Here is a 138,490-nt window from a genome sequence, read left to right as displayed (position 1 = left end):
TGGCCCAACCACAGACAAGTACTTGAGGGAAGCAGATGAGCTGTTCTGACTGCTGCGTAGTATGATGTCTCCTTATGAGGTCACCACAGTCCAGGTCTGCTTTGCTTTGCCTATGCAGACATTTGATCCATCACACACGTACACATACATTATGAATTGCCTTCCATGTACTAGGCACTGTGGTATGTATCATGGTTGAAGATACTATGGTACAAAAAGAAATACGGGAGTTCCCATTGTGGCTCAGTGGTAACGAATCTGACTAATATCCACAAGGATGTGTGTTCCATCCCTGGCCCCACTCAATGGTTTAAGGATCCGGGTTGCTGTGAGCTGCAGTGTAGGTCTCAGACAAGGTTTAGATCTGGCATTGCTGTGGTTGTGGCTTAGGCTGGCAGCTACATCTCCAATTCCATCCCTAGCCTGGAAACTTCCGTATGCTGCAGGTGGGGCCCTAAAAAGAAAAAAAAAGAGAGAGAGATGGTTCCTGCCTTCCTAGGGCTTCTAGTCTGTTAGAGATGGCAGACATTAAATCATAATGATAGAAAATATATTATTATTATTATTATTAGTCTTTTTAGGGCTGCATCCAGGGCATATGGAAGTTTCCAGGCTAGCAGTCGAATCAGACCTGAGCTGCTGGCCACAGCCACAACCATAACAATGCAGGATCTGAGCTGCATCTGTGATCTACGCTGCAGCTCAGGGCAGCTGGATCCTTTAACCCACTGAACAAGGCCAGGGATCAAAGCCACATCCTCATGGATACTAGTCTGATTCTTAACCCGCTGAGCCACCACGGGAACTCCAACAAATGTATAATCACAAAACTGTGACAAATACTGTGAAGAAAAAGACAAAATATTATAAGAGTGCTGCGGAGATTTTAACCTGTCTTGGAGAACAATGAAGACTTCTCTGAAGAGACATTTGGGATAGGAATTAACTAAGCAAAGAGAAAATGGAACATCCCAAACCAAGGGGATGGTAGGTTCGATGTCAAGTTAACGTGTTTGAAGAATCAAAAGAAGCTTCCAGTGGCTGTGGGACAGAGCAGGAATGCAGAGTGAGGGGAGAAAAAAACTGATGTGGAAAGCAGGAGCCTGATCATTTAATGCCTGTAGGCGCTGAGATTTTTTACCTTGATCTTAAGAACAGTGGGAAGCCACTTCAGGGATTACGGTGACCACAAAAGAGTTTACATATGATTTACAGAGTTCCCGTTGTGGCTCAGCAGGTTATGAACCTGACTAGTATCCATGACGATGAGGGCTTAATCCCGGACCTCGCTCTGTGAGTTAAGGATCCGGCGTTGCCATGAGCTTCGGTGTAGTTTGCAGATGTGGCTCAGATCCTGCATTGCTGTGGCTGTGGTGTAAGCTGGCAGCTGCAGGTCCAATTCAACCCTTAGCCTGTGTGTGTGTGTGTGTGTGTGTGTGTGTGTGTGTGTGTGTGTGTGTGTGATTTGTGTGTATGATTTGTGTTTGAAAAGATTCTAGGCTTTCTAGGCTGTTGTTTGGAGAACAGGTTGGAGGGTGGATAGAGGAGGTTAATAAAGAGGTTATTGTATCTGTCCAGATGCATGCCTTGCAGTATTAGTTTTATAATACTACAAGGAAGCTCCCAGCACACACAGATTCTTTCATATCCCCACCTGACGATGTTTCTATGATAGTTTACCTTGTGGAAGCTCAGCAATAGTTCCAAGGCTCTGTTTACTAGTGCCAGTGTGTTTTTTTGTTTGTTTGTTTGTTTGCTTTTTAAGACTGCACCCGTGGTATATGGAGGTTCCCAGGCTAGGGGTCCAATCGGAGCTACAGCTGCTGGCCTACACCACAGCCACAGCAGCATCAGATCTGAGCCACGTCTGTGACCTATACGACAGCTCATGGCAACGCCAGATCCTTAACTCACGGAGCGAGGCCAGGGATCAAACCCTCAGAGTTCCCAGTTGGATTCATTTCCGCTGCACTGTGATGGGAACTCCACTGGTGCCAGTGTTATCAAACAAAGTTCCTGGGAGGTCAAACAAACTGAAACACCTGAGTTTAGAGCAGAGAAAGGTTTATTTCAAGGCCAAGTGAGAAGAATGGGTGGTTCATGCTCAAAAAACCTGAACTCCCCAATGGTTTAGGGGGAAAAGGTTTTATAGGCAAAATTTGGGGTGAGGGGCTAGAGGGTGTGTGTGACTTTCTTCTGGTTGGTTGGTGGTGAGGTAGCAGGGTGGTGCTCCAGGAATCTTGTGCTCAGCCTGAAGTTACCATCCTCCACCTGGATGGGGGGCTTAGTTCTGCAGAAGAGCTCAAAAATACTGTTATGTGTATTCCTTGAGGAAGAACCAGGACCCTGCCTCAAGGCTGCACTGTTGTTTCTTTTTTTGGGGGGGGAGAGAGGTCTCTTTTTTTTTTTAGGGCCACGCCCATGGCATATGGAAGTTCCCAGGCTAGGGGTCGAATCAGAGCTGCAGCTGCCAGCCTATACTACAGCCGCAGCAACACCAGATCCAACCCACGTCTGTGACCTACACCACAGCTCATGACAATGCCGGATCCTTAACCCACTGGGTGGGGCCAGGGGTCAAACTTGAGTCCTCTTGAATACTAGTAGGGTTCATTAGTGCTGAGCCACAACAGAAACTCCTGCACTGTTGTTTGTTGATTGCTCCTCCCATGTTTCTGCATTGTCTCCCTTCCCTGAGTGGCAACTGTTTGAACTTGCCCTTTGGAATTCATGGAAGGTCAAGAAGTCTGAATGAAGCCTCTTTCCTACAAACAAGAAGTGGGGGGGCACAGAAAGGCTTTGTACCCAGATATCTCACAGGGTCTTTCTCAGAAAGGATTTGCACCTGGGTGCCCCACAGGGTCCTGCTCAGTTTCTCCAGCATTTGTCTGACCCAGGAGCATGATTAGGGGTGGGAATGAAAGGATAGAAGGATACCATCTTCTTTGACATTCTGGGATTCTTTGCCCAAATTTTTCAAAGGAGTGGTCTATATTGGCTATCCCCCATCCACCATCCATCAATCCACACCAATCTGATTTCACCCTTCCCATTCCACTAAAACAGGTAACACACCAATGATCTCCATGCTATGGAAAGAAGTAGATGGACATGAGCCAAGTTTAGAAGATAAAATGAACACATCTTGGTGAGGATTAGCTACGGAGGTAAGAAAGAAAGACTCAAATGTGACTCCTAGACTTCTGGCTTTCTCACCACCGTTTTCTTTCTTTTCTTCTTTCTTTTTTTTTTTTTTTTGGTCTTTTTGCTATTTCTTGGGCTGCTCCCTCGGCATATGGAGGTTCCCAGGCTATGGGTCGAATGGGAGCTATAGCCACCGGTCTACGCCAGAGCCACAGCAACACGGGATCCGAGCTGCATCTGCAACCTACACCACAGCTCATGACAACGCCGGATTGTTAACCCACTGAGCAAGGGCAGGGACCGAACCCGCAACCTCATGGTTCCTAGTCAGATTCGTTAACCACTGCGCCACGATGGGAACTCCTTTTTTTTTTTGTCTTTTTCTAGGGCTGCTCCTGTGGCCTATGGAGGTTCCCAGGCTAGGTGTCCAATCAGAGCTGTAGCCGCCAACCTAAACCACAGCTCACGGCAACGCTGGATCCTTAACCCACTGAGCAAGGCCAGGGATCGAACCCGAAATCTCATGGTTCCTAGTCGAATTTGTTAACCACTGTGCCACGATGGGTACTCCTCACCACTGTTTTCTGAGAAAGATTTCATTTGGGTGAGAATTAGACTGGGAGGAAGGTATAAGTGTGGTTTTGGAAATGTTGAGTTAGAGGTTTCTTTACAGCAGTACTTGGAAGCTAGAAGGGGAGTTGTGGCTGCAGGACTGGTGGGGAAAATGACAGTGGAGGTGATGGCAGAAAGTGCCTTTAAATTTCAAAGTTGCTGGATCAGTGTGAAAACCAGGAGCTGGAGGCTCCAGGAGGAATTGCTACACCCCAGTGTATAGTTTGCTTCTAGCTTTTTTTGGCCCACACATGGAATTTCCTGGACCAGGGTCAAACCCATGCCATGGCAGTGACAATGCAGAATCTTTAACCTGGTGAGCCACAAGGGAACTCCGAGCTTCTGGATTTGTATATACTCCATAATGACATGAATAGTGCAAGGTGTCTTTGGAAAAGAATGCAACCTGCTATAAAATCTGCAAATTCTGAACCTGGGGGAATTTGGTCAGTTGGACAAAGAATCGGGTGGTGAGATTTCCCTGGGATCTACACCACCATCAACTCTCACCAGTGGTTTGAAATTGTCCAGCCAATGATGGAAGCACTACTTAGAGAGGCAACCTGGAGGCAAGCATATACCTCCATCATTGCAGACCATTTCACAGCCTTTGTTGGACTTCCCGTGAAAGAGGCCATGAAAGGTATGCTAGAGCAAGGATGTCAAGCTGACTCCACCACAAGGACGGGTTAAGAACCGGATTAGTATCCATGAGGATATGGGTTCAATCCCTGGCCTTGCTCAGTGGGTTAGGGATCTGGCATTGCCGCAAGCCGTGGTGTAGGTCACAGATGCAGCTCAGATCCGGCATTGCTGTGACTGTGGTGTAGGCCGGTGGCTGCAGCTCCAATTTGACCCCTGGCCTGAGAACCTCCATATGCTGCAGAAGCAGCCCTAAAAAGGAAAAAGAAAAAAAAAGGAGGGCAAAGGACTTGAATAGACATATCTCCAAAGAATGTATATGAATGATCAATAAGCACATAAAAAGATGTTCATTAGGGAAATGCAAATCAAAACTACAATGAGATAACACCTCACACTCATTAAGGTGGCCACTGTAAAAAATAGAATATAATAAATGTTAATGAGTATGTAGAGGAATTAGAACTCTATGCACTATTGCTAGGAATATAAAATGATATAGCAATTGAGGAAAACAGTATGGCAGATGCTCAAAAAGTTAAAAACAGAATTACCATATGATCCAGCAATTCCACTTCTGAGTATACCCTCAAAATAATTAAAAGCAGGATCTTGAAGAAATATTCATGCACTCATATTCATAGCAGCATTTTTCACAATGGCTAGAACATGGAAACAACCCAAGTGTTCACTGACTGATAAATGGATAAGCAAAATGTAGTATATACAAACAATGAAATGTTTTTCAGCCTTCAGAGGGAAGAAAATTCTGCAATATGCTACAGCAGCATGTGGGTATTATGCTATGTGAAAGAAGCCAGTCACAAAAAGACAAATACTGTAAGATTCCACTTATATGAGGTACTTAAGACTAGTCAAATAATAGAGATAAAAAGTAGAATAGTAATAGCCAAGGGCTGGGGGGAAGGAGGAAATGGGGAGTTACTGCTTAAAGGAGGTCGTTTTAGTTTTCCAAGACTTTTGAGGATGGATGGTGGTGATGGTTGCATAGCAATGTGAATGTACTTAATGTCACTTCATCACTCAACTGTACACGTAAAAATGGTTACAGTGGTAAATTGTGTTATGTGTACTTTGCCATAACAAAAAAGGAAAGAAAAAAACACTCTAGGAACCAAGTTGGGGGTCTACAAAGCCCAGTTCTGGGTAGACATCTTATAAAAGAAAAGCACTGGAATATATTTACCAGGATGTTTCTTGCTGCATGGTTCATGATGGCCAACCTGGGATTAAAGAGAATGTTCAGGAGTTCCCGTCATGGCGCAGTGGTTAACGAACCCGACTAGGAACCATGAGGTTGCGGGTTCGGTCCCTGCCCTTGCTCAGTGGGTTAACGATCCAGCGTTGCCGTGAGCTGTGGTGTAGGTTGCAGACGCGGCTCGGATCCTGTGTTGCTGTGGCTCTGGCGTAGGCCGGCGGCTACAGCTCCGATTGGACCCCTAGCCTGGGAACCTCCATATGCCGAGGGAGTGGCCCAAGAAATAGCAAAAAGACCAAAAAAAAAAAAAAGAGAGAATGTTCATCATTCAAGCCGTGACCATTCAAGCTGTGAAGTATGGTACATTTAAAGCAGCTATTAGGATAGCTCAGGAGAATGCAAATTCACATGGTAGGATTTTTAAAAAGGAAACTAAAGTATGGAGAATTTATGTAAGTCATCTGAGATCACATGGCTCATAAAGAGTTAGGGCCAGGATTCAAAAAGTCTGGGTTAAAGTCCATGAAGTCAGCCACCTATACTGTGTTACTTCTGAAGGGGAATGAAGAGAAAGTTGGTGGAGGCTGATAAATGAAAGGGAGAAAAAGAGAGAGCTAAATACCATGAATTATTAAAGGAGGAGTTCCCACCGTGGCACAATGGGATTGGCAGCATCTGGAGTGCTGGAACACAGGGGCAGGTTCAATCCTGGTCTGGTGTAGGTCGCAACTGTGACTCAGATCTGATCCCTGGGGGGAACTCCATATGCTGTGGGGCAGCCAAAAAAATAAATAAATAAAAATAAAGAATGTTAAAGGAGCATGGAAAAAAGCAGGTAAAAATTATCTGGCAGCAATGTGGTTACCAGAGGTCACTCTGGCTTTGTTGGGTTATAGAAATTGTTGAATCTTGGCAACAGATGCCACAGTGCTTTGGGTCTTCTTACCATCCCCTCCAAGCTGATCCTGTGTCTCTTCTCTGTTGGTGTGGCTCTGACTGTCCCCTGCTGCAGGCTACTGCTGTGCAGCTATTACCATTCCCAGAGATAGGAGGCAGTGGAGGTCTTTCTTCCCTCTGCCATGTAGTAGAGTGATGTGGTTAAAACACAGACCTGGGGACCCAGCAGTTGTGGGTTCAAATCTCAGCTCTGTTATTGACCACTTGGTGTTAGCCTAGTCCAGTTACAACCTCCCTAAGTGTCATTTTGCCCACCTGTGAAATGAACATATATCACTGATTATTGTCAGAATGAACTGAGATAATGCATCGCAAATGCTTGGCACAGCTCTTACTGATAAAGTTCGAAAACTTCCCTTGGTTCTGGTGGTTTTCCTTTTCCTTATATTTCAGGGTTGCTCTTTGCCACAATCTTTCTTTCCAGCATTTGCTATGGAATTCCCACAGAGAAAGAAGGTGGGCAATGAGCCAACTGTTTTGCTTATGTATCTTCTAAGACAATTTTGAAAAATTGTGTACTCCTGTGTATATGTTTAAGTTGCCATTTAGCATTTTTTTGTCTTTTTAGGGCTGCACCTGTGGCATATGGATGTTCCCAGGCTAGGGGTCAAATCTGAGCTGTAGCCGCTGGCCTACGCTACAACCAAGCAACACAGGATCCGAGCCGTGTCTGCAAACTACACCACAATTCACAGCAACGCCAGATCCTTAACCCACTGAATGAGGCCAGGGATCGAACCCACACCCTCATAGTTCCTAGTCGGATTCATTTCCGCTGCGTCACAACAGCAGCCCTGCTATTTACATTTTTTTTCACTCTAAGATTAAATATTGCAAAGGATAGGATTTTCAACATATTGCAATTATCAACATTTTAAACGTAAAGAACTATTATATAACTCTTTTGAATATACTGAGTAGACTCTCAACACTATGAAGTGGTACAGAATCAGAGTTTTGACCAATAAGGGCTTGACCAAGCTAAACCTATCCATTTTTTGGAAGTATAGCTGATTTACAATATTATGTTAATTTCTGCTGTACAGCAGAGTGATTTAGTTGCATATATTCTTTTCCAATATGGCTTTCATAGGATATTGTATATATTTCTCTGTGCTGTACAGTAGGACACCTTGTTGTTTATCCATTCTATATATAATAGTTTGCATCTGCTAACCTCACACTTCTACTCCATCCGTCCCCCATCTCACCTTTGCCCTGATGACAACCACAAGTCTGTTTTCTATGTCTGTGAGTCTGTTTCTGTTTCATAATAAGTTTATCTGTTTCGTAGACAAGTGACATCCAGGAGAAAGAAGAAATCAAGAGGGAGATAGGAGAATAGGGAGGAGTTCCCATTGTGGCGCAGAGGAAACGAATCCGACTGGGAATCGTGAGGTTGCAGGTTCGATCCCTGGCCTCACTCAGTGGGTTAAGAATCTGGCATTGCTGTGAGCGGTGGTGTAGGTCGCAGGTGTGGCTCAGATCTGGCATTGTTGTGGCTCTGGCGTAGGCAGGAGGCAACAGCTCTGTTTAGACCCCTAGCCTGGTAACCGCCACATGCTATGGGTGAGGCCCTAAAAAGACAAAAGACAAAAAAAAGAAAAAAAAGAAAAAAAGACTATGTTGCCTGTCTACAGAACAGAAACAGACTCACAGACATGGAGAACAGACTCGTGGTTGCCAAGAGGTGGGGGAGGGAGAGGGATGGACTGGGAGTTTGGGGTTAGTAGATGCAAACTATTGCATTCATTAAGAACGGATAAGGAATGAGGGTCTACTGTATAGCACAGGGAACTATATCCAATCTCTTGTGATAGAACATGATGGAAGATAACATGAGAAAAAGAATGTAGAAATAGGTATGACTGGGTCACTTCTCTGTACAGCCGAAATTGACATTGTAAATCAACTATACTTTAATAAAAAATTTTTAAAAATAAAAATAGATTGGAACAAAAAAAAAAAAAAAATGATCCGGCGTTGCTGTGAGCTGTGGTGTAGGTCGCAGACACGGCTCGGATCCCGCGTTGCTGTGGTTCTGGCGTAGGCCGGTGGCTACAGCTCCGATTCAACCCCTAGCCTGGGAACCTCCATATGCCAGGGGAGCGGCCCAAGAAATAGCAACAACAACAACAACAACAAAGACAAAAGACAAAAAAAAAATAGATTGGAAAAAATAGTCTATTTTGTGCTCTATATATGTGAAACAAAAAGGGAGAAAAAACATTTACATATCCATAGATTATCTTTGGAATGATAAACAGGAAACTGGTGAAAGTCAATGATTCTTGGGAGGAAAACTGGGGGATTGGAGAATAGAGACAGGTGAGAGGTTTACTTTCCATTGTATACTGTTAACAATGCTTGAGTTTTTTCCTATGTGACTGTATTGCCTATTAGAAATAATTTAGAAATAATTTAGGAGTTACTGTCATGGTGCAGTGGTTAACGAATCCGACTAGGAACCATGAGGTTGCGGGTTCGGTCCCTGCCCTTGCTCAGTGGGTTAATGATCTGGCGTTGCCGTGAACTGTGGTATAGGTCACAGACGCAGCTCGGATCCCGCGTTGCTGTGGCTCTGGTGTAGGCCGGTGGCTGGCTACAGCTCCGATTAGACCCCTAGCCTGGGAACGTCCATATGCCGAGGGAGCGGCCCAAGAAATGGCAAAAAGACAAAATAATAATAATAATAATAATAATTTAGGAGTTCCCGTCATGGCTCAGTGGTTAACGAACCCGACTAGGGTCCAAGAGGACATAGGTTTGATCCCTGACCTCACTCAGTGGGTTAATGATCCGGCGTTGCTATGAGCTGTGGTGTAGGTCACAGATGCAGCTCAGATCCCGAGTTGCTGTTGCTCTGGTGTAGGCCGGTGGCTATAGCTCCAATTCAAGCCCTAGCCTGGGAACCTCCATATGCCGCAGAATCAGTCCTAAAATGACAAAAAGACAAAATAATAGTAATAATTTAAAATTTTTTCAAGTGTACAGCAAAGTGATTCAGTTATACATATATACATTCTTTCTCAGATTCTTTTCCACTATATGTTTTTTGGTTTTTTTCTCTTTTGTCCTTTTTAGGGCCACACCTGTGGCATATGGAGGTTCCCAGGCTAGGGGTCTAATCGGAGCTGTAGCCACCAGCCTATGCCACAGCCACAGCAACGCCAGATTCAAGCCGTGTCTGCAACCTACACCGCAGCTCATGGCAATGCCAGATCCTTAATCCACTGAGCAAGGCCAGGGATCGAACCCTCAACCTCATGGTTCCTAGTCAGATTCATTTCCACTGCACCGCGACAGGAATGCCCACTATATGTCATTGCAAGATATTGAGGCGTTCCTTGGTGGAGGAGCAGATTAAGGATCTGGTGTTGTCACTGCTGTGGCTTGGGTCCCTGCTGTGGTACAGGTTTCATCCCTGGCCCAAGAACTTCTGCATGCCTTGGGTGTGGCCAAAAAACAAGCAAAAAAACCCGTAGATACAGAATATATTTCCCTGTGCTCTACAGTGAATCCTTGTGGTTTACCTATTTTGTATATGGCATTTTGTATATGTCTATCCCATACTCCTAATTTATCTCTCGCTCTCCTTTCGTAGGTGGTGGATGCAGCTTCGATGTGGTGTTGCTGTGGCTGTGGCATAGACCCTGGCTGCAGCTCAGATTCTACTCCTAGCCCGGGACCGTCCATATGTGGCAGGTGTGGCTGTAAATAGAAAAAAAAAAAAAAAGAAAGAAAAGAAAACAAAGTTACAGTTACCAAAGTGGAAAAGGGGGGAAAGGATAAATTAGGAGTATGAAATTAACAGATATACCACTCTATACAAAATAGATATAAGAGTTCCCACCGTACTTCAGTGGGTGAAGAATCCTACTGCAGCAAGTTGGGTTGTTGTGGAGGTGGGTTAAATCTCCAGCTTGGTACAGTGGGTTAGAGGACTGGGCATATCTGCAGCTGCAGCATAGGTCATAACTGTAGCTCTGATTCAATCCCTGTCCCTGGAACTTCCATGTGCCTCAGGTGTGGCCCTAAAAAAAAAAAAAAAAAAAAAAGTAAAACAATAAGGATTTACTGTTTAACACAGGGAATTACATTCAAAATCTTCTAATAACTTATCATGGAAAAGAATGTGAAAAAAATTTACGTATATAACTGAATCACTTTGCTGTACCCCTAAAACTAACACAGTATTCTAAACTAACAATATTTTTTGTCTTTTTTTTTAGGGCCATGCCCGTGGCTTATGGAGGTTTCCAGGCTAGGGGGTGAATCAGAGCTGTAGCCCCAGGCCTACACCACAGCAGTGCCTGATCCAAGCTGCGTCTGCCACCTACACCACAGCTCACAGCAATGCCGGATCCTGAACCCACTGAGCGAGGCCGGGAATCGAACCTGCATTGTCATGGATGCTAGTCAGATTCGTTTCCACTGAGCCATGACAGGAACTCCTAAACTAACAATATTTTAATAACATTTTTTAAATGGGCTTACAAGAAGAGAAAATTTGGACACAGACATGTCCAGAAGGAAAATACAGGGAGATGGTGGTCATCTCTAAGCCAAGGAAAGAGCCTCAGGAAAAACAAAAACAAAAACAACGCAAAACTTTACTAACACTTCGATCTCAGACATCTGGCCTCCAGAACTGTGAGAAAATAAATTTCTGTTGTTTAAGCCATTTAGTCAGTGGTATTTTGTTATTAATACAGACATCAATTAATCTTCCATTTAAAGGGGGGAGGGATAAGATGCAACATACATACATATTCCAAGCCCTAATAAAATAGAGTAAGACTGACACATTTCATTGATGTTCATTCATTAACTCATTTTCCTGATGAAGTCACCACATTTACACCTCTAGAAGGTACCATTCACATGATAGCAGGTGTGCCGTGCAGCTCTATATAGAGGTCAGTTCCTTGCAGTTGGTGAATTCCTGGGTTAAAGAATCTGGTCACCCTGGGTTATGGCCACTGAGAGATTTTTTTGTCTAGGATCCTTCAGAGCTGCTCCTTGGGAGGGGGATAGGAGAGAGTTCTTTCACAGAGAATGGTTCTAGTTCAGTGTTGCTCCTTGTACTGGTAAAATAGTTGGGACTGGAGAGGGCCTTAGCGCCCCTATTTTTGTTTTGTTTGTTCCTGTTTTCCTGGCAATACAATTTCCATAAGACTTAAGTTGACTGGTTGTCATTTAACTTCATGTTGGGGGAATTCTATTATTGTTGACTTTTTTTTTTAGGGTCGCATATGGAGGTTCCCAGGCTAGGAGTTGAATCAGAGCTGAAGCTGCCGGCCTATGCCACAGCCACAGCAACACTGAATCTTTTGACCCACTGAGCAAGGCCAGGGATTGGACCTGCATCCTCATGCATAGGAGTTGGTTTCGTTACCGCTGAGCTATGACGGGAACTCCTATTGTCAACTCTTTTGATTATCTATTGCTCTATAAGAAATGCTTCATAAACTTAGTGACTTAAAACAACGACCATACAAACGCGCCCTAAGGTATATGGAATGATTGGCCAATGGGGGCCTGCTGTATAGCATAGAGAACCCTACCCAGTATTCTGTGATAATCTATGCAGGAAAAGAATCTGAGAGAGAATGGATATGTGTATATGTATGACTGGGTCACTTTGTTGTACAGCAGAAATTATCATAGCCTTGTAAATTAACTATATTTCAATAAAACAACAAAAAAAATGAAATGGGGGAGTTCCTGTCGTGGCGCAGTGGTTAACGATTCCAACTAGGAACCATGGGGTTTCGGGTTCGATGCCTGCCCTTGCTCAGTGGGTTAACGATCCAGCGTTGCCATGAGCTGTGGTGTAGGTTGCTGACGAGGCTCGGATCCTGCGTTGCTGTGGCTCTGGCATAGGCTGGTGGCTACGGCTCCGATTCGACCCCTAGCCTAGGAACCTCCATATGCCATGGGAGCGGGCCCAGAGAAATAGCAAAAAGACAAAAAAAAAAAAAGAAAGAAAGAAATGGGGAGTTCCCGTCGTGGCTCAGTGGTTAACAAACCTGACTAGCATCCATGAGGACTTGGGTTTGATCCCTGTCCTTCCTCAGTGGGTTAAGGATCTGGCGTTGCCATGAGCTGTGGTGTAGGTCGAAGACGTGGCTCAGATCCCGAGTTGCTGTGGCTCTGGCGTAGGCTGATAGCTACAGCTCTGATTCGACAACCAGCCTGGGAATTTCTTTTTTTTTTTTTTTGTGATGTTGGGTTATTTATTTTGTGCATCTCTGGCAATAAATGAGATCTCAGTGGTGGTATGGATTTGATCTCTGCAACTGTGCATGGCAAGAGGCCTGGAAAATGACATCCAGATCCTGGTAAGGGGTGCAGAGGACAAAGAGAGCTGGACACCTGGGCTGGCAGAGACATCAAAGCTTAGGAAGGAAGGGGTAAGAGTGCAGCACAAGGGGACAAACCTCCATCTCTTTGCTCCCTCACTTTTCCTTCTTCTCCTGGGGATCCAGCCCCTGGGACCCTGATAGCTTGGGAATTTCTCTATGCCACCGGTGTAGCCCTAAAAGAAAAAAAAAGGACAAAAAAAAAAAAAGAAATGGTAGAAGTTACAACTGACCACAGAAATACAAAAGAGCATAAGAGACAACTCAAAAAAAAAAAAACAAAAAAACAAAAAAACAACTCACCAAAAAACAACCACCATAGCTATTGCTTATCTCACAATTCTGTGAGTTGACTGTGCTCAGCTGGGCAGCTCCTCTCTTCTTGGTCATATTAGCTGGGGCTTCAGCAATTATCCTAGGTTCCAGTGGGCTAGAACATCTGAAGATGGCGCCCTCACCTGACTGGCACTTGGTGCCAGCACTTGGCTGGGAGCTCAACACCTGGGGCTGTTGACCAGAGTTCCTCAGTTATCCTTCACATGGTCTCTCCACAAGGCTTGAGATTCTCACAGCATATGCCAGCTGGGTTCCAAGAGGAAGTGTTCCAAGTACTGGAAAGTAGATGCTATAGATTTCTCACAGCCCTGAATCAAAAGTTAAACAGCATCAGAGTTCCTGCTGTGGCACAGTAGGTTAAGGATCTGACTGCAGCTGCTTGGGTCACTGCAGGGGTGCGGATTCATCACCCAGTGGATTAAGGATCCAGTGTGTCTGCAGCTGTGGCAAAGGTCATAGCTGTGGCTCAGATTTGGTCTCTGGCTGCAGGTGCAGCCATAAAAAAACAACAACAAGTTAAACAGCATCAAGCCCCCCAAATTCTTTCAGTCAAAGCAAATTACAGAGCCAGCCCAGGTTCAAGGGGAAAGGAAATAGATTAACCTCTCAATGGGAACAGTGACAAGAATTTGTAGCCTTCTTTAATTGACCATAGCAACCGATGTTTTGTATATAAAACATATCTGAAAACCTTTGATCAACACTTCGCTGAGTGGACGCAGGATCTGGTGCCAGATTAATCTTGAGTTCTGCCGTTCACCAGCTAGGATCACTTAATCGCTCTATATCTAGGATTTATGCATAAATGTGTATGTGAAACACTTAGGGCAGTGCCCAACACAAAATACGTATTATATAAGTGCTTGTGATTGTTATTAAGGAGGAAACTCAATGATCTTTAAATGAAATAAACATAAGGTAATTAGGTTTATGGACTGGAAAATCTTTTTTTTTTAAATTTTATTTTTTGTCTTTTTGCCTTTTCTAGGGCCACTCCCATGGCATACGGAGGTTCCTAGGCTAGGGGTCGAATCGGAGCTGTAGTCACTGGACTATGCCAGAGCCACAGCAACGCGGGATCCGAGCCGTGTCTGCGATCTACACCACAGCTCATGGTAACGGCGGATCCTTAACTCATTGAGTGAGGCCAGGGATTCGAACCTCAACGAGCCTAGTCAGATTTGTTAACCACTGAGCCACGACAGGAACTCCTGGAAAACATTTTTGAAGGTAACAGACAAAATTCCAAGTTCATTCAGATGAGACAAAAATCTGTGGAGTTAGGAGTTCCCTCCATGGCTCAGTGGTTAACGAACCTGACTAGGATCCATGAGGATTTGGGTTCGATCCCCGGCCTTGCTCAGAGGGTTAAGAATCCAGCATTGCTGTGAGCTGTGGTGTAGGTCGAAAACATGGTTTGAATCCTGCGTGGCTGTGGCTGTGGCTGGTAGCTGTAGCTCTGATTCTACCCTTAGCCACAGGTGTGGCCCTAAAAAGCAAAAGCAAAACAAACAAACAAATCTGTGGAGTTAAAATAAATAAGTGGGTGAGGATCTGAGTAGGTCAGTCAGAACAATCTGAAGCTTCTTCAACCAATGGTCCTCAGTTTTTTACTTCCCTTAATATTTAAGTAATATATTATTTAAGCAAGTGATATAATATTTAATAATAACAATTTAATAATATTTAAGCAAGTGATATAAATGGGAGAATGTTATTAGGGCTCTTCCAGAAAAAAATTATAAAAAATCATTGCAATTGGCCTTGATCTACACTTTTTTTTTGGCTTTTTGGGCCTCACCCTCGGCATATGGAGGTTCCCATGCTAGGTGTCGAATTGGAGCTACAGCTGCTGGCCTACGCCATAGCCACAGCAATGCAGGATCTGAGCTGCATCTGTGACCTACGCCACAGCTCACGGCAACACTGGATCCTTAACCCACTGAAGGAGGCCGGGGACTAAACCCCTAACCTCATGGTTCCTAGTAGGTTTCCACTGCACCACGACGGGAGCTCCTGTACTTAATTTTTAAAAAAAAAAACGCACAAGCACAGAGTTTCCTACAAGGAAGGATTATTAGGCTTAATTTGCTTGCAAACATTGAGGTATTGATAAACTTTAAATTCCTGGGTAACATCTACTGTGTTCTGTTTTGCATGTAACTTGCATACCATGAATCTAGTAAAATTCTTTTTGTTTTGTTCTGTTTTTGGTTTTTGCATCAACTATGAACTTGAAGGATAAGGTTCACATTTGCCCAAAGGTGGTAGGATAGAGACCCCATTTTGCTTATGAATAAACTTTTGATGGAAAGTGAGGGCAGGAGTTCCTGTCATGGCTCAGCTGTTACAAACCCAACTAGTATCCATGAGGATGAGGGTTCGATCCCTGACCTCCCTTAGTGGGTTAAGGATCGGCATTGCCGTGAACTGGCATAGTTTGTAGACTCTGCTCGCATCTGGCATTGCTGTGGCTATGGTGTAGGCCAGCAGGTGCAGCTCTGATTTAACACCTAGCCTGGGAAATTCCATATGCCACTGATGCGGCCTTAAAAAGAAAAAAAAAAGGAGTTCATCTCTGTGGTAGCCTGCCTTCAAGATGGTACCCAATGATCTTCTGTGTGGTGTTTTTTTTTTTTTTTTTTGCTTGTTTTACTTTTTAGGGTCACACCCGAGGCATATGGAGGTTCCCAGGCTAGGGGTCTAATCAGAGCTACAGTTGCTGGCCTATGCCACAACCATTGCAACTCGGGATCTGAGCCAGGTCTTCTGCCTACACCATGGCTCACGGCAATGCTGGAGCCATAACCCACTGAGCAAGGCCAGGGATCAAACCTGCGTCCTCAAGGATACTAGTCACATTAGGTTCCCCTGAGCCACAACAAGAACTAATCTTCTGTATGGTTAAATAACAACGTATTCATGTTCTGTCTGCTCACTGACCCCTAGGTCAGCCAATCTGATCAAAGACTCCTTGGCAACAGGCTCTGTCAACATGAGCTACAAGATGAGTTTTCTCTCGCCTTTTTGAAAGAAAATAAAGTATTTTTTTCACGGAAATAGCTGAAAACTCTGGATAAGAATAGACTCTACAGACAAATAAGAAATGCTGCCAATCTGATATATTAAAGTGAATAGTTTTTCTGTAGGAGTTAATAGCAATGACAGTAGTCTCGGCAAATAATAGAGATCCTAAACATTCTGGATATTGTCCCTTGTTTAATTTCACTAGAGAGGAGTTCCTGTTGTGGTGCAGCAGAAACGAATCTGACTAGGAACCCTGAGGTTGTGGGTTTGATCCCTGGCCTCCCTCAGTGGGTTAAAGATCCAGTGTTGCTGTGGCTGTGGCATGGGCTGGCAGCTGTAGCTCCGTTTAGACCCTAGCCTGGGAAACTCCATATGCCTCGGGTGCAGCCTTAAAAAGCAAATAAATAAATAAATAATTTCGCTAGAGAAGTGTAGGAATCCTTGAAGTTCCCATTGCAGCTCAGCAGTAACGAACCTGACTAATATCAGTGAGGGCTTGGGTCCAATCCCTGGCTTCGCTCAGTGGGTTAAGGATCCAGTGTTGCTGTGAACTGTGATATAGGTCACAGGTGCGGCTTGGATCCTACACTGTTGTGGCTACAGTATAGGCCGGCAGCTACAACTCTGATTCAACCCCCTAGCCTGGGATCTTTCATGCTGTGTGGGTTTGGCCCTAAGAAGCAAAAAAGAAAGCAAAAGCAAAAGCAAAAACAAACCAACAAAAAATTTTAGGAACGCTTGAATTGCCAGAAAACCAACAGCAGGGTAAATGGAAGGATTAGTACATGGGGTGGGCTGCCTGGCTGAGATCGAAGTACTGAATTTCACCAATTGCAAGTTACAGAGATTGCTGAAGGTTTTAATTTGGAACTGCTGCCCTTTCTAAGTTTCTCAGAAGCTTTTTTGTGTAAGATATATATAATATTAAATTTACCGTCCTTAACCATCTTTAAGTATACAATCCAGTGGACTCTCATTGCTTTTGTTTTGTTTGTTTGTTTGTTTTTTGTCTTTTGGCCTTTTCTAGGGCCACTCCCATGGCATATGTAGGTTCCCAGGCTAGGGGTGGAATCAGAGCCGTAGCCACCAGACTATTCCAGAGCCACAGCAACGCGGGATCCGAGCCGTGTCTGCGATCTACACCATAGCTCATGGCAACGCCTGATCCTTAACCCACTGAGCGGGGCCAGGGATCGAACCTGCAACCTCATGGTTCCTAGTCGGATTTGTTAAACACTGAGTCACGGGAACTCCTACTTTCTGCTTCCTTTAGGCTCAGTCTTCCTCCCCTCCATGGCCCATGAAAACACAGATGCTGGATCACTAGGAATCTGTACATACCGCTGGGGCCAATATGTCTCTCACAATCACTTACTCCTATTTTCTCTTAGGAATTCCTCATATTCCAATCAAAGTCAGTAACACATTAAAAAGATTTTCTTTATTTTTTTTCTAGTTTTTTTTTTTTTTTGTCTTTTTGCCATTTCTTGGGCCGCTCCTGCGGCATATGGAGGTTCCCAGGCTAGGGGTCAAATCGGAGCTGTAGCCGCTGGCCTACACCACAGCCACAGCAACGTGGGATCCGAGCCGTGTCTGCAACCTACACCACAGCTCACGGCAATGCCGGATCGTTAACCCACTGAGCAAGGGCAGGGACCGAACCCGCAACCTCATGGTTCCTGGTCCGATTCGTTAACCACTGTGCCATGACGGGAACTCCTTTCCTAGTTTTTAATAGTTCTGCTGTATTAGGTTTTCTGTGGATGGTTGGTCTGTCTTTTTTCATAAACGGTATCTTTTTTTTTTTTTTTGTCTTTTTAGTGCCACACCCTAGCATATGGAGGTTCCCAAGGTCGAATTGGAGCTGTAGCTGCTGGCCTATGCCACAGCCACAGCAACACCAGAACTGAGCCGTGTCTGTGATCTACACCGCAGCTCGCGGCAATGCTGGATACTTAACCTACTGAACGAGGCCAGGGATCGAACCTGTGTCCCCATGGATGCTAGCTAGATTTGTTTCTGCTGAGCCATGACAGGAACTCAATAAACAATATCTTATTAATAATTTGTTTTTCCTTTAGACATGTAATGCTAAAACCCATAAGAAAAGCTAATTTAATAGGATGTGTGTATTTATATATGGCTGCACCTATGACATGCAAAAGTTCCCTGGTCAGGGATCAAACCCGGGGCCATAGTAGTGACAATGCAGGATCCTTAACCCCTAGGCCACTAGGGAACTCCAACTGGGATACTTATTTTTGCAGTTCATCTAACACATTTAGGAAAGACATTGGTATTTGGGGACCACGATCCAGGGAATTTGGAAGAATCCAATGAGTAACTTGTTGCAGCTTAGATTATGCTGCTTTCTGTTAAAGCCCAGCCTGGGGCCTTAGAGCTCCAAGTGCTCACCCTGCACACCTCCAGCCACTCACTGGTAGTTTTACCACCCACTATGGATCAGACAAGAAGCCTCGAGGCCAGAAGCCACAGAGACACGTTCTGACACCTGCTGGTGGCTGAGGGAGCTGTCACCTGGGAAAAGTGGGAATTCATGCTCCCCAATTCAAAAGTCCAACAAATATTCATTGTTTCATACTTTGTGTCAGATTTTGGTCATAATTGTATGGATATAAGGATGACTCAGTGAAGGTTACTGTTTTTTTTGGTGTGTCTTTTTAGGGCTGCACCCTTGGCACATGGAGTTCCCTAGGCTAGGGGTGGAATGGGAACTATAGCTGTCAGCCTACGCCAGAGCCACAGCAATGCCACATCTGAGCCATGTCTGCGACCGACACCTCAGCTCATGGCAAACTCGATCCTTAACCCACTGATCGAGGCCAGGGATTAAACCTTCGCCCTCATGGATGCTAGTCAGATTCCTTTCCACTGAGCCATGACGGGAACTCCAAGGTTACTGTTCTTGAAGAGCTCATCATCCGAGGGCATGCCCTTTAGATGGGAAGGAGAAAGACACATGTGTGTGAGATAATTGAACATATACATTGGTCTCTGCACCCAGTTCCTGGCACAGAGCTCCTAAAACCCTTGCCAGTTCCTAAGTAATAAGGGCGACTCTGAGTAGGCTCCTGGGTAGGGGCTGGTTATGAGAAAGACCCGATGATTAGAAGCTTGAAAATTTCAGCCCTGTCCCCCTGCCCCCAACTTCTCTAGTGAGGACAGAGAGGTTGGAAATGGAATTAGTAACTGATTATGCTTACATGAGTAAGACTCCATAAAATACCAATAGCACTGGATTCTTTTTTGCATTTTAGAGCCACACCTGTGGCATATGGAAGTTCCCAGGGTAGGGGATGAGTCGGAGCTGGAGCTTCTGGCCTGTACCACAGCCACAGCAATGCCAGATCTGAGCCGCAGTCTGCGACCTACACCACAGCTCACAGCAACGCCATATCCTTTAGCCCACTGAGTGAGGCCAGGGATGGAACTCGCACCCTCATGAATACTAATCCAGTTTGTAACCCACTGAGCCACAACCGGAACTCCCAGATAGCACTGGGTTCTGAGAGCTTTCAGATTGGTGGACACAGCCACTTACTGGGAAGGTATGCACACTAACTCCATGAGGACAGATGCTCCTGATCTTGGGACCCTTCCAGACCTCATCCTATATATCTTGACTTGCCTATTTATTTGTCTCCTTTATCATATTTTTTATTAAACTGGTAAATGTGGAGTTCCCATCATGGTGTAGCGGAAACAAATCTGACTAGGAACCATGAGGTTGCAGGTTTGATCCCTGGCCTTGCTCAGTGGGTTAAGATCTGGCATTGCTGTGATCTGTGATGTAGGTCGAAGAGGCAGTTCAGATCTGACGTTTCCGTGGCTGCGGTGTAGGCTAGTAGCTGTAGCGCCAATTGGACCCCTAGCCTGGGAACCTCCATATGCTGCGGGTGTGGCTCTAAAAAGAAAAAAAAAAAAAAACCAAAAAACAAAACTGGTAAATGTCAGTGTTTACCTGAGTTCTGTGAGCCACTCTAGCAAATTAATCAAACCCGAGTACGGGAACGTGGGAATTCTGACCCCTAAACTGGGAACCTCCATATGTCGTGGGTGTGGTCTTAAAAAGACAAAAAAAAAAAAAATAAGAAATAAAAAGGGGTTATTGGGAGTTCCCTGCTGGCTCAGTGAGTTAAGGATTCGGTGTTATCACTGCTGTGGCTCTGATCACTGCTATGGTGCAGGTTCAGTCCCTGGCCTGGGAACTTCTACATACCAGGAGTGCGGCCAAAAAAAAAAAAAAAAAGTGGGGTATGATCTTGGTGAATTCATCACAGTCCAGGATCAGGCTCTGAATTTTGCAAGCTTAGAAACATGAGCTTGATTTCAGAACTGACATGATTTGTAGGGGCTGATTCACATGGCTGGGGTTCAACAGCAATTCATGCATAAATCCTGAATGAGGGTTTATTAATTTAAAAAATGTGTTTAAGGGTGTATCAGCTCTCCCCAGATCTGTTTTTCAAATACCTTTTTGAACCCCAACTCAATGCTAAACCCTGTGCTTGGGTGCTGGGGACACAGAGATAAATTAAATACATGCTTTTCCTTCTAAGAGCTGCCTAAGTTACGTGTGGGATGACTATAGACAAACACCTTCACTCTGAAATCATCTGGCTTGGGAAACCAAATTGCAATTAGAAAGCAGCTTGTTGAGGATGAAATAAGAGCAAGGGAGGCTGGCTGGAGGCTTGATTGCTCAGTGGATCTCTGACAGCCTGAGTCCTACTTTACTTGGTGGGGAGGCTTGAGTACCAGAGTGGACCTGGTACCGCCACTGTCCCTGCACAGTTCCGCCATCCAGCACTGTCACTGTTGGCCTCAGGTGCTCTTTGAATGCCTGTGACTGTCCATCATCACTTTTTTTTTTTTTGGTCTTTTTAGGGCATATGGAAGTTCCCAGGTTAGGGGTAGAATCGATGCTACAGCTGCCGGCCTACACCACAGCCATAGCCACAGCAATGCCTGATCTGAGCCAGACCTATGACCTACAACATAGCTCACGGGAATGCAGATCCTTAACCCACCAAGAAAGGCCAGGGTTCAAACTTGAGTTCTCATGGATACTAGCCAGGTTCTTTACCTCTGAGCCATGATGGGAACTCCTGCCCATGGTCCTTTTGAGTAGGACCATCTTTCTGTAGACACTTCCCATCTTATGTGAAAGCGCCTTCCAGTCTTGGCAGCTGAATGGTGTTGGTGGCATTCCCCAGGAGTCTCGTCCATTTCACATTCCTCTGACTGTCACATAACTCAGGGCAGGACTGCTTGCCCTGGTTTCTCACTCCCTGAGGGCCCCTCAAGCTTGCCTCCTTGTTAACCTGTGTCATTCTGATTGGGTTTTCAACACCCCTCTGTGAGCCTGTGTGTTACTTCCTTTCGTCATGTTTCTCTCTTCCCAATTGTTTTTTCAAACATTTGACAATTTCCTTCCAACCTCTACCCCTCTAACTCCTAACAGGTGAGCTCTCCAGGAGTTTTCTCTTCCTTCCTTCCTTCCTTCCCTCCTTCCCTTTCTTCCTTTCTCTATTTATTTTACTTTCTATTTTTTAAATTACTCAATGAATTTTATCACATTTATAGTTGTACAATGATCATCACAACCAAATTTTACAGCATTTCCATCCCAAACCCTCAGTGCATCCCTCCACCCCCCAACCTGTCTCATTTGGAAACCATAAGTTTTTCAAGGTCTGTGAGTCAGTATCTGTTCTGCAAAGTTCATTGTGTTCTTTTTTTAGTTTCTACCTGTAACTGAGAGCATTTGATGTTGGTGTCTCACTGTCTGACTGACTTCACTTAGCATGATAATTTCGAGGTCCATCCATGTTGCTGCAAAAGCCGTTATTTCTTTCCCTTTTTTTAAAAAAAATCTTTTTAGGGCCACACCCACGGCATATGGAGTTCCCAGGCTAAGGGCCAAATCAGAGTTGTAGCTGCTGGCCTACGCCACAGCCACAGCAATGCCAGATCCAAGTTGTGTCTGAGACCTACATCGAAGCTCATGGCAACATTGGATCCTTAACCCACTGAGCAAAGCCAGGGATTGAACCCACAACCTCATGGTTTCTAGTCAGATTCATTTCTACTCTGCCACAACGGGAACTCCTATTTCTTTCCTTTTAATGGCTGAGTAATATTCCATTGGGTATGTGTACCACATCTTCTTTATACACTCCTCAGTTGATGGACATTTAGGCTGTTTCCATGTCTTGGCTACTGTATACAGTGCTGCAGTGAACACTGGAGTACATGTATCTTTTTGAGTCATGGTTTTCTCTGGATAGATGCCCAGGAGTGGGATTGCTGGATCAAATGGTAATTCTATTTTTAGTTTTCTGAGGAATCTCCATACTGTTTTCCACAGTGATTGCACCAATTTACATTCCCACCAATAGTGTAATAGAGTTCCCTTTTCTCCACACCCTCTCCAGTATTTATTGTTTGTAGACTTTTTGATGATGGCCATTCTGGCCAGTATAAGGTGGTACCTCATAGTGGTTTTGATTTGCATTTCTCTACTAATTAGTGATGTTGAACATCTTTCCATGTGTTTTTTTTGTGGCCATCTGTATGTCTTTTTTGGAGAATTGTCTGTTTAGATCTTCTGCCCATTTATTAATTGGGTTGTTTGTTTTTTTGGTATTGAGCTGCAAAAGGTGTTTAGCCAGGAGTTTTCTATCTAAACATTTTATTAATTTACAAAATGTGTTAGATAGAAAGCAGGGGTGGAGTTCAACGCCCTTAAGCCCCTGATAAAAAGCACACCTACCCCTCTCTAGAGCTTCTTCGTCTTCTTTTTTTCAGCTGTGCAGGTGGCATGCAGAAGTTCCCTGGCCAGGGACTGAACCTGCACCATGGCAGTGACCTGAGCCATGGCAGTGATGATGTTGGATCCTTAACCATTGAGCCACAAGTGAACTCCCTCCTCTGCTTTCATGGCATCTGAGTCTTGGTTTCCTGCTCAATCCCTACAGTAGATGTTGTGCCTCGTGCTACAGACTGAATTGTTTTCCCTCAGGTGTTGAAGCCCTAAGCCGCCATAGGATGGTGCTGGACATGGAGCCTCTGGGGGGTAATTAGGCCATGAGGGTGGAGCCCTCATGATGGGATGAGCGCCCTTCTAAGAAGAGACACCGGAGAGTTTGCTTCTCTCTCTGCTCTCTACCTTGTGAGGCCATGCCAAGAAGGTGGCCATCTGCAAACCAGGAAGAGGGTGTTCACCAGACACTGACCTGCCAGTTCTTTGATCCTGGACTTCCCAGCATCCAGAGCTGTGAAAAATGAATGTTTGTTGTCTAATCTACCCAGTTTATAGTATTTTGTTACAGCAGCCCAAACTGACTCAAACCCTTGGCTCTCACTTTGGACTTCCTTGTTCTTTCCCTGCTCCAGGCTCTGCATGTTCCTTGTTGGTGTTTCCCAGAGTCCTGTCCTGAATTCCTTTTTCTCCTTTCTCTGGTTTGTCTCCCTGAATGGCTTCATCCCCTCCCAGGGCTTCAGTTGCTATTTCTGTGCAACTCCTAGATATCTCTTTTCCCCAGCTGTTTGCCTCCCCTATGTGAGATAATAGAAAAAAAATATATAAAGTTCTCTGCCCTTCATTTCTTGGCACAGAACTCCTAAAATTCTTGTAATTTCCTAGTGATAAGAACACTGGGAACATCTTTTTGTTTGAGTACTTGTTCTTTGACTCTGTCCCTGACAGGGCTTTAAAAACCCTTGTAAATTCCTAAGTGATAAAAGCACTGAGGCATCTTTTGTTCTAATGAGGCCACTTGGCCTCTGAATGGGAACCAGTCACTAAAAAGACCAAGCCATGATTAGAAGATGGGGAGTTTCAGTCCTGCTCCTTCCACTCCTTTAGAGAGGATAGAGGGGCTGGAAATGGAGTTAATAATTGATCATGCCTATGTGAGGAAGCCTCCATAAAATCCCAATAGTAGAGGGTTCCAGAACATTCCATGTTGGTGAACACATGCACCTCAAGTTAGGGTGGTGAATCTCAACTCCACGGGGACATAAACTCCTGTGCTTGGGACTCTCCCAGACCTCCCCTTACATATCTCTTCATCTGTCTCTTCATCTGTATCTTTCATCATCATGTTTTAAAAATAAGCTGGTAAGTGTAAATAAGGGCTTTCCTGAGTCCATGAGCCACTCTAGCAAATTAAACCTGAGGAAGAGGAGTTCCCGTTGTGGTGCAGCAGAAATAAATCCCACTAGGGACCATGATGTTGCGGGTTCCATCCCTGGCCTTGCTCAGTGGGTTAAGGATCCGGTGTTGCCATGAGCTGTGGTGTGGGTTGCAGATGAGGTTCGGATCCTGCATTGCTGTGGCTGTGGCTGTGGCATAGGCCAGCAGCTGCAGCTCTGAATCAACCCCTAGCCTGGGAACCTCCATATTCTGTGGGTGCGGCTCTAAAATAGCAAAACAAAACAAAACAAAACAAAAACCCACAAAAAACTCTGTCATAAACCTGAGGAAGAAAACATAGGAACTTCTGGTTTGTAGCTAAGTTAAACAGAGGTTGTGGGTAACCTGGGGACCTACTACTTGCAACTGGCTTTTGAAGTAGGGAGCAGTCTTGTGAGATTGTGAAGTAGGGAGCAGTCTCCTTCAGCCCTTCAGCCCTTCGATCGAGTTTAATTGTGGGACACCCAGCTGGTGGTGTAGAATTGCTTGGTGTGGGGAGAACCCACATGGCTGGTGTCAGAAGTTAGAATATCAGAGTAAAGGAAAAACAGGTGGGAAGACTAGGATTTTTCCTACACCCCCTCCCGCCATCCATTCTCTACCCAACTCTGCCTTGCTCTGCGCCTTGGGGCGCTGATCCCTGCGCACTGCAGCAGTGAGCCCTCTTGAGTAGAGCCAGTGAGAGGAATCAGGAAATGGGAAGGTGGGAAAAGAAAGGAGGCTTCCAGCTGAGGTCTTCCTCCAGAGAGCTGAGAACAGCGGGCAGGAGACCCAGGAGGGCAGGAGGATTGGCCTTCAGGGCCAAGGCCAAGAAGAAAGAGCAGAGAGGTGGTCACAGGCGCCCTGGCTCAGACCCAGGCAGGCGGAGCAGGCGACTCATTCATCCAGGGCCAGCCCAGGGCTGAGACTGCCGAGCTGGCTGGCCCGGCCCAGACCCGGATTGGGCTGGGAGAGGATCTCTTTGGGCTCCCTCCCCTGGGGCTGGGCAGGCAGGCGGGGCGGGAACTTGTCCGGAGGATTTTAACTTGGGGAGGGGCCTAGGAGTGCCCGGCGGCAGGGCGGGAACTCCGGGGCAGCTCAGGCAGCCCCTTGACCCAGGACGTCTGGAACTCAAGGAGCAGCCAGTTCTGCCTGGGACACCCTTTGGCCTCCTGAGGTAAGCGTGGGAGCCGGGAGCAGGGGGACTGGCCCTCTGTGGGGAGCAGCCGGCAGAGCCCGAGGCCCCGGGCCAGCTGTGGGACACTCCCTTGGTAACCTCCTTCCGGAGCAGCTTTTAGGAGGCGCTGCTTGGGATTCTGTTACTTTCTTTTTTAAAATGTGGGGCCAGCAGGTAGGGGGCTGTCTTTGGCTCCCCCTCCACAGGTCCAGGGCGCAGGGACCAGGTAACCCACTGCTCTTCCCAGCCCTGGTCAATCATTGGCCTTCCTTCTCTCCCTTCCTCCCATTCTCCCCAGGAACCTGCCCCCAACTCCTGCCCCCCAGTTTTTTTTTTTTTTTGGCCCTCCAGCTGAGCCATTCCTCCTGGGCTGCCTGATCTGTGTCCCTGGAGACCACAGCCCTGGCAGACAGTTTGGCTTCTTCCTGCAAGTCGAGTTTCCAGGGTTATGTGTTTTCTCCTTCCTGGTACCGGTGTCTGAGGGATTATGTTAACTTTTCATTTTCTATTGTTTGTTTGTTGGTTGAGAATGAGCCTGGATTATCTGTGTGGGGTTAGGGGTGGGACACATGATTTCCGTTCTTCCTGGGGATAAGAAAACCGAAATTTATTTCACAAAGGGGCACTAATTATCTGTAAGCTGGTGGACAGCATGGCAGAGTGGAAACTCATTTCCGAGTCATGGAGACACTCGGATGCCTATCCCACCTCTTCCTGAGCCTGAGTTTCCTCATCTGTAAATGGTACTGTTATGAAGGTGACATGAGATGACACATGACGAGCACCAAGCCGGGTGCTAGGCACACCGTGGAGTCTCAGTAAACATCTGTGTTCTTCTCTTCTTTCACCCCCTTCCTGCCCGGCCCCTCTGAAACCGCTACCTTCCCGTCCATCCGCAGGTGGAGGTATGGGACCACCCTGGCCTTGAAGGCTCTTGGGTGGGCCTGTAAACGCTGAGCCAGGAGTGAAGGGGGAGGTGGTGAAGGGCGGGGGCTGAATGGGGAAAGCGCCTCCTACCAGTTGGAGGTGAGAACGAGGACTGGGTTGGGACCTCCAGTTGGAGAGAACTGGAGGCTGTCCAGCTGTATTTTTTGTTTGCTCGTTTGTTTTTTGTCTTTTCTAGGGCTGCACCCATGGCATATGGAAGTTCTCAGGCTAGGGGTCTAATTGGAGTTGCAGCAACGACAATGCCAGATCCGAGCTGCATCTGTGAGCTACACCATAGCTCATGGCAATGCTGGATCCCTAATGCACTGAGCAAGGCCAGGGATTGAACCTGCAACCTCATGGTTCCTAGTTGGATTCGTTAACCACAGAGCCATGACGGGAACTCCTTGTCCAGCTGCATTTTTGAATTTGCATACTCACATCTAGCAAATGATGGGAACTACCAATTCCAAAAACCAGACTCTGCCTGGCCTCAAGCTACAGGTTTTACATGCAGAATCTCATTTACTCGCAACCCTGTGCAATTATTATTAGGCTCATTTTACAGATCAGGAAATGAAGATAGAAATAGATGAGGGCATGTGCCTAAGGTCACATGGTGAAAAAGTAGTGGGTGGATCCAGAATTCAAATCTAGGTCAGACTCCATGTGCTTTGTTCACCTCCTTGCTGTCCTTCAAGTTTCTCTGTATCTCTTTTGTATCTTTCGAACAAAAGGGCATCATCATTGCCCCCATCTCTGAGACATGGGCTTCTCACTTCCTGTGCATCTCCTGCTCTGGGCTGCTTCACCCAAGTGGGAAAGAGCACACTTCTGTCTTTTTTTTAGGGCCGCACCTGATGCATACGGAGATTCCCAGGCCAGGGGTAGAATTGGCGCTACAGCTGCCAGCCTATGCCACAGCCACAGCAACACCAGATTGGAGCTGTGTCTGTGACCTACACCACAGCTCATGGCAATACCGTGTCCTTAATCCACTGAGCGGGGCCAGGGGTCTGCATCCTCATGGATACTAGTCAGATTGATTTCCCTTGAGCCACGACGGGAACTCCAAGAGGGGCATTTAATTCTACTATATCTGCTTTGTTCGTCACTGTTTATCCCGTGCCTAGCACGGTGGCAGGCACAGGGTAGGTGTCCAATAAGGCTATGCAGAGGAGGTGTTAGGACTTTAGCAGAACAAATTAGGGAGGTGAGATATTCTAGGAGAGGGAGATGCGTGTGAAAAGACCTAGAGGAGAGTGGGAGCTAGAATTGCTAGTGGCTCAGTGTGGCTGACACTAGTGGTTACCAATGGGGTGAGGTTGGGGAGTGGCAAGGTGAGGGAGGATATCAATGTTCAGACTACTATGTGTTCAATAAGGTACAAGGATCTATTGTACAGCACAGGGAATCTAGGCACTATTTTATAACCTGGAGTTCCCTGGTGGCCTGGTAGGTTAAGGACCTGGCATTGTCACTGCTGTGTGACCCCTGACTGGGAAACTTCCACATACCGTGGGTGTGGCCACAAAAATGGAGTATAATCTATAGAAATTTGAATCACTGTTGTACACCTCAAATATAATACTGTAAATCAATGTATACCTCAATAAAAAATTAATGACTTGGGAGTTCCTGTCGTGGCTCATTGGAAACAAATCTGACTAACATCCATGAGGATGAAGTTTCCATCCCTGGCCCCGCTCAGTGGGTTAAAGATTCGGCATTGCTGTGAGCCGCGGTGTAGGTCGCAGAACTGCCTTGAATCCTGCATTGCTGTGGCTGTGGTGTAGGCTGGCAGCTGTAGCTCTGATTCGACCCCTAGCCTGGGACCCTCCATATGCCTCAGGTGTGCCAAAAAAAAAAAAAAAAAATTAATGACTTAAAGGCAACAAGGAAAAATAATGAAGGTAAATTCAGTCATAGACAGAAAATTATTCTGGTTTGGCTGATTGGGTTGACAGTGAGGACTTGTGACAACTGGATTATATTGTAAACATTTTCCATAAACTGAACAAACTAAATTTGTAGCTCCAAGGTTTGGAAGAAAATATATCTAAAGCATGTCTCTAATAAAGACTATGCCAAAAAGTTCTGTCTTGGAACGAATTTTAATTTGTAAAAAGTAATTTCAGTTATTGACTTAAAAATGTGTGAGAGTCACACAGCTTTTCCAAAATCTTGTGGGGATTCATGAACAACAAGTGTGAAGATTACAGGTGTGTGGCGTCACTATGTGTGTGCCGTATGGTGGGGACGAGAATCCCGACAGGTGAGGTGAAGTGGCATGCTGGGAGGTAAGCAGGGCAGAACTGGAGCATGAACCGGGGTTTTCTTTATTTTTTTTAATTAAAATTTTTTTTTAATTTTCAGATTTTTTAAATGATGTTTATATTTATATTTTCCACAGAGGGTAGTTACACATTTGAAAATTAAGCTTATAGTTTGCGATTCATTTATTCTGCTAATTGAGTTACTACGTAGCTGCCAAATTAAGCTAGAAAGCTACCATTATTGGTGCTCCCGCTGTGGCTCAAGGGCATCAGTGGTGTCTTGGGAGCCACTGGGTGGCAGGCTCCATACCCCGCCCAGCGCAGTGGGTTAGGGATCCTGGGGCGCCAAAAATGGCCAAAAAAGAAAAAAAAGCAATGTCATGAAATTGCTGGCCTGCAGAGGACATCACAGAAAAGCTTAATGAAATCAGAAGCTTTTTTTTTTCTCCCAGATAAAATTTGGTGAATTGCCAGAGCAGGGTTCACCTTATCTAGGAAGACCTAATGCCGTGGTTTTTACTCCTGCTGTTCTTAGTCTTCTTATTTAGCATGGCCCATGTCCCAGGTCTCAGATAAAAATGCTCCAATTTAGCTGCTGCATTATGTGATGCATGGCATCGTTTACAATTTCTCTTATGTGATGGCATTTAATGATTGGTTTAGAAAAAATCAGCATGACATGAAACATGCAACGTCTACTTTGGACAACATACCTACGTTAGAGTAAATTAGTAAAATGGTCACAAAACAGATCAGGGCTCTCTGCAGTAATGTCATTGCAATTACTCCAACCTTCCTCCTTCCTTCCTTCTTCCACTCATTGGTGGTTTATTCAGCAGACACCTAATAAGCACTTTTTTTTTTTTTTTTGGTCTTTTTAGGGCCACACCTGCAGCATATGGAAGTTCTCAGACCAGGGTTTATATTAGTCAGGTTCCTTACCACTGAGCCATGACAGGAACTCCCAATAAGCCCCTTTAGACGGAGTAAAAAGCGTTTCCTACTTTCCTGAAGCTTATATTCTAGTGGGAAGAGGCAGATGACAAATAAATAAACTAGATACTTTTAGGCAGTGGTAAGCACCGAAAGTGAGAAAGCAGGGGGATGTGATAGCATATATGGGATGGGCCAAGGCTGGGCCACCACCTTGGAGAGGCCAGAAAAGGCCTCACGCACAGTTTGTTATGAAGGAGCTAGCCCTGAGTGTCTGTGTTGGGGTTTGGGTTGGGGGGTGGAGGAGAAATGTTAGGCAGAGAGAACAGCAGGTGCAAAGACCCCAAGGCAGGAGAGAGCTTGGTGTGTGCCTCAGAAAGAAGGCTCCGGGTTGTCCCCTGGAGATATTACAGGAAAGTGGTAGAAGGCTACAAAGAGGCAGGAGCTAGGGCATGCAGGACTTACCAGTCATTGCAAGGATCCTGTATTTATCCTGAAGAAAATGGGAAGTCATTGGAGGACTATATATATTTTTAGGGCCGCACTTGTGACATATGAGGTTCCCAGGCTAGGGGTTGAATTGGAGCTGTAGCTGCTGGTCTATGCCACAGCCCCAGCAACTACACCACAGCTCACAGCAATGCCAGATCCTTAACCCATTGCGTGAGGCCAGGGATGGAACCTGCATCCTCGTGAACACTAGTTGGGTTTGTTAACCACCGAGTCGCAACAGGAACTCCTCACTGAAGGATTCTTAAGCTGAGAGTTGAGGTACTCAGACGCATGGCTGTGTTTTGTTTTGTACTGGAGGCGGGGCAGGAACGGAAACAGAGATGGAGACTAACTGGGAGGCTGTTTCAGGTGAGACATCTGCAGTCTGCTCTGCTGAGGGCCGTGAAGATGAACAATGTCACCCAAAATGCAGAATGGTCTGGGATGTCATGTTTTCTTCTAGTTCTCACGAGGTGTGGCGGTAGCTGTTGCTGTGTGACAAATCACTATAGAATACGGTAGTTCACAACGGCAACCTTGTTATTTTGCCATGATTCTGTGGGTCTGCAATTTGGGTTCAGCTGAGCAGTTCTGCCGAGTGTGGTGTCAGCTGGGGTCATTCCCTTGGATGTGTCCAGTTGGTGGATGAGTTGGGCTGGAGGGGCCGAGAAGGCTTCACTCACAGGTCTAGCACCTTGGTGCTCTTCTACGAGGCCTCTCTCCCCGTAAGAGAAGCTTGGGCTTCCTCAGCACATGGTGGCCTCAGAGTAGGTCAACCTTCTTGGTTGGTGTCAGACGTCAAAGAGGGAGCATTCCAAGAGGAACAAAAGTGGGGCTGCCTGGGAGGCACCCAACACTACTTCTGCTGTGTCGAAGAGCTGGCCCAGATTCAAAGAGAGGGAAACAAACTCACCTTTTAGTGGAGGAATGGCGGGTAATATGCTCTGTCTTTAATTGACCACACTGGGATTCTGGAAACCGAATGACCACAACTGCCTTGATGATGCTGACCCATTTCTAAATCTAAACCACAGTTCATTCGACCCCCCTCACCTGCGGTTTTGCTTTCCCTCATTTCAGTTACCCGAGGTCAACCTTGGTCTGAAAACGTTAAATGGAAAATTCCAGAAATGAACAATTCATAAGTTTTAAATTGTGCACTGTTCTGAGTAGCGTGATGGAATCTTGAGCTGTCCAGCTTTGTCCCTCCCAGAGCTGTGAATCATCTCTTTGTCCGATGTATCCTGCCTGATCTCCCAGGAGCAGACTCAGTTATCAGTCTCAGTATCTCAGTGCTTGTGATCAAGTCATCCTTATTTTTCTCCATAATGGCCCCAAAGCACAAGAATAGTGGTGCTGGTGGTTCAGATATACCACTGAGAAGCTGTAAAGGGCTTCCAGTACGTGAAAATGGGAACACGCTTGACTTAATAAGGAAAGGAAAAAAAAATTTGTATGTTGAGGTTGTTAAGATCTACAGTAAGGACAAATCTATCTGTGAAAATGTGAAGCAGGAACAAGAAATTGGTGCTAGTTTTGCTGTCACACCTTGAACTGCCAAAGTTAGAGTCAGTGCATGGTGTTTAGTCAGTGCCTGGTGTTTAGTTATTGCATTTGTACAACAAAAGACATTTTGAGAGAGAGTGAGAGACTCTGTTCACAGAATTTTTATTTTATTTTATTTTATTGCTTTGCTTTTTAGGGCCACACCCACAGCATATGGAGGTTCCCAGGCTAGGGGTCTAATCAGAGCTACAGCTGCCAGCCTACACCACAGCCACAGCAAAGCGGGATCAAGCCACATCTGCAACCTACACCATAGCTTACAGCAACACCAGATCCTTAATCCACTGAGCAAGGCTAGGGATCGAACCTGCAATCTCATAGTTACTAGTCAGATTCATTTCCGCTGAGTCACACTGGGAATTCCTTATTACAGTATATTTAAATTATTCTATTTTATTATTAGTTTTTGTTGTTAGTGTCTTACTATGCCTAACTTATAAATTAAACTTTTTTTTTTCTTTCTGTTTTTGGCCGCACTCTCGATATATGGAAGTTCCCTGGCCTGGGACTGAATCTGAGCCATATCTGTGGAAGCTGCAGCAAAGCCAGATAGATCCTTAACCCATTGTGCTGGGCTGGGAATCGAACTGGCAATACCACAGAGATGAGCCGGATCATTAGCCCACTATGGCGGAGCAGGAACTCCTATAAATTAAACTTTATCATAGATATGTACGTATAGGAAAAATGTAGCGTATATAGCATTTGGTGTTCTCTGCAGTTTCAGGAATCCACTGGGGCACTTGGAACATATCCCCTAGGGTTGGGGGGGAGCGCCTATACATAGTGTTGGAACAGTTTATAGGTCTTTGTTCCCCATTGGATAGGGAGGGCCTGGGGAACAGGAAATAGCTTTGCTTTTCTTTTGTTTTGTTTTTTGCATGCGTGCATGTGTGTTTCCAGAGCCTAACATATATAAGACATTCAGGGCATGCTTGTCCAATGACTATGCACATCACATCAGAATTCATTGGTTATTGGAGTTCCCATCATGGCTCACTGGTTAACAAACCTGACTAGTATCCACGAGGATGCCAGTTTGTCTTTTCTAGGGCCGCACCTGCGGCATATGGAGGTTCCCAGGCTAGGGGTCTAATCGGAGCTGTAGCTGCCGGCCACAGCCACAGCCACAGCTATGTGGGGTCCGAGCCTTGTCTGCGACCTACACCACAGCTCACGGCAACGCTGGATCCTTAACCCACTGATCAAGGCAGGGATCGAACCCTCAACCTCATGGTTCCCAGTAGGGTTCATCAACCACTGAGCCACGAAGGGAACTCCTTTTTGTTGTTTTTTTGTTTTTTGTTTCATTTTTTAATGAGAGTTGCAATATTTGTTCAGGTTCTTTCTTTCTTTTTTGCCACATAGGCAGTATGTGAGAATTCCTGGGCCAGGGATCGAACCTACACCACACAGCAGCAACCAGAGCCACACCCGTGAGACTGCAGGAGCCATCAGAGAACCCACTAGGCCATCAGAGAACTCCCACAATGCTGTTTTACAGTCTCCTCTGATAATCCTGAAGTGTACCAGGGTTGAGAACCACTTTCTTAGTGTTAGAACCCGCCATCCTGGAGTTCCCGTTGTGTCGCAGTGGTTAACGAATCCGACTAGGAACCATGAGGTTGCGGGTTCGATCCCTGGCCTTGCTCAGTGGGTTAAGGATCCGGTGTTGCCGTGAACTGTGGTGCAGGTTGCAGTCGCGGCTCGGATCCCGAGTTGCTGTGGCTCTCGCGTAGGCCAGTGACTAAAGTTCTGAGTCGACCCCTAGCCTGGGAACCTCCATATGTCATGGGAAGTGGCCCTCGAAAAGGCAAAAAAGACAAAAAGACAAAAAAAAAAAAAAAAAGAACCCGCCATCCTCACCTGACTTCTCCAGATGATTTAGGTGCAAGTGGTCTATGACAGGGTGACCGGCTGTCCTTGGTTTGTCCAGAACTGTCCTGATTTTAGCACCTTAAGTCCCACACCCCAAGAAATCCCTAGTCCCATGCAAATCAGCACAGTTGGTCATTATCAATGGACCATTATTTAAGAAATATTGTAGAGGAGGCAGTGAAAGCCATTTTGGAAAGTACCAACAACTATCTAATGAAAGCAATGATTCTGCCTTCTTACTTAAGGGACTGAAATGCTATCAAACAGAGCCAACTTGGGAGTTCCTGTTGTGACTCAGGGGTTAACAAACCTGACTAGCATCCATGAGGACACGGTTTGATCCCTCAGTGGGTCAAGTATCCAGCGTTGCCCTGAGTTGTGGTGTAGGTCACAGACGTGGCCGGATCTGTTGCTGTGGCTATGGTGTAGGTCAGTGGCTACAGCTTCTGATTCAGCCCCTCACCTGGGAACTTCCATATGCTGCGGGTGTGGCCCTAAAAAAAAAGACAAAAACAAACAAATAAAAAACAACAGAGCCAACTCCTTGAGTTAAGGAGAGTCAGAATTTTCCTTAGTCCTGTGCTCTGATGTGCTTGGTCTATTAACCTAGGTAGCGTGGCTGTCTTTGGGAGTTCTTCCAGACCCTTCCTTGGTGTGCACGAGGCAGCTTTGAAAGCCCAACTACAGAGTTCCCTGGTAGCATAGCAGGTTAAGGATCCAACGTTGTTACTGCAGTGGCTTGGGTCACTGCTGTGGTGCTTGTTCAATCCCTGGCCTGGGAACTTTTGCATGCTGTGGGTGCAGCCAAAAAAAAAAAAAAAAGGTGGGGGAGTTCCTGTTGTGGCTCAGAGGGTTAAGAACCCAACATAGTGTCTGTGGGGATGTGGGTTTGATCCCTGGCCTTGCTCAGTGGGTTAAGGATCTGGTGTGGCTGTGAACTGTGGTGTAGGTTGCAGACATGGCTCGGCTCGGATCTGGCATTTCTGTGGCTGTGGGGTAGGCCTGCAGCGGCAGCTCCAGTTCAACCCCTAGCCTGGGAACTTCCATATGCTGTAGGTGTGGCCTTAAAAAGAAAAAAAAAAAAAAGAACAAAAGCTAAACCCAACACTCAAGGATGATGTGTTGAGGAGGATGGTATGAGACACAGAAATTTTTGTGTCTCTACACCAGTGTGTATTTTTATTACTATTTATTATTACTACTATTCATATTACAGTAGAGTACAAAAATATATATTATATATAATATCTTAAAAAGCCCCATGGAGAGTCAGTATGGTATAGTCGAGTGGCCCAGGATCTGGCCTCAGAAGATGGGGCTGTGCTCTGGCTTTGCTGTGAGTAGGTATGTACCCATGGGTGCCTCTTTTTGCCTGAGTCATTCATCTATAAAATGGGAATAAAAGTGGTATCTTCTTCACATGGCAGCTGGGAGGAGTCATCAGAATAATACAAGTGAAAGTGATTCTGTAGACTGAGCAGGGGCTATAATGCTTGTCTTCGGATGGGAGAGATACAAAGAAATTATTTCCCTGAGAGGACTTGTACATGACCAAGGCCCTGGTCCCCCCACCCCGAAGCAGAGCCACAGTTGTGGGATTTCCAGGAAGAAGCTTTTAACACAGAGTGGGCATGCAGGCACCTCCGGAAGCAGTGTCTCCACTGTGGTTGCCTTCATGATTGAGGGCAAATGTGCTTTGCTTTAGAAAGAAGGAAAACTTTGGGGAAAATGAGTTTGCAAAGGCATTTTTTTTTTTGGTCGTCGTTTTGTTTTAAAATCTTTTGCCTATTTATTTCAAGTGTATTCTCAGAGATGTAGCGAAAAGAAAACCACCACCACCATCAACCATACATTTGAAAAGCTGGTTCTTAATTTCTGTAGCTAAAAAAGCCCTCTTTCAGGCTATAACCACAGAGAGACTGCTGCAGTCCCCTGGAATGGGGCATAATGATGGTTTGCAGTGTGATGAAGGAGGCTATTAGTCTCTGTGGCCCAGAAGCCCAATCTGTGGCCTCTCCAATTACTCCGGTTGCCTAGCAACACCACCAAAATCCTCCCCACCAGGCCCAGCTGGGCAGCAATTGGGTACACCCAGCTCAGCCTGCCGCCCAGCCTCCTGTGCACCCTGGCCACATCAAGGCTGGACTCAGCCTCTGCAAGGGCCCGCCTGGTACCAATGAATGGGTGGGGCCAGCTGTTAAAAAAAAAACAATTCAGATATTTGAAACCTACTTGTTGCAATGCAGCTAGGAAAGCAGCACAAGCTAATGACTGAAAAGCTCTTCTGCCAAAGAAGGGTTGCCCTGAGGTTGGTGGTCTTGGCAGTTCTCTCCTGGTGAGATGAAGAAGCGAAGGTGAGCCTGACTTAGTCTTGGGGTTTTCAGAGAAGCAAATCCTTTTCCTTCCCTGTTTGCCTGTCTCCCTCTTGACTCCCTGTGGCAGCAGTGGGAGAGGTAGGGATTCTTGGACCCACCCTTAGGGCTGGAGACCTGCCATTTCTTTTATAGCTCCCATCTGGGGACTTCCAGGGTCTAGTCTGGGTCTGTTTGGGAAGCTGGAGGAAGAGGAGGGAGGTTAAGGAAGAGGGAAGGATAGGATGAAAATAATCAACATAAATATGCACACTTCCTGAGCGTTGTTATGCAGAGATCACAGGCATAGAAATAACACAGGGCCTTTGGAGTCAGACACCTCCAGAGACTCCCGTTCCAGCCTTCTCCTCACCAGCTGTATGACCTTGAGAAAGTTACACTGGAAGCCTGAGCTTCCTTATCCAAAAAGTGGGGATGTTATTATTCCACCTTACAAGGTTGTTGCAAGAGGCAATGAAGAGAATGCTCATAAAGGAGTTTGGCTAGAACCTGGCACACAGTGAGTGCTCACTATTATGGCAACTTGTACAATTTCACTTGATTCATACAATAATTCTGTAAGATATATATATTTTTGTCTTTTCTAGGGCCGCACCCTTGGTATATGGAGGTTCCCAGGCTAGGGGTCTAATCGGAGCTGTAACCACCAGCCTAAGACAGAGCCACAGCAACGTGTGATCCGAGCCACATCTGTGACCTACACCACAGCTCATGGCAATGCTGGATCCTTAACCCACTGAGCGAGGCCAGGGATCGAACTGGCAACCTCATGGTTCCTAGTCGGATTCGTTAACGACTGAGCCGTGATGGGAACTCCTAATTCTGTAAGATATTGAGGGGAGTAGAACTGGGGTCTTCACAGTGCCAACCACAGGGAATGGTGCTCCTGAAAGAATGGTGACAAGCCTGTTTGTTACCATTACAGCTTGGGGGCTCTGCAGGTCTCCTCTGACATCTCAGTGATGGGAGAATGATCAGGGCAGGGGGGTGCAGAAGAAAAGGCTGGGGAGGGTTTTTTTTTAGAGGCAAATGACAGTTCTGGGTAAAGGAGCATAGCCCTGCCCTTTCTAGTGCTTGGTCAACACACTAGCTCCATGATTCATTACACAGGCCATGCTTATAGCAGGAAGAGTCAGAAGTAGGACAGTTCTTGCCACTCTTCCTTTTCTTAAGAAGAGTTGCAAACCATGAAGGGAAGGTCTTTGGATCTTAGTGTGCAGATGGAACATCTCCATTTTTAAGCAGAAGGCTATGGGTCTTTTCTACTCTTACAACATTTTTTTTTTTTTTTGCTTTTTAGGGCTGCACCCACAGCATATGGAAGTTTCCAGGCCAGGGGTCAAGTCGGAGCTGCAGCTGCCGGCCTACGCCACAGCCACAGCAACGTGGGATCCGAGCCATGTCTGTGACCTACACCACAGCTCACGGCAACACTGGATCCTTAACCCACTGAGCAAGGCCAGGGATCGAACCCGCAACCTCATGGTTTCTAGTCAGATTCGTTTCCGCTGCGCCACGACAGGAACTCCATCTTCCAACATTCTTTATAACAATCTACTCCAGTTTTTCCCTAAGAGGAGGATGAGAACATTTCAGAGCGGTGCCACCCAGTTTTGATCTGAATGTGTGTGTGTGCGCGCGCGCGCGCGCATGCTTTCAACGAAGAGCTGGCAGCCACTTGCTGCAGATACGAGGAGGAGGTGAAACAGAACATCAAATCAAGTCAACATGAAAACTAGCTCAAGAAACCTGCATGATCTTTGCTTAATGAGCAAGAAAGTAGTCAGTACAGCAAATAATTTCACTCAGTGAGTAACACTGATGAGAGTGATCATGTAAATAATTTGATAGCTGTGGGTGTTTTTATATCTCTGAGACTATAGTGTGTTGTAACCATTCCTGACTTGTTTTGAGGCTCTTGCTCTATCTAACTGGGCCTCCGAAAATTCTGGTAATCTAAAGTGTGCTTTCAGATACTCTATCCCAACTTTGACCTGTAGAACCCATGGAGTATATGGGCCACACCTGCACAGTTAATGACTTGACTTTAGATTAGACTTGCTTTATGAAGCCTTAGGGAGGGAAACCTTGGATCCAGGAGTGGAAGTGTTGGTGAGCAGATTTCAACACAGTGTAAGGACAAACTACCTAAGAAGTAGAACTACCAGAAAATGCAACAACTTGATTCAAATTCCCTCAGGTTCTTTGCAATTTTTCATGACTGTAAATAGTTCTGCATTTAACATCTCTGAAACACAACCTGGGGTACTGGCTCAAGTACATTTGTAGCATAGATTTCTAGAAGTAGAATGGTTCTGTTGGAGTTCCTATTGTGGCTCAGTAGTAATGAACCAGACTAGTATCCATGAGGACTCAGGCTTGATCCCTGGCCTTGCTCAGGGGGTTAAGGATCCTGAGTTGCTTCAAGCTGCAGTGTAGGTCACAGGCTTGGATCCAGAATGGCTGTGGCGTAGGCCAGCAGCTGTAGCTCCAATTGGATCCCTAGACTGGGAGCCTCCATATGCCGTGTCCCACTGGTGTGGCGCTAAAAAGACAAAAAAAAAAAAAAAGAAAAGAAAAGAAAAAAAACGTTCTGTTGAAAGGTATATGCCTTTCATATTTTATAGATACTGAGCAATTGTCTTCCAAAAAGCATGCATCAATTTACATGAACTCATAAACTGCACCCACTTCCACGCAGTTGGAATTTTATTGTTGTCAATCTGATCAGTAACGAGTCCATCACTCCGAAGCGGTGAATTGTGCTCAGGAATTCAGGTGTGGGAGCAGAAGAGAAACAGGGGTGGGAGGGACGGGGAACGTCACCCGAGAAGCAGCACTGTGAGCATCAAACACCGGACGTCGGAAGTGAGATGAATCAGAGGGAGGCTTCAGTCCTGAAGGAACAGGCACACGGAAGGATACAGAAGTCAGATTGTGATTGTGTTTGACAGAGAAGAGAGGTAAAAACAAAATGCCACAATCACTACCAACACGTTAACCTGTTTCTAGAATCTATAGTAATCACATTCCTTTACTGCACACACCAGGGTGGGGTGGCCGAAACTGTCCACCGGTGCAGGATAGAAACTCGGAGACAGAGTTTTGGACGAAGGAGAAAAAAATAGCTTTATTGATTTGCCAGGCAAAGAAAGTCACAGCAGTTTCATGCCCTAAAGACTGCCTTCCTTTTGGAGAGATTAGAAGAAGGTGGTTCTATAGTTTGGGAGTGAAAAACAGGGCCACAGATAAGGATCTGGGTAAATGCAAGCTTTCATTTTTCTTCGAAGTTGTTGTTTAGTGGCTCCGGGACTGGTTCTGGTGGTCCTCCTCTCTGGCTTTCATTTCTTGGGGGTTTTAGGTCTGCAGAAAATCTCAAAGACATTGTTGTGTATATTCCTTAAAGAGGAACCAGGACTCTGCCCCTAGGCTGCACCAGAGTTTCTTGAGGGCTTCTGCCCCGTCTCTGCATCCCCTCCCTTCCCTGATTAGCAACTGTTTGAACCTGTCCTTTGGAACTCATGGAAGTTGGTGGAGGCTGAAGTTTAATCCCTAAAAACAAGAAATGGGGAACACAGACAGTCTTGTGTGCCCTGGATCCCCGCAGGGTCCTGCTTGGTTTCACCGGGGAAGAAAGCAGACACCCAGTGAGTCTTGGCTAAACTGGATAGGTCCAAATACCTTTGCAGCACAGGAAATATATTTTCTTAAAATATATAACATGATGGGCTTGAAGTTGTAAAATTTCTGGAAATTTTGAAATTTGAAAAAAAAAGAAAAATTAAGGGGAAATGTAATTCTTGTTTTTCTAGCTTCTTTTATAGATAGAAAGTTGCATTATTTTTATTTTATTTTTTTTTGTCTTTTTGCCATTTCGTGGGCCACTCCCGAGGCATATGGAGGTTCCCAGGCTAGGGGTCGAATCGGAGCTGTAGCTGCCAGCCTACAACTAGGGCCACAGCAACGCGGGATCCGAGCCTTGTCTGTGACCTACACCACAGCCCATGGCAACGCCGGATCCTCAATCCACTGAGCAAGGCCAGGGATTGAACCAGCAACCTCATGGTTCCTAGTTGGATTCGTTAACCACTGAGCGACGACGGGAACTCCAGAAAGTTGCGTTATTTAACAAGGTGGAATTTTATTTGCTTGTGAAAGGATCATATTTGGTATTTAAATTTACAGTAGGGGATATTGACACAATGTTAATCACTCCTAATTGAACGTATTTTTATTTCTTTATTTATCTTTTTTTGGCTGCACCTATGTCATGCAAAAGTTTTCAGGCCAGAGATTGAATCTGTACCACAGTAGCAACCTAAGTCACTGCAGGGACAGCACTCGATCCTTAACCCGCTGTAACACAAGGGAACTCCTAACTGAACTTTTTATCCTTTTTTTTTCTTTTTTTCTTTTTAGGGCCACACCAATAGCATATGGAAGTTTCCAGGCTAGGGGTTGAACTGGAGCTACAGCTGCCAGCCTATGCCACAGCCACAGCAATGCCAGATCTGAGCTGAAACTGCAAACTATGTCACAGCTTGTGGCCACACAGGATCCTTAACTCACTGAGCAAGGCCAGAGATTGAACCTGAGTCCTCATGGATACTAGTTGGCTTTGTTACTACTGAGTCACAACGGGAATTCCTAAACTTATTCTTTCTTTCTTTCTTTCTTTTTTTTTGCTTTTTAGGGCCGCACTTGCAGCATATGGAAGTTCCCAGGCTAGGAGTCTAATCTGAGCTACAGCTGCTGGTCTATACCACAGCCATAGCAATGTCGGATCCAAGCTGCATCTGTGACCTACACCATGGCTCATGGCAACAGCGGATCCTTTTCCCACTGAGCAAGGCCAGAGGTTGAACCTGCAACCTCACGGTTCCTAGTCATATTCGTTAACCACTGTGCCACGATGGGAACTCCTTATTTATCTTATAATTAGAAGTTTTCACCTTTGGACTGCCTTTATCTAATTTCCCCTCCCACTCACACCTTTGGAAGCCACAATTCTGATTTCTTTTTCTATGAGTTTGTTTGTTGTTTTTGAAGCATAATTGTTCCTGGTACATAGCAAAGTGATTCAAAATAACCACCATTTGTCACCATACAAAAGCTATTATGTAATTGTTGGAGTTCCTGTCATGGCGCAGTGGTTAATGAATCCGACTAGGAACCATGAGGTTGTGGGTTCGGTCCCTGCCCTTGCTCAGTGGGTTAACAATCCGGCGTTGCCGTGAGCTGTGGTGTAGGTTGCAGACACGGCTCGGATCCCGAGTTGCCGTGGCTCTGGTGTAGGCCGGTGGCTACAGCTCCGATTAGACCCCTAGCCTGGGAATCTCCATATGCCGTGGGAGCGGCCCAAGAAATAGCAAAAAGACAAAAAAAAAAAAAGAAAGAAATCAAATTAAAGTAGTTCTCACATGTCAAAAAAAAAAAAGCTATTATGTAATTGTTGACTGTATTTCCCATATTGTATGTTTCATACCTGTGACTCGTTTTGTAACTGAAAGTTTGCAACTCTTGATCTCCCTCTCCTTTTTCTCTTCCCCCCTACTCCCTTCCCCTCTGACAGCTACTGTTTTTGTTTATTCTGTTTGTTTTCTGTATCTATGCTGTTTGTGTTTGGTTGTGTTTATTCATTTGTTTTGTTTTTTAGGTTCTACATATAAGTGAATTCAAACAGTATTTGTCATTGTCTCTCTGACTTACTTCTCTTAGCATAATACCTTCTAGGTTTATCCATGTTGTTGCAAATGGTAAGATTTCATTTTTTTCCTGACTAAGTAATATTCCATCTCTCTCTCTCTCTCTCTCTCTCTCTTCCTCTCTCTCTGTCTCTCTCTCACACACCCACACACCACATCTTCTTTATCCATTCATCTATCAATGGGCACTTAGGTTGCTTCCATATCTTTAGATAAATACCCAGAAGTGGAATTTCTGGATCATATAGTAGTACTATTTTTAATTTTTTTGAGGAATCTCCAAATTGTTTTCCATAGTGGCTGCATCAATTTACAATCCCACCACCAACAGTGCACGAGGGCTCTCTTTTTCTCCATATTCTCACCAACACTTGTAATTTTTTACCTTTTTTTTTTTTTGGCTTTTTAGGGTCACACCTGCAGTATATAGAGGTTCCCAGGCAAGGGGTCAAACCGGAGCTACAGCTGCTGGCCCACACCACAGCCACAGCAACGCCAGATCTGAGCCACGTCCACGACCTATACCACAGCTCATGGCAATGCCAGATCCTTAACCCACTGAGCAAGGCCAGGGATCAAACCCGCAACCTCATGGTTCTTAGTCGGATTCGTTAACCACTGAGCCACGACGGGAGCTCCCAGGAATGGCCTTCTTAACTCAAGTATACAACAGAATGGGCAGTGGTGGCATTTTTGATAGGACACTGATAATTTAAAAAGAGAAGATGTGGGTTTAAAAGATTTTTGAGGAGTTCGCGTTGTGACGCAGTGGTTAACGAATCCGAGTAGGAACCATGAGGTTGCGGGTTCGATCCCTGGCCTTGCTCAGTGGGTTAACGATCTGGCGTTGCCATGAGCTGTGGTGTAGGTTGCAGATGCGGCTCGGATCCCGAGTTGCTGTGGCTCTGGCGTAGGCTGGCAGCTACAGCTCCGATTAGACCCCTAGCCTGGGAACCTCCATATGCCACAGGAGCGGCCCAAGAAATGGCAAACAGACCAAAAAAAAAAAATTTTTTTTTTGAGAGGGGAATGGCAGGCTAATTCTTTATCCTATAATGGGGCCCCCAGTGTTGTACTTGATACACAGGAGATACTCGTAAATAATTTTTGTTTCTGAATCAGAAACCAGAGATGCACATTTGGCTTGGGAGTAGAAGCGAGATGAAACTAAGAAGGAAAAGTAGACTATTCACTGAAGTTAGACCAAGCTGAGTTCAGTTAGGCAGTGTATGCATGGCTTGGGCTCTGATATGCCTTAACTCACGGCTGACCTATTTCTCACACTAGTGGTTGACTCGAGAGTCAGTGGCAGAGGGGAGGGAACAGGTATATGAGGTACAGTTGCCATTCCAAAGTTCCAGTCCTTCCTTTGAGTGATGACAGCAGGGATCCAGAAGTGACTCCTGGGGAGTCCTTTCCCTCAACTGGAGAGACCCTAGCACTTTTTTACAATTACACGCTGATGACGCAGGTATGGATATTGTATGTATTGGGCACCAGATCCTCAGCAGCCTTCTATTAACTCCCAGGAAAGGCACTGGAAACCAGTAGATCCTTGGAGATCCTTAGAGCCCAGGAAAGAGCCATGTTCTGAAGACCATAGGGTCATCTGTTTTTCCCTGACATTCACGTCCCTTTTAGGCAGAGGGAGGACCCAGGACGATGGCTGCCGCTCATGATGTGGAGATAGAGGAGGATGCGAGTCTGAATATGGATAGAGAGCTGAAAGACGAGCTGGAAGAAGAGAAGAGAATGAGAGAGGACAGGGCAGGTAAAGAGCCCTTCAAGCATAACAAGGTCCACAGGATCGTCTCAAAGTGGATGCTTCCTGAACCCGTGCGAGGAACGTACCTGGAAAGAGCTAACTGCCTCCCGCCCCCTGTGTTCATCATCTCCATCAGCCTCGCCGAGGTAAACACACAGGGTGGTGGGTACTGGTGAAAGGGCCCCGGGGGGCTGCAAACATGCTGGGGCTTCAGATTAGATCTAGATAAGAGACTGGAAAACATATAAGAAGAGGGCCTGGTGGTGGCAAGGACAACACACAGAGAACTGGACCTCACCCCCTCCAGAGCTCCCGTCTCACCTTTTCCTTACATTCCCAGACATTTTCAGTCAAGGGTTGAGTTTTATTTGTCAAGCAACTCCCCTGTCTGACAGTGACCACAATTTGAGTGGCTTCATTTTGTTCTAGTTGGTGGGGGCTTTAGAAACCAAGGAATCATGGGGTTGCAATTTGGTTTGGTCTCATGAACCAACTTTGATTGATTGATAAGGTCTGTCTCGAGCCAAATGGTTAGAAGAGTTATAGGTTGCCTCCAAATTTCAGTAGGAAAAAAAAAAATGGGATCCTTGGAGTTCCTGCTATGGTGCAATGGATTAATGATTGGCTTCTCTCTGTGGTGGTGCCAGTTCAATCCTTGGCCCAACAAAATCGGGTTAAGGATCCGTGTTGCTTCAATGGTGGTGTTGGCTGCAGCTGTGGCTCATGTTCAGTCTCTGGCCTGGGAACTTCCATATGCTGTGGGTGTGGACAAAAAAGAAAAAAAAAAAATAGGATCCTTTCATGATGCCTACTATGGGCAGCATGTAGTGAGTTTCAGACTCTGATCTAGTCAGCCCTTTTGTTTTCCAGAAAAGAGTGCAAGGCCTGGAGAGGTGGGGTGACTTGCCCAAGGCCACATACTTGGTGATTCGCCCAAGACTAGGCTTTTCCTGAGCATAACCTTACTCAAGATTTTTCTCCTACACCATGATATCTCATAAGGCAATTGGCAGAGGATGGCTGTTTGTGGGGTGTGACTTTAGTGGCATTGGAAAGTCCCTAATATCCTCTTAATTTCCACTGATGCCTCAACTTCCTTATCAGGGACTATATTAGTCAGGGTTCTTTGAAGAAGCAGAACCAATAGGATGTACACACACGTACAGTGTCTGTCTATCTATCTGTCTGTATCTATCTATCTATCTATCTATCTATCTATCTATCTATCTATCTATCTATCTATCTATGTGTCATCTATCTATACACACGTATATTGACAGAGAGTCATTTCTTTTAAGGAGTTGGCTCATGGAATTGTGGAGGCTTGGCAAGTTCAAAATCTGCAGGGTAAGCCAGCAGATTGGAGACCTAGGGGTATGATTTACAGTTGAAATCCAAAGACCATTTGCTGGCACCATTCCTTCTTACTCAGAGGAGGTCAGTCTTTGTTCTATTAAGCCTTCAACTGGTTGGATGAGGCTCACCCACATTTTGGAGGGTGGTCTGCTTTATTCAAAGTCACAGAAACATCTAGAATGATGTTGGACCAAATATCTGAGCATTGTGGTTTAGCCAGGTTGATGTATAAAATTAACTGTCATGGGAACCTAGCCTTTTATGGCTCAGATAAAGATAAGGCTCCTGTGTAAATATTCCCGAAGGAAGACAAAGGCTGTTTGGGTTGTGGGGGAAGGGACATAGCTCTAGGGGTTATCTTTTATTTTTTATTTTTATTTATTTATTATCTCAAAGGGTTTTATCTTTTATTTTTATTTATTTATTATTGCTTTTTAGGGCTGCACCTGCGGCATATGAACGTTGTCAGGCTAGGGGTCATATCGGAGCTGTAGCTGCAGGCCTAGGCCACAGCCACAGCCACAGCCATGCAGGATCCAAGCAGCATCTGTGACCTATGCCACAGCTCACAACAACCTGGATGCTTAACCCACTGAGCGAGGCCAGGGATCGAACCCGTGTCCTCATGGATGGTAGTCGGGTTCATTACAGCTGAGCCATGACGGGAACTCCTCTCAAGGGGTTTTATTGTGAAACAGCCTGCAGACAGGAAGCCATCGGAATTCTTTCTACTTCTCAGCATCCTGCCTCATGTTATCCTTCCAGCCTGTGGATTGGCTGCCCTGCCCTTGCTCCAATCAGCTATGCATGTGGCGGAGAAGATGAATGGGCTGAAGTCACACGGGACAAAATAGGACTGCCATCATCGGTGCTATGGAAAGGGAAGTTTTCCATAGAAGGGTCATGGAGCAAGTGCTGGGAGATCTACCTCTCACAGAAAGATCAGTGTGTTCTTTTTTGACCACACCTGCGGCATGTAGAAGTTCCCGGGACAGGGACTGAACCTACGCCACAGCAGTGACAATGCCAGATCCTTAACCTGCTGAGCCACCAAGGAACTCTCACACTGTGTTTAGTTGTCACATCTCTCCAGTCTACTATGGTCTGTGACAGTTTCTCAGTCTTTGTTTTTCATGGCTTGGATCATCTTGAGCACTGGCCAGGAATCCTGCAGCATGTCCCCCAGTCTTGGTTTGTCTCATGTTTGTCTCATGATTAGACTGGAGTCATGGGTCTTGGGGGAAGAACCCCACAGAGGTGAAGTGCCCTTCTCATCCCATCACTGCAGAGAGTCGGTGACATCCACATGACATGGATGGTGACATTAGCCTTCTTGACTTGGTTAAGGTCATGTTGGCCAGGTTTTTCCCACTGTAAAGTTACCATATTTCTGCTTCCCTACTCTGTTCTCCAGAAGCCAGCAGTGACTTAATGTCATATTAAGTTGTACATCAGTAGGAGTTCCTGTTGTGGCGCAGCAGAAACGAACCTGACTAGCATCCATGAGGATGTGGGTTCAATCCTTGGCCTCACTCAGTGGGTCAGGGATCCATTATTGCCGTGAGTGGTGGCGTAGGTGCAGACGTGGCTCAGATCCCGAGTTGCTGTGGTTGTGGTGTAGGCCGGCAGATTCGACCCCTAGCCTGGGAACTTCCATGTGGGTGTGTGACCCTAAAAAGCAAACAAACAAACAAAAGATGTTGTACATGAGCGACCAAATGGTGAGGGTGGAACGATGAGGGCAGTGGATATTTAAGAGGGGAAAGTACGTTCAGAAAGAGTTGTCTTTACACTTAGGTCCAGGGCAGCTCCTAACCTCTGAAGGAAGTAGGATACACCCAGGGTTATCTGGTCAGATATACGGCAGGGAATTGCATTCCTGTCCTCTTCTGAGCACATGCTACGGAGTGGCCTTCTTGAGAAACAGGTCGTTGCGCTCACGGGCTCTAATAGGGTCACTCTCTGCAGAAGGTGTGGTTAACGCTCGTGTCTGCCCCTCCCTGGCAGCTGGCGGTGTTTATTTACTATGCTGTGTGGAAGCCTCAGAAACAGTGGATCACCTTGGACACAGGCATCTTGGAGAGTCCCTTCATCTACACTCCCGAGAAGAGGGAGGAAGCCTGGAGGTTTATCTCATACATGCTGGTCCATGCTGGGTAAGGAAGGATAGTTAAGTCACTGGCCTAAGAAGTGACTGTGAGTAATTGCAACCCCGAACATTGGTTTGGTGCTTCATTATTATTTTTATTTTTGTCTTTTTTGGGGCTGCACCCATGACATATAGAAGTTCCCAGGCTAGGGGGCGAAGCAGAGCTGCAGCAACCCTAGGAGGCAGGTATGAGTCCCACTGTGTCATGTCTGAAGTTTAGGGGATGTAGTCACTTGCTCCGTGTCACACAGCTAAGTTGTAGAGCTAGAATCTCAACCCATTAGTGCTAACTCAGTCCAGTGTACCTTGCATTGCATTGTAACTGCCTAATATTGGTATTTATATAGGAATAGTCATGAGAAGAGGCCTACTCATTACTAAATTAAAAGTGTATTCCCTGAACTATGTGATGTTAAATGCTTCCTTGAAGATGCAAATCATCAGTGCCTCCTCCCTACCTCTGCCAGATACTTAAAAAAAAAAATTAATTCATGAGCATTTTTAAATTTTTTATTTTTTTGCCTTTTAGGGCCATACCCGCAGGATATGGAGGTTCCCAGGCTAAGCGTTGAATCCGAGCTGTAGCTGCTGTTCTATGCCACAACCACAGCAACTCCAGATCCAAGCCGAGTCTGCAACCTCTACCACAGGTCATAGCAACACCGGATCCTTAACCCACAGAGTGAGGCCAGGGATCAAACCCACAATCTCATGGTTCCTAGTTGGATTCGTTTCCGCTGCGCCATGATGGGAACTCCTAATTCATGAGCATTTTGATGAGTGTATAATATTGTTGTTCATCTAGAATAATACAAGCAATAGGTGATACAATGCCTGCCTTTTAGCTTTTTTAAAAAATTATTATGCAAACTATTGCATTCGGAATGGTTAAGCTATGAGATCCTGCTGTTTAGCTCTGGGAACTATATCTAGTCACTTGAGATGGAGCATGATGGAAGATAAGTGAGGAAAAGAAGGTATACATATATGTGTGACTGGGTCACTTTGCTGTATAGTGGCACATTGACAGAACACTGTAAACCAAGTATAATGGAAAAAATAAAAAATCATTAAAAAATAAAAAAACACAACCCCCCCCAAAAATTGTTAAAGTATATTTGGCTTACTATGTTGTGCCAATTTCTGCTGTACAGCAAAGTGACCCAGTCATACACACACACACACACACACACACACACATATATATATACATATACATTCCCTTTCTCATATTATCTTCCATCATGGTCTATCCCAAAAGACTAGATAAAGCTTCCTGTGTTTATAGTAGGACCTCATTGCTTATCCATTCTAAATATAACAGTTTGCTGCCTTAAAAGGCTTACAGTTTATTAAACGCCAATAGCCTTTTATGATCTCACTCAGAATCTGTGATTCACCACGCCCACCGCGGACAGTGAGCAGCTGGCTGCTGGCCTCACCTCTTTGGTGGAGTCTGGGGGTTTCAGATGAGGCCAGCCTCATCCATGCTACCTACCCGGCCCTAGACCTTGAAAGATGATGACTGGGCCAGTGGCTAAATAGGTGATCCATGGTAGGACACAGAGATCAAGAGGCTTGACAGGTGAGGGACTAAATCCCCAATTTCCAGTTTCTGTGGATACTTTCACACTTTACTTTTCCATTTAACAAGTATACTCTAACCAAATGTGGCTCCTGCACTCAAGGACTTTAAAATTATAAGGGGGAGGAGTTCCTGTCGTGGCACAGGGGAAACGAATCCGACTAGGAACCATGAAGTTGTGGGTTCAATCCCTGGCCTCACTTACAGGGTTGAGGATCTGGCGTTGCCATGAACTGTGGTGTAGGTTGCAGACTCAGCTCGGATCTGGCGTTGCTGTGGCTGTGGTGTAGGCTGGCAGCTGTAGCTCTGATTCAACTCCTAGCCTGGGAACCTCCGTATGTTGTGGGTGCGACCCTCAAAAGACAAAAAGACAAAAAAAAAGAAAAACAATTCCCTCTATAGCAGCATCAAAAAAAAAAACAAAAAACAAAAAACAACAAGACAAAACAGAACCCAATAAAATTATAGGGGGGAATAGTTAATAATAATGCAGGGCCGTATAATATTATAGTCTACTATTGTTATTTAACCTCTTTGTGCCTCAGTTTCCCATGTGTAAAATGGTATAACAGTACTTACCTCATAAGGTTGCTATGATTAAAGGAGACAACGGTTATGACAATTTTTACAGTGCCTGACACATATAGTAAGGCACCCAAGAATTCATAAGTCTGTGTAGGACATGTCATATGTGGGGTTGTATAAATTAGGGATGTTTCTGGATGCAAGTAATGAAAAAAGGTAACAGGGTCTTAAACAAATGGAGGTTAATTTTTTTTTCCATACAAGAAACCCAGAGGTAGCTGGTTGCTCTATCAGTTTAATGAAGTCAGGACTCTTGGTGCTGGCATCTCTGCTTTTCCCTTGGTCTTTCATGGTTTCAAGGCAGCTGCTGAAGCTATGCATTCAAGGCTGGAAGGGGCAAGAGGGAGGACCAAGTACTGGTGACAGTCATCCCCTTTGTCAAGACAGAAGATCTCTTTTTCTTTCCTTCCTTCCTTTCTTCCTCCCCTCCTTCCTTCTCTTTTTAGGACTGCACCCAGGGCATACGGAAATTCCCAGGTTAGGGGTCAAATTGGAATTGCAGCCGCCGGCCTACATCACAGCCACAGCAATGCCAGATCTGAGCCACATCTGAGACCTATGTGGCAGCTTGTGGCAATGGCAGATCCTTAACCCACTGAATGAGGTCAGGGATTGAACCCGCACCCTCATGGATGCTAGTTGGGTTCTTAATCTGCCTAGCCACAACAGGAACTCCAAGACAGAAGCTCTCTTAAAAGTCTCCTAACAGTGAGAAAAAATCTACATCCAGACCTGCATCTCATTAGCCAGGACTGTGTGACACAGCTACCCCTAGTTAAGGGAGGTTGGGAAAATCCACAGTAGCTCTTCCAGCCTCACTAGAGGAGGCAGACAAGGGGTAAGGAAACGGATGTTGGATTAGTGACGGTAACATAAACGGAGAGAGGGGAGGGTCAGGATGGGGACGGCTTCACAGGCGACATGGATTCAAGTTAGAACTTGAAGGGTAGATAAGATTTGGATGAAAAAAAGCTAGTATCTCTCTTTCAGGTTTATCATAGGATTTCAACTTTATGCCACTTCTACTCTGGCTGTTGAGCAGCAGAAAGAATGCTTGAGGTGATTCTTTGGGGGTTTTGTGCTATTAGTCACTTTGTCCTCACTTTGACCTTCTTGTTCAAATTCACAGGTACGCACAAAAACCTCTTGGAGTTCCCATCATGGCCCAGTGGTTAAGGACCTGACACTGTCTCCCTGAGGATGTGGATTCGATCCCTGGCCTTACTCAGTGGGTTAAGGATCCGGTGTTGCACTAAACTGTGGCTTAGGTCACAGATGCGAATTGGATCTGGTGTTGCAGTGGCTGCATCGTAGGCTGCAGATGCTCTGATTCAACCCCTAGCCTGGGAACTTCCATATGCTGAGGGTGTGGCCATCAAAGAAAAGAAAAAAAATGCTTTATATGTTGAAGCTCCATATAGTATTTTATTTTTAAAAAAAGTCATGTGAAAAACATTAGAAAATGGAATTCAAGTTAAGCAAGTTCTTACTAGAAACAACACATAAAAGACCATTAATCTCCAAAGATATTTGACAGCTGTGTTTGTCTCCGCAGAGTTCAGCACATCCTGGGGAACCTTGTGATGCAGCTTGTTTTGGGGATCCCCTTGGAGATGGTTCATAAAGGCCTCCGGGTGGGGCTGGTGTACCTGGCGGGAGTGATTGCAGGTAAGTGTTCTGAATGTAACACAGAATCAATGTCTCTGGACTCTAGGAGGTAATAAACAAAGCAAAGGTAATACAACATTAATTAAAAAAATTTTTTTTTAAATTTTTTGCTTTTTAGGGACGTACCTGTGGCCTATGGAGGTTCCCAGGCTAGGGGTCCAACTGGAGCTACAACTGCTGGCCTACACCACAGCCACAGTAATATCAGTTCCGAGCCGAGTCTTCAACCTACATCACAGCTCATGGCAACTCAGGATCCTTAACCCACTGAGCAAGGGCAGGGATCGAACCCGCAACCTCATGGTTCCTAGTCGGATTCGTTAACCACTGAGCCATGACGGGAACTCCCCAACATACCTTTTTCGAGATACATTCTGACTCATGGTGGTGCTCAAAATTTTACCCATCACTACTGTGCCTGCCTCCTACAGCAGTGGGGATGGAGTGCAGAAAGCAGTCCTGAGAGGCGGTGAAGAGATAGATTGTCAAGGCTCAGTGATGCAGATCCCCATCCTACTTCCCTCCTACTTTTGTCAATCCTGTTCTTCCACCTCTCCTTCTGTTTCTGCACACACCCATTTTTGCTGGCTCCAACATCTATTCCTGTTTCTCCAACAGCTGGATTTCAATCAGCTCACCCCAGTTTCAGAGTAGAGAGAGAGGAGAGAGCGTGAATAACCTGTTTACGTCCTCTGACTATTTTTGCAATAGCTTTTGGCAGGTATCTCTTTGCCATTCCGGTCTCTCCTTCACAGTGCTGCTGGGTCAAGCTCCTCAAACACAGATTAGATCACATTGCATCCTTCCTAAAACATTTACAGTGGCCAGAAGAAAACTGAAACATCCAAGATTGCTCTTCATTACCCTCCACTGTCTAGCTCCACTGCCTTCCTTTCTCCCTTCCTTCCTTCATGTTCTGGGGCTAGAGATCAAATCAAAGCCACAGCAGTAACCAGAGCCACAGCAGTAACAATGCCAGATCCTTAACCCACTGAACCACCAAGGAACTCCTTTTTCTTTTTTCCATTCTTCCTTCCCTCCTTCCTTCCTTTCTTCTTTTTTATTTACAGAATATTGAATATAGTTCCCTGTGCTATGAAGTAGGACCTTGTTGTTTTTCCATTTTATATATAGGGCTAATCCCAAACTCCTAATTTATCCCTCCACCCCTTCTCCCTTTGGTAATCATAAATTTGTTTTCTATGTCTGTGAGTCTGTTTCTGTTTTGTAAGTTTATTTGTATCATAGTTTAGATTCCATATATAAGTGATATCATATGATACTTGTCTTTGTCTGGCTTATTTCATTTAGTATTATAATTTCTAGGTCCATCCATGTTGCTGCAAATGGCATTATTTTATTCTTTTTGATGGCTGAGTAGTATTCCATTTTATATAGATACCACATCTTCTTTATCCATTCATCTGTTGATAGACAATTAGGTTGCTTCCATGCCTTGGCTATTGTTCAGAGTGCTGCTCTGAACAAAGGGGTGCATGTACTCTTTTGAATTAGAGTTTTCTCTGTATATATGCTCAGGAGTGGGATTGCTGGATCATATGGTAACTCTATCCTTAGTTTTCTGAGGAGCCTCCATATTGTTTGTCACAGTGGCTGCACCAATTTACATTCCCACCAAGAGTGTAGGTGGGTTCCCAAAGGGCATGAATCTTTGCACAAATGTCCACCAGAGAGCATTCACTGCAGAAGAGTCACAAACAACCAAATGGCTGGGACAACTCAGCTAGTAGATGTCAGTCAGCCTCTGTCCTCAGCAACATATATGCTGTAAAGTATCACCACCCACTGCGTTTCTTTCTTTTCTTTCTTTTTCGTCTTCCTTTTTTTTTTAAGAATAAACTTTTTTTTTTTTTTTTTTACTATGTTTTAAAAAAGAAATTACTGGAGTTCCTGTTGCTCAGCAGGTTAAGAACCTGACTAATATCCTTGAGGATGTGGGTTCGATCCCTGGCCTTGCTCAGTGGGTTAAGGATCTGGCGTGGCCACAAGCTACAGTGTAGGTTGCAGACATAGCTCGGATCCCATGTTGCTATGGCTGTGGTATAGGCCAGAAGTTGCAGCTCCAATTAGACCCCTAGCCTGGGTACTTCCATATGTCACCTGTGCAGTCCTCAAAAAATAAATAAATTGGGAGTTCCTGTTGTGCGTGGCTCAGTGGAAAGGAGTCTGACTAGTATCCATGAGGATGCAGGTTGGATCCTTGGCCTTGCTCAATAGGTTAAGGATCTGGCATGGCCGTGAGCTGTGGTATAGGTCGCAGACATGACTCGGATCTGGAATTGTGTGGCTGTGGCTGTGGCTGTGGCTGGTGGCTGTAGCTCTGATTTGAACCCTAGCCTGGGAACATCCACATGGCATGGGTGCGGCCCTAAAAAGACGAAAAAAAAATTAAAAAAATAAAAAAATTATTTATGAAGAGGTTAGAGGGAGATGATGTAAGACTTTTATTTTATTTTATTTTTTTGTCTTTTATCCTTCTAGGGCCACACCTGCAGCATGTGGAGGTTCCCAGGCAAGGGGTCTCATCAGAGCTGTACCTGCCAGCCTACACCAGAGCCGCAGCAGTGCCAGATCTGAGCCGTGTCTGTGACCTATACCACAGCTTATGGCAATGCCAGATCCTTAACCCTGTGAGAGAGGCCAGGGATCAAACCCGCAACCTCATGGTTTCTAGTTGGATTTGTTTCCGCTGTGCCATGATGGGAACTCCCTATTTTTTATATTTTTGATCATGCCGTAGCATGTGGAAGTTCCCTGGGTCAGGAATCAAACTCATACCAGAGCAGGGTCCTGAGCCGCTGCAGTGACCATGCTGGATCCTTGAACGAGGGAACTTCTTTGTCAAAATCTTAAAGTCTTCAGAGTTTAATCAAAAAGCTATTTCCCTCCTCTCAAAGTAGCAGGGCCTCCACCTCTCTGCTGAGAAAGTCATTCTTTCCTAAGTGCTTGCATAGCAAATTCATTACATTAAAAATCATAGTAGTTGTTTTATTCTGCATTTTATGATAATTGTTTCCTCATCCATTTGTAAGATTCCTAAGGTCAGATACTTTGTCTTTTTTGCACAAAGTATACATATTGTATTATAATGTATCCTAAGGAATGAAGGAAAATGCTAAAGGCAAGAGAATAAGTAATAGAACTAAGCAGTACAGAGGGAACAACTCAGAGTTTGTACAAGGTGGTATTAAAGCCTTGTTTTGGTTCAGAAAATTGAAGATTGGATTAGCAAATAGGCTTCTTGCTTGGTGAATTTGATTGAACGGTGTGGTGAAAAGGATTCTGAGACCACATCTTGGCTCCATGAGAATGCTAGCCCTTAGATAATAAAATATTGGAGTGTCTCAGGTATTTTGGTAGTTTTGGCTAAACCTGAAGTATATTTTGAAATAATAGCTAAGGAGTAGGAGTTTCTGTTGTGGCTCAGTGGAAACAAACTAGTATCCATGAGGATGCGAGTGTGGGTTAAGGATCTGGGGTTGCTGTGAGCTGTGGTGTAGGTCACAGATGCAGCTCGGATCTAGCGTTGCTGTGGCTGTGGTGCAGGCTAGCAGCTGCAGCTCCTTCGACCCTCAGCCTGGGAACTTTCGTAAGCCACAGATGTGGCCCTAAAAAGAAAAAAAAAAAAAAAGCTAACGAGTGTATAATAAATGTCAGGCAGTGTTTTAAGCATGATGAACACATAAACTCATTTACTTCCCCTGACAATCCATTAAGGTGAGTTCTATGAAGACTGTCACTTTGCTAGAGTTCCTTTCATGGCTCAGCGGTTAATGAACCCGACTAGGATCAATGAGGATGCGGGCTCCATCCCTGGCCTTGCTCAGTGGGTTAAGGATCTGGCATTGCCGTGAGCTGTGGTATATACAGGTTGCAGATGCGGCTTGGATCTGGCGTTGCTGTGGCTGTGGTGTAGGCCAGTAGTTGTAGCTCTGATTCGACCCCTAGCATGGGAACTTGCATATACCGCAGGTGCAGCCCTAAACAGACAAAAAAATTTAAAAAATTAAAAAGACTATCAATTTGCAGATAGGGAGACTAAGGCACAGAGACATTAAGAACCTTGCTCAGGTCACACAGTTGGTAATTCTGGCTCCAGAGCCTGTGTTTTTTTGGTCACTGCTGTACTGTCTTCATAATGAACATTTAATGTTTCATAAAAATTGAGGGGAGTAGCCCACATAGTTATACTTTTCTAGTATGGAAGGGACAAAGTGAATTTGTTGCTTGGTAATGTAATGGTCCAAGCTTCCTTGACTTTTACCTGAGATTAGAAAGATTTATCCTTCATGATTTTGATAGTCATGTCTGATTCTTTGTGTTTTTCTCTTTAGGATCCCTTGCCAGCTCCATCTTTGACCCACTCAAATCTCTTGTGGGTGCTTCAGGAGGAGTTTATGCTCTGATGGGAGGCTATTTCATGAATGTTCTGGTGGTAAGAACTTTGGGAATGGAATCTATGGACCTCTAAATTTTTATTTTATTTATTTTTAAAGTAGAATTTTTATTTATTTATTTATTTATTTTTGTCTTTTTAGGGCTGCACCTGCAGCATACGGAGATTTCCAGGCCAGGGGTCTAATTGGAGCTGTAGCCACTGGCCCATGCCTCAGCTACAGCAACACCAGATCTGAGCCATGTCTGTGACCTACACCACAGCTCATGGCAACAATGGATCCTTAACCCACTGAGCGAGGCCAGGGTTTGAACCTGCGTCCTCATGGATGCTAGTCAGACTCGTTTCTGCTGAGCCATGACAGGAACTCCTAAAGTTGTTTTTTTTAAAATAATTACTGGTATTTGGTTCAGGGACTCTTCATTTATCAATATTTTCTGGAGTTCTCTTGTGGTGTCTAAGCACTCATCTTCCAGCCACAAGAGTTTTCCTTTCATATTTTTTTCCTCTGATTTCAAAATAATAAATATTAAGTAAAATATAAAATTGAAAAGTAGAAAGTCAAAGTTCACAATTTAGTATCTGTTAATAGTTTGATATATATCCTTTCAGACATTTTCTTTTTTTTTGTCTTTTTGTTATTTCTTGGGCCGCTCCCGCGGCACATGGAGGTTCCCAGGCTAGGGGTCCAATCGGAGCTGTAGCCACCGACCTACGCCAGGGCCACAGCAACGCAGGATCCGAGCCGCGTCTGCAACCTACACCACAGTTCATGGCAACGCCGGATCCTTAACCCACTGAGCAAGGGCAGGGACCGAACCCACAACCTCATGGTTCCTAGTTGGATTCGTTAACCACTGCGCCACGACGGGAACTCCCAGACATTTTCTATACGTATTCAAAATTCTACCAATAGTAATATTACTACACTGTTAAGCATCTTAACCTAAAGTATCCTGACTCATGTCAGCGCAGGGAAATCCACTTCAATCTTTTCAAGTGTTCCACTGCACCCTTTTACAAAGCTGTATCCCAGCTGAATCCTTCATTGAAGAAAATCTGGGGTGATTACATCTTGTCACATTTACAAATAATGCTGTAAGGAATGTTCTTTCACATTTATCTCTTTGCATTTGTGTCATTCTTTTTGTAGGTAAATTCCTAGAAGTGGATTTACTGGATGAAGGCTTTACATTTTCCTAGGTGTATGCCTCCAAAGTTGTGCATACATGCCCATGATATAGTATGTGAGAGGCCAGCCACTTTTTAAAACAGGCTAAAATCCTGATGAAATTAACCATTTAACCATGTAGGTATGCTTTAAAAACACTCTAGGAGGGAAAATATGAAGCCATTATAAAACTCTAGAAAAACCTTTTCCAAAGTTTGCATGGCAGCCCATTAGGGGTTGTGAGCTCAGCTGAAGGCATTGTGACCAAAAATTAAACAAAAATTTCAATATGCATCACGTGTAGTAAGGGCAAGTGTGGTTTGATTTGTATACTGGATTGTTATGTAAATGATTTTTTACTGTAGGTCATGGTCACAACAGTTAGAAAATAATTCATTTAGAATAAAGACAGCTATTTTGGCATCTCTACTCTCTGGGAAGAGAGTTAATAACCTGAAGGGGAAGAGGAGGTAACTCAGGCTAAAGTGAGTCTCCTCAGTCCTCTAGGAACACACAAGAGTACTGCAAGCTGGTCTGAAATTTTTCAAAGCGAAAATCAAACTGGGTGTTTTGTTTTTGTTTTTGCTTTTGTCTTTTTGCCTTTTCTAGGGCCGCTCCCGAGGCATATGGAGGTTCCCAGGCTAGGGGTTGAATCGGAGCTGTAGCCGCCAGCCTACACCAGAGCCACAGCAACGCCAGATCCGAGCCTCATCTGCGACTTACACCACAGCTCACAGCAACGCCGGATCCTTAACCCACTGAGCAAGGCCAGGGATCAAACCCGCAACCTCATGGTTCCTAGTTGGATTCGTTAACCACTGAGCCACGACGGGAACTCCCAAACTGGGTTTTTTTGGACCAACATTTTAAACAGTTTTGAAGTTATCTTAAAAAATTAAGGTAATAGTCAAGCTTTAGTTAGGTCTTTGCTAACTCTTACTTAGAAAGAAGATGAAGATGTATCAAATGAATATTAACCAAAAAAACTTGGAAATATTTCATCAGATTTAGTTTGACAGTATGTATCTGTCTATCTATCTATGACATGTTATGTGGTGATTTTATATTCCTTGTATTTAGATTATTTCCTGCTAAAAAAGTTGTGTCTAGTTTATGTCATGGAATTAAATATCATATTTCATTTTGTTCTCCAAAGTACACCAGCACTGTACTTCCCAAATACATGTGAAAACTGGGCTATTACACCAATACTTTGTTTTGCAAATATTTGGCACTCTTTTATTTTACTTTATTTTTTTAAGTTTTTATAATCATTTTTATTTAATGTTTTTTTTCATTATAGATGGTTTACCGTATTCTGTCAATTTTCTACTGTATAGCAAGGTGACCCAGTCACACATACACACACTTTTTTCTTACATTATCATGCTCCATCATAAGTGACTAGATATAGTTCCCAGTGCTATACAGCAGGATCTCATTGCTTATCTCAACTTTTGTTTTAAATGAAAAAGCAGATGAAGAGGGAGTACAGTTGAGGTTTCATTTGCCAAAGGATAGCTTATGTTATTATTTTTCTCTTTGCAAGAATTTTCGAGAAATGATTCCTGCCTTTGGAATTGTCAGACTGCTGATCATCATCCTTATAAGTAAGTGTGTTTTTCGAACACTTCATATCTTCAGTTTTATGGGTTCAACTTTCAGATGGCCGTCTCACATTTCCCAAATGTTACATTTAAGATGACCATCAGCCTAGAGGTGTAAAGAATGGTCAGCTCCATAGCCCTAAGCAGAAAGGTGTAATGGAGTTTTCACAAACCCTGGTGGGTAGTTCTTAGAGTGCCTTTCTGTTTCTTTCTGGGGTGGGGTGGAGTCAAGAGAGTCGGGCTCAAGGCGCTCCATCTACTTCAACCACAATACCTTCATTTATGTTTTATATGCTGGATTTCTCTCGTTCATACACTGGATTCTATATATGATTTTGTCTGAAGTGGAAAAGCTTGAAAACCATTGACATAATGTATTTCCTCCCTTCCCTCCGTCCCTTTCACTTTTTAGGGCTGCACCCTTGGCATAAGGATGTTCCTAGGCTAGGAGCTGGATTGGAGCTGCAGCTGCCGGTCTACAGCACAGCCACAGCATCGTGGGATCCAAGCCCAAGCCGTGTCTGTAACCTACACCATAGCCCATGGCAACACCAGATCCCTAAACTGCCTTGTGAGGCCAGGGATGGAACCCACATCCTCATGGATCCTAGTCGGGTTTGTTATCGCTGAGCCATGATGGGAACTCTGGTAAATATTCTTCTTCTTCTTCTTCTTCTTCTTTTTTTTTTTTAAGGGCCGCACTTGCAGCATATGGAGGTTCCCAGGCTAGGGGTCCAATCAGAGCTGTAGCCGCCAGCCTATGCCAGGGCCACAGCAAAACAGGATCTGAGCTGCATCTTCAACGACATCACAGCTCACAGCAATGCCGGATCCTTAACGCACTGAGTGAGGCCAGTGATCTAACCTGCATCCTCATGGATGCTAGTCGGGTTCAATAACTGCTGAGCCACGGTGGGAACTCCTATTATTCTTAATTGTGAAATACGATTAACTTTAAGGATGTTCCTTCATTAAGCATTATTTGTTAGATGTGTTTTCTGACAAAGCAACTGAGCTTCCCTAGAAAAAGTTCAGGAAATCTCACATTTTCATCCTTCCAAAAAATCTATATATTGAGTTCCCATTGTGGCTCAGTAGGTTACAAACTCAACTAGTATCCCCGAGGATGCGGGTTCCATCCCTGGCCTCAATCAGTGGGTTAAGGATCCAGCGTTGCCATGAACTGTATGTAGGTCCTGCGGTTACACCTGTGGCTGTGGTGTAGGCTGGCAGTTGCAGCTCCCACTTGACCCCCAGCCTGGGAACTTCCATATGCATGTGCAGCCCTAAAAAGCATTAAAAAAAAAAAAAAAAAGGGTCCATATAAAGGAATGCCCTTAAAATGAGTGTCAAATTTTATTGAGGACAATGATTTGATTTATTGGAATAAGGACTCCTTTTCTGGTGAGAAGACAGGTATCAGTTTAAAAACTGCAGCACCTTGAAGTAAACTCCCCTTGGAAGCAGAAAGGGCCAGAGATTAAGTCTGAAGGGGCCAAAACAAGAGAGAAACAGAGGAGTTCCCTGGTGGCCTGGTGGTTAAGGATCTGGTTGTCACCGCTGTGGCTCAGGTCACTGCTGTGACACAGGTTCGATCGCTGGCCCAGGAACGTAAATGAAATGGAGAAACTAACATGCTAAGGATTACAAAGAGTTTTGCAAAGAAGGCCTCCTCCTGTGGACCAAAGTAACTCTTTCCCGTAACTCAGCCCTGTTCTCCAGCAGTGATTTTCTTATAATTTTCTAGTCCTGTCTGTTATATACACTGGATCAGGGAAGGCAGATGACTGAAAATACAACACAGCCACATTTATCCAGCATTTTGTGTGATAGTCATTTACAATTAAATTAATATTGACTACTTCATTGACCTCAATTCCTATCCAGGGACTTTAATGTCAATATTGTATTGAAAGGGAAAGTAGCCAGAACACAGGGTCCTGATGCCATTTCCCCAAAGGCAAGGACTAGGTCTTTCCATCTCCTAGGACGCTCACTAAGTGGAGCACAGGCAATTGGGGGATGGGTGTGGAACGTTACAGCTGCAGATGTTTCCAAGCACACATTTAAGGCAGAGTTCTTCTAGGCCGAGGAAAACAGAAGCTCTTTTAGCATCACAGATTTGACTTATTTTAGGAACATCTAAATTCTGGCTCTCACTGTTCTATTAAAGAAGGTGGACTCATTCCTTCTTGGCCCATCTTCTGTAATCATGACAATGATTAGAGGCAATTAGTGTGGTGGGTGAGAGTGGAACCTCCCCTCCCTCGCCAGGTCAGACCGTTTAAGATTCAAATCCTGCCACTGCCTCTGAGTTGTGTGGCCTTGGGCTAGTGCTTAACCTCTGTGTCTTGATTTATTTATGTATAAAAATAGCACCGTCATTATTCCTCACTGGGGTCGCTGCAATAGTAGTAATTAGCTGGTCTTCCTGCTCCTGTCTTTGCTCCCTCAGAGTCTGCTTCCTGTCTAGCAGCCAGAACCATCTTTTAAAAACCTAAGTCAGGAGTTCACGTTGTGGCTCAGGGGTTAAGAATCCAACTAGGAACCATGAAGTTGTGGGTTCGATCCCTGGCCTTGCTCAGTGGGTTAAGGATCCGGCATTGCCATGAGCTGTGGTGTAGGTTGCAGACGCGGCTCGGATCCCGCATTGCTGTGGCTCTGGTGTAGGCTGGTGGCTACAGCTCCGATTCGACCCCTAGCCTGGGAACCTCCATATGCCACAGGAGCGGCCTAAGAAATGGCAAAAAAGACAAAAAAAACCCAAAACAAAACAAACAAAAAAAAACCAACAAAAAAACCTAAGTCAGATATGCACTCCTGTGCTCAAAGGCTTTTGAAGGGTAAAAGCCAAAGTCCTTACAGTGGTCCATGGGGCCTCTAGGTGATCTATCCTCTGTACTGTTCCATCTCATCACCTACTACTTTATCCTTAACCTTAGTCCAGAATCACCCGAAGGTCTTGTTAAGACCCAGAGTGCTGAGCACTAGCTTTAGAGTTTCTGGTTCAGAAAGTCTGAGGTGAGCCTGAAAATTTTCCTTTTTTTCTTTCCTCCCTCCCTTCCCTTCTTTTTATGGCATATCTGTGGCATATGGAAGATCCTGGGTCAGGGGTCAGATCAGAGCTGCAGCTGAAGCCTATGCCACAGCCACAGCAACATGGGATCCAAGCTGCATCTGTGACCTACACAATGGATTATGGCAATGCCAGATCCTTAACCCACTGGGTAAGGCCAGGGATCGAACTTGCATCCTCACAGAGACAACACCAGGTCCTTAGCCCTCTGAGCCACAATGGCAATTCCAGAATTGGAATTTCTAATAAGTTCCTAGGTAATGGTGAGATCCCCAGCTGGGGAGGGAACCATCCTTTGAAAACCACCTATGCAGCCAGATCAACTGCTTTGGAATTCCTCAAACATTCCAGGCACCATCTTGCCTCAAGGACCTTGCACTTCCCTCTGCCTAGAAGACTCTTACTTCAGAAGTCAGCATGGCTTGTTCCCTTATCTCCATCAAATACCACATGCTCATTGAATTCCCCTCTCTTGTAAAAAATCACTCCCTACTCCCAGCATTCCCTAATTCTCCTTCCTCTCATTGTATGTTCTCTGTAGCACAAAGCACCTTTGGATAATACTGTATCTTTTACTTATTCACCTTCCTGAACTGGACTTTCAGCTCCATGAGGCTGTCTGATCTGTTCATTGCAGTATCTCCATCACCTAGAATTGTGCCTGGCACATGGGAGATAATCAATAAATACTTGCTGGAAGAATACAGCTAGACCATGGGATAATGATCGTATCCCTTCCATGGGACTGCTGTGAGAATTACTGATACAAGGTTAGTACAGGTGGAGCTTGTAGAACAGTTCCTGGCACAGAGTCGGTCTCAATAAATGTTGGCTGCTACCATCCTTAGGGGGGAACCAGAAGCAACTGGAGTGGTGGTGTGGAGATCCTGGGGCTTCATCAGGCTGTTTTCCCTTCTAGTTGCGTTGGACATGGGATTTGCTCTCTACAGAAGGTTCTTTGTCCCTGCAAACGGGTCTCCGGTAAGTTCAGTTTATTATTTGCTCAATGAAAATTTGTTTACCTATCATATCGATAGCTAAAAAGGGTCACCAAATAGGGGCAACAATTTTGAGATGGAGGGCAGTCAAATTTCCTTTTGGAAGTTAAGAAAATTTCAAAGGAAATCAGCCATTTGGACTGTCCTGTTTACTTCTCTCTCTCATCGCCTTGACAACTCTCTCTGCACCTGCCATACTGTACCTCTTCCAAAATGGGAGAGAAGGGACTTCACTGTCCACAGAGAGTATAATGAAGATTGGAAAGCAGGAATAATATGGGCCTAGGTGAATTTACAATGTCAAGAAAACTAAGATTTCCAGTTTATTGGAATTGGCCATTGAGTTTGGTAGTCTCCATTTAGTATTTGTGTGTATGTATTACCTGCGTTTTAATTGAGACGTTCCATTTATGTCGTATCAGACTCTGCTCCTATAGAGATCCCTCAGGGCACCTCGACTTTTGCTCCCTTGGTTGGTATTACACAGAACCATCCTAAATGCAATGATGACCAAGAGGAAAGAGAAATGATGGCTCTTTTATATCAGTCAGTGAAATGACATTTTTTTTTTATTAAAGCATAGTTGATTTAGGAGTTCCTGTTGTGGCACAGTGGAAACGAATCCGACTAGGAACCATGAGGTTTCGGGTTCAATCCCTGGCCTCGCTCAGTGGGTTAAAGGATCCAGCATTGCCATGGCTGTGGTGTAGGCTGGCAGCTGTCACTCTGATTGGACCCCTAGCCTGGGAACCTCCATATGCCGGGGTGTGGCCCTAAAAAGCCAAAAAAAAAAAAAAAGTTTAGTTGATTTACGATGTTGATTTCTGCTATACAGCAAGTTGACCCAGTCATGCATATAGATATACATACATTCTTTTGTTTACATTATTTTCTATCATGGTCTGTCCCAGGAGATTGGATATAGTTCCTCGAGCTGTACAGTAGGACCTCATCGCTTATCCATTCTGAATGTAATAGTTTGCATCTACTAAGTCCAAACTCCCAGTCCATCACAGTCCCTCCCTCCTCCCCCTTGGCAACCACAAGTCTGTTCTCTATGTCTGTGAGTCTGTCTCTGTCCTATAGATAGGCTCATTTATGCTATATTTTAGATTCCACATATAATTGATATCACATGGTATTTGTCTTTCTCTTTCTGACTTACTTTACTTAATGTGATAATCTCCAGTTGCATAAAATGACATTATCTTTTAGTTTTGCATGTATTGGAATATCTCCTCTCTGTATACATGGAGTTTTGTGTCTCTTTTGCCTCATTACTTGCTCTTCAGACTTTTAAGGCTTTTTAAAAAATTGAAGTCAGTGATTTACAATATTGTGTTAGTTCCAGGTGTACAGCAAAGTGATTCAGTTATACATAAATATATATTTTCAGATTATTTTCCATTATAGGTTATTATAAGATATTGAATATTATTCCTGTGTTATGCAGTTGCTTACCTATTATCCTTGCTGCTAATCTATTTTATACATAGTAGAATGTATTTGTTAATCCTACACTCATAATTCATCCTCCTCCTTCCCCTTTGGTAACCCTAAGTTTGTTTTCTATGGTTTCTGTGAGTCTGTTTCTATTTTGTATATGGATTCATATGTATTTTTTTTTTAGATTCCACATATAAGTGATATATAATATTTGTCTTTGAGACTTTTGAGACTCTTGTTTCACTGGGATGGCATTTGTTTTTTGTAAGAGTGATGCAGCTGAAATACGCAGTAGCACTTTTTTTTTTCACTTATTTCCCCTTTTCTTGCTTTTCTCCTAAGGTGTCTTTTGCAGCTCACATTGCAGGTGGATTTGCTGGAATGTCCATAGGCTACACCGTGTTCAGCTGCTTTGATAAGGCACTCCTGAAAGATCCAAGGTTTTGGGTAGCAATTGCAGCTTATTTAGCTTGCGTCTTATTTGCTGTGTTTTTCAACATTTTCCTATCCCCAGCGAACTGACTTGCCCCTAACACGAACCGATGAATGAGTAATGCCATCTGGGGAAAAAAAAAAACAAAACTAGAATTCTATGAAGAAACAGAGAAGTTCCAGCAAATGCTAACAATTTTATAAAAAGGCCGAAACACCCCTGAAGTCATTGGTTTCAAAGGCTGCTTACAAAAGGAGTTATGGTTTAAGGAAGGGGCTCCTCTGAGTGTAAAGGGGAGGAAGAGGAAGAGAGAAAAGGGAAGGGAAGTGAGAGAGAGAGATGGGCTTTCTCCTAAGCATGTGGTGTGTGGGTCTGTATCCTCTAAAAGAGATTTGCTCTCTTGGGAGGATATAGTGTAGAGACTGCTTGATAGAATCCACAAAAAATGTACTATGCTGATAATAAAACCTTTCATATCTGTCAGACTATTGATTATCACTTTCCATCTGGTTCGAGTTGATAGGTCACTGTTTATATGCATTATTGCTAATCTTTTTTGTTTGTTTTTTAGGCGGCACCTGCGGCATATGGAAGGTCCCAGGCCAGGGGTCAAATCAGAGCTGCAGCTGCTGGTCTGGTCTACGCCACAGCCACAGCAATGCCAGATCCCAGTCACATCTGTGACCTACAGCTCATGGCAACGATGGGACCCTTAACCCACTGGGTGAGGCCAGGGATCAAACCCACATCCTCATGGATACTAGTCAGGTTTATAAGCTGCTAAGCCACAACAGGAACTCCTATTTGCTAATCTTTTTAACAACATGAAAGACAGCTACTTCTCTATATCTTAGAGAGGAAAATATGCAAACTCTTCCAAAAAAAAAAAAAATCAAGCAACTTGTCTAAGAGGGGGCAGATTTAAAGGTTGACTTGACAGCCCATGCTCTCCTGCCTATCCCTACTGTGTTCCCCAAATACCGAAAGTTAATGAGATCACAGGAGTATGGGAATAAGCATTTCTGTGGGTGCACCAGGAATGGTAGAAATACCTTATAATAAGAAGACTGATAATTCTCTTGGCAGCTAGTTTAAGAGCTGAACAGTGTGTCTAGAGTCCCAAGGAACTTGGAATTGTATTCCTGGCGCACACTATGTACCTGGATTCTTTGGAGTTTCATGTATAAGATTCTCATCCTTCACATGGCTGGTGGCTCTCCTATGATACCTGGGTAGGATTTTTTTACAAAAGGCAAAATGTCATATCTGAAAGCTGAGATGCCTGTGTCCTTTTCCTGTAGAGCACCCACACTGTTGGCCATTCTTTGTCCAAAATAGTAGTTTTAGGTCATCTGAATGTAGGAAATACATTTTTGTTCCTCTTTCATCATCAATATGTTTTATTTATAAACACTTACCTTAACATGTTGCTGTATTCTGAAAGGAGCATATATTGCTTAATTAGATATACTGAGAAAAGCAGTATTTTAGAATTTGGGGAAAAGCTGATCTGGGATTTGTTTAAAGTTTTCTTTTAAATTTTATTGGAATTTAGCTGATTTACAATATTGTATTGGTTTCAGGTGTATAGCAAAATGAATCAGTTGTACATATCTATTCCTTTTCCCAGAGAGGTGATTACAGAACCTATTGAGTAGACCTCCCTGTGCTATATAGTGGGTCCTTGTTATTATCTATTTTATATATAGTAGTGTGTATGTGTTAATCTCATCCTTCCAATTTACCCCTCCCCCTCTACAGTTTCCCCTTTGGTAACCATGAGTTTCATTTTGAAATCTGTAAGATTTTTTTAATAAATAAGTTCGTTTTTATTATATTCCACATGTAAGTGATATCCTATTTGCTTTTCTCTGACTCACCTCACTTAGTGTGATAATCTCTAGTTGCATCCAAGTTGCTGCAGATGGCATTACTTCATTCTTTTTTTCTGTCTGAGTAATGTTCCATCACATATATATGTACCATATCTTCTTTATCCATTCGTCTGTTTATGGACATTTAGGTTGCTTCCATGCTTGGCTATTGTAAGTGGTGATGCAATAAACATTGGGGTGTATGTATCTTTTCAAATTATGGTTTTCTCTGGATAGATGCCCAGGTGTGGGATTGCTGGATCATATAGTAGTTCTCTATATTTAGTTTTTTAAGAAAACTCCATAGTGTTTTCCATAGTGGTTTTACCAATTTACATTCCCACTAACAGTGTAGGAAGGTTCCTAAATTTTTTTTTGAAATTTGAGTATGAAAACACAACTATGTTCTTGGTTAAACAAAGATTTTTATAAGAACTTAAAAGATAAGAACCTTTTTAACTTACTACCCCAAACCTACTCTTTTTTCTGGTGATGACCATTGTCAAGAGTTGGGTGTGTGTATACTCTCAAACTTTTTCTACCCAGGATGAGCAGAAAAGGAAATGGGTTTTAGCTGATAGCAGACTCACTCATGGCACTGAACTACACTGAGTCTGTTGTATACCCCAAAGGGATATTTTCAGAGAACAAGTTGAAGATGACTATAGTATAACTTCTTGAAGCATGATTTGCTTCTCAGATTTACACAAACTAAGAAAGGTTTGGGTTAATACCACTGTTTTAACTATTTAAATACATATATATGAAAAGTAGGTTTTTAACAGGATAAATGAGATCAAACTACATCTATTTCTGTAACTTGTAGAATATGACTCAGGATCTTTCTTTTAGTTCACAGAGATCATTATTCTTTGAATTGATGAATGATAAAGATGCACTATAGTTTATTTAGCCATTCCTCTATTGAACACTTAAGTTGTTGATTTTGTACTAACGGTGCTATGTGAATATCCTAGTATGTGCAGTGTGTCTTTCAGAATGAATGAATTAATATTTCAAGCAGCCAGAAGCAGAAATCTTATGTTAATTTTGCTAGATTTAATCTGCTTTTTGTTTTATTTTATTTTTTTAGGGCCACACCCATGGCATATGGAAGTTCCCAGGCTAGGGGTCCAGTTGGTGCTGCAGCTGCCAGCCTACGCCACAGCCACAGCAATGCTAGATCCAGGTCACCTCTGCAACCTACACCGCAGCTCATGGCAATGCCAGATCCTTAACTCACTGAGCAGGGCCAGGGATCAAACATGCATCCTCATGGATACTAGTTTGTTTCCACTGAGCCACAGTGGGAACTCCCTAATTTTTATATATATATATATATATATTTTTTTTTTTTTTTGCTTTTTAGGGCTACACCTGTGGCATATAGAAATTCCCAGGCTAGGGTTGAATTGGAGCTGCAGCTACGGGCCTATAGCACAGCCACATCAACATCAGATTTGAGCCATGTCTGCAATCTACACCGCAGTTTGCAACAATGCAGGATCCTTAACCCACTGATCAGGGCCAGGAATTGAACCCACATCTTCATGGATACCAATTGAGTTCATTACTGCTGAGCGACAGTGGGAAGTCCAAATAATACTTTAATTTGTATTTCTCTGATTACTTAGTGCTTTTAAATTTAATTATAATTTATATATTACACATACTATGTAATTTACATAATCACATAAACATGTAAAAATATGAATATATATAAGTAAACATTTTTCCCTGATGAAAAGGTTGCATTTAATCTGAAAAGTAGTTATTATTTGGCAAAGAAGCACAGGGAAAAAGTATTCATCTGCTGTCACCAACCCACCAGGTCAATAGCTCTGAAGAGAGATCTTTAATGACCTAAAGTGCTGTTATTGTTGATAACAGAAAGCTAGACAGAGAAATAGGATTCATCTAACTATGAAATCGGACATGACTCATTGATTATTAAGACCGATGATAAAGAAGTTATTATCTAGTTAGATTTTTTTTTTTTTTTTTGGTGTGAGAAAAACTATTTACATTACCAAAAACGTGATATCTTACTGGGTTCCCCAGGGGGCAAAATTACCATTAAAAAGGCATGTAAACATCTGATGTTTTAAATCTGACATCTCTGAATTATGGAGGAACCATTTATTCAGCTTAATTTGGGGCTCACAATTTCAGTCTCCTAAACTGTGCTGTATTACTAGAAATTTTGGAAATATTCTTTATCCATGCTGTCCAATAAAGTAGCCACTAGGCCCATGTAGCTCTTTAAGTTTAATTAAAATTAAATAAAATAATTAATTAAAATAAAACAAAAATCAGTTCTTCTGTTACACAAGCCACATTGCAAGTGCTCAATACTGTGTGTTACTAGTAGCCACCTTATTGGATGGTGCAGATAGAGTCCATGCCAGCATCACTGCAAAAAGTTCTATTGGATAGAGCTGTTTAGAAGCAAGAATAAGAGAGGGAAATGGATTTTAGCCGATGGCTGACTCACCACATTGAACCAAAGTGAATTTGCTCTGCATCTGCAAAGGGACACATTCAGAGAATAAGGTGAAGATGGCTGTGGTATAACTTTTAAGCATGATCTGCTTCAGATTTACCTAAACCACAAAGAAAGGTTTGTGTTAATTTGTCTTAGCTAATTAAGAGTAATCTGAATTTTTTTCTTTCACTTTTGAATTCTATAGTACTGTATCTATGTTTACCAGTACTCATGTCATTTTCTATGAAATCTTTAGAACCTAAAATTTGAATCTAAATACTACTACTTCGTTCAGGAAATACCATGCTCTTGTCCTTTAAAGAAAAAAAAAATCTTTTCTTTTTGTGATTATAAAAGTAGAGTGCTGATGGTAAAAAAAAAATTAAAATATATATAATTAGAAAATATTAAGTCAATTGTTATCATACTACCCAGAGATAATTATAGTATTTTGATGGAGATCTCTTCTAGGCTTTTTTGTATGTATCTCTACAAATATATAAATTTACAATAATAGGGCCATACTATTCTGTTTTAGAAGCTGAATGTTACTGAAATAGTATATCAAATGTCTTTTTATTTTAGTATATATTTATTATTTCTACTGGATTCATAGTACCACACTGTGGACATACTACTATTTATATGTACAATACAGTCTTTCTTGATAATTATTTTGGATGTTTTCAAGGTATGATTGTTATAAACAACAACAAAAAGAATAGCTTTGCTTACACTTTAAAGTACTTTGGGTTGTTGGGTCAAAGAGTATACTACCATTAACATAATAAAGTCAAATATAAATTTTCTCTATCTCAGGAATACGACTAAATTTTAGGTTGATGCTTTTGCAAGTCTTTTAAACTATATAAATCTTTAAAAAAGGAACTCAAGACTCTAGAACCTGTGACTTAAAAAGTCAGAATGTTCATTGTTTGACATACCTAATTTAAATAATTAAACTTTTAAGAGAAAAAGTAATGTCCTAATATTTCTTTCATGAAAGTTTCGAGTGTGCTTGAAGAGGAAAAAAATAACAGTTTAGTAAAACAGGTAAGAGCTGACTTCAGAGCCATATTGACTGAGTCTGAATGCCAGTTCTAGCTGTGTGATCTTGGGTAACTTAAGGTGTGCCTCAGTTTCCTCATCTGTAAAATGGGGAAACATACATAACTCATAGGATTTTTTTGATAAACGTATCTTGTGGCTATAACATCCCAGTATGTTGTCTGACTGTGTAATATTTCCCTTTCTATAAGGGATATAGGACATACATTTATATATTAAATGAAAGTGAATGAAAATATTCACTCTTTTTTCCTTTGGGATTTATTTCCTCTTAGATATCATAGGATATCAACTCTAATATGAAACCTACTGGCTGATAATCCAAGTATCTAAATTATAACTCTCCCTGCTGCTCCCTCCACAAAGCAAGCTACATATCCTAACAAGGTCAAATATTGTTACAATGAAAATGTCTATAATGCTACCACTATACCAATGATCCATTTATTTCAAGTAATATCTAATAACATCCGGGTAGCATATAATAGTTGAGAATTTCTGGGGTTTAAGATAATAAAAATTCACAAAAATTTTTATGCCAAAGTATAGTAATAACTTTATAAATATTCACAGATATATTACTGAAATGATTTCTGAAAATGCTCAAAAACTGCCAGAAGGAAACTAGAATTTAGACATTCAGATGTGGATTAAAAGAACTAATCTAAATTCTTATAGCAAGAGCCAGATCTATTTCCTTTAGTTTCATTTGATGCTATAAGCTTGCTGGATTACAAAATGAAACACATGAATTTTCCTGTGTGCATAAATAAGAATTAAAAATCATTGACTTTGGGTTTCGCTTTTATATGAAATAATCTTAATAAATAGGTTTGTAAGATCAAGTTGGTAATTTTAGGAACCTCTCCAAAAGTTCTCAGATAAAAAAAATAAAACAACAACAAACTTCAGCCAAGCAAGAAGATACCTTTTTTACAGGGACTCCTACAATTCTACTCTTCATAGAGAATATATACAACCCCCCCAGGTATTTTTTTTTTTCTCCCATTGCATTATAAGGTCTAAACATAAATGATTTAAAATTACTGATATCTTGCACATATCCTTGATAACAGATTATTACAACTTTCTAGGGAAAAAGTACAGAAACCAGCATGCTGAAACAGTGATGCTTTGTTCATATTTTGGCTATAGGTTTGGCTTAAGAACTAGCACACCCTTCAGAATGGAAGAATTAATCTGCCTCCTATTTGATGGGGTTCAGAGCTAAGAAGGCTAACTAAGCATGGGGGACTGGAATTTCCTTGGGGGCATTCTGGAGGAAGTTCACATCCACTCCACCATGATTGGAAAGATCTGGCTCAGCATCCTGTTCATATTTCGAATGCTTGTTCTGGGTGTAGCAGCTGAAGATGTCTGGAATGATGAGCAGTCTGGCTTCATCTGTAATACAGAACAACCTGGCTGCAGAAATGTGTGTTATGATCAGGCTTTTCCTATATCCCTCATTAGATACTGGGTTTTGCAGGTGATATTTGTGTCTTCACCATCCCTGGTCTACATGGGCCATGCTTTGTACCGACTGAGGGTTCTGGAGAAGGAGAGGCAGATGAAGAAAGCTCAACTGAGAGGAGAACTGGAGGGGGTAGAGCTTGAAATGCCTGGGGACCGGAAGAGACTGGAGCAAGAACTTTATCAACTGGAGCAATGGAAACTAAATAAAGCTCCGCTCAGAGGAACCTTGCTTTGCACTTACGTGATACACATTTTCACTCGATCTGTGGTTGAAGTTGGGTTCATGATTGGACAGTATCTTCTATATGGATTTCATTTAGAGCCTTTATATAAATGCCAGGGCCATCCGTGTCCAAATATAATTGATTGTTTTGTCTCTAGACCTACAGAAAAGACGATATTTTTATTATTTATGCAGTCCATAGCTACTGTCTCAGTTTTCTTAAATGTTCTAGAAATTTGCCACCTAGGTTTTAAAAAGATTAAAAGAGGGATTTGGGGACAATATAAATTGAAGGACAAGCAAAATGAATTCTGTACAAACAAGTCAAAACAAAACCTTGCTAAATATCAAAACACATCTGCAAATTCACTGAAGCGACTCTCTTCTGCACCTGATTACAGTCTGTTAGTGGAGAAGCAAACACACAGAGCAGTGTACCCTAGTTTAAATTCATCTGTATATCAGACAGATCCTGATAGTCACCGTGGAAATGATGAGAGAGGCATTTCGAATGAACAGGAAACTGTACTTTCCAACAAGATGTGCACACTTAGTACTGCCTGTAGTCATCTTCAAAACGTCAGCTCAAGTAATAAAGAAGACACTCATAAAATCTCTGGAAAAGAAGTTAATGGTAACCAGGTGAGGGGAAAAAGAGAAAGTGATGGCGAAGACAGCAAAAGGAACCACTACCCTAGAGGTTACCATTCTATTCCAGGTGATGCTATAGATCTGAATGATCATACCGGACAGTCACCCCAAACAGCTTTCTCTTTGCCTGCTAACTGCACCTGGAAACCAAAGTGGTTTTGTGCTACATGGGGTCCCTCTGCAGAAAATGAAAATCAGGCATTACCTCCTAAAGGTAACCTCAAGGGCCAGCTCAGAGAGAATCCAGTCAGAACCCTTCCTCCTTCACCGGGAGACTTCCAACCACCTGACATTCCAGACACTCCTGATTCTTTGGGAGTGTTGTCCTTTGAATCTGAGTTGGTCAGAACCTGTGACAACCCTGCTGCGAGTCCTCCACAACATTCTGTGTCACTGACAAACAACCTCATTAGTAGGCGGGCTCCCACCGACCTTCAAATCTGAATGGCTGTTGGCTTTTAGACATTCTACATATTACATTATTACAGAAGTAGCCTAGTGACCGTGAAGCAGACAGAACAGATAAGAGCAGCTAGGAAGACCAGATGTTTAGCCAGACAACTGCAAACCCATTTAAAAAAGGGAAAATGGCTCTAATTCTGAACTGGGAAAGGAGTAGTTTCAAGTGCAAACACAGTTACCAAATTGGGATTACTTTTTCACGGGCTCTCTTCAAAATATGTGATAACTAATTTTGGGAAAAATCACATGTTCAGAATCGAAGCTAAATGGAACCAGGTTTTTCCTTGAAGGGAGCACAGCATTCAGAGATTGTTCTTGATGTATGTAATACCCTCTTTTAGTTATTCATCTTTTATTTCTGGATACCAGTTAAATCTTGCCCCTGGGACTGTAGTCTATAGTTTCCTTAGAGACTGCAACCTAATGTGTCTTGAATATAATCATAATGTTGCTATCTAGTAAATAAAAACTTAAAAAGATTGGTTGTTTTCTTTCACCAGTTTATAGCATCGTGATTCCATGCCAGGATCAGAGTCTTGGCTCTACAACTCACTGGTCATCTAACCTCGCCATTTTACTAACAGAACCTACCTTACAGGGAAGGTGTGAGGATTAAAATAAGAAACATAGGTGTTTAATGCACTGCGGGGCACACAGTAAACGCTCTAAAGCCTAGCTCTTATTAGCAATATTAATGCTCATCCTCCGTAGGCCCACGTCCAGCGGGCACAAAACAAGGAAACTCCAAGGATAAAATCTGGAGCCGAAACATACGATTCTAAGCAGTCTTCAAGCCATTGGATGCAAGGGTTGCCCTCGTCAGTCGCGTGCAATTTTTCTAGACGAGTCGACAAGCCAGCAGAGATAGGCTGCCGCAGCACTTCCGAGGTCCCATTTGAGACAGGTCCGCCCACTCTCGGTGTCCAGAGACCCTCCTCTCAGGAACCAGTCCTAGAGCGCCAGGGCTCCGCAGGCCCCGCCCCCTGGCGCCACGCCTATCTTTAGCCCCACCTGGACACCAGCTCTTTTCCAAAACCTAGCCTCCCGCTAAGCAACGGAATCTCTGGGAGACCGGAAGAGGAAGGAGAGGTGCTGCTTCATTAGCCAGAAGGGCGGGCGTACGCAGCCTCGTTCGGCTCAGCCCACCATGGGGCATTCAGAGCGTCCTGGTCGCCATGAAAACAGGCCACACCCCGGCGATCCCAGACCGTGCTTCGCAAGTGCGCAGGCGCATCCGCTCTTCCGCGCATGAGCAGTGCTGCTCCGAGCCCGCCAGCCACGGTCTCGGGCGCCAGCTACGCCGCTGCCGCTGTCACTATGGCCCATTACAAAGTGAGGGGGGCGCGGCGTGGCTGGGGGCGTGCGGGCGGTAGCCAGCCGCTGGTCGGCTCGGGTGGGAGTGGGGGTGCGCGCGCAGGTTTTGGGGGCTCGAGGTAGCGAGGCGGAGGCGGGGTTGCCGGACCCCCAGCGCCTTCTTCCTGCTCCGGCCCCCCGGCTTTGGCCACTGACCCGCCGTGTCTTCTCAGGCCGCCGACTCGAAACGCGAGCAGTTCCGGAGGTACTTGGAGAAGTCGGGGGTGCTGGACACGCTGACCAAGGGTGAGCATGGGCCAGGAGAGGGTTCCTCGTGCCCTAGTCGTGCTTCTCGGCGCTGCGTCCCTGTCGGGCCATGGCGTGGGGAAGGAGGGGAACAGGTGGGACCCGTCGAGGTCCGGAAAGGTGGGCCTCGGGGTTCAGCGGGGACCGACGCATGTCTGGTTGTAGGACGCCGCCCGGGTAGGGTAGCCGTGCTCACGCTACCGCTCTCCCCGCGGGGAGTGAAACTCTTGCAGCTGTTGCAAAGTCCCTCCAACTTCCGTTGCTTTGCCTCGAGCAGCCGCAGTGAGCCTGTTTGCTAAAGACCTTGAGCGCCCAACTCCCCCCTGACAGTTTTTGCGGAGTCTTCAAAATCCTGTACAGAAGCACTTTCTGTCGAACAAAGGGCAGGTGGGAAAATAACGATTTGAAAGCAGGCTATAAAGTAGTTAAGTGCACCTAATACTCAAAAGTAGCGGTTTGGTTGTGGTTTTTCAAATCAACCCCATTTCGTACTACATATAAATTCCTACTGTGTGCAGACTTCATAATTAAAGTAGAATTAGTTTAAAGAGCTCGAAGGCATATCAAAATGTTTATACTGTTTTCACTTTTTAAAATGGAAGCTGTTAAACTGTATCTCTTACTCTCGGGTTCATGATCCAAGTAGATGAATAAGGTGCTTGAAACCAGACGGTTCCAAGAAATAGCGATTTCATTAGCTAAGCAGAAATGATAATGCCTGTTATGGCTCCCTCAGCTTATTGGCTGGGCCTTTAAAGAGTGCAGGAGAGAAGATTTGGCAGGGATGATGATCTGAGTCCATATGAGAGGTAGAGTAAAACTATCTGGGAAATAATTTGATAACTGTTCTTTGGCCGGAAACAAAGGTTTAGGAAAAATTCTGGGAGAATAACTCCTCTAGGTCTTCGGAGAAAGCACGGCTTTTAATTCCCAAGGATGGGCTGGTAGTGTTGAATTGCTACCTACCTTAGGATCAGGTACTGTTTTCCTACGTCTTTGCAAATAAATTTCAGTAAACATAAAGGAACTACATGAAAGCACTGTGCTGTCATCCTGGGAAGTACCAGAGACTCTTGGAATTTCATCGACCTCCCCCTCTCCTCAATAAACTCCATAAGCTCATTTTTTTCATTTGTTTAACCATTTTATTCAGGTCTTTGTGTTAGGCACTAGGGATACAACAGTGGGAAAACAATAAGTCCCTGCTCTCAATGAGCTTATTTCCTAGTTGGGGGAGACAGATAACACATAGCGTCAGCCAGTGGCAAGTTATGAACAAAAATTAGCAAGGGGGATAAAGAGGGATGAGTGTGCCTTTTTTATATAGAGGGGCAGGGGGAAGGCCTGTCTTTAACAGTTGAGCAGGGACTTGAATGTAGCGTGATGTCAAGAGTTTTAGGAAGTGTATGGAGGCCAGAATGGCTGGATAGAGTGAATAGCACTGGTAAAGGGCAAAGAAGTGACTGTTTCCGGAGGTAAATGAAGATATTTAGATATTTGTGGCCATACAAGGATTTTCCTGCGTGAGAGATTAGAAACCACTGGAGTCTTCTTTTGCCTTGCTGACATCTATTGTATTCCCTCAACCTCCCTAGATTTCCAGTCTCCTAAATAATATCAGACAGAAGAGTATCTATTAATATGAGCTTTTTAAAGCCTGATTCTGTGTACTTCATACAGATTTAATTTATAATCCAGCTTATTTCCAAGACAATTTGGAACTACTAACATTAAAACGATCAGGAAGTGTTCCTGTTGTGGTGCAGTGGAAACAAATCCGACTAGGAACCATGAGGTTGCAGGTTGGATCTCTGGCCTCGCTCAGTGGGTTAAGGATCTGGCGTTGCTGTGGGCTGTGGTGTAGGTCACAGACGCCGCTCGGATTCTGCGTTGCTGTGGTGTAGGCCAGCAGCTGTAGCTCCGATTGGACCCCTAGCCTGGGAACCTCCATATGCGGTTTGTTGCGGCCCTAAAAAGCAAAAAAACAAAAAACAAACAAACAAAAAAACTGATAAGGAGGGGTAAAGATAAAGATTTAAGTCATTTGGAAGAAGAGGCATTTTAGTTATTTTGAGCACTATATCAGCCTCTAAAAATCCTGGCTGCTAAGGCAGAAAGGGAAACACTGGGTAGAGAGTTCTTGTCTGTTTAAAAGGAAGTATATTTCATCTACAGAAAAGCACAGGAAACTTGACATGTTCTGTAATTATCACCCTTGTAAGTACCACTGATAGAAATTGAGAAGCTAAAAGAAAGGGTAGGGGGAGAAGAGGAAAAGAGGGTTTTAAGAGTATTCTTGTCTTATAAAATTAGGATTTGGTAGAGATCATGGAAGAAACAGAGGTTTGAATATATAGTTTGAAGAAAAAGGTAATAGTAGAGGGATTAAAGTATATTGTAACATTGAGAGAAAACAGAAGGAGAGGAGAGGGAAATAGTGTGAATACACCAATTACTCAAAAATACCGCTCTAAGTACATTTAGAAGAGCAACTATCAGAACTTAATGTAAGTTGTTAGTAGCAGTTTTCCATTTAATTTTTTATACTGTCTGTATTATTTTACTGAATCATTAAAACTTAAATAAAAGGGAAGTATGTAAATTGGTCTACCATAGCAGTTCTTAATTTGGTGTCGAGATATGCATATTTTTTGTGTGTGTAGTTTTTGTCTTTTTCGGGTTTTTCAAAGAGGTCCATGCACAAAAAAATGAGCAATGGTTTAGAGAGATTTTTATCTAAATAGTGCATCTAAATAGTGTAATAGGAATTTGTTTGGTATAAGATGAAAAAGGTAGTGCTGACGTGAACTACTGGATATGAAACCACTAAAGTATTTAATATTGATTTGAGCACACTGATTACCGGTAAAGTTTTTGGTTGGTGGTTATTTAGCATGTTATGTGTGAAACTTCATTATTGAAGAACATTTTTGAAGTCAAAGGTTCCTCCTTCCAGTAATTAACCATAGCCTTCCAGAATTTTTCTCCACTGTACCTACCTTGTTTTCATCCCTCTATCACTTTAGTGCAGATCACTAACTTTTAATTAAAAAAAAATTTTTTTTTGCTTTTTTTTTAGGGCTGCACCTGCAGCATATGGAGGGTCACAGGCTAGGGGTCTAATTAGAGCTACAGCTGCCAGCCTACGCCACAGCCACGCCAGATCCAAGCCCTGTCTTTGACCTCCATCACAGCTCATCGCAACACCAGATCCTTAACCCACTGAGCAAGGCCAGGGGTCGAACCTGCAACCTCATGGTTCCTAGTCGGATTTGTTTCCACTGTGCCACAATGGGAACTCCAATTGTGTTCCTGCTTTCATTTATTTATTTTTTTGTTTCTGTTTTTGCTTTTTAGGGCCAAACCTGGGGCATAAGGAAGTTCCCAGCTAGGGGTGGAATCAGATCCAAGGCTGCCAGCCTGCACCACAGCTCACAGCAATGCTGGGTCCTTAACCCACTGAGCAAGGCCACAGATTGAACCTGAATCCTCAGGGATATCATATCAGTTGGGTTCGTAACCTGATGAGCCACAACAGGAACTCTGCTTTCCTGCCTTTAGATCCTTGTCCCACCTGTCAGTCTTCCACACAGGAGTCAAGAGTGATCCTGTCATTCCACTGCTTAAAACTGTTAATTACCTGCCTTTTTGTCCTTAGGTTCAAGGGCTGACTGAACTTGCAGGATCCTGCAGTCTCCCCACACCTCAGTTTTCCAGCTTCCTTTCCTGCTCCGCCCCCTGTTCACAACACCATCTAGCCATACTTGAATTTTCAGTTCCTTAATATGCTGTCTTTTGCCCCTGGCCTTCCCTTTTTATCTGAAACCTTCATTGCCTAGGTTTCAGGTCTTATTTCCCTTCCTTGGGGAAGGCTTCCCTGCTGCCCTAGGCCGAGGTAGGCATTCTTCCAATGTGCTCCCATAACCCATTATCCTATATTGCTGCTTGATAACTTTTTTTTGGTCTAGTTCCTTGCTTATCTCTTGCACAAGACTTTAAATTCACTGAGAGCAAGGACCTTGTCTGTCTTGTTCACCATGGTATGGACAGTCCTGGCAGTGTGCATGGTGTATAATAGGCACTTCATATTTACTGGGTTATGGAATATAATTTCAAACATTTAAAGACTTTAATTGTTGTTTTTTCTGCTTTTTGATTTGCAGTATTGGTAGCCTTATATGAAGAACCTGAGAAACCTAATAGTGCTTTGGAGTATCCTTTTCACCTTCCAAGTCAGAAAAAGGCCTTCATTTTTTTTTAACTCTGATTTTTAAACATAGATAATAACTTTTAAAATACTTTCAATTTTTGAAAAAATTTGAGTATTTGGATTTTGATCTCTGGGTAAATATTGGTGGCAGGGTGGGGTGACTCTCATCAGAGTTATTTCAGAGGGCTATTTCACTAGTTTCATTCAGCTCAAGTAAATTCTTAACTTGATATTAGTTTTTTAAAGCATCACTTAGGAGCTGCTACCCCAGAAAACCCAGAAATAGAGCTGCTTCGCCTAGAATTGGCAGAAATGAAAGAGAAATATGAAGCTATTGTAGAAGAAAATAAAAAACTGAAAACAAAGGTAACATTTTTGAAAGAATTCATGTTAAAAATAAGTTCACCTTTAGTGATCATATGATCGCAACCTCACTAAAATGGACAGTAGGGGAGGGAGGAGGGTGAATATCAATCTCAGTTAGTTGCAAGGCCAAGCTGACACCCTGTCGAGAAAACCACAGGCAAAGTGTAAATAGGATGAGCAAAGTGTGGTCAAGAAAAGGTTCTTGGGAACCTTCAACCAAAAGATGAGAATATTGGTTTATAGGTAAACAGAGATTTCTCAGAGTCTTAGGCAGCTGGTTTAAGTAGGACAGTACAAGGCCCCTGCTTTGTGAATGTCACCTTAGACTGGGCAGTGCATGCAGTGCACAGTCATATGTGGTGGCCCTGTAATGGTAACTCTGTAAACTTGTCTGCCCTTAAGTCTCTGTAAACTGGTTTGCACTCTTTGCCTAGTGCTGAAGTTTTTTCTTTGTTTAAACTCCTGTGAGAATTTTCATAAACTTCAAATGAATCAACTTAAAGTCTTTGAGGTTTTACTGCATTCTGAATCACATAATGCATTTCACCTGACTCCAGGCATTTCTCATAATGTGTCTGATCTTCTCAACAAGTTTGTGAGATAAGTGAAACAGGCACACAGACTGTTTTATAGGTGAGGAAACTAAAGCGCAGTGAAGTCTAACTTCTCGAATCCCACAGCTAATTGGAATAACTCAAATCTTAGTTTTTGCAGGGAACCACAACTCAGCAAAGAATATGCATGCATTACTTTAAATTGTCCACAACGTGTAAATGCCAGATAACTTTTTCACATCCTTTAAGTCAAAGATGTTAGCTGCTCTTGACTGGCTAGATTTTTTTTTTCTGTTTTTTTTTAGGGCCATATCCATGGCATATGGAGGTTCCCAGACTAGGGGTCAAATCGGCGCTGTAGCCACTGGCCTACACCACAGCCATAGCAATACCAGATTTGAGCTGCTTCTGTGACCTACACCACAGCTCACGGCAACACCAGATCCTGAACCCACTGAGCGAGGCCAGGGATTGAACGTCCTCATGGATACAAGTCACATTCATTTCCGCTGAGCCATGACGAGAACGCCAACTGGCTAGATTAATATATGTCACATGATTCTTTTCTACTTTTTAGGAGAAAGTTCAGTAAACATACGGTGGAGAGGAAGAAAATACTATAAGCTACAACATCTTTTGGAAAGATATAGATTACTGGACATCAAGTATTTGTGCAGTGCAGTCATGACTGGCAATTAAATTTTAGTTTCCCAGTAATTTTAAAGGCTTAAATAAAAAGAGCTTTCATTAGGTTTAAACCATCACTGGGTGGTTTAAAAAGGATAGGATTTTAGTATAAACTCACTGATTCAGTAGTTAAATTGAATATAGTAGTTAGCTCATTTTGTTACTTTTAAGCTTTTTAAGTTTTTAAGTTCTTTACCCAATTTAGAATAAAATTCACCTAAACTCCTCTGTCTTTGCCCCATAGCTTGCTCAGTATGAACCACCTCAGGAGGAGAAGCGTGCTGAATAGGATTCTTCTCAGTTGAAAAGACCCTGAAAAATGGTTTTGTATGACTTGAATAGTTTGTATAGTCTATAATCTTTTCTGAACAGATGCTATAGCACTCTTTTAATATGTTAAATTCACCTATCACACTTTAACTGTTATAAACACATATACTTAGAATCACCAATAAAAACTCAATATAACTTTCTTTGGGTCTTAAAAGCAGGAGAATCAAAAGTGAATCCTGGAAAAACAAAAAACAAAAACAGAACAGAGCCATCTAATTCATTACCTTAAAAGACATTCTGTTTATTAGTCTGACTAGGAATGATGGTACTGGTTGTACTTTAGCCAAGGAAGTTTAGCATGGAGCAGTTCCTTGGTTTAGCTCAGGATATGAGCACAGGTACGGTCATTCTTTAAAACGAAGATGCCGCTGTTGTTTATCTTCTCCATAGGCAGCTGGAGAGATCTGTGTGACATTGATGCTGTTGCATGGGGTCTCATGAATCTTCTGCTCTAGTTTATAGTATGTGGAACAAATGACTCTTCTTTGCCACCACTTTGCCTTAGATAACTGTGTGTGTGCCAGTGTGGACTCTGACACCACCTTTCCTTCTATGCAATCATGCCCTATCTGATAATGTTGCCTTGCTTTGCTGTGTGCTTCAGCGGGTCCCAGTTGCACCTTGGCCTTTCTGTGTTGTTCAATTTGCTGTCATAGCAGTTACCCTGATTGTAATTTATATAACTTTAAAAGAGGATCACACTGTTCCCCTGCCTTACTTAGTTGCTTAGTTGAACACAGAACAGAGGCAATATAAAATTCTGAGTTCATGCACAAGCTGGGATGAGAAGGGGAATGAGCCATATAATGTGGAAAATTATAGTTTGTGGGTATAATTATATAGTGCTTTTTTCCCTCAAAGTATTTTTCTAGCCTTGAATTCATTTTATCTTCATTATCCCTGTGAAGTAGGTAGGCAAGTATGAGGGGAGGTTGGGTGCTGAGTTTTTAGGCCAAAGACTGATATGAATACAAATTATTTGCTAACTGTAGAACCTTGGGCCCATCAGTTAATTGCTCTGAGATTCACTTTCCTCATCTGTTAAATAAGAATAATATCTGTGCTGCCTACCTCACAGGGTTGTTGTGAGGGTCAAATGGAATGTATGTGTAAGATTTGTAAATGGTAAAGCACTATATTCTTATTTGTTAGTCCTTTTTCCTTTCTTGGAAGACCTATAGTCAGATGTTTTGTGTAATACGGATCACTTAACTTTTCTTATTGGTTGACTGGCATTATGAAGAAGTACTCCTACTTCATGTATTGTGTCCCTGTTGTTAGAGAACTGCTTTTATTTTTTGGTCAAAACAAATGCAGAATACAAAACAATCCAATGAAAGCTGGTTTAACTAGCAAAAGCCTCAGCACCTGATGGAAGCTGTGACTAAGCCAATTATAAGAGCATTTCAATCAGTCATGTTGGCAGGATTGTGGCAATGGTCTGTGCCTCTTCTAGTCACAAGTTTGTTTTTGGAGGGGAGCCAGATACTGTTGGAAGAACATTCACCTGAATTTTGGTTTATCTTTTACCAGTTTGAGTGCCTCCTGCATGGACAGCAGTGGGCTGAGTGCTAGGTGTTATAAAGATGAATGACTTGAAGTTAGTCATAAGACATGTATATAACCAATTACAATGTAGCATAGGATATAAATAACAATAAAACATGGCCCCATGGGGGTTTTGGAAGAGAGGGATACTTGGCTTCTTTAAGCAATTGGTAATGACAGTCCCTTTGTGGATACAGGCAAGTAGAAACTTTTTCTGGCAACCAACCCTCATTTGCTTTTTTCCGCCAATGGGATTGCCATTAGTATTTATGTAAGTCAGGTGACTGTTTCTTGAATGATCCTTTTGAACAGAATGGCAACCTGTGGGTTGGATAATCAGACTTAGGGGGAACTGACCTGCTTAAACTCCTTAAACCAGTCAGTGCTATATGTAAGAATTCAGGGTCAGCCTGGCCTCTGGAGGCCCTCTTCAACATTTCTGTCAAGGATCTGGATGAAGATAGTGTACAAGAAGATATTCAGTGGAGAAAAAAGGATCCGATCCATTCAGTTCCTGCTGTGCTTCAGCTGTCTTATCTATAAAATGTAGATTTCATGTCTTGCCTACCTCACAAGGTGTTATAAGGATCAAATTAAATATTACGGATGTAAACAGTACCTTGCAAATTGTGAAGGTCTACATATGGGTCAGATGGTAGTAATGCCAATTCTGTAACTGCCGCATGGATTGAAATGAGCTTGGAGGTATTAACAACTTAGAGCACTTAAACTTCTTCATGGCCTAAACCAAAAAAGTTGAAATATCAAGTCTTATATTTAGGTTAAAAAATGCAGCTATACAAGTTTAGGCACTAAGATTGGTGACACAGTGCTACTAGATGCAGTGATAACCAGTGTGAACCCCTTATAATCTGGATATTTAAAAAAAAATTCGGAGTTCCCGTCGTGACGCAGTGGTTAATGAATCCAACTGGGAACCATGAGGTTGCGGGTTCGATCCCTGGCCTTGCTCAGTGGGTTAACAATCCGGCGTTGCCGTGAGCTGTGGTGTAGGTCGCAGATGCGGCTCGGATCCCGCGTTGCTGTGGCTCTGGCGTAGGTCGGTGGCTACAGCTCCGATTAGACCCCTAGCCTGGGAATCTCCATGTGCCGTGGGAGCGGCCTAAGAAATAGCAAAAAGACCAAAAAAAAAAAAAAAATTCCGTTTGGGAAAACATTGATAGAAACATTGCCCAGCTGCTAAGCAGTCACCCTGAAAGCTGTATTGGTTAGTACTGTGTTGTAGATGTCAGACATTTCATGATATTGATGAGCTGAACTGCATATAAAGGAGAGTACATTTGAAAATAGAAGGCTGGAGTTCCCATCGTGGCCCAGTGGTTAACGAATCCAACTAGGAACCATGAGGTTGCGGGTTCGATCCCTGCCCTTACTCAGTGGGTTAACGATCCGGTGTTGCCGTGAGCTGTGGTGTAGGTTGCAGATGCGGCTCGGATCCCGCGTTGCTGTGGCTCTGGCATAGGCTGGCAGCTACAGCTCCGATTAGACCCCTAGCCTGGGAACCTCCATATGCCACGGGAGCGGCCCAAGAAATGGCAAAAAAACAAAAAAAGAAAATAGAAGGCTGTGCTGTCCATTATAGTAGCCACTAGCCACATTTGGCAACTAAAATTAAATGCCATTAAAAATTCAGTTCCTCAGTCACACTAGCAACATTTCCAGTGCTCAATCCACATTGGCTACTATGTTCAACAGTGTGGAGGTAGAACTTTTCTGATATAGAAAGTGCTACGGGTCATTACTGTAGAAGGAATGGCCGAAGGAATTGAGTATGGAATGTGGAACAGAAAACTTAGTGGGTAATGAAGACTGTAATATCTGAGATGCTGTCATGAAAAGGATGAAGCCCAGTGCTTCTACATTCCAGTGTTTCAGTGGCAGAGAGTGTAATTTGGGGCCTCAATAAGAGACAGACAAAATTTTACCACAGTGGAATTGACTGACTGCCCATTGAGATAGTGAGCTCTCTTCCCTTGGAACTACTGAAGTGTATGCTGCATAATATCCATCAGTCAGAGGCTGTGGAGTGGATTCTCTAGGTGAGAGGTTGGACAAGATGACCTCTACGGATGTGTCCCATCTTTAACTTGTAGATTCAGACATAACCAAGTCCCAAATTTGCATACATGCTTTCCTTTCATAATCAAGAAGTTAGTTTCCTTGGAACACCAGCATCACCACCCCCGCCCCCTTTAAGAGGAAGATCCTCTTTTGACAAATTTCCAGTTCTAAAGTCTGACTGAAAATTCCTCCCTCTAGCTTTCCCAAACATATTTGGTGACAAGCATTTGCTCTGGTTTGCTTTCATTATTCTTTCCTTTGGTCTCCCATCTGAACGAGGTCATAGAAGGGGCGGTGTTCTGTGGGAGGATAGAGTTAATGAAGAAGTAGACTTTGACTAAGTGAGAAGCAGAGGGAATTAGGTCCTGTTCTTGAAGTGGCAGCAGTATTCATTGCCAGTGATTTGCTGAAGAAAGAGGATAAAACATTCTAGCTTGCTTGCGTGTGCTTTCCTATCAGGGTCAGGGTACCTGCTAAAACGAACTATCTCACTCTGGACTGCCTTGGTTGAGGCTGTGCCCACATTCTGTCAGGTTCCTCCTCTATACTTTTGCATACCCCAACCAGATCCACCCTTTTAGACCAGTTCAGACGCCAGCTCCTAAGAGACGTTTTCACCCACCCAACTCCCCGAGCTGTTTTATCTGTACCTTTGACCTTCCCAGTTCATACCTAGTACTGAAGGTACTTACGCAGAGGCCCAGGCTCTATTAATCTTGGAGCAACTTGAGGACAGGCAGGGTCCGAGTCGGTTCCAGTTTTGTGCCCCAGGACTTCGCGGGCATCAATAAATACTGGTTGGGCGAGCACAATAGTAGGAGGAGGGCAATCATTTTTTTCTCCCAAGTGTCCAGAGAGCATCTGCTATTGCGATGGCCTCTGGAGCCCGAGGCAGGCAGGGGAACGGTGAGAAGCAAGGCTGGGCAGGACCGAGGTGCGCGTTGGGGCGGAGGGCAGCGGGCTCGGCCCGGGCCGAGCCACCCTCCTCGTGACTCCTCCTCCCCCCTCCACAGCTCCGAGTCAGGTGATTCCGGGCACGTGACGGGCACCACCTACCCTGCTGCTCCCGAGTGGCAGCTCGGGTAGCCAATGAGAGGCTGGGCCCGGGCGCGGAGCCTATGAGAGCCGGGCTCCGGGGGGCGGGCCGCACGGCTGTGGCGGCTGCCGGGGGCGGCGGCGGCGGCAGCGGACTGGGGAGGCGGCGGCCTGGCTTGGCCTGGCCTGGCCTGTCAGGGCGCGGGCGGCGGCGGCTCCGGCTCCGGCTCCGGCACCATGTCCCTGCAGTACGGGGCAGAGGAGACGCCCCTCGCCGGCAGTTACGGCGCGGCGGACTCGTTCCCAAAGGACTTCGGCTACGGCGTGGAGGAGGAGGAAGAGGAGGCTGCAGCCGGGGGTGGCGGGGTTGGGGCGGGGGCCGGTGGAGGCTGTGGCCCGGGGGGTGCTGACAGCTCCAAGCCGAGGATTCTGCTCATGGGGCTCCGGCGCAGCGGCAAGTCTTCCATCCAGAAGGTGAGTGGGGCCGCGGCGGCCCCTCCGCCCCTCCCCCCTCCCCTCCCCTCCCCGGGGGCGCGGGTGGCCGCAGGGCGGGGAGGCCCCGAGGAGGGCGTAGGCCGGGGTGGCCGGCTGGGCTGTCCCAGCGCGCTTTCTCTTCTCTTCTGGGAGCAGAGCCCGGGCGCGGCCGCAGCGGGGACCCCAGTCTCAGAGTCCACGCCCAGGTCTGCCGAGGCCGAGTGGGTCCCGTATTCCCCGAGTGGCCAGAGCGAGGCAGGTGCCCGTGGCTCCGCCCGGGATCTCGCCTCCTGGGACCCAGCCCCTCTTCCATTCACGAAACTGAGACGTGCTCCATGGTTCTAACTTGGAGAACTTCCCGGACTCCCTCCCTGGCCCTGGTTGAGTGTTCCTCTCACTTCAGGTGACCTCAGTTTGCAAGGGCTTCCCAGGTGAGCCCCAGGGAGCAGCGTCAGAAAGAGTTGTGACTAACTCCCTAGCCCTTGTAATGCCCGCTCTTGTTACTAGTACGAAGGAGACTTTACTGTGACGTTAGTGGGAGTTGGGGGCACTTTTCCCACCTATTTTAGTATCTGTGGCCCGGTGAGCATAATTACTAGTGATGTTGCCCGTTTGTATGTGGCTACAGGAATTTTCTGAGACCTGGAGAACATCTGCAGACCTATGCCAACTTTCACTTGGGGTCTGTCAGGAACGGATGCTATGCACTTTTTGGTCAGGAGGATGTAGGGGCAGGATTGAGCTCTCAGCTATTCCTCTTACACACAAAGTGAGCTGGTAGTAAAATGCTAGATCCCTGGTCTTTTGCCCTTTCCACTCTGTTGCAAAGGTCTCTCCAAAATAAAGGTCTCTGCGTGATACTATGTAGACATGATGTTTTTTAAAAATAGCCTTCCGAATTGACTGAATTACTGTTTTATCTTGTCACCTTTATAGAGAAATCTGAGTACATTTTATGGTAGGTTTTTAGCAAAGTGATTTTAATTCTTTTCACTTGTTGCTCACTGCCTAAACCTTGGGAGTAACTATCTGTTTTTCTTTTCTAGAAAGTAACAGTGAGGGGAAAATTAGTTTTGTGTTAGAATTGTATGGACTGTGATTATTTTAATTAACAGTTACCTTTACCATTTCTTTTCTCATGGGAGCTGTCTTTTCCCTGTCAACTCCCAAACTTAGCCCCTCCCAAATATATTCCTCCTCCTCCAGTTTTTGTTTTTGTTTTTGTTTTGTTTTCATTTTCGGTTGCCCCTGGACATATGGAGCTCCTGGTCTAGGGATCAGAGCTGAGCCACGGTCTTGACCTGAGCTGCAGTTGAGGCAGTGTTGGGGGGTCTTTAACCCACTGTGCGGGATTGGGGATTGAACCCATGTTTCAGCACTCCCAAGATGCTGATACCATTGCGCCACAGCCAGGGCTCCCCTCCTCCCCCAGTAATGTCACTTTTTACTTGGTATAATTTGCCCTAGTTTTATTTTCTTCCACAAGACTGCAAATCCATTGAGGGCAGGAGTCTCGTCAGTTTCATTTCTGATTATTCCTCAGAGCCTGAAAGTTTTCAATGAACAAAACTTTTTCAACTTTAGCTACATACTTTGGTAATCTTAAAGTAGATTTAATGCAGACTTAATGCAGTTTAACAGGAAAAAAAATTGAACTGAGACGAGAGACGTTGCTTCTGCTAGTATCAAATACAGAGAAAATAGCAGAGAAGTTTCAGCTTTCCTGGTGATTTCGTTTCATATTTTGGTGTCTTCTGTTGCAAGTTAAAGGATAATAAGTACTAGTGGATACACCATTCACTTTTTACTCCTTTTATCTTACTACTATTTTTTATGGCCGCATCTGTAGCATACAGAAGTTTCTGGGCTGGGGATTGAATCTGAGCTGCAGCTGCAGCCTATGCCAGATCCTTAACCTACTATGCTGGGGCTGGAGATTGAACCTGTGTTTCAGCAGTAACCCAAGCTGCTGCAGTTGGATTCTTAACCCACTGAGCCACAGCGGGGCCTCCACTTTTTACCTCTTTTAAAATTTTTGCTTTAGGATGAAATTCTTTAAATTATGTTAATTCAGGGTGGAATTTTGTACTTTAAATACAAAGTTGGGTAGCCGTTAAATTGTCTTCTTTCTTTTAACAGGTGGTGTTTCATAAAATGTCGCCCAATGAGACCCTCTTTTTGGAAAGTACCAACAAGATTTACAAAGATGACATTTCTAATAGCTCCTTTGTGAATTTCCAAATATGGGATTTTCCTGGGCAAATGGACTTTTTTGACCCAACTTTTGACTATGAGATGATCTTCAGGGGAACAGGAGCATTGATATATGTCATTGATGCACAGGTAGTTAGAAATGATGATGTTTACTTCTCTGGTGGCAGAAGATATAGGAACAAAGGAACGTTGTTTCTCGTCTTTGTCATGCGCTTCTTGCAGCTTATTTTTTTGCCAGTAGGTTCCCTAACAGTGTGAGAGATGTACCTGCACAGGTGCTTAGGGAACAGGTGTGCCATTGTTTAAGTAAGGAATATCAAATGATTAGGGATATGGCTTACATCCCTGAGTTCCAGTGAATGGGTAGCCTTCCATTTTTGTTAGTGGTAGATATTGCTGTACTCTCTTAACTTCACCACATTGATGTCAGTCACTGAAGAGGTCTCATCAGTGCCCATGATAAAAGGAGGAATGTGAGAACCAAGTCCATAAATGTTAAAGTGCATAGTTTCTTTAATTGCCCAAATTGAGTTGAGTTTAACGAGCACTTGTTGAGGGCCTAGCCTTTGGCAGGCACTCAGACAAACGGGACATGTCTCTGTCCTTAAGAATCTTAACGTTTTCTGAGCTTAAGCATTAGTTAGAAATGCTTTCTGAGTGACAGGCTCTGTAATGGGTGCTTTCACATACATGGTGTATTTACTTTCTTCTTCACAATACTGTGAGGTAGGTACTGTAATTCCAATTTTATGTTCGAGTAAACAGATCAGAGTCTAAGCAACCTGCTGAAAGTCACACATCTAATAAATGGCAGAGCTGGGATTACTTAAAAAAAATTCTAATGGGAAGAAATGTCCATTCCCCATTTCCTTTCCTTATATTATCCGTTTAAAAAATTACAAGTATTAACTTGGTAGTTGAATTTTTTTATCTTGAGAGATTGAGGATTTAGTGGTATAAGTTAATGTGTTTGGATGTTTGAATATTTCTGAATAATTAGGATAATATATTTTCTGTGGTTGGGGAAAGAGGTGGTTTGAGGCTTTCTTAATGCAAGATTTCTTTTTAAAAAATATTTTGTTCTGACTTACAGGATGACTACATGGAGGCTTTAACAAGACTTCACATTACTGTTTCTAAAGCCTACAAAGTTAACCCAGACATGAATTTTGAGGTTTTTATTCACAAAGTTGATGGTCTGTCTGATGATCACAAAATAGAAACACAGAGGGACATTCATCAAAGGGCCAATGATGACCTTGCAGATGCTGGGCTAGAAAAACTCCACCTTAGGTAACAACCTGTGTGTTTGATATGAGAGCCCTGAAAAGTGTGTAAATGTATTCCCATCTCTGTCATTACAAACACGTAGCTCTCTGTTACCCGTATACCCTCCCCAGATCTATGATGTTTTTGATCTTTTCTTTGTTGAATTCAAGCGGTTTTGGGAGCCCGATGTTACTGAAAAGTTATTTTTCCACTTTTTTGTATTTTCCCAGAGGTTGAAGTCACGTGAAGTGTTTCTCTTGGTGCGTTTACAAATTCATCTCAAGAGACTGGAGTCAGGCTGTTTCCTCATGGTGTAAATCTGCTTTGGGACTCCCCTCTCTTGGTTTCATCATTTTTTTTTTCCCTTCTTGCTTCAGTTCAGGGAATCTCTGTCTCGTTGATTGGAGAACTCTGTAGCTTGAATTTTCACAGTATCTCTTTCAGTAGGAAGAACCTTTTAAAGAGGGTACAGTTTTAAGTCTGGATTCTAATGTATCTGGTTTATGTTTTTGAAAACATTGTCTGCTTTTATGCATCTCTAAAAATTGGGTTAGGAGAATGTGTCCTATAAATCTGCTTAGGGCTGCTATGAAGTTTAAAGAACTGCTGATTCATAATTAAATGTCATTAAGAAATTTATTATTAAACCATATCTGCTAGAGAGATTTGATGATTTGTGTACTTGCATTCTAAAAGTGTGTGAGGAATATCTCCTACATCCTTTGTATTTACTTTTATGGTTTAGGTAGAAATGAGTAATAAAAAGTACCTAAGAAAGTGTTCTTTTGATGATATAAACAGCTTAAAGGGGAAGCAGTGGAGAGGCAAACCATAGCTATTTCCTTATCCCTGGTCTGTTACAATGACTTCCCTATATAGACTCAAGCCAAGCCCCATCCCTACCCCTAATATTCTCTAGGGCCCCTGGCTCAAGAGCTTTCTGTTATTCTCTTAGGAAACCACATGGAAAAGCTCATTGACCTCTTGTTTGCCTGTATTAAACTATGTACAAGTAATTCATGCTTTAAAAAAATTCAGCAATATTTGTAAGAGGAAGTGAGAGTACCTTCCCATAAAATTCCTCAGTCTTGTTTTTTCCCACCATGAATAATGGATTTTAAGCCATGGTTGTGCTGTTCCCCAGAGCCCATGGGAACCCTTCTGATCCTCCCTAAACCTCATCTGTGTCTCTTCCTGGGGCATCCCACCTCAGTGGTACACACCATCCCTTCCCCCCAGTTCTTTATGGGGCTCCAGGCCATGTTAGTTTTGCATTAAGCTTTTATTAATTACCAGCAGGCTTATGGATGAGGCTTGAGTCGATTTTCAGTTTCCAGAAACTCAGCTTACTAAAATGCCCTGTGCCTTGGAGGTTCTTCCTGGTCCCCGTCCACCTCCAAGCTGCACATTTCCTGCAGGACCGTCTTGCATTGCTCGTCTAAAATATTCCTTTGTCCTTAGTGTCTGAGGGGAGATCATTTTTGGTCTCACCTGTCCTGTTGTTCTAACATCTAGATTAGAGCCCCATCCAGGTTGGGTTTTTAGGTGTGCTCTTTGAAAGTATCTTTAAATTACCCATGAAGTGTGATATAAACAGTTCTATGTCTCTGACTTTGTAATGCGTGTTTTAATTACATCATGGATACAACTATGGATGAAGAGTATACTTCCTGAGTGACAAGGCAGGTAGAATTAGCCACGCTATTTAAACTGTTAAAGGCCTCTCTCGTTTAAATATGTGTTTTGTTAAATCTACAAAATTTACTTCGCTGTATATCCTTTTCAGGCCTCCAGATAGCTGTTCCATTCTCTGTAGAGTCTCAACTCCCATCTTCCTTAATGTGTTATTTACGTAAAATTCTAAGCACCAATTTAATTTTTCATTTGTTTATTCAGCAGATGTTTATGAGCACTCTTTAGGGCAGTGGGGCTGCAGCTGTGAGCAAGGCCACCAAAGTTTCTGCCCTCATGGAGCTTACATTCTGAAGAATGTGACAGCTCAAAAACACTTACAGATAAATGTATAGTAGGGAGTTCCCATTATGGCTCAGTGGGTTATGGAACCTGACTGGTATCCATGAGGATGTGGGTTTGATCCCTGGCCTTGCTCAGTGGGTTAAGGATCCAGCGTTGCCATGAGCTTTTGATGTAGGTCGCAGGTGTGGCTCAGGCGTTGCCCATGAGCTGTAGTGTAGCTTGCAGATGTAGCTTGGATCCTACATTGCTGTGTCTGTTGCTTAGGCCCGTAGCTGCAGCTCCAATGCGACCCCTAGCCTGGGAACTTCTGTATGCTGCAGCTGTGGCCCTAAAAAGAAAAAAAAAAAAAATGTATAGCGTCATTTTAAGTTCTTAGTGCTATGAAAAAAAAACAAGCCAGGGGAAAGGGGCTGAAGGCACTGGGTACAGGGGTAGTATTTTAGGTGAGGGAATCAGGAAAGAATGTTCTGAGGAGGTAACATTTTAGTAGAAACCTGAATAATACTCTTATGTAGTAAATATTATCTATCTCCTCTGAGCTTTCTCTTGGGTTTCGTCAGTGATGGGCTTAAGAAATCAAGCTTTTTGGATCAGATTGTAAAGACTTAGGTGAATATTCAGGTTTTTGCACCTGAAAATGCGTTCCTAGGTACCACCTCAGTTACCCTCAGTTTGAATGCAATAAAGGGAGGGAGAGCTACAGGCCAGGTGGGGAAACTGCATTTGTCATCTTGAATGTTGCGGATGGTGCACAGGAAAAGAGGCTTCATTTGAACTTGATGAAATCAAATGTTAAGAAATTTAAGCTTTTATATGTTAATGATAATTGTCACTGGACTTAAGATAGTTTTCAAATTAATCAAACTATTGTGTTTTTCAGCTTTTATTTGACTAGTATCTATGACCATTCAATATTTGAAGCCTTCAGTAAGGTGGTGCAGAAACTTATTCCACAACTGCCAACCCTGGAAAACCTATTAAATATCTTTATATCAGTAAGTGAGCTATTTACTTCACTGTAGTTACTGATTCCGTTTTTGCCGAGCTGTATTCGTATTATCAAAGTCTCCAAAAAAAAAAAAAGGGCTTGAATTAGTCTGAATCAAGCTTAAAGACTAATGATACACTTAAATGTAAAGTAATAAAAACAGTTAAAAAAGGGCTTGCTTGAGTTATTTTCTGCATTTTCCTTAGTAGTCCCTTCCCCCCCCTTTTTGTCTTAAAATGACCTGGTGAAGAATTTCCTTCTGTTTTCCTAATTGACAATGTCTTCATGATACATGTTTACTGAAGGAAGAGTAGAAACTGGAAGAGACAGGGTTTTGGGAATTCGGCTCAGCTTAATCTCTGCCTTATTGGAAGTCACATTGAAAAATTGATCCCTTCCTTGTTAACTGTAATCTCGGTGTCATTTTTCACATTTCGTATTTTGAGGATTCAGCTTAATAAAAAAGGATAGTCCTACAATAAATTTAGCATTCTGCCAGTCTATTTTCCAAACATTGCTTTGAAGGATTCAATGTGTAGTGATCCCCAATTCTCTGGGCTTTTGGCTTATGTTAGATGTTGTTGTCAAACCATTCTTTTATGGTTTGCTAATTGCCACATAAAGCCTTTGTGGTAGCAGGTCATTCGAACTGGAGATTGATTATTGCCACAAAAAAAGGATTGTTGAAAATGTAGCATGGCTTGATTCCGCCCCCCCCCGGAGGATTTTTTGGGTAGTTTTCGGTGGTGTCTTAAAAGTTAATTCATTTTAAGTAAATAGGAGGAAGGAAAAAACAAGTGCGACTGGTACAGTTTTGTCAGTAAATCAGAGCAGAGAAGTAATTCCACATTTATTCTTGAGTTAAGAGAACTGTCCCCTAACCAAGTACTATTTGCTTTTTTGGTATTCAGTTGTATAATCAGTATGTTAATCAGTGATTCAAGATCTTTGATAAGTTTCCAAATTGTGATTCTTAAAAAAAACTGAACAGTTCCTTAATTTTGTTTTTTCAAGAATTCAGGTATTGAAAAAGCTTTTCTCTTCGATGTTGTCAGCAAAATCTACATTGCAACCGACAGTTCTCCTGTGGATATGCAGTCTTATGAACTTTGCTGTGACATGATTGATGTTGTAATTGATGTGTCTTGTATATATGGGTAAGTGGTACCTATATTTCTGCAAGATCTCAGACAAGTGGAAAACTTACCAGCTTGATTTGTCCTGGGGATTCATTTCTGAGGCATCTGTCAAGTACTGTATGAAGAATTGTTCTGACCATAGTACTTCAACTTGGAGATGGTTTCTCTGTAGGTATGCTGCTGGGTCCTCCTCCTTCAGACTGGATGGATAAGAGCAGCTGAAAAAGTGTGACTAGTGCCAGACTTAGCACTGGAAGTTTTGCCTGCTGTTATTTGGGAAGTTTGTATTATGTCTTCTCACCACTGCAACTTAGATCTAAAACATTCTCAATTACAAAGTATGTACTGGTCCCTAATTTGACCTTAGGCTTTATGGGATTGAAGGATCCTTAACCTTTCGGAGAGCTCAGAAACAAAGAAATCAGAATTCTGGATATCATGAGGTCCCACAGTGGCACAACTGGATCAGCAGCGTCTTGGGAGCGCTGGGATACAGGTTCGATCCCCAGCCCGGCATAGTGAGTTAAGCATCTGGTGTTGCCACAGTTGTGGCTTAGGTCTCGACTGTGGCTTGGATCTGCTCCCTGGCCTGGGAACTCCATAAGCTGCAAGGTGGCCAGAAAGGGGGGAAAAAAAAATCCTGGGTGTTAGATGAACTTAGATTGGATGCTACTGCATAGCACAGGAAACTATATCTAGTCACTTGTGATGGAACATGATGGAGGATAATGTGAGAAAAAGAATATTGTATACATGATTAGGTCACTTTGCTATAAAGTAGAAATTTGACAGCTCTGTAAATCATCTATAATGGAAAAAATAAAAATCATAAAAGATTTGACCCATACATCTACATTTCCAAAATAAGTCTCTGAAATATAAACTCTTCTTTTATGTAAATTCACCAAACTCTATACAGAAATTTGTAAAAGCTAGCAAAGAAGTGATTTTGTAGAAAAGTCCAAAGGACAGGTGGAAACTTTGTAAAACTTATTGGTATTTCAAAAGCCAGTAACCTCTGCAGCCTCTCATAGCTCTGATTCATCTCATATTTTAATGCCAGCACTCTCAAGGCACTTTTTTTTTCTTTTTTCTTTTTGCTTTTTAGGGCTGCATCTGTGGCATATGGAAGTTCCCAGGTTGGGGGCTGAATCAGAGCTGCAGCTGCTGGCCTACCCCACAGCCACAACCACTTGGGATCCGAGCTACCTCTGAGACCTACATCGCAGCTTTTGGCAACACCAGAGCCTTAACCCACTGAGCGAACCCAAGGATCGAACCCACATCCTCATGGATACTAGTTGGGTGTCAGAATGCATAATCATAAGAGTGAAAAATAGGCATGGAAGAGAGGAACAGACAGGTAACAAACAGGTAAAACAAATGCATTTTCCTACTCAGAGGCAGCTGGAGAGAAACACTGACAAATTAGGCAGAAAAACCAAGGTGAAGGGTAGGGACAGAGAGATGAGAGGACTTTTGACTAGGTGGAGCAGAGAGGAACAACAGATAAAGGAGAAAGGTTTCAGAAAGCAAAGGTAATGTCAGAGCATCAAGAAAAGCTTGCTCCTTCTTCCCTCCCTCCCTTCTTTCCTTCCTTCCCTCCATCCTTCACCCCCCTCTCTTTTCTTTTCTTTTTAAGGCTGCACCTGCTGCATACAGAAGTTCCCAGGCTAGGGGTTGAATTGGAGTTGCAGCTGCCAGCAGCCACGACTACACCAAATCTGAGCTGCATCTGCAACCTACATGCGGTTGTGGCAATACAGGATCCTTAACCCACTGAGTGAGGCCAGGGATTGAACCTGCATCCTCAAGGACACTGTGCTGGATTCTTAACCTACTGAGCACAGTGGGAACTCCCAGAACATTTGCTTTTTCTTTAAAACAAATCAAAATTGTATAAACCAGTTTTTATAATTAAAAAATTAAACTTAGTTGTAAAGTTTATTTTCAGTATAAGATACATTGAAACCACATTTTACATTATAAAGTACAATATTAAGGAGTTGTTGCTCAGTGGGTCAAGAAACTGACGTAGTGTCTATGAGGATGTGGGTTCAATCCCTGGCCTCACTCAGGTGGATGAAGGTTTTGGACTGCTGCAGGCTGTGGCATAGGACACAGATGTGGCTCAATCCCGTGTTGCTGTGGCTGGGGCCTAGGCCTCAGCTGCAGCTCTGATTCCATCCCTAGCCCAGGAATTTCAAGTACAAAAGGGAGAAATAGCCATCACTTCACTGTTCTTAATGCAGTCTACATATGCAGTTTGGTGTGCTTTATTGAAGTTCAGTTTGCTTCTTACTTGACTCTTGTTTTACATTTTTTAAAGGAGGACTCTGTGTAATTCAGACAATTCTAGTCTAATAAATGAAATAGTTTTCAGACTCTGTATGGTTCACTTTGCAGCCATGAGATTTTCACAGGCTCTTTGGTAGACTGTATTTGTTTTAGTTTGTGTACTTATGCCTTTTTCACTAATGGTGGTTTTCATATTTGGGGTCGTTTCTTATTGGGAGATGGTGTCAGCACAGCTGAATATGAGGGAAGATTGGAAGCCTGCTGTGTTCCATGCATCCTAGTAAACAGGATGGTGTGAACACATGGAATACTGCAGCAGAGTTTGGACACCTGTACCTAAACCCGATTTCTGTTCCACTGTGGCTGAGTCAGCATTCTTCTTTCTCAAAAGATGTTCAGGAAACTGGGTGGAAAGATTTGTCATTGTGCAAACGTGACAAAATGCCTAATTGGGAAACCTCTAACGACCGGTACTTTGTTTTAAAACAGGTTAAAGGAAGATGGAAGTGGAAGTGCTTATGACAAAGAATCTATGGCCATCATCAAGCTGAATAATACAACTGTTCTTTATTTAAAGGAGGTGACTAAATTTTTGGCACTGGTCTGCATTCTTAGGGAAGAAAGTTTTGAACGAAAAGGTAATGGCATTTGAAAAAAAAAAGTTTTTAGGATTTCCCTGGTGGCTTGGTGGGTGAAGGGTCTGGTGTTGTCGCTGCTGTGGCTTGGGTCACTGCTGTGATGTGGGTTTGATCCCTGGTCTGGGAACTTCTGCATGCTGCAGGTGTGGCCAAAAAGCTGTTTTTTTATATAAGGTCTTTGTCATAATTTCTTAGGTTCTTGAAAACAAGAGAAAATAATACTGCAGAGGCTTTACCAGCTCAAACTACGTTGGCGCCTTTTCATCCATGTAGAGTCCAGACTTTCTCCGTCTTTCTTTGGTCTTTTACTTTAAATCAAGTTTTTTATTCCATCCTCTCTCATTTCAGACCCTTCTGATACCTGTCTAACTGCCCGTGGTTTGGTTTCCACCTGAACCAGTCTGCTGAGACTGTTTGAGAGGTTTCCAGGTCGCTGTCCTGCTGCCTTCTGTGGCCTCTCCAGCCTTCCAAAGTGTGACCCTGTCAGTCCCGCCTTCTTAAAGCTTTCCTCTCTCTTTGCTTCCCTGAAATGAAACTCTCTGGGTTCTTCTATGTATTTGTGTCTCTGGCCACCTGTCCCATAGTTTCCATTTTCCTTTTGCCCAATTCTGAGTGTCCTTCAGAGCCAGGTCTCCCACTCACTTTTTCACTTGCTGTCCTGGTCAGTGCACTTCACCAGGTTTTGTTTAATCTCCTCTGTGGAGTTGATTGAAATAGTCACACCTCCAGCTCTGACTTGGACCAGTTTCCCCACTGGGATCTCTTAGTAAGACATCTTCGCTTAAATGTTTGATTGCTCTCTTGTCCATGGTGTCACAAACCGATGAATATTTTCCACTTTCACGACTCGCCTGGCTGCCCTACTTCTGTTACTAGTTATGCTGTATTTCTAGTGTCCAAGCTGGGATATGTGGTAGTCAGGTAATTGTGTGGTATAATTGCTCAAGAGGCTCTTGTTGATGATTTCAAAGTGGGGGTTCTGTGTTGCCCTTTTCCCATTCTTTTAATTTTAACCAAATCTTTTTTTTTTTTTTTTTTGGCGTTTTAGGGGCACTCACACATATGGAAATTCCCGGGCTAGGGATCGAATTGGAACTGCAGCTGTTGGCCTGTGCCATAGCCACAGCAATGCGGGATCTGAGCCGAGTCTGCAACGTACACCACAGCTCACAGCAACTTGGGATCTTTAGCCCACTGAGCAAGGCCAGAGATCAAACCTGCATCCTCATGGATACTAGTTGGGTTCATAACCTGCTGAGCCACGATGGGAATGCCTAACCAGATATTACCGTTTTTTTCTTGTTTCTCGGGTTTCCTTTCTATTTCCTCTGTCAGTGACTCCAGGTCCTCCTCCCTCCAGGCCTGTGGTACTGCATTCATTGCATATATTGAGGGCTCAGTATGTGTCACCTTTTATTCTAAGGGCAGTCTCCTGTTCAGAAAGTTACTTTTACCATGTTTTTAACTACTCAAGGACCTACAGTAGCCCTCTTGTGTTCACCGCAACCAGCCCCTGCTCTTTTGCCTGGTTGTAATATTAATATTATATGAATTAGTAGTATTTCACTAATGTTGATAGGAACAAAGTATTCCAGATATACACAGTTCTTTGGGTTGAAATAATGTGTGTGTTCATCTTTCAGCTTAAGAATTGAAACATGACAAATACACATTTGTCCACTGTGTGTTTCTCAGTTGAAATCCCCTCTTGCGCTCTGTTGAATGCGGTGTTTTGTTTTTCCTGTGCATGGTTTAGTCTTTTACTTCATATCTGTCCTTAAACAATATAAGGTATTGTGTATCTTTGTGTAAATGATGTCAGGTTGTAAATCGTCTTCAGCTTACTCGTTCTTCTTCCCTGGAGGTTGCTTTTGATATTGTTCTATGTCCATAGCATGTAGCTCTGGTTCATTCATTTTCACTGCCCCACAGTATTCTGTGGATTGCATATACCACAGTTTATTTTCTTCTTGCTGGACATTTAGATGATTTTTAAGTTACAAATAGTTTTGCAAGAAATGCCCATGTACCAGCTTGTCTTTGCACATACGGAGTCTTTCTCTAGAGTAAGCATTTAGGAGTGGAATTTAGAGAAGACATACATCTTCCACTTTATTAGGCATGATTGAATTGCTCTCCAAAGTGGCTTTATCATTTTCATCCCTGGCACTGCTGCTGTTCTCATTACTTCACGTCCTTCATAATGTTTGATACTGTTAGACCTTTTAGTTGTCATAAGTGTGGCAGGCATGAAATGGTATCTCATTTGGTTCTGATTTTTACTTTAATTGCTGTTTAGAGCAAAAGTCTTTTTCATTGCACGAACCTTTTATGCCAGTTTAGGTGTTTTCTCTGGTGATTTGCTTGTTCACATATTTTTTATCTCTTTTGTACTCTCTCTTTTCCGTACTTCCTAGGAGTTCTTTGTCTCCATTTCTAATTTTTAAAAATTTTACAAACTTTTGGTTGTGGAAATTTCCGAATATATACAAAAGTAGACCAGCACAGTGACTCTCCATGTACCTATCTCCCTGCTTCAACAGTCAGCAGCATGTGGTCAGTCTTGTGTGTCCTGTATATCTTCCCCACAACTGAATTGTTTTTTTTTTTTCTCTTTAGGGCCACAACTGCAGCATATGGAAATTTCCAGGCTAGGGGTCAAATTGGAGCTACAGCTGTCCACCAGCTACAGTTGGCTCCAAGCTGTGTCTGTGACCTACACCACAGGTCATGGCAACACCAGATCCTTAACCCACTAAGCAAGGCCAGGGATCGAACCTGCATCCTCATGGATACTAGTTGAGTTCCTTACTGCTTACCACAATGGGAACTTCCACACAACTGAATTGTTATCTTCTACTCTATTGTTGTAGAAACTATCTAGCATATAAAAAACTAGAGAAAATAATGTAACAAACCCCTTTTTACCTATCACCCAGATTGAGCAGTTACCAGAATCCTAGCCATTCTTATTTCATCTCTATACCTTTTTTCCTACTGGGTTATTTTGAAGCAGATTTCTGATATCAAATCATTTTGTCTATACAGATTTCAGCAGATATCTCTAGAAGTAGTGCTCTTTTTTAAGCATAACTATGACCATTAAAAAACATAACATTGATGGTGATTTCATGATATCACATGTCCAGCCAGTGTTCAAGTTTTTGTTTTTTTTATCTTTTGTCTGTTTAGGGCTGCACCCTTGGAAGTTGCAGGCTAAGGGTTGAATTGGAGCTGTAGCTGCTGGCCTACGCCACAGCAATTCGGGATCTGAGCTGCATCTGTGACCTCCACCACGGCTCATGGCAACGCCAGATCTGTAACCTACTGAGCGAGGCCAAGGATTGAACCCATGTCCTTGTGGATCCTAGTCGGGTTCGTTAACCACTGAGCCACGACGGGAACTCCTCAAGTTTTTCTGATTGACAATTTAATTTTACCATTTGCATAAAAGTCAGTGTGGTTGAATTTATCAACACTTTAATTTTTCCCTGAATCTGAAGGACCTCCTTAACTTGACTCTAACTTGCTTATTCAGACTCTATTCCCAGTACGTAATCCCAATAATTCTCTTCTCCTATCTGCAGTCAGACCAGTTTCTTTCCTGTCTTCCACCTGTGTGCTGTGTTCTCCTTGCCAGCTCCCTGCTGTTTTGTGACTTTGGTCCTCTTTCCTGCCTGATTAAATCTTGCCTGTATCCTCAAAGTCCTGCCTCACCCCTGACGCTTTCCTTGCTGTTTTCACGCTGCACTTGGCTCTTCCACCTCTGGCTTTCTTTCACGTCTGTAGTAGATTTAACCTCAGGTTATTGTAATTTGTTTCTTGTGTTAATGTCTTTATGTCCCAATGTCGTTGAGGATGTAGGTGCGTTTCTTTTCTGCTCTGCCGTTCTCAGCACTGGCTGTTATTCTCGAGTTCACCTTATGGTCTGGAATGGCTCCTGGAGCTCCAGTCATCTTAGCCATGTTCTGGCCATTAAGGAGGAATGGGGTGGAGAAAAGAATAGATCCCCTTCCTTACGGAAGTTGCATACACTTGCATGTATCTCCGGGTCCAGAATTGGTCGTGTGTCACTACGTACCTGCAAGGAACCCTTTGTTTGACCAGAATCTTCTTTGGGAGTCAGTTCCTAAAACAGATGAAGAAGGAGTTGCCCTGCCTGAAGTGGGGAGCAGGCTTCCTGAGGCCCTGCCTGATGGGCCTCCCTGACCCCTCCCAAGCCCAGGGCTCTGCTGAGCAGTTTGCCAGACTATTGTTCTAGCTGTTTCCTTCAGCTTTTCGTTGGCTGCCCTGGAGATGTGTAAAAGGGAGAAGCTTGCGAAATCAAAAAGTATTTTGCTTTCTCCTTAGGTTTCATTGTAAATTTTCTTAGCAAATTTGTCTTCCCAATTGCTTTTTTATTTACCCTCTTCACTCCCAGGCCCCAGAGGTAACCGGTGTTAAAACTTGGGTATAGGAGTTCCCGTCATGGCGCAGTGGTTAACGAATCCGACTAGGAACCATGAGGTTGCGAGTTCGGTCCCTGCCCTTGCTCAGTGGGTTAACGATCCGGCGTTGCCATGAGCTGTGGTGTAGGTTGCAGACGCGGCTCGGATCCCCCGTTGCTGTGGCTCTGGCGTAGGCTGGTGGCTTACAGCTCCGATTCGATCCCTAGCCTGGGAACCTCCATATGCCGCGGGAGTGGCCCAAGAAATAGCAAAAAAGACAAAAAAAAAAATTGGGTATATGCTTTTCATGTTTCCAGCATAAAGAATTCCTCAGTTGGATATATGTTTTTTAATACATATCAATTATTTTTTTCTGTCACCAAATGTCCACTAGTAGGTAGTTTCAAGATTGACAGTCTTTTTCTCTCCTGTGCAGGTTTAATAGACTACAACTTCCACTGTTTCCGTAAAGCTATTCATGAGGTTTTTGAGGTCGGTGTGACTTCTCACAGGAGCTGTGGTCACCAGAGCAGTGCCCCCAGCCTGAAAGCGTTGACGCACAACGGCACACCGCGAAATGCCATCTAGCCTGAATGCCAGCGGTCAGGGCTCCATGCTGGCTTATTCTTCACTCCAGGGTCAGAGGCCATGTGCTACAGGACATGGAAGTTGCCGCTTGTGGGAATCTGGTGCCTGTCCCACTAGAGACAAGGGGTAGAGTTTCTCATTCGGATGAAAACTCCTTCAACCAGTGGTGTGCAACTGAAGATACTCTCTCTCTCTTTTTTTTTTTTTTTAAAAAAAGAAAAGGCAAAAAAGAATTCTAGACACCACAGAACTGAAGTGTGTTTTTCTCCTCTTTGGTGGCCTACTTTAAGTAGTTTGGGATGTTTTGGACCTGGAGATAACACCGCTTACCTGTCCTTACCAGGGAATGTTACCAGTTGAAAATAATAGAACTGAAGTTTTCTATGTTTTGCTTAGATTTTCATTTGAATAGTCGCTCAAAATTCTGCCTTGCTTAAGTTCTAACCCTGCCTCCCAGAGTTCAGTTTTGGACCTTGCACACCTCAGACCTTCGAAGTGCATTTGCTCGCTAATTCAGAGGACACGTGGTCTGACTGCAGCAAAGGACAGTCCTGTATGTTTCTGCAGAAATGAGAAAATTTTACGCTGCATCAAGTCGAGAGCAAGGCTCAACAGTGGCTGCTGCATTAGGTTCCCTTGGAAGTATCGGGAACAAACTTTTGAAACAAGAAATTTTTGCACCTGTGTTTTGGGTACCACATACCTGGGTTCTTTCTCATTTATTAGATAAATGATTCTGATCACTGTAACAAAGGAAATTAAAAAAAATTGTTTTCCCCACAGTCTCCTCCTAGGAGAGAAACTCATGTCATTGAAATACTTAGCTCACTTTTCTTTAAAACTTGTTACCAGTTGCCACATACTTTTTTATTCTGAGCTATCGAGATCCTTTCAGAATTGCTGTCCTGTTGACCGTGAGTGACCCTAAGGCACTGGCGGACTGTCCGCTGGATGTGGCGCCGTGACTTGTGTCGTTAAAACCTTCTTCATCTCCAGTATTCAGATGCCAAGTGTCAGCTGTGGTACTTTCTTCACCTAGGATATTAATTCATAATTGTTTCTTTTTGTTGAAAGTTGATACCCTCCCCATCGGTTTAAACTTCCATGTTATTTTTACTTCACATGCCCAGTAGTCCTATCTTCCAAAGCCACTGGACCACTTGAGTACATAAGTGCCACTGTTTAATGAAATATGTATATTCAGGTCTGTAAACCTAACTGTGTGACTTGGAGTGCTTCCTGCAGACGATTCTGACTGTTGAGTATTTACATGGACCATGGTGATATCCAAAAGAGAAGTGCTTTTATATTTATAGATTATTTCATTGAACTATATGAAATGGGTATCAATAAATGTATTTACTCCAGAATCAGTTTTTTTTTTTTTTTTTAACCTAAATTACAGGAGGTTGGGGTGATGAAACGTTATCTTGTCCCACTGTCATTATCCATTTCCAAATGCCTTATGTTTTAGGACCTGTTGCAGGAATTTCATGCCCTGTGTGCAGGCATCTCTCCTGGCACGTTTCTGTCTAGGGTAGAAGGTCTAGGCCTGGGTAAAAATGGGTGTTTTGGCTGTGGTGTTTCCTACCAACAGATCTCACTATGGTGGGGAATATCTTGGGTCAGGTGCATCCAAGCCAGGAAGCAGGTGAGGAGATGAGTCAAGTACCATTATACAGAATATGTACCAATCCCAGCTTGTTTTTCATTTCTTCTGATTTCTGAGATACTCATTACTAACCCTTAAATAAGGTCAGTTCTGCCTTATTTAGGTTGGTCTCAACTGGTTGGAGTAAAGTATACATTAGTCTATAGAAAGGAGGGAGGTAGAGGTTGAAAGATTTTTAATTTTGCTATTGGACTAATTTTATTTCATTTTATTTTTTGCCTTTTCTAGGGCCACTCCCACGGCATATGGAGTTCCCAGGCTAGGAGTCTAATCGGAGCTGTAGCTGCCAGCCTACACCAGAGCCATAGCAACGAGGGCTCCGAGCCGCGTCTGCAACCACAGCTCACAGTAACGCCAGATCCTTAACCCACTGAGCAAGGCCAGGGATCAAACCTGCAACCTCATGGTTCCTAGTTGGATTCGTTAACCACTGCACCATGATGGGAACTCCTAGACTAATTTAGAAGTTAAATTTTGAAACTGAAATGAAAGTCATAGAAACAGATTAAAAAAAAAAAAACCCTCTTAAAATACCGTGCAATCCCATATCCTTTTTCGAATTATGGAAACTGAAGTCCAGGGGAATAAAAAGCCTTGTCTAGGGTTATAGATGGGATTCTTAAACCCTGAACCAGGATACTGTTGAGAGTGGAGGAGATGCTGTTAATGGCTATGCCAGAGCAGTGGCTCTAAACCATGCTGTTCTGGGTATACCAGGTGGCCAGCCCATTCGTAGATCTAGTTGATAGTGAAGGGGGGGGCCTGTGCTCCAGGCCTGGCAGCCCAGTGCTGCCTGCCTTCATCTCCAGCATCAGGCACCCATTGGCCCAGTGGAGATGATGCCTCAAGATGAGTGTACCCTGACCCATATGTGACCAAGAAATATTTTTTTCTACTATTACGGAAAATTATAAATTCAGGGAATGATTAAAGAGAACAGGCGAAATGAAGTAAAGTTAATGAGGAAGGGACAATTCAGGAAAAGGAAATAGAAAAATCAGAAAACGGTAAAGGGTTTGCCTGAAATGTTTTTCATCTGAATGGATGTGTATCTGTACCAGGCTACCTCCCAGAGCTGGGTGAGGTGGTAAAGTAAAACCCTTAAAATCTTTTGCAGCAAAGTGAGCTGTTTCCCATACCTTGCCTCTCCTGTTTACACACATCCGTACGTACACATGTTCACATATGTGCCCATGCGTATACACAGACATGTATGTAATGTCCCAACACAAAATGCTCAAAGTATTTGTTAATTTACCTTCTCCATGTACACAGAAAATTTTAAAGATAAAATTATGATGATCACAAGCTTAATGTGTATTATTTGTGGGCTTTGTTAAGCTTCTCTGTGTCCTGTTTTGCAGATGCTGTAAAGCTCTCCCACTTATATCCAAAAGAGGTTAGTGAATATCATTATTGTTTTTCATCTAAGCAAAGTCAATTTAAACACTCCCCTCCTTTCCCCCAGAGATCTTGAACACAGTTTTTTTTGTTTGTTTGTTTGTTTTTTGCCTTTTAGGGCTGTACTTGAGGTGTATGGAGGTTCCCAGCCTAGGGGTCTAATCGGACCTGTAGCCACCGGCCCATGCCACAGCCACAGCAATGCCAGATCCGAGCTGCTTATGTGACCTACAACACAGCTCACGGCAATGTCAGATCCTTAGCCCACTGAGCAAGGCCAGGGATCAAACCTGCGTCTTCATGGATCCTGGTTGGATTTGTTAACCGCTGAGCTATGATGGGAACTCCTTGAACACAGTTTTCTAAGGCAATGTAGGTGGCAGCTGGAGTGTGTTTCTGTTAATAGCATCTTCCTTGAACTGTTCCTATGGGGCTGAAAGACTGGACATAAAGAGCATGCAGGAAGGATATGAAGGGACAGCAACTTCTACTGATTATTTTCGGTGGTTTCTGTGTTTATTACCTCACTCAATCCTCACGATACCGGGGAGAGGTAGGCCCGCTATTCCTATTTGCAAATGGGGAAGCTGAGCCCTGGAGAGGCGCAATTGTCAGTGGTGGCGCTAGAATTGGAATCTATGCAGTTTGATTCTAGAATCTGCATTCTTAAACCGCTGATCTTGCTTCCTTAGTAGGGAGGGATGGTTTTCTCATGAGGTGTTTTGCAGAAAACAAATTCTAACAGTTAAATTTTGGAAACGGCATTCTGCAGTCTCTACTTGGAGGTTTACTATGTACAGTCAAACATTAAATTCTTTGAGAAGACCTGCAATAGAGAAGTCTGTTTGCCTTGGTTTATATCCCACGTTCCTAAGTTTATTAGACTCCTTTCTTTAAGAAATGCTTATTTGAGCAGAATATAATAAAAATACACTGAAGGACACTTCACTGGAACATTTTCAGTGGGATTGGAAATATGATTTTTATTTCTTTTTCCAAGTGTCTTAAAACACTTGTAGTGAACAACCTGTAGTGAACTGGTGGTGAAATAAGAGTAAAGCTTGTACGTGTTCACATTTGAGATTAATAGCTCATGCTGTTCCTTCAGCTTGGATTCTCCTTCCCTTGGCTTGTAGAAATTCTGTTCATCCCCCCAAGGTCAGCTTAAATGTCATATCTTCTACAAAAGCCCTCTAACCACTCTCCCTCCCCAGGACCTTGACATTGTGTGTGGGAAGGGCTGTTCTCTGTTCCCATTCTTGGTGACGTGCTCAGCACCTGTCCTTGAAGGTAGTGATGGGGGAAGCATATTTTCTGTGCTGTAGCATTTCTCCAATATTCTGTATCCTGAGGAAAACTTGTGCTCATTTAAATGTCTCTCATTGCACTTTGATGCAAAGGCAGTGATGCTTTTCTGATCTGGGCTTTTCACCTAGTGCAGTTGCAGCGTCCAATTCCTTAGTGCTTGACCTCTAGGTGGCGGTGTTGTACTATTTAAATTCCAGCTTTCTGGCTCCCTGCAGTTGTCTGTTCTGAAAGTTTAAACTGCCTCTATCACCCTCGTGTATGTGTAACTTAGCCAGAGATTGAAGTTACTTCCCCTGAAGTCATTCATATTCGATGCTGATTTGAGGCATTGTTTTGGAAGCGAAGCAGTTTGTGATTTTTACTTTTTCTATTCACTATCAGCTTTTAAGCAAGGGGTTGGATAGGATGAAGATTGTAATAGCCTTTGCTTCATAAATTATGGGTTGCAAGGGGGCCTTAAGAAGACCATGCTATCTTCATGCAGAGCGACTTGCTCCCTAAGCCATCTGCTGTAGATGTGTGTGCTCTTAAAGACACCCATGGAAGGAAGGGAATGCCACATATTTGAATGATAATATCTGCTTTCATCACTTCCTTTTGCCTCAGATGAGGTTTGTTGTAATTATTTCCCACTTGAGAGCTAAAACACTGCAAAGGAAAAGGAGGCAGCACATTATCCTTCCATGGGCACATCATCTCACGATTCCCAGCTGTGACTTTGTTCTGCAAAGACACATTTTAATGTAAAATGAACTAGATACATCAATGCATCTTCAGAACTGTGTAAAAGATAACTGAGAAACTAGCTATAATGCAAAAAATAAAAATCATTTAAAATAAAAATTCAAAAAAAGTAATTTGGAAAAAAAAAGATAATTGAGAAAATTGCAAAAGGACAGTTACAATGAGGAACTGAGTGGTAGGGAACTAGTACTTCCCCACCCCGACCCCCAGTGACCATTACTGCCAAAGTATTGCCCGAAAAGTGCTGTAACTTCCACTTTAAGATCCTTATACTTTTAAAAGCATCTTTTTGCTCATTATTGCTAGTTATTAGAGACATGCAAATCAAAACTATAATGAAGTATCACCTCACACCGGTCAGAATGGCCATCATCAAAAAGTCTACAAGTAATAAGTGTGGGAGAGGGTGTGGAGAAAAGGAAACCTGCCTACGCTATTAGCGGGAATGTAAATTGGTGCAGCCACTATGGAAAACAATATGGAGTGTCTTTAAAAACTAAAAATAGAGCTATCCTATGATCCAGCAATCCCACTCCTGGGCATACATCGGGAAAAGATGAAAACTCTAATTCAAAAAGACACATGCACCCCAGTGTTCATTGCAGCACTATTTACAATAGCCTAGACATGGAATCAACCTAAATGTCCATCAACAGATGAATAGATAAAGATGCGGTATGTGTAAACAATGGGATATTAGCCATAAAAATGAATGAAATAATGCCATTTGCAGAAACATGAATGGACCTAGAGATTTTCATACTAAGTCAGAAAGAGAAAGACAAAATACTGCATGATAACACTTATATGTGAAATCTAAAAAAATGATACAAATGAATTTGCTTACAAAACAGAAACAGAATCAATCACCGACTTAGAAAACAATCTTATGGTTAACAAAGGGGAAGGAGGGAGAGGAATAAATTTGGAATTTGGGATTAACAGAGACACACTATTATATGTCAAATAGATAAAGAACTGTGTGTATATATATATATATATGTATATAGCACAGGGAACTATATTCAATATCTTATAATAACCTATAATGGAAAAGAATATATATAAAACTGAAATACTTTGCTCTACACCTGAAACTATTACAACATTGTAAATCAACTATACTTCACTTTTTTTTTTTTTTTTTAAAAGCATCTTCTGGGATTTCCCTGGTGGCCAACTGGTTAGGACCTGGCCCTTTCACTGCCGAGGCCCAGGTTTTAATCCCTGGTCTGGGAACTAAGATCTCACGTGGAGCTGTTGCATGCCTCAGCCAATAAATAATTAAATAAATAAATAAGTACATTTTAAAAGAGCATCTCTTGAAACAAAGTGATCAAATATCAGAAGGCATGTGGTAGACAATTAATTTGGTTTAGTACATCACCTGCAGAACACACAGAAGCTTGGGCTGTAAAAAGTGAATATTAGTGGTCTACGGATTTTTTTTTTGTCTTTTTGTCTTTTTAGGGCCACACTCAGGGCATATGGAGGTTCCCAGGCTAGGGGTCAAATCGGAGCTGTAGCTGCCGGCCTACGCCAGAGCCACAGCAATGTCAGATCCAAGCCGAGTCTGCGCCTACACCACAGCTCACAGCAACGCTGGATCCTTAACCCACTGAGTGAGGCCAGGGATCGAACCCGCAGCCTCACGGTTCCTAGTCAGATTTGTTTCCGCTGCGCCATGTTGAGAACTCCTATTTTTGTTTTTTTAAGAGAGGTGTTGGTACACTCATTTTGGTCGCTTGTATATATTCCTTCCTTTCCTTCTCCTGTCTTTACTCAAATAGGCATGCAAACTTGATGTTCCAGGTAATGAGTCAGCTGAGAAGGGAATGTTAATTTACTTGTGTCTATCTTACTCTAAAAAGCGATGCTGGAACTCTCTGTACTGAGGCCTTGCCCTAGAAAAGACACTGTCTTTACAGTTTTGTAAGGTGAACTAAGAAGCGAGCCCAGAGACCTACTGGCTATCTCCCTAATATCTGCCTTTTTTTTTTTTTTTGTCTTTTTAGGGCTGCACCTGCAGCATGTGGAAGTTCCCAGGCTAGGGGTTGAATTGGAACTGCAGCTGCTGGCCTGCACCATAGCCACAACGACTTGGTATCCGAGCTGCATCTGCAACCTATACCACAGCTCACAGCAATGCCAGATCCTTAACCTGCTGAGAGAGGCCAGGGACCAAACCCATGTCCTCATGGATACTGGCCAGATTTATTATCACTGAACCAGGATGGGAACACCACCATCTCCATGCTAGGGGATGCTTTTTTTCTACATGGTATCTCTTCCTGGTGGGATGTCTAAGACTGAAGGTTCTTTGGGCTCTGTTTCCTGACTGCATGACCCCTGTGTCGGCGTATAAATGGAAATGGGATAATTGAGAAAGGCAGGCTTTTTGACAAAAAGGAACACAGTTGGGTGTCAGAAGTACTGGGATCTTAGTGGAAATGTTCTCTGAACCACTTGAGTGATGAGGCTGGAAGGAGGGGAAGGAGGCTGAGCTGAAGGTGGAGAGAACGCGCTCAGGGGGTGGGGGCAGAGCGGAGTGAAGGCCAGGGCCCATCAGTTGAAGGAGAGCTGGGAAAGAGGTCAGAACCATCCTTGTAGCGAGAAGACTAGGAATGTGCAAAGCAGTGAGAGACCTGCAAGATGAGAACGAACAGACCTTAATTTTGCCTAGGAGTGCTGGGGACTTTGAGAGCCTCTGAAGTGGAGAACTGGACCATTTTCTACTTCTAAATGTCCTTCTCTCTCCTCTCCCAATGTATTATTTAAATTTAAAAAATTTTCTTTTTAGGGCTGCACCCAAGGCATATGGAATTTCCTGGGCTAGGGGTCAAATTGGAGCTGCAGCTGCTGGCCCACTCCACAGCCAAGCCACAGCAAAATGGGATAGCAGCTTTATCTGCAAACTATGCTGCAGCTTGTGGCAACAAGGGATCCTTAATCCATTGAGCGGGGCCAGAGATCAAGCCTGCAACCTCAAGGATACTAGTTGGGTTCTTAATCCACTGATCCACAATGGTAACTCCCCAGTGTATTATTAAATCCTGAAATGATTTGTTCTCGATTGCTTTCAGATTCAAGATAATGATTATAAGAGTGCTTGTTGAACACTGGTATTCTTTTTTATTTTACTCCAGGCCAGACCCTTATCACATTTTATCTCAATTCTTACACACAGCTTGAGGCTCCTCTCTTAGATTCTTTTCTTCATTTTCAAAATCTGAACTAGCCTAGATTTCCCATTGTGGTGCAGCGGAAACGAATCTAAGAACCATGAGGTTGAGGGTTTGATCCCTGGCCTCACTCTGTGGGTTAAGGATTCGGCTTTGCCATGAGCTGTGGTGTAGGTCGCAGACACGGCTTGGATCTGGCATTGCTGTGGCTGTGGCATAGGCCGTCAGATGTAGCTCCGATCAGACCCCTAGCCTGGGAACCTCCACATGCTGTGAGAGTGGCCCTAAAAGGACAAAAAAAAAAAAAAAAAAAAAAAATCTGGACTAGCCTGTAATAATAATAATAGCACTATTTTTGTTATAACTATTATTAGCAGTAGCACTGGTCTTAGACTCTTTGACTGCTTACAACTTGCCAGCCATTGCAACATAAGGGCTTTATTTGGGCCTTCTCATTAATCCACCAATGTCATGAGGTTGAAGCTATTGTTGTGGTCCATTTTACAGATGAGAAAACTGAGGCACAGAGAGGAACTTCCAAGAACATATTAGTGACAGGCAGAGCTTGGACTTGAAGTCCCATCTGTCTGAGGCCTGAGCAAAGGCCTGCCTTCTTGGTAGAGCAGAGCTCCTTAGAGGCTGAGTCTATGAAAGGAGGAAGGGAAATGGCTAATGGGGACTCCAAACAGCTTGCCCAAGATCTCTTTCAGAGATGCTGTAGATATCCACTGTGGCAGACACAGAATTCCTCTTCCCCCAATAGGCCTTCTCTTCTTGGACTCAGGGACAATATTTTCAGACACCCTTGCAATTAGGGATGGTGACATGATTGAATTGCAGCCCTAAGAATGTGAGTGCTGTGGTAAGTAGAGAGCTCCAGGCCTGGCCCATAAATTCCTTTCATGCATCATTCTTTTCTTCCACCAGATTGCTGCCAGTGAGCACAGCAACAATGCTGAAAATGCAGAGCCTTGGAGCTCCTACTGTGGCTCAGCAGGTTAAGAACCTGACATAACGTCTGTGAGGATGCAGGTTTGATCCCTGGCCTCATTCAGTGGGTTAAGGATCTGGTGTTGCCGTGTGCTGTGGTGTAGATTGCAGATGTGGCTTGGATCTGGTGTTGCCAGTGGCTGTGGCTGTGGTGTAGGCTGGTGGCTATAGATCCGATACGACCCCTAGCCTGGGGACTTCCATATGTCACCGGCGTGACTGTATAAAGGGAAAAACAAAGAAAAAAAGAAAAAGAAACTGCAGAGCCTTGATGTGGAAGGAACCTGGGTTCCCAGATACTCTGTGGAAAGCTCATCTGATGACCAGAAATAGTGGCACTGGAAGGTCACACAAGCTGTGGATAAATGTCTCTGATGTGAAGTCTTTTAAGATTATGGACTCGAGTTGTTACAGCAGCTGATGTTATCCTAATTTATACAACTACACATTCTGGGGGTCAGGATTCTCAGCTAGGAGCTCAGGCAGGTTATGAGCAAGAAAGGAAATCATCTCTGGAAAGAAGTGAGCCAGAGGGAGCCAGATTTTGCGGCCAGTCAAAAAATGCCAAAAATGCTGTTTTTCAGGCCAAGGAGATTGTAATGATTGCAGAATTTGAAGTCTGGGGTTTGCTGGATACTCTTTGAGGCAAATTTCTTTTTTTGGGGGTGGGGGCACCCACGGCATATAGTGTTTCCCAGGCTAAGGGTCGAATCAGAGCTGTAGCTGAGGGCCTATGCCACAGCCACAGCAACGCCAGATCTGAGCCGCGTCTGCAACCTACACCACAGCTCATGGCAATGCCGGATCCTTAACCCACTGAATGAGGCCAGGGGTTGAACTTGCATCCTCATGGTTACTAGTCAGATTCATTTCTGCTGAGCCACAACAGGAACTCCTGCTTTTCCCTTCTTGATCTCACTTCTCCAGCTCCCATTCTGGACCATCTCATCTCTCCTCTTTCAGTTATTTTGTGTGTATCATGAAACTCTTCAAGGGCCGTCACTAAGCTGAAGGCAGAGTCTGCATTAGCCCCCTTTCCTATCTACCAGGGATGCTCAGAACAGGCCTGTCCTCATGTTACACTCAGTACATACCTTACTGTGCTGGGGAATGTGGGACAAATGGAAACAGCAGGACTAGAAGATGCAAATGTTGACCCTTTAAAGACAGTGCTGTTGGGGCTTGCTGTGGGGGACCCATGTACACTGACTGCCTGCTCTGGGCTAGGATCCGAGCCAGATGCTTAGTCACTCATTTAACAAATATTTATTGAGTGCCTACTGCATACCAGCCTCTGTTCTAGGTTCTAAGAGCTAGTGAACAAGATGGCAAAGTTCTTGCCATTATAGTGGTGACTGAATTTCTTTGTGTGTGTGTGTGTTTTAGGGCTGCATATGGGGGTTCCCAGGCTGGGGCTCAAATCAGAGCTGCAGCTGCCAGCCTATGCCACAGCCACAGCAACACTGCATCCAAGCTGCATGTATGACCTACACCACAGCTCATGGCAATGCTGGACCCTTAACCCACTGAGCGAGGCCAGGGATCGAACCCAAATCCTCATTGTTCCTAGTTGGGTTTGTCACTGCTTAGCCATGACGGGAACTCCAGTGGTGTCTGAATTTCATCCTGACCAAAGCTGGGATGAAGATGAAGGAAAATAGAGTCTCAAAGAAGTGAGGTCAGGTGCCCATAATGACATAGCCATGGGTGAAGGTTGATCTTTTGATTCCGAGTTCTGGGGTGGCGGAGGGTAGGAAGGAGAGGTATGAAAGATATTAGGGAAAATTTAACAAAGAGTTCTGTTTATTATTCTCACCCCTCCTACGGATAGAAAGCTTCTTTAGGTCAAAATGTACTATAAACAAGAGACACCAGGAAAAACGTTTGCTTAAACAAAGTTAGTATCCCTAATATGATTTTACAAATCCGTAAGAAACACATTCCAAAATAAAATGAGGCAAAAAAAGGAGTTCTTGTCGTGGCACGGCGGAAACAATCTGACTAGTATCCATGAGGACGCAGGTTCGATGATCCCTGGCCTCACTCAGTGGGTTAAGGATCCAGTGTTGCGTATGCTGTGGTGTAGGTCGCAGACAAGGCTCAGATCCCAAGTGGCTGTGGTGTAGGCCGGCAGCTATAGCTCCTCTTCAACCCCTATCCTGGGAACCTCCAAACGCCAAGGGTGCAGCCCTAAAAAGACAAATAAAAATAAAATACCCTATAGAAATTGAAGGGAGAATGAGGAGGAGAAATTCATTGATTTTTAATAAGCAGTAGAGCATGGTGCTAGACTCAGTAGGGGACCAAATTTATGCCTGCAGTTTCCAGTGCATCAAATTGCCCTTCTTTTTTGCATTCTCACCTAGCCTGTTTGTGGCTCTTTTTTTGGCAGTGCCCGAGGATGCAGACATTCCCAGTTAGGAATCAAACCTGCACCACAGCAGTAACTTGAGTCACAGCAGTGACAATGCCAGACTCTTAACAGCTAAGCCACCAGGAAACTCCTTTTTTTTTGTGGTTCCCTTCCTTTCTGCTCCTACTTAGAGTCTGATTATCAAGTCTTCCAACTCTCATCATGATCTGCGTGGTTTCTATTGTTAAGCTGTTGGACTTTCGTTTTGTTTTGTTTGTCTTTTCTAGGGCTGCACCCTTGGCACGTGGAGGTTCCCAGGCTAGGGGTCAAATTGGAGCTGCAGTTGCTGTGACCTACACCACAGCTCACGGCAACACTCGATCCTCAACCCACTGATTGAGGCCAGGGATTGAAGCTTCATCCTCATGGATACTAGTCAGGTTCGTTTCCGCTGAGCCATGATGGGAACGCCACTGTGGGCCTTTTTAGCAGTGTTTGGGTTTTTTTTTTTCACGTTTGGCTCTGCAGCATATGAAGCTTCTGGGCCAGGGATCCGATTTGAGCCACAGTCCAAATCTAAGCCACAGCTGCAGTAACACCAGAGCCTTACCCCACTGTGCTGGGTGGGGGATTGAATGCAAATCCCAGCACTCCCAAGATGCACCTGATCCTGTTGCACCACAGTGGGAGCTCCTTAGCAGTGCTTCGGAACCCTAGCTACCCTCTAGAATCACTTGGAGCTGATTTTAAAAAATAGTGATACCAGGTCCTTCCCAAACTAATTACACAAGGCCATTCCCATGTGACTCACTGTCAGCGGTGTTGTTGAGACCCACCACTGTATCTAACCACACCTAGTTACTTGGTGTGCCCAGGCCTAGGTCATGAGCATAATATACACTCAAATTGTGTTAAATAGGCTTGGTCTCCCAGCTCCAATCAAAGAATTCTGATTTTCGCCACTTTTTTTTTTTTTTTCTGATGCTAAGCCAAAGAGTCAATAGAGGTACAGGAGAGGTGTCAGATAGATATCTGTTAGTTGGTACACTTTTCTTTTTTTTTCTAAATTCCCGGGTTGTAGTAGCTCAACCTATCTGCATTTAGTACCAGGTTTATTCAAAATTTCAAAGCAAGATGCATTTTGATTCCCTTGGTCAAACAAATGTTGCATCGCACCATTTGATGGAAGCAATAGGGTTGTGACTATACGTATTCATCTCTGGTGCCCAGTAAATAGAGGATGAATGAGTGAATGAATGAATGACAAAACTGAAACCAGGGAAGTACAGTGTCTCTATACCTGTCTCTTATAAGAGTCTCTAGGAGTTCCCTGGTGTGTGTCAGGTTAAGGACTCAGCATGGTCACTGCTTTGGCTCAGATCACTGCTGTGGCCAGGGTTCAATCCCTGGCCTGGGAACTTCGGCATGCTGTGGGCTCAGTCAAAAAAAAAAAAAGGGTCTACTCCCAGGTTAATCGAACCCTTTTCACCACTAAATTATTATTTTGGAATTTCAGTTGAATATTATTGCATTGGTGATGTTTACCCCAAACAACTTTAAAGCACTAAAAACTCTTCAGAGGAGACCAGTTGTGAGCTAGGACAATGCTCGAGAACATTCTTTCCAGAACCGGGGCTCTGGGAGAGAGCCTGTCATTTTCTCAAAGGCTGGCTGAAGACTCTGGAACACAGGTAGGAGCCGCACCAAACTTCTCTTGTTGCATCTGCTCCGTCGGCAGACACGGTACTGTGAAAGCAAATGTCACTGCAGCAGCCATAATTTAAGACGTCCTTTTAAAAAATTCCAATTTCATCATTTCACAGAAGAATAGATCAATATTTCTACAGTTAAGAGTTTAGTTAAAAACCCTGCTGTGCAATGAAATAATGCATCTGCTATTGGCGTAGAGCGACTGGGATGTTAATTCCCTGGTTTTGTGTCAGTTAAGGGCAAATTAGCCTTCCAGCACCAGTCATGACTCATTATGTCATTATGTAGAAGGCACTTACTGTACCTCCACTACTATGCAATTTAGATCCAATAAAAATTGTGACAGCGTTTTTATCCACTTCATTAAGCTACTAATTTCTTGTAAAAAAATGTACATTAATCTTTTTATAGCTTCATGCAGAGTGGCATATTTTTAGACTCTAACATTGATTAGGTCCTGGTTAAGAATAATTTTCACAGTACTTTTAAGAAATGTAAATAAAGTTACAATAATTTAATTTTTCAACATAGTTATGACAGTATTGATCTTAAAATGAACATGTTGGCTGAATTAAATGTGGAGCCCAAATGAAATACCGACTGAATATTTAAACATGCAACAAATTACAAAGCATGGCTTAACAATACCCTGCAAACAGAATGAAGAGAGGGAGCGTGAACCTCTGTGGAAAATATTAATTGCTCATATTTTAAAAAATGTAAATGGGGATTTTTTTTTGACATCTGACTTTTCTTACCCAAATGTTTAAAAAATATAGTAAAAAATCGTCTTCCTCCTTTGATTTTTCATTCCTTGTGAAGTATTAATGACTCCTCTGCCTGAATGCATTATGGAAAAGTAGGAAAGGGAAAAGTTCCTTCTGTCAAGGTTGTAATATGAGTAGTTGGAGTCAGAGAAGAGGCGTCCAAGGTTTTCAAAAGGTCCAGGGGTCCAGTGGTCAAGGTCAGGACTTTGGCACCCAAGTACTTGGTGGCAGGAGTTGCTCCGGTTCACTCCAAGCACCCATCCTACCCAGGTCTCTTTTGCACAGGGCTGACCAAGTCACAAGCCACGTCCTTACTGGCTGTGAAGGTGAACTCTAAATGCTTCTTGGCACTTGATGCCATTACACAGATTTCCCATTAGATCCTGACCTGCCGCGCTGGACTTATCTGTGTGCTCGGGACTCTGGGCTGCATTCTGACTTTGCTTCCCTCCAGCAGTGATGTCTCCTGCCTTCCTAGGCGAGCGGCTCCAGCTCAGTCCTGGTTTCCGAACCCACCCCATCCTAGCCTTTGACAAGTGTCCACCACTCTGAGATGGGGAGTGAGAGGGGAAATAGGACCATTTGACTTCACCATAAGAGCTATGCAGAGAGTGAACCGTACTGTATTTGGTGTCAAAGGCTTAGATTCTTCCAGAAAATAGCTGTGTCCCCTCTCCTAGTCTGTCTCGGTCTCTGATATGAGGGCTTTTTGCTGGGTGTTTGCAAAGGGTGATTATAGAACTAAATGTCTAGGAGAGAAGACCTCCCTCTCAAAGAAGGGGTTCCTTCCTGGGACACCCCTGGTGGGCTGTGCAAGGATGCTGCCAATGCTGGAGAGCTCATTTCTTTTTTAAATTATTATTATTTTTTCTTTTTAAGGCGGCATTCGTGGCATATGGAAGTTCCTGGGCTAGCGATGGAATCAGAACTGTAGCCTACACCACAGCCACAGTCACAGCAATGCTGCATCTGAGCTGCATCTGTGACCTATGCTGCAGCTTGTGGCAATGCTGACTGCCATGAGAAAGGCCATAGGTCAAACCTGCGTCCTCATGGACTACTAACTATGTCGGGTTCTTAACCTGCTGAGTCACAATGGGAGCTCCCTTTTTTAAAAAGAATTTATTGAAGTATAGTTGATTTATAGTGTTGTGTTAATTTCTGCTGTATGGCAAAGCAAGTTGGTTTTTAAATATGCACGTAATATATACATATATAATATATATATATTCTTTTTCATTACGGCTTATCATAGGATATTGAATATAGTTCCCTGTGCTCTACAGTAGGACCTAGTTGTTTATCCCTGTCCTATATATACTAGTTTGCATCCCATACTCCCTTCCCTCTGCCATCCCCCACCCTCTTGACCATCACAAGCCTGTTCTCCATGTCTGGGAAGCTCACTCTTTTTTCGTTTTGTTTTTTGAATTTAGTGAATCCTGAGTCTCTCCCAAAAGGATTTAAACTGTGGTTAGAAAAGAGCTTCCTGGAGTTCCTGTTGTAGCTCAGCAGCAATGAACCTGACTAATATTTATAAGGATGGGGTTTGATCCCTGGCCTGGCTCGGTAGGTTAAGGATCCAGCGTTGCCATGAGTTGTGGTGTAGGTCATATACACGGCTTGGATGTGGTGTTGCTGTGGCTGTGGCTGTGGCCAGCAGCTGCAGCTCTGATTCCAGCCCTAGCCTGGGAACTTCCACACGCTGTGGATGCGGCCCTAAAAAAAAAACAAAACAAAACCAAAAGCTTCCTGAGTTAATGACCTTTTCCACTTTCACTGCGAAAGTACCAGTCAGAGCAATTCTAAGCGCTGTGACCAGCCAGTCACATCTCAGCATGGACGATGCTGCAGCTGCAGCTAAAGGTAATTAATTATGTTCCTGTCACCAGGGTCCAGTTCCCTGGTTAGGGAAGTGTGTTGTCCCCGATAGGCTTGCGTGGGGCCAAAGGCCTGTCCTTAGCCTGTAGCCCAGCTTGCATCTTTCCAGCCTTTGGCTGCTATCTCAAGAGCCCACAGTGGCTGGAAATAGTCCTTCTGCTTTTTGGCTTTCTCACACCCTGGGCTCAAACACAGCCTCTTCTCTGGTGCTTCCCCAAAGCCACTTTTCTTTGCAGTTGTTGCTGCCGCTTCCCAAATGTTGACTGCTGGTCCACGCTGCTCTCCAAGGAGCGAGGCTGGTTGTGGCTGCCCTTTTCATCTGTGCAGTGTTTTACCCACTAGAAAGAGCAGTTCAACTCAGACCTCATCTCCTAAGAGCATCACTGCCACTCTGTAAGGCAGGCAGACAAACTGAGACCCAGAGAGGCAATGTGACCCACCCAAGGTCGCAGCTAGGAATCGGCAGAGCCAGGACTGGAACCCTGGCCTTCTAACTCAAGATCCTGTGCTTGGTGTATCAGAGCTTGCAGAATTTTGGGGGGAGTAGGGGCAGGATACCGGTCAAGCACTTGGGCACTAGAGTTGGGTAGATTTGGTCTCAAACTCCAGCTTTCCCGTTTACTAGTTTACTTAGCTTGGATAAACTTACATAGCTTACCTAACTTCTCTGAACCTCTGTTTCATCTTGTTTAAAATGGAGATCAATCCCTTTTTTTTTTAGGGTCTCACCTGTGGCATATGGAAGTTCCCAGGCTAGGGGTCGACAAAGAGCGACAGCTACCAGCCTACACCACAGCCACAGCAACGTGGGATCTGAGCCACATCTGTGACCCATACCCCAGCTCACAGCAATGCCGGATCCTTAATCCACTGAGTAAGGCCAGGAATTGAACCCGTATCCTCATGGAGCCTAGTCGGGTTCATTACTGCTGAGCCATTACGGGAACTCCTAGAGACCAAAACTGTTTAACCTCACATGGTTGTGGTGAAGATTAAATGAGATAAAATGTGAAGCATTCAGCCTTGTACCTGGCACGTAGTAAACTCAACAAATATAAGATAGGGAATATATATATACGATTGGATCACTTTGCTGTATAGCAGAAATTGGCACAATATTGCAAATCAACAATACTTTAATAAAAATTCAAATTCCTCCCAAAATAAATTCAACAAACGGTAGCCACCATTATCATCACCTCCACCACAATCATCACCTCCACCACCATATCACCACCATCATCACCACTATCACCTCCACCACCATCATCATCACCTCCACCACCATCATCACCACCATCATCACCACTATCACCTCTACCACCATCATCATCACCTCCACCACAATCATCACCTCCACCACCATCATCATCACTAAATTTTCACTTGAAATCTCACCATGCCCATGCAGCAGGTATGTATGGATTCATTTATAGATATTTATAATGCTAACAGCTATGGTTGAGAGGGAAAGATGAGGCTAGGCATGGTTTGTGAGAATCTCCTTGGAGGCTTCTCCTGTATTTCTTTCTGCCCATGCTCAGCACCACTTTGACAAGCCCATACCTACCCGGCTCCTGCCTTCTCCCTTTCCTTCACATGCCCACACTCAGGGATGATGGCCTCCTGGCCAGGTGACCCCTGGTTCTCAGGAGGCCACCCAGTGACACGAATGCAGCAGCTGGGGAAACAGGATCCAGCCCAGAGGAGGAGTTGAGCTGTGCCCCAGGCACCCAGGCTCTCTCTCTAGGAAGAACTTGTGTTCTGGGGTCACCTAATTACTCCTTGCAGAAAGCTCTTTCTACTTAAGTATAGGGTTCTGGATGTGACGCTGTCTGCAAGGCAACCCTGAGGACCGGTAGGCGGATAAGTTCTCTTTCTCTTCAAAGCAATGATTCCTTCGAGCTTTGTATAAATACTCAATCCTCAATCAGTTTCCTATTATGACAATGCAAAGGAGCAGTTAGTTGCATCTTCATAATTAAGACTTGGAGTCAACAGCAGTGAATAAATTAAACTTCCTGTCCTGCTCATCCTCTCCCGGGGCCCCGGATTCCCAGGCAGTTCTGTCCTGAGCATGAGGCTGGGAGAAGGGGAGGGCTGGGGGCTGCCCTCTCCCCACCAGGCTGCCAAGTCCCAGAGTAGGAGGAGTTTAGGTTAGCAGCCTCCTTTGCCAGATGGCATTTGATACGAATATTGACATTAATGGCGTTTAGATAATGACGCTGTCTGTGGCAGGGGCTTTATTGCTTTTATGAACGGCGTGTCCTGGAGGGAACCATTCAGATTAGTTACCTTTGTGTGTGAGTTGCAAATGTTTAACAGACAATTATCAGGAGACGGTGTTCTAGGGGATTTGGGTGATTCCTGGATTCTCAGGCAGGTTCTGCTGTCAGTCTGTGCCCTGGAGCTCAGCATCTTGGAGGAGTCAGTGGGGGCCGCTGGAGATCACTGCCTTCCGTGCAGAAGCCAGTCACCCCAACCTTTCCCATTTGTCCTCCAACGAGCCTTTCACATCCTCGGGGGTCCTGCTTTGTTGCAACCTCTCCAGATCAGACACATCAAAACCTTACCTTTTACACTTCCTGGGGGAGTTTGAGCCTCTTCCTATTAAAAATGAATAATAAAATCCTCCGCTTTCATCCTAATGGGGTTAGTAGGAGGTGTTTAGCTTTTTATAGCTACCTAGATGATGGAAGGAGGCAGATGAAGCCATCACAAAATTAAGGAAGAGGTCATCATTAGAAGACCAGGGACCGAAGTCTTTTAAAAGCATTTCTGGTCTTAATTCAAAGCATCTCTCTGGAGAGCTTCAGTGAGCAGAGGCTGTGGGTTTCCTCTGTTGGAACCAAAGCTTTGGCAAGGTGGGGTCCAAGGGTAACAGGCTGCTCTGCAAGTCCTGAGGAAGGACCAGGAGCAAATGGATTCAAGGATTATCGGATGGAGAGTTAGAGCTGTTTCCCTATATTAGGCAAAAGCCTTCTGCCCTTGCGAGAAACGAATGAATGAATAAATGAATGGGAACTTAGGTATCCTGGGGGTCCAGGGAAATGGTTTCAGAGGCCAGGCTGGCTGTTGCAATGGACCAGATGCTCCTGGGATCTTAGCTATAAGGCAAAGTGGGAAATCAGGAGGTTGAACTGAAGTTCTGGAAACAGCATAAAAATGGATTGTTGTGTGTGCTCCCAGTGCAGTTCTAAATCTGAATACAAAATAGAGATGATGCTCCTTTGCTCCTTTCAGACTAATGATTTTGTCCTTTTTCCCTCTCCTCCTCGTTTTATTTCTTCATCTATAACATCTGCAAGAGGGCAGCCAGACTAATAAAACTGTGCTAAGCTCGCCTAATGCCAGCCATTGATCCAAGGGTGGGACCCAATTAATCAATGTGGAATTTTAGCCGTGTTCACGTCCTCAAGGGACATCAGGCCCAAACACAGCTCCGGCTGCCACCAAGGGGAGGCATCTGAAAACCGACGTCGCTGTGATTCTCTGGGTGTGACTTCTGCGAGGTGGTGAGGGATGGGGTGTCTGCCCCCCAGGAATAGCCTCTGTGGATGGCCACCTTGGGTGTTTGATGGCCTTGTTTTTGGAGATGCTCTCTGACTTCCCCTGAGTATGACGTCACTGCAGGATTTGCTGGGCTCCATGTCCTGCAGGAGATGGAAGGGGGTTTCTAGAACAGAGAAAACCTCACCCAACATACAAGGTACTTCTCAAGTAACTGCAGGCCTGGAAGATCATGTCCTCTAATCCACTCCTTGTACACTAGAGGAAACAGGCCCAGAGAGGGAAGGGACGTCCCCAAGGTCACGGAGCGAAGTCGTTATGCTGCAGAACTAGAATTCATGTCTCCTGGGCCAAGCTCGTCTCCATCCCTATACCTAGAAAGCTGAGTCAGGATTAGAACTTGCTGCAGTCACACGAGAGCATCAAAGTGTTGATACAGCAGTTGCAGAGGATTTAGGCAGGGTCGAGACACCCAAACTGAAGAATTCAGTTTGAAAAAATGGTAATACCTTAAAAAAATAGGCCGGATATTCTTTTTCTTCCTTTTTCTTGAACATGTTTTTTTAATTGTGAGCTATTACATACATATGGACACGTGTATACAACAAACACAGACATGATTTGACAAATAACTTTTTTTGTCTTTTTAGGGCTGCACCTGTGGCATATGGAGGTTCCCAGGCTAGGGGTTGAATTGGAACTATAGCTGCCGGCCTAGGCCACAGCCCCAGCAATGCCAGATCCAAGCCCTGTCTGCGACCTACACCACAGCTCATGGCAAAGCTGGATCCTTAACCCACTGAGTGAGGACAGGGATCGAACCTGCTTTCTGGATGCTAGTCAGATTCGTTTCCGGTAAGCCATGGCTGGAACTCCAGACAAATAATTTATTATAAAGCAAATACCTTTGCAACCACATTTCAGGTTAAGAAACAGAATATTGCCAACTCCCCCAAAGCCCACTGTGTGCCCCCCTTATCTCAACCCCCTCCCTCCTAGAAGTCATCCCTATCTAGACCATTTCCTTGCCTTTCTTCATAATTTCCCCATCCACATAGCTTACTGCTGCCTGCTTTTTAACCTTTGCATATATGGAATCATCTTATATGTGTGTGTTCTTTTGTGTCTTGTTTCTAGGTTCCATCATTGTGAGTCCACATTGTTTCCTCTAGCTGGATTTCATTCATTTGCTGGCTTTTTGTTTTGCTTGTTTTTTTTTTTTTTTTTTTTTTTTGCTCTTTAGGGCCGCACTTGAGGTATATGGAGGTTGCCAGGTTAGGGGTTGAATCAGAGCTGCAGCTGCCGGCCTACACCACAGCCACAGCAACATCAGATCCAAGCCGCGTCTGCAACCTCCACCACAGCTCACAGCAATACCATATCCTTAACCCACTGAGCAAGGCCAGGGATCGAACCTGCAACCTCAGGGTTCCTAGTCGGATTCATATCTGCTACGCCACAATGAGAACTCCTTCTTCTTGTTTTTTTTTTTAACATGAAAATTATCTTAAAGAAATGTATTAGAATCCCGCCCTATGAAATAAAACGTGATCCTTGACATAGCTCAGACTATAGGTGTTGGAACCAGGGTGCCCCAGAGAGGCTGCTTTTTGGACTTTGGTTCTCAACCCCCTGATCAAATGCCATCTTCTTTTTATAGCTTAGGTAGGGCCTGATTTTTTATGAATCCCTTCCAACATGTATGAATTTAAGGGACACAGAATTGTGCTGGGGTCCAGATCTCCCCACAGCCAGGTTAGGGGAGGGAATCCCAGAGTTCCTTGCTTTGCAAATGAGGAGCCTGACCTAGACCGTGAGCCCCCTGGGGGCAGGCGCTGTGTTACCTTACATCCCTACAACCCAGTATAGATCAGTCCACAGTAGATCAGTAACATCTGTCCACCAAAGGACAGAGTAAAGGTCATTCAGAAGAGCCCTCCGCAGGATGCCTGTATTTTCTCAACAAGATGGTCTTCAGTGACCAGAGGAACCATTTCCTTAGTGGGCCGACGGAGGCCCCCCACCAAAGGCAAAAAACCAGTTTAGTGACAGAGGCAGGAATCTTGATTATCTTCAGCACATCTGTGTCTTATATTCAAAAAGACCTTAGAGAGGGCTGGGTTAACCAGACACGCACCATTTCTCAAGAAATTACATAAAAGGGAGTGTGGGAAGAGAGGACTTATTAAAAACAAATACAGCCTGCAAATGTGCTTTTGCAGGGAGCTCTGGAGAGCTGGGTGGGGCTGCTCTAGGTCTCTTGCTTTGAGGTGTAGGGTTTGTATTTACTGAAGCGTCTTCAGCTGGCCTCCTGCTTTGTCGGGAGAAGGAGCTGATAGCGGGGCTGTCTCTGCTGCTTCGTGGGCTGGGCTGGCTGGACAGCACTTTGAGAGGCCTTCTGTGCTCTCCTCTTCCACGTGGGAGTGCTCAGTGACCCTCACCTTACCCAGCCAGGTCAGGCATCAGAATGGCTACCATGGCAGCAGCGATGCCTATGCATATACATTGTTGAATTTTTCTTAAGTGTTTTTTTTTTTTAAGTTCTTCTGTTGAAGAAATATCTTAAAATATTTAGGACACTCAAGGCATATTACAGGATCAACCCCCAGCCCCACCCCCCAGACACCCTGGAAGCTTCCAGAACTTTTATGGAACCCATCCTGGAAGTTAAAAATCTCTACTTTTCTTCCTCCCTTCCTTTCTTTTTCTCTTTCTTCCTCCCTTTCGTTCTTTCTCCCCTTCCCTTCTATCTTTTGGCAGCACGCACTGTAATTTGCATGGATTTATTTCTGAGATTGTTCCTGATGCCAGCCTTCCCCAACCAGATGTGAATTCTACCTTGTTTGGATCACCAGTATTCAGCTAAGGGCTTGGTAGGTACTTGGTGATGGGTAAATATTTGTTGAATAATGAATGATGGGTGAATCCTGAGGGTCTGCCTTAGTCGTGGACTAAAGGATAAAAGACCAGTCCTTGAACCTGGTCCAGGTCTCAGTCAAGGGCAGTTCGGAGCTCTCCACCGAGAACGACCGCCTGTAAGCCCCCAGAGAGCCCTGGAAGGCGCCGCGGGGAGGCCCGCCTTCCTGGAAAGCTCCGCTTGGAATTGTCTTCAAAAGCTGCGACGCAGCCCCCGGAGTTTGAGCACGAATAAATCATTAGCATTTTATTTACAATTCTGGGTTTACAATTCCTAGAAAAGGATCCTGCTGTTCAGTGCGGATTCCTGCTTTGCTGGCTTTTCGCGGCGCCGCCTTCTTCTCTCGTCTTTGGGGGACAGGGTTTGCTCAAGGCTCACTTGGGCACGAGTGGGGTGTGGAACGGCCGTGCGGAGGGGCTGGCCTGGAGGAAGGGGGATGCTCCTCTCTCCCCGTCGCGTTTCCCGACGACCTTGAATGGAGAAGTCGTACCCTCTCCGTTTCACCGGGAAAGCAGGTTTGATTCAAAGAGGGCTGGGGACTTGTCCAAAGTTACACAGCTCGTGCAGAAGTTTGCAGGTCTTTGGAGCTCTAAACCCGGCCAGGCTGAGGCAGACCCTGGGAACCTTCTGCTCCCCCGCCCGGCTCTGGTCCCCCACGGCGACCGCCCGCCGCGGCCGCTAGATGGCAGCCTTGGTCTCCGCCGGGCGGCCCGCAAGGGCTCCGCGGGCGCCGTGGCCACGCTCTGGAGGGTCAAGCCGGTGGCCCCACGGGCTGCTCCTGGGGAGGCCCTGCCATTGGCACCCAAGCCCGAGATGATTGGGTCCAAGTGACCAAAAGAAGAAGGTTTCTGGAAGCAGTCCAGGCTCCCCTGCCTGGAACGAGCAGGGTCTTGTTTGGGCTTTCATGGCGTGGGGTCCGAGGGCTCCGGGATCTCTGTAGGGTGGCGATGCTTTCAGCCCTGGCGACTTGGGACGCCCGCGCAGGGCCTGCAGAGGCGGCGCGGGGTGAAATCGCTGCGGGAGGCCTGTTCTGTCATGTCCCTTAGGTCGAGACCCATGGTTAAGCCTCCTCTCGTCTCTCTGCTCCAGACTTGGGTGTTCTGAGCCTCTCACTAGGGACGTGGTGACACTGGGTCAGTCACTGACGGCCTCTTAGCCACAGTGATGCTATCCCACCCAAGACCCGCAATGACTGGCCTTACCACTCCCCTGCCCGCCCATCCCCATGACACCTTTGGGAAGCCACCAGTGACTGGCACACTCGGAGCACTAGGCCCAGCCACTGGTGAGATGTTGGTTTGTGTAGGGAAGGTGGCCATGGTCATAGGCAGACAAATACTGTTCCTCCCAGAGTAGGGAGAGGTGGGGGAGGGGGCCGAGGCTGGGACAGTCCTGTTGTCTCTGGAGTGTATGATATGAATCGTTTTATTGATCTTTTTCTTTGGGCTTCAAGTCTCAGGGTCTCCACGTTCAAGGGTGCTGAGTTACTCTGTTGGGACCTGCTTCCTAGGAAGGTGAGATTTACAAACACCCTCTCACTTCCCTTCTCAAGTTCCTTCTCTCCAGGTGGCTTCTCTTCTTTCTAGAGGAAGGGGCTCCACCTGTATTTGTTTTGCCCTAGGGACCATCTCTGTGCAGGGACAGCCCTGATCTGCTTTAGTTTCTGAGAAATTAGGTTCTGAGAATTTTCATGGCACTTGGAGCTGGGGATACTGAGGATCCCTGGGGAAGGCCTTTGTCAAGGTTACTCCCAGGCACCCAGGTGTCTGACATCATGACTCTTGTGTCTGCAAGACCTGCTCAAAAGATTTTTCTTGACGTTTCCATTGTGGCTCAGTGGTAATAAACCCGACTAGTATCCATGAGGTTGTGGGTTCAATCCCTGGCCCCGCTCAGTGGGTTAAGGATCTGGTGTTGCTGTGAGCTGCAGTATAGGTCGAAGACGTGGGTCAGATCTGGCATTGCTTTGGCTGTGCCTTAGGCCAGCAGCTGCAGCTCTGATTCCACCCCTCGCCTGGGAACTTCCCTATGCCTCAGGTGTGGCCCTAAAAAAAAAAAAAAAAAAAAAAGACCAAAAAAAATTTTTTTTTCCTACTTTAGATCTGAGAGTCCTTGTAAAATTCTGCAGTTTGCATTGGTTTTGAGAAGCATCTGAGGGTTCCTGGTAGAATGCATGGGTCCTTTGTCCCTAGGGCTTGGGTCAGGCATTGAAGGGACATTGTGTCCCCTCACTGTGGGTCTCCAGGCCGTGCCTTCCCCAGTCCAGGCTCTGCAGGTCAAATCCAATGAGGACAGGTCTGTGGAGTTGGGAATGGCTGTGTGAACATCCCCTGATCCCATCAGTCACACAGTCACTGCCAGGCAGTGTAGGTGGGTGTGAGTAATTGGTATCCACCACATACCCCTCTGTTAAGATCACAATTTCCATGACAGAGCAGCTCTCTAATGGAGCCTGTCAACTCGGCTTAGGCCGCAATGGCTCAGAGCACAGCCGCCCCAGAGCCTTGCGGATGTGGGATCCCAGGCGTTAACCGTGCCTTGCCCACGGCCGGACTCAGAAGGCGGCGCAATTCGATTTCGAGGAGGACCCGGACCCGGCACCTCTCAGGCCCGCCGTCAAATTACTCGGTAATCATTCCGCACAGCCGTGCAGTGGGGGTCGCCGGCGTGCCCGCCAGCAGAGAGAAGGGGAAGAGTGTCCCAGAGGCCCCAGCCCTCGTTCTGGGCGCAGAGGGCCTCTCCGAACCCGCTGGATAAGGCCCCCTTTGGCCGTGTGCCTGGGTCTAGAGCCCCGGTCTTCATTGGCAGCCGGAGAGGCTGTTTGGGGAAATGGAAAAACTTGTGTCGGCGGCGTCTATCTTGCAAAGGGGTAGCCAAGCAGTTTGCAGCGCGTTGCGTTCCTCGCGCGGCCGCCACCGCCTCGGCTCCTCGGAGCCTGCTGGGGAGGGGAGAAGCGGAGGAGGTGACCGAGTTCACGTCCCCACCGCTGCCTCTGCTGGAGTGATGGATGGCTGTCTACTCCGGCGGGGGAGCGCCTGCACAGCTCCCTCTGCAGGGAGCCGCGCTCAGCCTCCCACACCCGGCGCTGCGGCTCCGGCAAACTCCCTTTCCCAAAATGCTGGGGGAATCCGGGCTCTGGGTCAGTTACCTCGACCGGTTACTTTGCATTAATGAGGCCGTCCTTTTCGGTGTCTTTCCGACCTGGGATCTTTCACAAACGTCCGTCTCTTCCTCCGGCCGCTCCTGACCCCACCCTTTACAACAAACCCACGTGGGTCTTCCTCCTTCAGATGTTCCAGGCTCAGGAGGTGCCCGGACTCCCCCGAGTTTCCTTCAAGTGGCACTTTGCCCTTGGGCTGGGGAACAACTCACCTCTGAGAAGACGGATCTGAGTCCGTGGGTATCCATTCCTGTCTTCTTGAAAAGATCCCATTAATCGAAAGCTCTAGTTAATCAGTTAATCACAGGAATAGACTCTATTTTGTCTTCCTTTTCTCCCTACCCCACAACGGCCTTAGTATATCTTCAGTAGCTGGGAATTTTGAGATCAAAACCTGTGTGAGTGTGTTTGTGGGGGGCAGTGAGGGGAAACTCTTCCTGTTAGAGGGGGCATTTATTTTGCAGTTTGCCACGGATCAGGGGATCCTTGGGTCTAGTTCATGATGCAAAACCAAATCCCAGCTGTTGGCTTCTGGACAGGATGTGTGCCTGCTACTGCATCTGGGGACTGAGGTACTTCAGAAATGATCTCACCAACAATAATGACGATGCAAATAATAATAGGAGGCAGCTAACATTTCTTGGGCACCTAGTAGGTGTCAGGCATTGTGTACTGTGTTTCCACTGTCTTATTTAATCTCCAGAGCAGACCTATGATATAGGTGCTATCGTTATCCCCATTTGGCCAGGGAGGAAATCGGGGCTCAGACAGGTTAATGAACTTGCTTATGGTGACACAGCTGGAAAGGAACAGAGGCAGAATTCAGCCTAAGTCCTCCTGATGTCAAAACCCTGGACTTAATCACTCTGCTCTATTGTTAAAGAAACCTGAGGTTATTTTGCTGCAAAGCACATTTGTATGTTGGGAAATACCCTTTAAAATTATTTTACAGTTTTGCAATGAGTGGCTGTTTGGTTTTGCTGTTTCTCTTTCTCTCTCTCTTTTTTCAAAAATAGAGTGAAAAACAAAAACAAAAAATCCCCAGCTCTTACTTTCCAGTGGGTCAGCCAGATCAAAGGAGGAAGAAACTGCTGAGTTTCATTGTTGGCTTATGAAAAAGAGAAGTTGCCTTAGAATGATTTGTCTTAAAAAGTGATCCATTAATTTAACTAATACTTAATGCACTTACTGTGAAGTCTTAGGGAGTGTCTTCCTCTGGCCGCTGTGCCCTCTTCCCAGCATGCCCAGCTGGAGCTGGACAAATTGTCCTCCCTGGGTACCCACTGTATTTCCCCTTCATCCTCTCTGAGGATGGAGAGCGCTACCCAGTGAGAAACCTCTGCCCAAGCTGCTCAGCTGAGTTGGCTGTGAGTTGGCCCAGAGCCAGGGAGAGTGAGACACTTTCAAATTTCAAAACTGCCCTGGGCCGATTTAATCAACTTCTGCCACCTCCATCCTTTCCACATTTTTGAATTCTCAAAAATTCACTCCCATCTAAGATGCGTACAGGAGTGGAAGGATTTTTGGAATGTTAATAATGCAGACTTTTACAGCACAGCAAGGTGAATTCTCAAGGGGTCGTGGTTAACATCTGCCTTCTCTTTTCCCAAGATAACAATGGGGCAGCCTGTGCTCTGTGCGCACACATGCCAAGCCAGGATTGGGAGGGCTGAGTTTTTCTCCCTCTCAGCTGAGAGGTAAATGGTCCCCAGATCCGGCACTAGGAACAATAACCGGAAAACTTGGATGGAGCAAGAGTGACAGTGATAGGAAAAAAAATAAAATAAAACACAGCCAAATCTCTCACGGGGCTGTGAACAAGACCCTTTCTTGCAGGGGGTCTGAACGATGGCAAGAAACTCTCTGCTTCCTCCCAGTGGGGCAATTCTTAGCAATCAGCATCAGAGCCTTGGTCCTGACATGTCCCCTGGGAAGCAGCAGGATGTTTCGTATCAGGAAACAAACCGAGAAAGCTCAGCCTCTGGTTCTAGATACAGGGTCTGGGGCATTCCTTGGGGTGGGGGTGGGGGTGGGGGTGGGGTCTTGTGCTTGTCTTCTTTGAGGGTTTCTGTGCTTTTGCCAGCATCTCTGCTTTCCACAGTAAAGGGTAGTGGCCACCAGTAAGCTCTGTAAACAGAAGAACCTGGCTCCCAGTGATCTGCTCGTGTGAACAAGTGACATTTCTGAGCTTCAGTCTTCTCATTTGCAAAATGGGGATAATTATACTAGCCCAGTGGGTTGCGGGTTGCTTAGCACAGAGTATGGCTCAGGACATGGTGACTGTTTTGTTTGTTTGTTTGTTTGTTTCTTAAAAAAAACACAGCGAGTTCCTGTCATGGCTTAGCAGAAACAAATCTGAATATTTTCCATGAGGATGCAGGTTTGATCCCTGGCCTTGCTTGGTGGGTTAAGGATCTGGTGTTGCCATGAGCTGTGGTGTAGGGTGCAGAGGCAGCTCAGATCTGGCATGGCTGTGGCTGTGGCATAGGCCAGTGGCTACAGCTCTGATTTGACTCCTAGCCTGGGAACCTCCATATGCCTCGGGTGTAGCCCTAAAAAAAAAAGAATAGCAAAAAAGACAAGTAAATAAATAACATATAAATAGCTGCAGTCCGCACTTGTTTTCTAAGACCCATTTCACACCCTTTGAGCTGCTTATTTTAGGAAGTAAAATGTTCTGTAACTTGGAAGGAACCAGGTGACCCAGAATATAATATCTGATCTGGCCTCACCCTATAGATTCACTCCAATAGCTGTATGGAAACGATCCAGAGTTGAATCTAGAAGTAGTGCAGACATCCTTTTTTAAGGGAATCTCTTGGTTAGTTTTATCAGTTAAAAAAAAAAAATGACCCAGAAGTTATTTTTAAAAATGAAAGGTGCCAACCTTGTGTTTGCAGCTACCTAGGGATTTTTATCACGGGATTTCGGGGCTGAAACAAATGTTCTTATATGTTGCAGCAGCATCTTGCAGCTCAGAGAAATGTGAAGAAATGGTCAGGCTTCTTGTACAGATGCCATCTTCGCCGAATATGGGAAGCCCTGAGCTGGTGCATGGCTTCTCGGCTTCTTTCTTTTGCTTGCATAATGCAATTTAAATCCCTTGTTAATTTCCAGGTCGAGTTTCATTCATGAGGATAATCTTTAATTGATGTTAAATATAGGGATCAAGTTAAGTGCATTATTTCTTTTTTACAAAGTGCTAATTGTTCATGTTCTCATAAATTATTTTCTCTTCTCATGTAGCAGGTTTTATGAAAGAACTTTGCAGCCAGTGCTTTTAACCTCATTGTATGAATATTATCCTGTAATCAGCAGGTCGTTCAGATCCTTCCTGTGCTGATGATCTCCATGTCACCCTTCAGAGCAGAAAGGAGAAGAAAAATGAGCTCATTTGGAGCATATGTATATATGGGTGGCTCGCACACACCAACACAATATACAATACATTTTGAGTATAAAATACTCAAACATTTTAAACTTTAAACGCATCAGTGCAACTTTTCAGCTGCTCTGTTCCTGCTGAAACCCTTGATGGATTCAGCTTAAGTCTACTACTTATAAAGGTCTGAACATGTAATTGATTTTATTTTATTTTATTTAGTTTTCATTGTGGTAAAATATACATAACATAAAATTTGCTATCTTCACCATTTTTAGGTGTACAATTCAATAGTATTAAGTATATTCACATTGTTGTGCCATCGATTTCGGGAATGCTTTCTATTTTGCAAAACTGAAACTGTATCCATTAAACCACTCCCCATTCCTCCCTCCCCTCCTCCCTAGGCACCACCATTTCCCCTTCCATTTCTACGGATTTGACCACTCTAGGTACCTTGTATAAGTGGAATCATAGGGTTGTTTTTGCGACTTATTGCACTTAGCATAATGGTTCACCCATCCATATGTCAGAATTTCCTACCTTTTTGAGGTTGAGTAATATTCTATGTAAATACCACATTTTGTTTATCCATTTATCTCTTGATGGACACTTGGGCTGCTTCCATCTTTTGGCTGTTGTGAATAATGCTGCTAGGAACATAGGTATACAGCCTGAAACAACTTCTTTTTGTTGTTTTGTTTATTTTAAAAATGTTTAACCATGTTCAGGAAGGACCCTGTGCTGAATTGTAAGGAGATGAGACAGATGCTATGTCTGCCCTCAAGGAGCTTGCATAAAAAGAAAGGCAAAAATAATGCAAACTATTTATTGAGCTCTTACATGCAGCATTTTATTTAATCTTCACCATGACCCTCTGGGGGGAGATGCTGTGTTATTCCTGTTTTACGGGTGAGGAAAGTGCAATTCAGAACCATTACGTCACTTGTCCATGATCACCACAGTCTGGGGAACTGGGATTTGAACCTCGGTCTGTTTGACTCAAAACCTGCGCCCTTAACCCAAACAATACTGTACATCTTGCAATGGCATTAAACCCCATAGAAAGAAGGGACAGCCACAGATATTGCTTGAGGAGACATCCGAGGGGATGGGATGGCTTCTTGGGATCCCAGCAGGCTTCCTGGAGGAAGTGATGTTTGGGCTGGAGCTGGGAGTACAAGGAGAATTTGGGTGGGCAGAGATGGGAGGGAAGAAGGTTTTGCAGGAAGGGACATCACGAACAAAGAGCTGGGGGAGACAACACAGGAGGATTCGGGACAAGGCGAGTATGAAGGGACTTCCTGGGAGATGAGGCCATGGTGTCAAGCCATTGGACCTGGAAATGCTGAGAGATGCAGATGCTGATTTCAAAGAGGAGGAAGCCAAGTTCCCAGGAAGAAAACAAAGCTCAGATGGCCAGACTCCAGACCAGTGCTTGTCCCACAGCAGACTGCAAAATCCAGGGGACCTGCTTGTGGGGGTGATGCAAGAGTCTTGAAGATGTTTGAGCAGAAGTATGACATGGTTTGAACCACCCGGGCCTGTGATTTTATAGTCTGAGGCCCAGAACCTGCAGGGAAGAGACATGAGGGCCGATCACACACACCAGCGCTGCTGTGACTCAGGGCTTACTGGTTCTCTGTGGGCCAGTGCTGTGTGCTCAGGGCAGCCCCTCTCCCCAGACTCCTACTAGGAGCCAATAATTGTCTCCCTGCGAAGCTGCTGAGTTAGCTTCGTCCCATGATGGATACATGTCTAGATTTATTGTGCATGTGTCTTTTTAGGGCTGCAGGCTCGGCATTTGGAAGTTCCCAGGCTAGGGGTCGAATAGGAGCGGTAGCTGCTGCCCTACACCACAGCTTTCGACAGTGCTGGATCCTTAACCCAGTGAGTGAGGCCAGGGATTGAACCCACAACCTCATGGTTCCTAGTTGGATTCGTTTCTGCTGCGCCACGACAGGAACTCCCTGGTTTGCTCAGTTTAAAAAGAAGAACATGTAGGGCTCTCCTGCGGATTAAGTGAAACATCATATGGAAGAAAGGATGGTGCCAGCACGTGGATGCACTAGTTCGTTCAATGTCAGGATAAGGTGGGTATTCCCAGAATGGCTCAGCAAGATGTTTTCCCCCCTAAGTAGCAGCCTAGGTGGGGCAGTCAGCACTGGCACTCAGGCTGCAGAACCTACACTTGATCTAGAACTACAGAGAAATCAAAGTGAGCCCAAAGGTCTCAATGTCAGGTGTCAAGTGTCTGATTTTCAGATTTTTTTTTTTTTTTTTGGTGGCACGTGTGGCATGTGACATTTCCTGGGCCAGGGATGAAACCTGCACCGTAGCAGGGACCTGAGCCACTGCTGGGACAATGCTGGATCCTTAACCTGCTACACCACAAGGGAACTCCTGAGTTTTGGATGTTGAAGGCCCTACTTATATCAGAAAAGCTTGCTGCTTGGGATTGAAGAAGCCAGAGCTTTCTCTTCTTTCATTCCCTTCCACAAATTATTATTTGTGAATGTCCTACCATAGCAGGTATTTCCCACATGACGTCCCCACGTGGAGGTAACCGAAGCCCTGCTCAGGCTGTGTAACCCCTACCTTAGGCCCTTCACAGTCATCTAGAGCTTTTTGGTGCATTTGTGCGACAGGATCTATTTTTGACATATGAGTGTGTTTTGCTTTTTTATTTTATTTTTTTTCTGTTCCCCAATCCTATGCTGCAAGCCGATAGCCTGGCCCTTCCAATTGCTCTGCCTCAGGGATCCTTGCACGGGGCAAAACAGGAGTTGATGGAAGAGGGGGCTCTTGTTCTGTAAAAGCCAAAGCCCCTTGAATAAAAGATGTGGGGTATCTTGGAGAATAGGGAGGGCCTTGGAAAGTACACAGAGAGAGAAGACAGAAGCTTCGTGAACCTGGAATAGGAGAGGGGAGTGAGTTCCTCCAAGAGGATCTTGGGAATCCATTTCTAGGAGAGAGAACCTGGCCTCAGAAGGCTGGCTGTGTGACATGGGGGTAGCAGAGCTGTCTGGCCGATGGGACTGCGAGGCTAGGCCTCCCGGGCATGTGCTTTGGAACAAGTAGGGCAGATCGTGACCAGAGGGCCTCTCTGAGGCTTGGTGCTGCTCAAGACCCTTAGATCCTGGAGCAACCCTGGGGCAAGGAGGAGCCCCAGTATTGCCTGATTATATTTCCCATGGTTTGGAGAGCTGGGTCTTCAGAGCTGGACTTAAGTGTATTCAAAGAAAATAAAAATATTCCTTGGCCATTTGAGGTTGATGAGTGCACCTAACACCTGCCACATTCTATTTGGGTCACACGGCCCTGGAAAGGGAAGTGGGCAGGGACTGATGACTACGAGACAGATGAGTAAGCCTGTCCCAAGAGGGGAGTGCCAGCTGGTGAAGGAGCCAGGGTTCCTTCTGCAGTGACTGTGCTGCTTCAGTGTAGGGCCTAGCGTGTGCCTAGAGATGTTTTCCAGGGACCCAGGGGAATGTGGCTGGAGAGCTTTCAGCTGAAGTCATTTGGTCCCTCCATTTGGTCACTTGTTCAACAAGAAGACAGAGTACTTCTTATATGTGGGAACAGTGCTGGCTGAATATTTCAATATGATAGCCCTTGTTTTGTTTTTCCATTCATTAATTGATGGACATTTGGGTTTTTCTACATTTTAGCTCTTACGAATAATGCTGCTGTGAACACTGATATACAAGTTTGGGTGTAGACCTATGTTTTCAGTTCTCTTCAGCATATATCTAAGAGTAGAGTTGCTGAGTCATATAGTAACTCTGTGTTTAACTGTTTTCCAATGGCTGTACCATTTTGCATTTCTACCAGTGGTCTATAAGGGCTCCAGTTTCTCTACATCTTGTCTGTTTGGCTCTAGCCATTCTAGTGGGTATGAGGTGGTAGCTCCTTCTATTGGTTTTCTTTTCTTTTTTTTTTTTGTCTTTTGTCCTTTTTAGGGCCACACCCGTGGCATATGGAGGCTCCCAGGCTAGGGGTCTAATGGGAGCTGTTGCTGCTGGCCTACACGAGAGGCACAGCAACATCTGATCTGAGCCCTGTCTGCAACCTATACCACAGCTCACAGCAATGCCGGATCCTTAACCCACTGAGAGAGGCCAGGGATTGAACCCTCAACCTTATGGTTCCTAGTCAGATTTGTTTCCGCTGTGCCACGGTGGAAATCCTCATCGTATTTTTGATTTGCATTTCCCTAATGAATGATGTCAAAATCCTTTCATGTGCTTATTGGCTATTTGTGTATCTCTTTATCTCATTAAAAAAAACAGGGTGTGTGTCTTTTTATTACTGAGTTGTAAGAGTTCTTTATATATTCTAGATACAAGTTCCTTACTAGAGACATGATATGCAAATATTTTCTCCTATTGGGGGACTGCCTTTTCATTTTTCTTTTCTAAAGTGTAAACATTTTAAATTTTCATGTAGTTCAGTTTTTCTTTTTTGGGAGTTCCCACTGTGGTGCAATGGGATCGGGGTGTTTTGGGAATGCTGGGATGAAGGTTTGATCCCCAGCCTGGCACAGTGGGTTAAGGATCCGGCATTGCTGCAGCTGCAGCTTAAGTCACAACTTCAGCTCAGATCTGATCCCTGGCTTGGGAACTCCATTTGCTGAGAGGTGGCCAAAAAAAAAAAAAAATTTTTTTCTTTTTTGGTGTGTGTGCATGTGCATGCTTTTGGTGTCATATCTAAGAAACATGGCCTAACACAGGCTACAAAGATTTGCTACTGTGTTTTCTTCTAAGAATTCTATAGTTTTAGCTTTTACATTTAGGCCTATGATCTATTTTCAGTTAATTTTTGTGTATGGTGATGTTGCTATCTATTTGTACTAGATAGCATTTGTTGAAAGGACTAGTCTTTCCCCATCAAATTGTCTTGACACTTTTGTCAAAAATCAGTCGACAATAAATGTAAAGGCTTGTTTCTGGACTCTCATCCTATTTCATTGATCTCTATCATTAAGCCAATGCCACACGGTCTTGATGACTATAGCTTTGTAGTAGGTTTTGCTCCCCCTCCCCCCCCAGGCAATTGCAGGTGCTCAGCATATACTTGGTGCATGAATGGTGGAAAGCAGCAGGCACTCCTTTAGACTAATGCTGGGGCATCAGTTTCCTGGATAGGTACGCTTCAAGCACAGGGGTTCTTAGAGCCTTTTAAAAAGGTGCCACTGTAAGCATAGCCTTCTTCTCCAGCCTCCTCGTTGGAATTCATTTATCCCTGATCCTTTTCCTGGGCCAGAAAACTAGTCTGTGCAATGTACACACATCTCAGTCTACCTTGGAGACAAATACTTCTGCTCTTGGCTGCTTCCTCCAGCACTGGGTAGCTCCCTGGCTGTCAAGACCTCTGCCACTTCACCCCTCTGAGCCCCATTTACTTTGACAGAATTAATACCCACCTCTCAGGCTTGTTGAAGAATAAATTAGATAAAGTGTCAGGCACTAAGATAAGTGCTTTACAAGCATTTACTCTTATGAGATATGTACTCAGCTTCAGTTATACAAGTGGGGAAATCGAGGCACCTAGAAAAGAGATTGTAGACCCGGGCCCCTCACGGTTCTGCTGCAGAGCCAGCATTCCATCCACGCCAGTCTTGCTCCAGAGCCTGTGCGCCCGCTGGCCTGGGCGGCAGCTGCAGGGACCGTGGCGAGGAGCTTTCCCGGGAGAAGTGCCCACTCGGGGCAAATTTTGGGGCGAAGCCTGCCCTTCCCCGGTTCCCTTCCCAGCCTCTTCTTCCCTGGCAGGCCGTCCCCAAGGAGGTCTGACCGGGCAGAGCGGGAGGCAGGATTTCCCCGGAGGCGTCTTAAACCCGGACAGCCGCGTTCTGTCTCGGTGGCCCCGCTGCTAAGGACGCAGCCTGCTTGGGATGTGCCAAGCATTCGGGCAGGAAAATGAGCACGAACGAGCAAACAGGAAGGCCTCGAAATGCTAATGCGGCGCCCGCGCGGCTGGCGGCGGCGCAGCCCGGGGCCGCGGTCACGGCGCTCTGGCTCATTATTGCTGCCGGGGGCCCGCGGCCGCGAGCAGCGGGGGACACGCGGCCGCACGCGGCGCGGCTGATGGCGGCGCTGATGGCGCGGCGGCGAGGCCCGCGGGCTCAGCGGGCGCCCGGGCCGCCGGCGCTGTGCGCTTCGGGGCCCTCCGCCCCCCGCGTCCTCCGCGGCTCCGTGTTCCCCCGCGACCCCTGCGGCCCCCGCTCCTCCCGAGGCTTCCCGCCGCCCCTCGCATCCCCCAGGGGCCGCAGCAGGCTGGCCGGGGGCGGGATGGTGTGGGTGCGGAGAACTGGGAGTGGGCGGCTTGCTCACCCGGTCCCGGCTCGCTGCTGCGGAGATGTGCCCCTGATTTAATTCCCATTGGTCTTCAAAGTTTTTACTTCTTTTAAAATAAAATTAAAAAAGAAGTGATCAATGCCAGTTGCGAAAAGCTCCAACAACACAGCGAGGCATAAAGTAAAAAGCCAAAGTCCCTCGAACCCTTCCTTCCCTAAACCTCCTCTCCAGAGATAACCACCGTTTACAGATTGGTATGGAGCCTTCCAGACTCTTTAATACTCATAGCAATATGATTAAAAAAATTCAAAATCAAAATATAGTATAGATTCCATGCCCCACCCCCGTTGCAATGCTGTTATACATTCTGGTCTCTCACTTGCTTTCTTCACCTAAGAATGTGCCTGGAAATCTTTCCATGCTACCTGGCATAGCCCTATCTAATTCTTTTCAAAAGCCATATCATAATCTCCCAGAGTACCAGGGTACAATAATTAATTTAACCTTTCTCCTGTTACTACTAATTAAATGCTTGCTACACGCCAGGACTTTAAGCACCTTACCTGTATCGTGTCATTTAATCATCGTAACAGAAGGCAAGTGTAATAATTCCTTTTTCAAGGAAGGAAGAAACAGGCTCAGCAAAGTGAAGGAACTTGCCTGAGGTCACACAGCCTACCAAGTGGCAGAGTCAGAATTCAAACGCAGGAGGACTTGACTCTGAAGTCTTGAGCTTCTCCCAAAGCTCAGGGCCCAGCCAGACGTATCATTCAGGTCATTGACTATTAGCAGGGGTCTGATTCCCTACCCTGCTAGTTCCTTCACACACACACACACACTCTCTCTCTCTCTCTCTCTGTTATTTTTCTGTAGAATTCTGCCAGTTTCATCCTGGTGATTGTAGCACAATGATTTTCATCTGAGGATTAAATAAGTGAAATTGTACTGTATTTATTTTTTAAAAAACAAGTATGAGTGGGTATGAAATGAAAAGTAATTTCAGATTTCTAGCCTCTTCTGAGGAAACCCTTGTTAGCAGTTTCTTACGTATCTTTCTAGACATTGTCAGCACGTATACTTTCCCACATAAATGGTGGCATACTTGACTGGCTTCTGAATCTTGCTTTTTTTTCCATTTATGTTGTATTTAGAGATTGTTTTGTATTGGCGTATACAGATCGATCTCATTCGTTTTCTTGGTGGTGGTATTGTTTTTTAAATTCAGTTCTGTTTTTGGAATAAGTAATACATTCCAAAGAGTCAAAAATCAGAAGAGTAGAAACAGGGATACAGGGAGAAGTTTTTACTCCATCACGATCTCCCCCGTGGGTGTTCCTCTTCCACCTTGGGCATTTGCTTTTTTGTTTCGTTTTGCTTTTTGTTTTGTTTTGCTTCTTAGGGCTGCATCCGCAGCACATGGAGGATCCCAGGCTAGGGGTCAAACTGGAGCTATAGGTGCTGGCTTACGCCATAGCCACAGCAACACCAGATCTGAGCCACGACTGCGACCTGCGCCACAGCTCACGGCAACACTGGATCCTTAATCCACTGAGCGAGGCCAGGGACCAAACCCATAACCTCATGGTTCCTAGTCGGATTCATTTCCACTGCAAATACAACAGTACACCTGTAAGAAAAATTCTTACAGGTTAAAATTGGTGGCTCAAAGAATATGCAGGTTAAAAATGTGAAACTTATTGGCAATTTGTCCTTCGAAGAAGTTGCACTAATTTATACTCCTACACGAGCATGCTGGCATCTTCATATCTTTGCCTCTACTAGGTATTGTTACATTTTTTTATCTTTGTCAATCTGCTAGATAAAAAAAAAACAATAATTCATTGTTTTAATGACTGAGGTAGAACATCTTTTCAAAACTTTAAAAGTCATTTGTGTTTTGTTTTTGTTCTGTCACCATTTTTTTTATTTTTATTTTTTACAGCCGCACCTACAGCATATGGAACTTCCCAGGCTAGGGGTCCAGTTGGAGCTGTATTTTCCAGTTTACACCATAGCCACACCATGGCCAGATCCGAGCCTCATCTTCGCGATGTACACCACAGCTCCCGGCAACGCCGGATCCTTTAACCCATTGAGCTGAGGCCAGGGATCAAATCTGCATCCTCATGGATACTGGTTGGATTCTTAACCCGATAAGCCACAATGGGAACTCCTCAACACTGTTTATTAAATAATCAAAAATGTCCCCCTTGTTTTGAAATGCTATCTTTATTGTATACCAAATCCTGAAATATATTCGTATCTATTTCTAGATCTTCTGTTCTTTCTACTGATTAGTTTGTCTGTTGATGGTTTACTACCAAATTGTTTTAATTACTGATGCTTTGTTATATGTTTTAATGTGTAGTAGGGCCAGTCCTCATACCATTACTCTTTTTCTTCCCCCAGAATTTTTCTGGCTATACTTATATGTTTATTTTTACATATAAACTTAAGATTTACTTGTC

General features: G+C 44.3%; 4 protein-coding genes and 1 pseudogene across 5 annotated transcripts; all 5 read left to right on the top strand.

The window, feature by feature from the left end:
• The first annotated feature begins 3,868 nt into the window (after positions 1 to 3,868).
• On the top strand, positions 3,869 to 4,449 carry LOC125133352 (COP9 signalosome complex subunit 8-like; annotated as a pseudogene).
• Positions 4,450 to 25,449: 21,000 nt separating this feature from the next.
• On the top strand, positions 25,450 to 70,729 carry RHBDL2 (rhomboid like 2). 2 transcript variants are annotated; one of them, XM_047793427.1, is made up of 8 exons: positions 25,450 to 25,679; positions 43,470 to 43,739; positions 46,957 to 47,105; positions 50,824 to 50,936; positions 55,292 to 55,392; positions 58,074 to 58,134; positions 62,127 to 62,188; positions 63,994 to 64,569. In XM_047793427.1, the coding sequence occupies exons 2-8, from the start codon at positions 43,491 to 43,493 to the stop codon at positions 64,171 to 64,173; spliced, it is 915 nt and encodes a 304-aa protein (XP_047649383.1). In that variant the 5' UTR covers positions 25,450 to 25,679; positions 43,470 to 43,490; the 3' UTR covers positions 64,174 to 64,569. The 2 variants fall into 2 exon arrangements, with proteins under 2 accessions (XP_047649383.1, XP_047649384.1); XM_047793428.1 differs by lacking the exon at positions 63,994 to 64,569 and adding an exon at positions 70,667 to 70,729 and having other exon boundaries at positions 25,451 to 25,679.
• A 5-nt stretch (positions 70,730 to 70,734) lies between these two features.
• Positions 70,735 to 72,794, top strand: GJA9 (gap junction protein alpha 9). Its single transcript, XM_047793425.1, has one exon. It carries the CDS (start codon positions 70,758 to 70,760, stop codon positions 72,303 to 72,305), a length of 1,548 nt encoding a protein of 515 aa, XP_047649381.1. The 5' UTR covers positions 70,735 to 70,757; the 3' UTR covers positions 72,306 to 72,794.
• Positions 72,795 to 73,556: 762 nt separating this feature from the next.
• Positions 73,557 to 81,216, top strand: MYCBP (MYC binding protein). Its single transcript, XM_047793429.1, has 5 exons — positions 73,557 to 73,655; positions 73,850 to 73,922; positions 78,086 to 78,134; positions 78,369 to 78,498; positions 79,984 to 81,216. The coding sequence occupies exons 1-5, from the start codon at positions 73,572 to 73,574 to the stop codon at positions 80,026 to 80,028; spliced, it is 381 nt and encodes a 126-aa protein (XP_047649385.1). The 5' UTR covers positions 73,557 to 73,571; the 3' UTR covers positions 80,029 to 81,216.
• A 3,637-nt stretch (positions 81,217 to 84,853) lies between these two features.
• On the top strand, positions 84,854 to 102,119 carry RRAGC (Ras related GTP binding C). The gene is made up of 7 exons (XM_047793426.1): positions 84,854 to 85,211; positions 87,351 to 87,554; positions 88,519 to 88,718; positions 91,552 to 91,666; positions 92,674 to 92,816; positions 95,586 to 95,734; positions 100,598 to 102,119. The coding sequence occupies exons 1-7, from the start codon at positions 84,975 to 84,977 to the stop codon at positions 100,747 to 100,749; spliced, it is 1,200 nt and encodes a 399-aa protein (XP_047649382.1). The 5' UTR covers positions 84,854 to 84,974; the 3' UTR covers positions 100,750 to 102,119.
• The last annotated feature ends 36,371 nt before the right edge of the window (positions 102,120 to 138,490 follow it).

Source organism: Phacochoerus africanus, chromosome 8, assembly GCF_016906955.1.
Source record: "Phacochoerus africanus isolate WHEZ1 chromosome 8, ROS_Pafr_v1, whole genome shotgun sequence".
In the NCBI taxonomy this organism is placed as follows: Eukaryota; Metazoa; Chordata; class Mammalia; order Artiodactyla; family Suidae; genus Phacochoerus; species Phacochoerus africanus.
The sequence above is the reverse complement of the archived record's forward strand: the minus strand, read 5'-3'. Positions and strand labels throughout refer to the sequence as shown.

Excerpts from the sequence above, each read along its gene's own strand:
- RHBDL2 (XM_047793427.1), top strand. The coding sequence starts at position 43,491 with ATGGCTGCCGCTCATGATGTGGAGATAGAGGAGGATGCGAGTCTGAAT. Across the intron at positions 43,740-46,956 it reads TCTCCATCAGCCTCGCCGAG|CTGGCGGTGTTTATTTACTA; the intron begins GTAAACACACAG and ends CCTCCCTGGCAG. Across the intron at positions 50,937-55,291 it reads CCTGGCGGGAGTGATTGCAG|GATCCCTTGCCAGCTCCATC; the intron begins GTAAGTGTTCTG and ends TTTTCTCTTTAG.
- GJA9 (XM_047793425.1), top strand. The coding sequence starts at position 70,758 with ATGGGGGACTGGAATTTCCTTGGGGGCATTCTGGAGGAAGTTCACATC.
- MYCBP (XM_047793429.1), top strand. The coding sequence starts at position 73,572 with ATGAGCAGTGCTGCTCCGAGCCCGCCAGCCACGGTCTCGGGCGCCAGC. Across the intron at positions 73,923-78,085 it reads GCTGGACACGCTGACCAAGG|TATTGGTAGCCTTATATGAA; the intron begins GTGAGCATGGGC and ends TTTGATTTGCAG. Across the intron at positions 78,135-78,368 it reads AAACCTAATAGTGCTTTGGA|TTTTTTAAAGCATCACTTAG; the intron begins GTATCCTTTTCA and ends ACTTGATATTAG.
- RRAGC (XM_047793426.1), top strand. The coding sequence starts at position 84,975 with ATGTCCCTGCAGTACGGGGCAGAGGAGACGCCCCTCGCCGGCAGTTAC. Across the intron at positions 87,555-88,518 it reads TATATGTCATTGATGCACAG|GATGACTACATGGAGGCTTT; the intron begins GTAGTTAGAAAT and ends TCTGACTTACAG. Across the intron at positions 95,735-100,597 it reads AGAAAGTTTTGAACGAAAAG|GTTTAATAGACTACAACTTC; the intron begins GTAATGGCATTT and ends TCTCCTGTGCAG.